The sequence below is a fragment of the Cyprinus carpio genome, chromosome B8 (assembly GCF_018340385.1).
Source record: "Cyprinus carpio isolate SPL01 chromosome B8, ASM1834038v1, whole genome shotgun sequence".
NCBI classification, from domain to species: Eukaryota; Metazoa; Chordata; class Actinopteri; order Cypriniformes; family Cyprinidae; genus Cyprinus; species Cyprinus carpio.
In genome coordinates, this window is record NC_056604.1 from 10,274,738 (window position 1) to 10,393,137 (window position 118,400).

Here is a 118,400-nt window from a genome sequence, read left to right on the forward strand (position 1 = left end):
TCTGAGCTAGGCTACTAAAACATTGTACCATACACAAATATAATAATAATAGGCTACAGGTTAAATTAGGTCACGTGATTAATTAATAATAATAATTTATAAATAGCCTATAATTTTTTTCTTATCAAAAATGTTTTGTTGAAAAATATATTTGTTGTAAATTGTTTGGTAATTCATACTTTTCCCATTGCCAAGCCAAAAAACACAATTTTTCAGCATTTAGAACACTTTTTCCAGTATTCCAATCATCCACATTGGTGGTAAGTTTGTATATATAGAAACTTTATGTAAGCATCTATTAGGTTTGTTTGTTTTCATTCATATTTTCCACACTAACATCAGCTTGTTTACATGGAAAGCTATTGTTGGCCGTTGGAGCCAGTAGGCTTTATCTTGAGAGTGTGTGGCTGGTCCAGTCAGTTCTGACCCACTTATCACAGTCACATAGAGGTGTGTGATAACCCAGATATCTCAATAGGTCGCTCCAGAATTCAAACAATATCACAGCATATAACAGCCTACGTTAAAAAAAGGTAAGTGGATAAAAATGTCCACTTTCAACTTATTTGTTAATTGCTTGGATTTATGATTTTAGAAAATGCAAATATTACTTAAGCACTTAATAGACGAAAGGTCTTGTTGCTGTGGTGACAGTGTGATTCAGACTTGTCAGTGGGGATCTATTAGCTCATTGTTCTTTGACACAACAGCATGCTTTCGGGATGAACAGTTCTGATGCCTCCCTCCAGAGCATTCATGCATTGCATTCATATTACAAGTGACTAATAATACTATAAACAAACTTTGGACGCAGTATGAACAGGTAATTTATTGCATCTTTCTACCTCACCAGCCAGTGGTGGTGGTGGTGGGGGGGGGTCTTTGATTTTTCAGATGCTAATTATCATCTATTTTAATATTTTCAAATGATTCATTCAGCAAGTGTTAACCATAATGAGCTAGAAACTCCCTCAGCCTGAAGGACAGCACTGTCATCTGTAACATGAACTCAGACCCAGCATGCATTGCTCTCTCCCTTCAGACTGCAACATCTTCGGTCCTGGACTCATACTTAGGGTTAAATGGGTTTAACCAGAAGCTTTGAGAAGCATCCAAAAGGAGGGTGCTTGCATGAGATGTTTGTATAGTGTCATGCAAGGGGTTGCATTCCCTACCATGAAAGAAAAAAATAAGATAGACTATAAGTCATACTGTATGGTTCTGACTCTATTTTATGAATATATTTGAACCTTATACTGTCTGAGCCTCTGAAAGTTGCCCTAAACATGTATTTTCTTCGATTTGAAGGCTAAAGTGCTATGCTAAAAGCTCCACTCTGGAAGACCAATGGGGACAACAAGGGAGAGCCCGAAATAGCGTCCCACCTGTGGGCAGAGATCAGAGCTAGAGACAGCTAGCCTGCTAATACTCACTGCTGCTTCTCTCACTGCTTAATCAGAACAGATTTGGAGAAATTTAGCATTTCATCACTTACTTACAATGGATCCTCTGCGGTGAATGGGTGCCGTCAGAATGAGAGTCCAAACAGCTGATAAAGACATCATAATGATCCACAAGTAATCCACACAACTCCAGTCCATCAATTAACATCTTGTGAAGCAGAAAGCTGAGTGTTTGTAATAAACTTCTAAAATAAAAGTCATTTATCCATAATATTGCTTTCCTCAGTGCAAAAGACATATTGTCTAAGAAATATATACAGATCAAGCAGCATTTACAAGTGAAAACAGTTCTCGTATTTTGGCCAGAAGCAATGGTTTATCGTTAAAATGCTCTAATTATGAATTTGTTTCTTACAAACACACCACTTATACTTCTGAAAGCCATTAGCTGATGGACTGCAGTCGTGAGTATTACTTGTAGATTATTGTGATGTTTTTATCAGCTGTTTGGACTCTCATTCTGATGGCACCCATTCACTGCAGAGGATCCATTGGTGAGCAAGAGTTGCTAAAGTTTTCCGAATCTGTTCTGATGAAGAAACAATTCCATCTACATCTCGGAAGGACTGGGGTACAATTTTCATACAATTTTAATTTTGGGGGGAAATGCTCCTTTAGGCAGAGGGAAAAGGCTTGTTAAGAGTACACCACGTGTCTCTTCTTTCAGAGGGGCATGACTTGACAAACACTGCAATAGGAGGTGGTATAAATAGCTCATTGCTCTAAGAGTGGTCAACGGTGCTACAGCAGGACATCTCCATACAGGTGGAGCGGAGGCAGTCTGGCACTTCCTCAAGTTTTGTGACACTTTTATGACCAGCTGCACTTAAGAATGGGTTAGGAAACAGTATCCAGCAACAGTAAAAAGAAACAATGTTTTTCATTTGTTTAAACTGAAATATAGTCAAACTTATTTATTTACAGTAGTCAAACTGTATTATCTTTTTTATTGCAAGCCAATGCTTGAGTTCTCTTTGCAATGGGAATAGCGACACATATTTTCTTCTGTATTGTGACATACATCTAAGTGAAACAGAATATTGAAGAAGAACAAATGTAGGGTGGGGACTTAGTAGATCTTTCCATTGGTTGTTGATTGGATGGAGGTGGATCTAAATGTGAGCTTACAGCTGATTATAAGTAAGAGGCGGGGTTTAAGAGGATGAAATGATTGCAGAAATACTGCATATATCACCAGAGAAAAATCTGATAGATCCAGCTGATATTTTGAATAGAAATCGAAGAAACAGATAAAAAAGATAAAAAGATACAATGCATGGATGAATCATTAATAAAAATATCAATAAGATTCATTTAGAAAATAGATCTTCTGAATTTTATTTCATGCCAACTTTAATATGAAAAATGACTCAGGGACTATTAATCTCCTTGGGATGGACAAATTATGGAGCCACTGACTGCATCATCATCTTTTTCTTTTGCCTGACTTAATGGAAATCTGTCTGAATTTTTATTTTGGGTGTATTAATGTAATTGGGATGGACAAATTAAAACGGTAACACTTTAGAATACTGTTTCTCACTTACTGCATAACTAATAAGGAATTATTGAAGAACTAACAGGTGATTATTCATTAAGACTTAACTGACTACTGTTAACTACTAAGGAAGACGTGTTAACTAATCAGTATGTAATATAATTTTATGATTGTGTTAAGTAACAGTTAGCTAAACAGTAACTAATATATTCTGTCATACCTCCTGAAGAACTACTATTAATTATCTACTAGTTAAGGTTCAAGAAAAATAACTATGAAATAACTACTACTGAACAGTTATACACAAATAATCACTATAATAATCAGGCTGTGGCCCACAAATCAAGTACTTGAGTAAAAGTACAGATACCCCAATAAAATAATACTCCAGTAAAATTATAAGTAGGCCTATTCATTTTCAAAATTACTTGAGTAAAAGGACAAGTACAAAGTACTACTACAGTAGCAACTTTGTTACAGTCCACTTATTAGCCTATAATGGAAATGAAATATGCATTTTGTTTGCTTCTAACTTTTGATTATAAAATGTTTTTTAAATTTGTTTAAATATGGGCAGTATACATGTTAAAATGGAATAAAATATGCTGCATTAAGAAATGTTCTAATCTGAAATAAAGATCGTAAAACAAGTTGTGTTGGTTATTTTACATAGTTTATAATTACTTTATAGTTTTTTTTTTAGAATGTAAGTTTGATTTGAGTCAAAATGATGTAGTAATTATTATATTTACTAATAGGTTCACTTTAGAATACTGTTTCAGGTTCTAAGTAATTCTAGCAGAATTATCTAATAATTATTCATTAATTACTAATGGGTTCCCAATATTTTCACTTTAGAATAGGCCTAATGTTTCAGGTTCAAAATAAGTCCTGCAGAATTATTTGATAATTGTTAATTAATTACTAATGGGTTCCCTATGTCTTCACTTTAGAATACTGTTTCAGATTCTAAGTAATTCTTGAGGAATTATCTAATAATTATTTATTAATTACTAATGGGTTCCCAATATTTTTTCACTTTAGAATAGGCCTAATGTTTCAGGTTTGAAATAAGTCCTGCAGAATTATTTGATAATTATTTATTAATTACTAATTGGTTACCCGTATTTTCACTCTTTTCCTCAGGCTTTGCCTTACAAACAGAAAATGAATCAATGGTAATGTGGTATATGCTGATGAGGCACACATACAGTACTGTATATAAAATATAAGTCGTGGTGGGGTTCCTATTGGAAGCTGATTTCTTACAAAACACACTCACAAAACAATTAACTACACAGGCAAAACCTCTATAAAATTTATTGCATTTATTAATATTGCATTTTCATACTACTACTACTGCTGCTGCTGCTGCTGCTGCTGCTAATAACATTTATATGAAAGGGTCACAATTCAATGTAATTTTGTATAACTGTTCATTAGTAGTTACTTCATAGTTATTTATCTTGAACCTTAACTAGTAGATAATTAATAGTAGTTCTTTAGGAGGTATGACAGAATACATTAGTTATTGATTAGCTAACTGTTACTTAACACAATCATGGAATTGTATTACATACTGATTAATTAACATATCTTCCTTAGTAGTTAACAGTAGTGAGTTAAGTGTTGATGAAAAATTACCTGTTAGTTCTTCAATAATTTCTTATTAGTTATGTAGTAAGTAAGAAACAGTATTCTAAAGTGTTACCAAAAAAACAAACCTTTTGCCTGACTTAATGGAAATCTGTCTGACTAGGCAAAAGAATTTCCAAACTTTATTTCTTCTTCTATTTGACTCTTTACTACTGTTTTCCTGCCTGCCTTGCTTCCTCTCTCAACAAGTCAGCTGTTGGCCTGGTTGGGCATATATTACTCTACAACAGGAACAGGTGCAGATCACAGCAGGACACTGGGCAGGAAGGAAAGTTTACAGTTGGTTTGAAAGAGAAATTGTAACACTTGAAACACTTGTATTTGCTTCACAGTTGCTAAAATATGCTGCATAACAATTCACTCAAGCATGTTCCAGTGTTTCAGGCCCTGAAATCTAGCTTGATGGGTCTAGTTTAATTTGTACCTTTGCTAATTTAGCAGAGTTATTTGTGTTAGAATACAAAAAGATACTTTAAAAGGTCTGAAACAATAGTCTATTGATTATAACTTTCCCATAGTTTTACTTTTAGATCAAAATGTATAAATTATTGTTGTTAAAGCATTCAAGTATTGTTCGCAAAACATTAAGATATCCATTGCTAATCATGACCAAGGTCTAAAGAGAGCTGTATTTCTCTGTGTATCTGCTTACAGATAGCTGAAGTCTTCACTATCAGGTACCAGAGCAAAGCTAAATTAGGGCTTGTGACAAGTGAGAACTGGCTGAGTGCCCAGGAGCTCAGAGAAGATGTTGACTTATTAATCTCAAATAACTTTGCTATGATCTAAAATCCTGATCTGTGTCAGCGATCCCAAATAGACATATGACATAGCTATTCCACTGTGTATATGTACAGTAGCAATATACACATCAGAACTGAAGTCTTGATTGTGTGCTCTTTGTCTTGAGACAAACCTTCAAGATCACAACATGGCCTGGATCTTAGTGCATACTGTCTTGATCTTGCCCTCCTAGTCTTAAACTGGAAGTCTTGGTCTCAGCTTGTAGAAAAGATGTCTCCATAGCTCCTGTACCTTTTTGCTTGTTATTTAATGTTAAATAATGCCTTAACCAACTTTAACTAAAGGGACTTTACTTTAAAGTGTTATTGTTCTTCAGTGTAATTCTCAGATGTCATAGACAGGACTATTTAACATAAATCAGTTCATAAATGATCTTTGGAGAGGGAGGGTTTCAGAGGTGTTTGTTATTATGATGCTACATCATGTCTGCAGCTGAGCAGCAGTAAATGACTCCCTCATCTGGTGAAGTGTAAGAAAAACATCTAAATGCACTGAAATTTGACCCCAACTCTTGATGTTTTGGGAATTTTTTTGTTTTTATTGGATAGGTGTTTGTGTTGTTGTTTTTGGTATTTTTTATATTTATATTGGTGTTGGGTTCATTTAACATAATAGAGGTAGTAGAAATGTATTTATTAACCCTATGAAGCCTACTGTATAATATTTGATACAAGGCTCTTAAATTATCCACATGATCAAAACTTTGCTGAAAAACTTGGTTTACACAATGTACTACATGCATTCTGTGGTCTGATTGTGGTCTGCATAACTGAAAAAAACAGATCCCTCAGGTAATGGTACATGTGACTTTTTGCTGTGAAATTTTTACTGATTTTTATGAAATATCGCAACAATAGGTTTTATATTCTTGATAATATTTCAAGTTGAACACTTAATGAACTGAATCAATTTATTTTTTTTAGAAAATCATGTTAAACTGTGATATGCAAATATGCCACAACAGACTTTTGACTGAGTAACATTTTTTTGTAGATCTCTCAGTCATCATTGTATTGCATTGCATTATATGTTTTGCCCCATGCACATAGAGCTTTCAGAGAGTGACAACTGATATTTTTATCCTATGTAAGCCTGTTATACTGTTATACAGATCTCAGTGATATACATTACAAGCTATCAGATTTTCATCTTACATTTTGTCCATAAACATAAGCAACTGCAACTTTATATTGTCTATATCATACAGCCATTAAACCTGATGCATCAAATATGATATGATGATTAAAAAAAAAAAAACATACTCAACCCCTTTATACATCAGGCCATACAGGGTTAAAATGTGCACGAAGATATCCTATATTTCCACACTGCTAAGACTGCATTGGTTACTAATGGTTTAGCAATGTAGCCTACAACCTATTTTTTTTTTTAAAAAAACAACCATTTTTGGGTAAATTTTTGAAAACCAGTTTTGGTTATTTTTGCAACCCAGCAATGGGTAGGTTGCTTTTTTGACCAGAATTGGGTTGAATAAATGAAACGTATTTTTTTAAGTAGTATCAAACCTCACTTTCTTTTTTGGTTAAAATAATTACTCGTTTTTTTTCTCAGGGGGGGGGGAAGGTACAAAAGCTGTCAGTTGTACCATATTTACCTCTAAAGGGTGCTCATTACTACCTAAAGAGTACATATTGGTATCTAAATCACATATTTATTATAGTACAATTTGAAAGAGTACCAGAGACATGTTTTTTTTGTTTACTGAGTGTAAATGATCTCGTTTTTTTTTTTTTTTTACCCCAGCCCGACAGAGGGCATGAATGTGCCGTGTATCATTACATGAGAAACCTTCAACCGGAACGTCAGAGGAAGAGAAACAGGCGTAACGTTAAGTGAAGACGACAATTTTGTTGCGACTGTGCTAACCGCTATGATCCCTGAAGAACCCCGGTGAATTGTTGTCACTTCCGATCACCTCAGCAGTCCGGTGACACACCCACTGTGAAAATCTTCGCTTGGATGTTCAATGGCCGTGAGGCTCCGGCGCACGGTATGTTGTCGTGCATATACTGTTATGGGCACGGCGAGCAGCCAGTCGTCGTTTGCACTGCATCGAAACTGACAGCGAGTGTTCGTATAAACTGCTGTTTGGGTTTTTACGATGTCAGCAAGCTTTTGGTGGCTATTTCTCGCATGATAAATTAGACTTCAGTCAGATAAACACGCGGAAGCGGCGCGCGTTACATTTCCGTCTCTCCCTGCGGCTAAATACCGGACGGCTAGCGGCTATGCTAAAGCTAACGGTTAATGAACAACCCGTTTTTTTTTCAGAGATATCTACGTGCGAATGAAACGATTATGTTTATCGTGGTATTTATATATGTCGAAGAATAATGCGGAAACTTTGGTTATGTAATGAGACACTGTTGTCTGTGTTGATCCCGTCAATCGCGACTTTCTATCTTTGTCATCATGTAAAAATAGCGTTGAGTTGTAGCTTTTAAACGGATTTGGCGACGGCTCGCCGCGATCAGGAGGCATCTGACACAGGTACTGGTCAGAACTGTGACTGCTTGACTTTAACAGTTTCTTTTTGGTAACAGATTGTGTTTTTTATGGACGCTTGGCTGGCTCGGCTAGGAGACAGTCCTGGAATGAACCTGCGCTCGGTTTCTGTTGTCAAGAAGAACTGAAACTGACAAAGGAACCATGAACTTGATCTCGTTAATACAATCTAAAATGTTGTTTTTTTTGCTGTTGACTCGGGCTTATTGCATATAAAACTGGTGTTGCATTCAAATGCATCTTTTGTGTACTTGTGTGTCACTTGTATTTGTGGCTAGGCTGAGGTCGGCATCCCATCCTTTGAATTTGCTTATGTTCCGTTTAATAAATAAAGTGATAACAGTGGTGCAATAATGCTTATGGCTTTGTAACATCTGTCGTGTGTGGATGGATGAAGTAGAGCTGAAGGGAATTGTACACGTGAAACACGGTTCATGTCTCAGATTGCAGGTCGTTGTCAGTGGTGAGATCTCTAAACACAACACAAGCCATTCTTATGCGCCGTCACACACAGGAAAGCTTTATATGTCGTTTAGCTTTGCATTTACATTGGATTTACCTGAGATATGCCATATAAACATGCTTTTGTTATGATAAATAGGCTAGCAGTTTTTCAAGTGCAGGTATGAAGTCTCTGTTCCTGTCCAGGAGTGCGCCATGTTCACACTGCGGCAGCCGAGAGTCTGCGGCCGTCTGGGGCACCTTAACCCTATAAAGCCTGACGTGTGAAATAATATCCAGAAAAATCTGTTGTTTTTAAATGGAACACATTATTGAACCTTTAGACAAAATCTAAAAAAGTTTGCTCGTATGTTTTATGTGTTGTATCATGTTTGATGCAACATAGCTCAAATAGTTGTATGATATAGGCCTAGAGAATATGGAGCTCACATTTGAGGAAGAACAAGTTTATTCAGAGGCCCAAACTGTGCAAAAATATGCACTTTTCTGCAGATGTTGTTATTTATGTTAGTTGTTGTCTGTTGTTAATTACAAAAAGATGAAATTCTGATAGCTTGTAATGTAAATTAGTGAGGTCTTTATAAACGGCCACTCAATATATCACTCTGTATCTCCTAATATGTCTTCGTAAGATGATATTTTAATGTTTAGTTTTATTATCAAAGGTCTGTAGTTTTAATTATTAGGACATGCAATGCAATGGAATACAATGATGATTAAGTCATGTGCAAAAATTTTGCTCAAAGGCTTGTATCATGTTTGATGCTTATGTTTTATCACCATTTTTTATGCTGTATGTTACTAACAATATAAAAGTAATTCTTACATTTACTTTATAAAATAATTAAACATTTCAGAGTTTACCACAACCTAAAGGTGGACAGTTTTAGAATTATACTAAAAGGTCTTTTACTTCTCAAGGCATGTGGCAGATTGTGTACTACATTTTTTTTTTTTTTTTTTTTTTTTTTTTTTTTTAGCAAAATTTTTTTTTTTTTTTTTTTTTTTTTTTCTTAAGAAATGTACCAATTATGTTGCCCAGGCTTTTTAGGGTTAAAGGGATGGTTCAGCCTATACTCACCCTGTCATTCTGACCAACTCATATAGTTGAATGATGTGTGTTAATGATACCAAAACTGTCCCTTTAATTATTTCTCTTTGTTGCAGACACCCCAAGGTAGTTTGTTAGCAGTGCATGTGAGTAGTCAAAATCAATCTGTGGCTCTGATGTGATGTTATTCATGTGTGTTGTCAGGGGATGAGAGGAGAGCAGGTGCTGCGCTCCTGGCTGCGGACTCAGTGACTGTCTCTTTGGGCTCAGGATGGCGCAGGGAGGGTCTCAGTTAGACTATCACATACTGCAGGACCTCAAGCAGCGCTTCCCAGAGATTCCAGAGAAAGTAGTGTCTCAGTGCCTTCTTCAGGTGAAAACCAGTAGTCACAATTAAAATAAATGGGATGTTAAGAATGTTTGTGGCCTGCTTTGGCATTTTGAGTCATTTTTTACAAATAATAAATTCTTAAAAAAAAAATGTACTGACCACAAACCTTTGAACTATGGCATATCAAACCTTATGATAATGATGAGCAGGGAGTGTTAAGTTTTATCAGTAATATTTTCTGCTGTGTCATTCTGGCTCAATGCCATAACTGAGTGCATCAGAGAGGCATCACTAGTTGATCAAGAACATCAAGAACATGTTTTCTTTACTGTCTTCCATTTCAGAACAACAATAACCTGGACCTCTGCTGCCATCTGCTGGCTCAGGAGAGTAATAGATACCTGTATGAGGAGTACCACAGCTCAGATGACTTGCACATAAACCAGAACCACATGCTGCGTATTAGCGTGGGTTACCCTGCTACTGAAGGGGTTAAAAATAATGCTGGTGGCCGAGCTTTGGTCCACAGTTCCAGCGACGGGCACATCGAGCATCCTCGAAGTGGTTTCCCCGAGCCCCTCTCCGCCCCAGCTACTATGGCACCGTCACCCGGCTTCAACCCCTTCTTCATGAACGATCAAGGACGCTCGAACATCCCCACCCCTCCACCCAGCATCCAGGGCATGTCGCCCACATACCACCCTGTCCCACGTTACATGTCCCCCATAACAGTTACCCTCTCCCAGAACATCCCCTCTGCCCCACAAGCGCTGCAGATCCCCCCTGGTGCCTATTGTAACAGTGGGAACACCGTGTACATGCGTCCCTCACCGTCTCAAAGTCCTCAACCCACTCCCTGGTCCACATCTGTGTACCAGCAGTCTCCTTACGCCACTCCGACATACCCATCCCCGTACAGTTCTCCCCAACATCAGGTCCAGCAGCCGCCCCAGGTGTTTCTGCCCATAAGTCCCCCCACTCTTCCTGGGCTGTCCTACCAGCAGCCGCCAGTTTCCCACAGGCCTTTTATGTCCTCCAAAGGCCCTATGAAGAACCAGATAGAGATCACACTGGAGGGACAACGACCACGGAGCAACTCCCCTGTACATGCTCCACAGGGATCGCTCTATATGGCCACCAGCCCTTCCCCGAGCTCCCCGTCCCGGGCCATTAGTATGACCGGACCCCTCGGGGCCTCCATTCATCAAGGAATTTATGTCCACCAGGGTGTGGTGAGGCCCCGGCCTGCATCCTCTCCTCAGCCGGCCGGCTCTGCGTTCATCAAGATCAAAGTGTCCCCTGGACAGGTGCAGCGTTCCTCAAGTTCTCCACCAGTTGAGAGAGAATCCCTCCTCAATATAGTGGACCAGGGCGAGCGCCACGGCGCCCCTCCTCCGATCCTGCCCATCTCTGCCCTGCCAGGGAACATCTCCAGTCAGATCAACCGCATGCCTAGACGATCCAGCTCCGGCTCGGATGACTATGCATATACTCAAGGTATTAATCTGCTTATGCAAGACCTCATGTGTTTATATAGAATTTTTAAATTAATTTAATATTTTTATTCAGCAAGGATGCATTAAATTGATCACATGTGACAGTAACGTTACAGAATATTTATTTATTTAAATTTCTATTTATCAAAGAATCCTGAAAAAATTATCAAGGGTTTCCAAAAATTGTTGAGCAGCACAACTCCTTTCAGCATTATTAACAGTAAGAGTGTTTCTCTCTGAAAATTCAGTTTTGACATAACTGGAATAAATTACATTTTAAAAATATTAAAGTGTAAATTTTAATAATATTTCACAATGTATCACTTTTTTGATCAAATGAATGCAGCCTTCTTTTAAAATCATTACAAAATCCGAAATCTTGCCAACTCCAAACTTTTAAATGATAGTGTGTACATATGTATGTTTGTTTGCGGGCTGGGCGATACTGTAAATATTAGCAGTATCATTGTCGTATCTTTGCTGATGATACAAAATTAGTGAATATTGTGTATATTTGTAATATTTTTTGAGAGAAAATGCAAAATTATATATAATCAAAATTTAGAAAAATATTTAAATACATTTTTAGATATATCCCACAGCCCTAGTTATGTATGCATATGTGTGAATAAATATAATAAAATATGTATTTAATAAGGCTGGCTTATTAATGTCTGGACTTTTCCAGGAGTCAAGGAACACATATTTTTAACAGATTGCTGAGAAACTTAAGAAAGCCATGTTAAAATGATTATATAATAAAATCTAGTAGCTAGTCTTTGCTTTATAAACTATATGTATTTTTTTTTTATAAAACCCCTTAAACAGTACGTACATACACGGTTTTATAGTAATGTAGTATACTACATATAGTTTTTTCCAGGCAGTTAATATCCAGTAAAGCATGTGTATATATGAAAAAAAAAAACTATGCTTGAGTTGATCAGATAAAACTTTCCTGTCAAAGTGGTCATTTCCTGTCAAGAATAAGCTGATTATACAACTCCTTTGCATCTGTTTATGGTATTTGTTGTTTAGTCTTGTGTCTAATGCTCGTCCTCAGCACTGCTCCTGCACCAGCGGGCTCGGATGGAGCGTCTGATGAAAGAACTCATGCTGGAGCGGCAGAAACTGGAGCAGTTGAAGGCGGAAGTGAATGAAATGGAATTTGACGCCCTGCAGAGACGCTTCAGACGGGTGAACAGCACCAGCCTGATCCCTCGGGTAAGAGAGAGACTAAAAACCAAGCTTTTATAGCATGTGAATGCATCTTTTTAAATGAGTGCAGAACACACACCCACTTGTTTTACATCACTAATAAAGGAAATGAATGAATCCTCATCAACTTCTCCAAATGAGCCTACATACCTAGAATTTATGTGCAGAACGTGCAAATACAACATGATGGAAATTAATCTCTTTTCAAAGGTTAAACTACTGTACATAATGTGCCCATCCTGTGCAACCATCATCTTTCTTCTGACTTTAACAAGCTACTGTGAAGAGAGTAACAGCAATAAACTGCTTTTATGTGTGCGGTTAATGTGAAAAAGTCATGTACTCTCTCTCTCTCTGTGTGTGTGTGCGCGCACATTTCCTAGCCCGAGGATATGACCAGAATTCGGTCGCAAAACAGACAGCTCCAGATTGACATTGATTGCACCTTGAAGGAGACAGACCTGCTGCAGTCCAGAGGTAAAAATAGCACAAATGTAGCCATCTTTATAGCACAGCATTATTTCATGTGATTGCACAGATTGTTGAAAATTGTGCTGATAATTATGACCCTCATTTGCTTCATCCATCTCTTATTTTTTGTTTATTTATTTTTTAGGCAAGGTTGACGTGAGAACCATGAACAACTTTTATGATAATATTCAGCCTGGCCCTGTTGTACCTCCAAGAGGTGGGAATTCAATCATTTTTGAATTTTATTTAGTCAACCATCACAATGTTGCATATTTAAACATTTCATCATTTTATGTTTTGGTAATTCTTTACAACAAGGTTCAGTTCGTTAATATTAGGGCCGTCCTTGACTAAGGATTTTTCTGGTTGACTAGTAGTCGTTCATTTGACGCATTAGTTGACTAATAGCACATTTATTAATAAAATTATTATTATGAGCCTTTAATTGCTTATAGCCTAATAAGTGCTCAAGTACACGCATAAAGCTTGCCACAGCGCACCACAGAAGTAATGATTATGAATGTGTCAGTGAAAAACAGCAAGGAGACTGCATTAACATTTTAATAATTTGATAAACTAGTGTTTCCTGCTGAAAGCGCATCCTGTTTGTTTTCATTATTTTACAAAAGCGTGTTTTGTTGTTATTGTGAGTGCACACAAATACACGTAGAGTCTTTACAGATTTGAAAGATGCATTACTCTTATCTGTATGACCGAAAATGATGGAGTAGCCTATTTTAAGAGCAAGTGAGCACACCGGCGCCTCCATCTGTCCTGCAGTGAGCACTGCTGTTCAGCTCCATGCTCCGCACAGACACTCTAGTGCACATTTTTCTAGGATAACATTAGATTGAGCAGCCATGTAAAGTTGCTAATACTTACATATTTCAGACGATAAGCCATATTTGAGGTCGATGAATGATAGGCGCGAGCGTTTGGATGTCCTCCCTGGTGTACTTTATTACCATAGACTAGCTGTTAACGATCAGTCCGTCACGGACTGCGTGACTTCCCCAATGGATTTTATTTTCTTTACTTTTTTATTTCTTTCTGTGACTAAAAATTTTTTGGTCGACTATTAGGGGTCAGCCCTAGTTAATATTAGTTAATGCATTAGGTATCATGAACCCAAACTAAAAAATACTTGTCAAGCATTTATTCATTTTGGTTATTAATTTCTACATATGTTAATACATTTTCAACATTTCAGATGAATGCTGTGTTCATGTCTTGTCAGAATTACTGTAATTGTTAGATGACAACAAGCACATTCTACATTATGCAAATGCCTATTTAAAAAAAAAAAAGTCTATTCACCGTGTGTGCTTGCTACATTAGTATTGTATGTCTTGTTTATTTTTAGATTATTCCTGAATGAAGGCATTAACAGTAGACAATTATAGGAATTATTAAACAGAAATATTCTGAAATAACTGCATAAGTACTTTTTACAGCGGCTAAAGCTGCTGTCATTTTGATTGTTTCCGCATGTTGTTGCAGCAGTCAGGTGGTAGAAGTTGGAGCTGTTCAAAAAATCTTGTGAGTTTAATGATGCTCCAAAATTTTGGTAAGAGAAAAGATTTGGCCGAAAATGTAAAAAAAAAATATATATATATTTATATATACACGCACACATGCGCACACACACTCATAAATAGAAAAAAATCTATAATATAAAGTGATTATATATGAACTATTTTGATTAATTGTTTCTTAAATACATTTTCAGTTTTTTTTTTTTGGTTGTTTATTGTTTATTTCACTTTATCATTATTAACTATTTAAGTAAAAAAGAATTTTTAGTACTGGACACTTGATACATTAATGTTAACGAATTGAACCTTAAGTTACAAGTTTTGTTCCTTTGCAATGCAAGAATTTACCTAGATTTGGTTTTCATTAAAAATCTCATGGAATTTACAGACTAACCTCCTTTGAGCTAAAATGAGCTCTTTGCTCTCTGAATATCCTGTCAGATTTGTCCTGACCTCTGACTACACCAGTAAAGTGGAGGGCATTGGGTTGCTTGTTATGATGATATAGTGTTTCTTGCACCCTGGTTCTATTTTCATCACTCTTTTGTTGCTATGTGGGGGCAGTGGCCCAAATTGGCAATGGGTGTGACAGAACGCTAGATCTTCCTCAAGCCTTCAAATGTAGCTCACAGCAGCAATAAATAAGTGTGTATATGCGGTTTCATAATGTTTTGTCTCTTCTATCTAGTTAAGCCTCCGGTCGTACAAAGGGACGAGGATTTCGAAGGCGCTCAGTGGAACTGTGAAAGCTGCACTTTTCTTAACCACCCCGCGCTGCACCGCTGCGAACAGTGCGAGATGCCACGCAACACTTGAGCCGGCTTCACCGACCCTTCCCGACAGGCCATGAACCTCACTCTTCCTACTAATCTTCTGTTCCATCACGCAAAGTTTAAGTCCTGCCTATCATTTGGCGATTTCTGTCCCTTGTGCCCTCAGCATCACCCAGCAATAACTGAGCCGGACCCCACAGAAGAAGACAACTACTCTAGTAAAATATTATCCAATCAGAAGCACCCTGTTACCTCGAGGAGCTTCCTGCACTTGTATTTACTTTTTTTTTTCTTTTTCTACTGAAAGATGTTTTAAAAGAGGAAGTAGGGTGACTTAAGAGAAACAAGGAATTGATTGATTGGTGCTGGAGTGGACCGAGAAGGCGTGGTTTTAGGAGAGGGTGGAGTTCCAGATGTTGAGGAGGTGTGGTTTACCAAGCTACCATTCCAAGCAGAATAAGACTGCCGCGTTTACACGGAAAAAGCCGACAAACAATCCCGCATATGGGGCTTCTCTCACAACATGATACATTTATTGAGATAACCAGGGGCTGAAGCATTTTAATGTAGACTTTACACTGTATGTGCTCACTATGAGCTCTTCTCATGAATGAAGAACACTACAAGACCTGCATATGAACCTATACCTGGTACTTTTATGCATATGACACACTGTATTCTGTGTTTAAGATGTTGATTTCCTGTGCAAATGCCTCAAGTTGCTGTACTTAATAAAGGATCTGATTCTATGTGACTATATGCTGATGTTGAGATCTTTCGAATGTAAAAGCATAAGCATACCACATTGTTCTTTTTTTATGTTTATTTGGTTAGTATATAAATTAGTACAACATGTCACAACTGTATTCGGGACAGAAAAATCCCAACAGAAAGAACGCAATCACTCAAACGATACATGCACCCTCATTCAGACACACCAACATGCACACAACAGACTGACAGTGCTAAAAAACAACAACCCTACAGTCTGCCTTTAACTACCTGTTTGGATACTTATGCAAAAGACTAATAATCACTCTTCAGATACCAGTCAAAAAACTAGTCTATATGCAAGGCTTGGTTACACCACAAGACCTAGGTTTTCTATAATGTAAAGTATCTTCTACCAAATCCCTTTTAAACTGAATGAGAGATATGCGTATGTTTCCAGATGTGCACAAATATGGTGACAATTCATGTGCTATGTACATGATCTGTGCTTAAAGTAACATCAGTTTTTCTTAGTGTTTTATGAGAGCAATTATGCTTGGATGCACATCTATGGATAAAGGTGTGGTCACATTGTGTGGTTAAAGGGAAATTTCATGGGAGTGTGGAATTTTACAATGGGTTCAAATTGGTTGTGATTTCGCCACATTGACCAACACAATGTTTTCGAATTAAAAATGATAATTTCAATAGAAATCCAAGCAAATGAGAATTTCACGTGAGAGTGAAATATTTCGCAACTTTTTCAAATTGGTCATGTGAATTTGCCACATCGGCAAACAGAACGTTTCTTGGTTTAAAAGTGATTTCTGTGTGTGTCGTGCTTCATACATCACTACACTATTGACAGTAGACAATGGGCCTTCGAAAGTTATGTAATCATTTTTTAACCATTACTAAAATTTACTGTTGATCAGTGAAATTTTGTGCCGAAATCCATTCATTTCAATAGGAATCTGTGCAATCGTGAGTTTTACATGAAGCAGATTTTCCTCGTATTCAAGTCGGTTACACAAATTCCCCACGCTGACCAACACAAAGCTGCTTGGTTTGAACGTGACTTAAAGCTATTTGACATTGGATCTTTTTTTGCCTGCAAAATCTTGCAAGCGTGACACACCTTAAGCATAAGATTTTTTTAACCAGTTTACAATTACACAGATGTCTTTAGTTTGGCTGATTAGTACTTTACTGTACCAATAACACTGTTTCTTATTTCAAGCTGCATGATTTTTAAACTTTATGTTTTCGGGTGCATTCTAACCAGTTTAATTTAGTCTTTAAACCCTCTATTTTGAATCTTTCAGGTCTCAAGACACGTCTATCATGACAGTTTTATTCTGTCAGAATTGTAGACTTCTGTCTGCCTTGTTTCAGATCCCACCACAGATGGAGGTTCCCCACTGATTACATCACAGACTGGCAGTATTCCTGTGAACATAGATGCTCATCTGACAGTCAGAAGAAGATCAGAGGTGTTAGACTGACATGAGAAGAGAGAGAGATGACATACAGAAAAAGAATGAGAGTTTGATGGTGGGGTTTAACTGCGTGATAGAGTAATCTGAGGGAAAAATAATTATAATCTATGTATCTAACAGCTCGGCATTGTCCTGCATATTAAGGGTCTTTGTGTGTGTTTGCAAAGTCAAGGGTCAGTTCCGAACTAACGTTCAGTGCATGAGCTGCTATCACATCAGTGAAGCGGACATTGAAGTGCATTGTGGGTGTTGTAGCATGTTTAGTAGTAATCTTCATAGTTCTTGGGGTTTAGGCAGTAGAGAATCGCTCCTCCAAAGGAGAAGATGGTGGCTCCCCAGGCCAGACCGTAGCCCCAGTTAAACTCGTGGTATATTCTCAAACTGATGGTCTCGATGAACTTGATGGGATACAGCACCAAACAGCAGGCCTGTAGGACCACTGGGAGAAACAGAAGAGCACTGGCAATGAAATTTGCAATCATCAAAGAGACAAAAGTAGGTTAAGAACATTAAAAGTCTTCGGAACCCTCAATGGGCTTTATTCCTTGATAAGCTCCTCAACAAAGTGAGCGACTTCAAAGCGATGTAAAAATCCTCTCAAAAGAGATGCGAAAATGTCTGTTTCAGATATACCTTACATGTTTTCCCTGTGATGCGTTCATATTGAGAACAACTGATTACTGACGCAGCTGTGTGATGTGGCTTGGAAAAATAATGCATTTGTTGTTTCCTGGTCCATTAGCCGCAGCAGTTGCGTCTTAGAGCCAACAACACATTTTAGATTCATAATACATGAACCCTAATTTAATGCGCATGGAAAACAGAAATGGGATGCCAACTCATTAATGTCTTCAATGTAAGTGTGTGTGTGTGTGTGTGTGTGTGTGTGTGTGTGTGTGTGTGTGTGTGTGTGTGTGTGTGTGTGTGTGTGTGTGCAGGGTTGTGTCTATTTCACCTGCGGCAAAGAGCATAACAGCAACCGGTCGGTAGAAGCGTCTCCTGGAGCGAATGCAGACAGACACCAGGGCCACCAGGAAGGAAAGGAGGATAAGGAACGCTCCACCCAACAACAAAGCCAATGTGGCAATCTGCCAGTCTGTATTAAATCAATACATAAAAACACAACAGATCAGTTCCATATCGTAATACACTGCATGCATTATATTCATATTGTATGAACATTATATCAGAAGAAAGTAAATTCTCATGGGATATATGCATCATTTACTAAATGTGCTGAAGAAACCTTCAAGACTTAAAAAATGAAAATTGTAACAAAAATCTGGTCTCTTTCAAAAGTATTCTATGGCTTCAGAAGACCTGGAATACAGTGGCCTATATGGACCATTTTTTCTGATGTTTTCATGTCCTTTTTGAAGCTTGAAAGCTTCAGTCTCCATTCACAGTGGATAGAAAACAGCAACAAGCGTAGTATTCGGAAATTCTCCTTTTGTGTTCCTTAAAAACCAATGGAATGGAATAAGGAAGAGAAATAACGCTTTTATTAGTTCTCATTAGTTAATACACTAAACTAACAATGACAAACTAACAATGAGCAATACATTTTTACAGTATTTATTTATCTCGGTTAATGTTAGTCGTGGCCTTGGTTTGTCTTTGTTCATTGTTAGTTCATCTTTACTCCGGTCCTTTAAATAATATTATCCGACTTTTGAATTTAATAAATACTTCAGAAGTCATTTTCATTGTTAGTTTACATTATGTAGTCAACTAATGTTAACAAATGGAGCCTTATTATTGTAAAGTGTTACGAGACCATAATGACAGAATTATAATATTTTTTAAATGATTCCTTTAACAGACTCTAACACGCTGGAATGGCAATACACACATGCTTAAAGAATGGCTGACACAAACACTCACATCTTAGGTTTGCATAACTGAAAGAATGAACCTCTATAGGCAGCAGAGAGCTTATCGACAATTCTGGTGGGCTAAATGGGGCATCACCTAATGTATTCCTCCCTCCCTTTCTCTCTCCTTCAGTCCCTCTTGTTTCTGCTTTTCATTCAAGCACTCTGAGACACTCAGCTAGAGTAGGGCCCAGAAATAGCACTGAATCCTCCATGGAACGTAGGAGTGAGGGAGGGGACAAGGAGAAAGAGACAGAGAGGAGGTGCCTGACACAGTATGTCTGCTTCCATATTTGACAACATGAGAGTATATGTGTGGAATTTCACATGTACTTCGGGACGACTCCTGAGGAGTGTCATTAGGTAGACAAAGGGAAATGCATTATGAGTAGACAATCTCTGAGTTTTTTTAAGCTACAGGGAGTCTAGGCTGAGGGAGTCTTTTTTTTCTAATTCGCATATTACATTTACATTTATTTCTCAGCATGTCAAAATTCTTTTAATTAGTCAACAGCGAGTAGATCACATTAAGAGACAAATATGATCCATCAAAATAAAAATAAAAAACAAACAGATACAAACAAACCCATTTAAAAAATTTTATCGATCAAAGTAAAAGATTCAATGACTTGTTTTGAATCATTAATGAATCAGTGTGTGTTCATGAATCAGTTGAGTGGATAATTTCACTGACTGGCTCATAGGACAGGTATTTGTTTTGAATCATGAATGATTCATCGTTTGTGAACAAATCAGTTAAGCAAATGATACAACGACTTTAAGGACTGTCATTTGTGTTGAATCATGAATGAATGGGACTGTCCCAAATGGCACACTTCATGTGCACTTGCAGTCTTGTGGACTTACAGTGGTCAATAGACACTACAGTGGACAGTCAAATTGGTGTTACAGATTTCTACTTGATATTCAAAGCAGCATTTTCGTGAAAGTGTGGACTTGGATTTGGGATGCCATTTGGGACAGTGCCAATCAGTGTTTGTTAACATTTTCGTTGAATAAATGATTCAATGACTCACTCATAAAGAATCAATCAGTGTTTATGAACAAATCAGTTGAGTAAATGATTCAATGACTCATTTAAAAGGACAGTCATATATTTTGAATCATAAATTAATTGGTCTAAATGAATCGGTTGAGTAAATGATTCAATGACACACTCATAAGATAGCAACTTGTTTCATTTCTGAATAAATCATTATTTTTGAACAAATCGTTTGAATGAACAGTTTAGTGACTTACTCATAAAGACTGGTGACTGTTTTTTTCAGTATGGGTGAAGATGGGGAATGTTGAAAATGACTTAACAACAAAAAAAGAATAAGATGTCAGTGTTTACATAGGGCTACCTTGCATCTAAAAATCTCTAAAAATTTTCATTTACATTCTGTTATTCAGGGGTAAGCAAACAATCTGTTGCAACCCATTATAAGTAAAACCATAGACACAGTGTGTTTGCACTGTTACACAATTTACAAGAACATTACAGGAACCACTGGTCATTAATAATGTAAAGGGTTTGTTGTTTAGGTTTGAAATTCTTCTATAACCTGTCTTGTATTACTATATATGAGGCTAACAACAGCAAACTATGGCATTCTGCATCTCTTATATTATGTCACAAATAAGTTTGTCAAGAAAGTTAGAAAAATTACTAATACATTAGAAACAATAACTATGATAATGTTTTTGTTTAGTCATTAAGTGATAAATGATTCAATTACTGTACAAAGAATATTTTAATAATATAAGACATTGATGGCTGTTTGTTTAAATAAAACCATAAAAGCCCTGGATCCTGTTGCAGGGTTTTGTTATTACACAGTGATATCTGTAAATAGAAACATTTTCATCAGCTTGGGAAAATGATCTATAATTTTCTCTGCTGGAAAATAATCATTTCTAGCACTAAATCATGTCAAAACATCATTTTCAGAAATGGCTGAGAGCTGTTCCGGGCCACTTCAGCTTCATTCCACCGTACTATGGTTTCAAACATAAACAAAGCCTTTTTACTAAATAAAGTTTATGATTCAGCATAATAAATACGTCTGTCACCGCAGGAAGTTGGAGAGATGTATCAAAACTGAGCTGCTGATATTCGCTTCTATATAAAAACAAAATTCTGACACCTCGACCTCCAACCCCTCTGGATAGCCACAAAAAGCCTGCAAATCATCAACAAGAGTGTCTTTCTGCCATCTGGGAAAAAGATTTCGACTTTATGTAACCTTGAGGTCTATGTCTGAGGGGTCTCTGGCAGAATGGCGCTTATCCGAAAAACCCTGCAGGACTACAGATGGAAATGAGGATACGAGATAAAAATCAAAACATTCATTACTATAATCTGTTTTTCAGTAAGCAAGTGCCTCTTGGCTAGTTCTTTCAATCTGATACCGTGATGAGGGGAGAAAGAAGTCCAGTGTCATAGACTGATTTACGTCAGTAAGACACAGTGTCTCCACATTCCTTGCCATCCGCAGACGGGAAGAGAAATCAGTGTATACTTTGCACCACGGACTCTACATTGAACTGCTGCCTCTTCTCCAGTCGAGCATAACATCAACACAAAAAGACTCTCACACACTTTCGCCACATTCCTGTTGTTTGCGATTATCTCTCCCCGAGAGCTTTCACAACCTTGCATTTCTGTGTGCAAGTAGGGAGTGCGTTTATGTTGACATATCTATGTTGTTTAATTGACAGAGATAAACTTAAAATGATATCCTGGAGTCGATGAAAGGTTAGCAAGCAAATATGTTGGTATAGCAGGCTGTGGAGTCAGCCGGTAATTGCGACGCTAATGAGATTTAGTTTAATGCATGGCGCATGACACAGAGAAAACACAGAGGAAATGGAGTGACTGATTACAGAAAAGCCCAAAATCAATAATGTGCTGCAGAGGGAAGCCATTCACCCAGGCCGCTCCTTTGGTATTTTGACTTGAGCTTCATGACTTTATATGGAGTCAAACTGTGCTTTTTAAAAATGACGGGACAAGGTCCAGAGCCCAACAAGTTGTTATTGCCAACCAAAGCTAAAATAACATCTTAAATCTTAACGGCGCTTGGCTATCTGTGACTTAACTATTAAAAAATGTGGCTCTGCCAACATACAAAAATGAATATGGAGGGGGAAGTGCCCCCAAACTGCGGTTTATTCGCTAGTAAACTTTTTCACGGACGCCAGCAAGGAAGTTTCTTTTTCAGGGCAAAATGACATTTCTAGAACGCAGCACTTGTTTCCTTGGTAACTAATCTGTCCACATTAGGGCCTCTAGGGAGCTCTCCTCTCAATCTTAACCTCACTCCTTGGCCGGTGAGGAGACCTTAACAAAGGCTCATTTTGTAGACAACAAAAGCAGAATGAAACCCCAGCTGGACCACTGATTCCATCACACATTCCCACATCATCCAAAAGCCCTTCCATCAAACAAGCTGTGAATAAAATACAACGTCCTAGTAAATGTTAAGGATCGATATCAATTAATTAATGAAGCATTCTTCACAAACATTGTCTCTGTAATTAGATTAATCCTGACTTGCTGTAGGCTGGAGAGTCCTTTTATTAAACAGGACGAATTCAAGGTTATGTTACCCCCAAAACCATTAGCTCAAGCCCCAAGCTGTTTTCCTTTGCACTAGCTAGTTTCACTGGGATATTTTTTTTAAGTATTGTACATAAAAAAGTCCTAGTGATTGGTTACTAATTAGCAAATACTCCAACAGTAACTAGTATCTTTTTATCTATGTGTTATATGTACTTACTCATTACATAGTATTAACTATTAAACTACTCAACTGTCTATTCTAACAGTTCGTAACCTATTAAGATTTTAACTTAACTAGAAAAAAAAAAAATTGAAATAAAGAACACAGGTACACAGGTTGAGATAGATCTCAAGTTACATATTTAATAATAGGCTACTAAAGTTGAAATAGATACAAGTAACATTAAAGTCTAAATGTATAAAAACGACTTGTCACCTCTTTTTTAATCTGACGAAGAAATGCAAAAAGCAAATTCTTGACTACTTTCTCAGTATTTAGAAAGAGCTGGTTAAGCATGAGCTGAACAATGAATGATAATGATGCGCTAGGGAGCGAAGGGCCCCTTTTGTTATCTCATAAATCAAATATGTACCTCCAGGGCCATGTTGCAGAGCTCACTAAAGTTAAAAAGACTGCGTCCTTTTTTGTTTTCCCCGCATCTTAAAATATGTATGTGCAACTCATCCTGTTTGAACATTGTTTACTTCAAAGTTACAAAAGTAGCGTCTCTCACCGGTCCCTTTCTGCCCCAGCGTGCTGTCGCACAGCCAGTCCGCGGAGGCAGCGTGCTTCCTGCACGACTCCCACAGGGACAGGTGGTACTGGTCATCCGCGGTGACCCACGCCGGACTCAGCACGGCCCCAACATCCAGGCACAGCGCGAGGAAAATACACACCAGACCCACCAACTTCAGGGGCGTCAACGCCGACACGCGTACTTCCTCCGTTCCGCTCACGGATGAGGCCATGTCGGCTGGATGCGCCGGTGATGAGGAGGAGCGATGCTGCGTTGCGTCGCGGAGAAGCCAGGAACGATGATCCCAGACAATGTTTTTGTTTCCGAAATCGCGATCAGTGTTTAGAATATAGCGGAGCAGCTGCGCGAGAGGGACGCTGTAGCAGCTGCCCTCGCGCTCCTGTGAACGCGACTGCACTGCACATTACTGAAAAATCTCTGCTGCACCTGCAGGGTCCTAGTGCCTAGCTAGAACTCCCTGTTCACAAACCCAGTCTGAACGATTCGTTTACGAGCACAAATGAAACGGTCCGAGCGAATGAACAACAGAATCACCAACAGACTGAACCGAGTCGTACGAAACGCATTTAGTTATTATCATTACATTCATAGAGCAAAAACTAAATTGCTTTAATAGCCAAACCAGTTATACTTATAGAAATAGAATATGTCTATGTGGTGAAAAATAATAGATTTTCGTGTAGCCTATTTATATAGGCTATTAATTTAGCAGACACTTTTATCAAAGCGACAAACAAAACAAGGAACACTACATGCAAAGCCTTTTTCATTCAAGAGATACTTTATTGTCAGTACATATTATATTTAGGTTTGGCTACTGTATGCTTTTGTGAGGTGAATCATGGCTACAGGCAGCAAATAAACTAATTGCTTATAGCCTATTAATAATAGCTACTTAATAGTAGGCTAGTCTATAAAAACATAATAAACATGTGTCGAGAGATTTATAGCATGTTAATAATCTTATGTAACATGGAAGGAACCGTGATGACTTGATGTGTAAAAAGAATCACTGAATCGTTTTCTTGTCCTGTTTTTTGAAGCGGACCGTTCAAAAGAATCGATACGCGGAAATGACGTCCCGTCACTGCTTCTCATATGGCGTTTATGGTGGCATATTTCTCTAACATTCTTTTCCATCATTTGCTATTTTCTCCCATTCTCACTCTTCATTTATCTGTGCTATGTGCTCTCACAAACACGCACATGGAGCAATGTGTCTTATTTCAAACAGACAGTCATTTTTCTTCAAATAATAATTAGAGAGACATACCTGAGCGCTGGATTGCATGATATGAATGCTATCCAAACGTTTTGTGGGAAAGGGAAAATACTTAAATATTTAATCCCAAAATGAAGTGGTGTATAATGTAGCTTATCTAAAACTGTTCATTTAAAAAAATGCCTATTTATTATTTTCTGTAAGTAGATAAACTGCATATCATTAAACAAGTAATCATGAAATTCAAGTCAAAAAACAGATGAATCAGTATCCTCCATTTAGTTTAGTAATAGGGAATGTAAGGTTATGGTCAATGTGCTGCAGCCTGAAAATCCATAAAGTGTTCATGATTGTAAAATCTTTCAAAGGACACCTGAAACTTCATAACACCATCAACATTTTGGCCTTGCTCACAAAAGTCTATAACAGAAAAAAACCCACCCTTAATACATTCTTTGTTCAATTCACAAGATTTTCACTCACATCCACTGTGTAGCACAGCAGCATAAAACATCAAATTCAGTTACTCTTTTCAATTCAGCATGAATGAGCTTTTTCATCTGGGAATAAAGAAAAATAATTCCTTCCGTGTTAAAATTAATGATTGTTGTTTAACAGGTCAGAAATACAGGTTTGCCTTGAAGGTGAAAAATACATTCAGAATGTAACAGACTGGCGGTCTCCAGTTGCCTGAAGGCAGTGTTTTTTTTTTCTTTTTCCACTGCAAAGACATGACCGCCTCTTTCTCCTCTCATCTATTCAGGTCAATAGAAGTTTTTTATTATTATTATTATTATCAAGGGTTTTGTGATAGAGACAGTAATAATAGAGAGAATGAGATACTGTGTGTGTGTGTGTGTGTGTGTGTGTGTGTGTGTGTGTGTGTGTGTGTGTGTGTGTGTGTGTGTGTGTGTGTGTGTGTGTGTGTGTGTGTGTGTGTGTGTGCGTGCGTGTGTGTGCGTGTGTGTGCATGTGTGTGTGTTGCACTCATTTTGTTTCAGAAATGGATGTGTACTGATTTTCAGGACCATTTCTGTTAGCGTTATAAGTGCATTATTTTCTCTAACAATATAAGCAAACATTTAATCAAGAGAAGTAGCTGTAAATAAAGCACACAATATTATAATACATTAAATAGCTAGAATACATTTAAAAAACTGGATGGTGTTATGTCATACAGTTCACTACCTGTCAGAGATATTCAAAAATCAAACTTGCCTCAGTTATATAGCTACATTTACCAGCTTTCCCCTCTGCGTCAGTGAATACAGATAGCTCTGTCCTGGGTATATCTTACCTTTATGTACAGAATATTAAAGTGTGTTTTAAGACATATAGGCCAAATGTGCTTTCTAGCAACTCATCAATTGCCGATTCTAATCAGAGAGAGAAGAAAATGATAGCCCCCAATAAGACATTATTCAAGATAGTGCAACAAGACACACATTGATTTAATGAATCCCTGTTGATTAATACATGTCAGAGCAAGATTACCTTGATAGCAGTACAAGTGTCTGTCCACCACAATATCAGGGACAGTAAATGAGTCTGTACATCACTAAACTTATAACACATACTTCATATTTTGTTTATCTAAATAACTTTTGTTTACATTTAATTACTTTATTACTGTATGCCTGTTATTATTTATTATATATTTCATTTTATTCATTGCTTTTTGGTTAGGCTACTTGTTTATTTGTCCTTTTTTTTTTCTTTACAAGATAAAAAATCCATTACGTAGATATGCTAGAGTTTTATTAGCCTACAAATGTAGCTTACTCTTGAAGCGCACTAAATTTTAAATTAAATTGAAATTATGGAAAAAATAGCCTAGTGTATAAAAACGATTAGATAAAAAGCAACAGTTAAGACCTTGTAGGCTACATGACCGGCGGAAAAAAACTGTTCATCACTGCGTTTTCTGGCAAGCAATTATTATATAAAAGCCGATATAAACATTACAAATTCCTTCCCGTCTCATATATCTACAAAAAAAAAAAAAAAAAAAAAAAAAAAAGAAAGAAAAAAAAAGAGGTTTTTACAAAAGCCTGATTCGCGTTCTGTAATTACACCCCAAACCCCGAGACCCGCGTCAGCGTTCCCATCCAGTCAATTCTGACTCCTGACTGCGCATGCGCCAAATCAGGACATTGGGACGGCGTACGCGTTTGGGTGGAACGGGTAAACAGTTTTTGTTTATTTTATTCATCTTATTTAAAGTCGTAGCTTTTTCTAATTATTATATACAAAACATATAGCTTCGGGCGCGTCGATGGTTATTTTAATTTGTGCCGTTTTTATATATAAAACCGCATCGACAAGCTTCAGTCTATAGTCATCACGTAGCTATGGGGATTGAATTAACGAACACTTTAGAATGACTAACGTTAATCATGTTTTTTTTTTTTAAACGTTTTGAGGCGGCAGCTTTTGTACTCGTCAAAAACATACGTTACGTGTTTTTATTCGTGTGCTGACAATGGTTGACTGTGTCCTGTACATGCTAACGTTAGTACGTGAAGCTAACAGTCCTTGAACCATACAAAATGATTTATGTTTTTGGACAGATTTGTGCTGTTTATTGTGATTTATCATAAGGACACCGCTCTGTAGTGCCTTATGCCGAATTCCATCGAGGATATTGCTGTTGTTTTGAGAAAGTGAAAATGCTTGAGCACAAGTGATATACTGTAAATGGGTGGTCGTTGATTAAATCTGGTCGTCTGTTCTGTCGTTCCCAAGGTCCAGTTTCCCTTTTTGAAAAGCTGCAGGAATCATGGGAGACGGTGAGTCTTCTAATAGTCTTTATTTCTGCCACTGTGTCATATTTTCAAGGATGCTGTTTTGTGTTTCTTAATGTTGCCAAGATATGTAGTGGGTGTGTATGCTGAGGCAGCTTATGATCTCATGGATGTCACGTAAAGGTGATGCATCTTTCTGTCAGCAATTTCCCATTAGTATTAGTCACAGATTGTCAACAGGGGTCATAAATAGTGCTTCTAATATTTGATCCATGCCTAATCAGATAATTATGCATCACAATATAGCATCTGTCAACAGGGGTTGTTTTTTTTGTTTCTAATATTTGTTTCATTGCTGATGAGATGTTTATGCATCACAAAGATACTATGTCTATTTTTGAAGTGTTTTATTTCTCCCACTCTCAATGCTGAGGAACAGTAGGCTACTCTTTCAAAAGCTTCCCTGTGCCTGGGAGAAACCGGCATTTCTGTTTTATTTCTTCTGTGCTGTATGCTTATTGTTTGTATCTCTGCCAGTATTCCTGCCAGCAGATGCCGCGCACTCTGTGCTGCGGAGGCTCCCGAGAGCAAAAAACTGGGTCGGCGCTTTCTGGGATAAACTTTATATTCTTGGAGGAGCTCTTTGTTTAGCCTGTATATGCTCCCACTAAGGGAACATCCAGCGAGATGATGCAGAGAGGAAATTCTCTTGCCAAAGTTATTGCAGGATGTGAAGAAGCCAGTTAGATTTGGCAGTTTTTGATGAATGACGGACAAACAACTAAAAATCAAGTCAGGAATCTTTGGTGTGATTCTGGAGACAGAAAACTGCATACTATGATCTTTGCAAAAAACTGTGAGTTTGGAGTAGATTGGTTGTAATTGTTTTTGAATTTACTTTAAATGAATTTTACTCTGTGTGATTTCATATAGTGGGGTTTTGTGTAGGCAGGAAGTGAAAGACCAAAATAGGCTCACTGGGGTGATCGAGTCAGTTAGAACAAGGGTTCACGGCCAAAACAAGGGGAGTCCGCCAGGATGGTTCCAGAAGAGATTATGTGCATTAGTCACATTTGCATCTGCATCATTCAGATGAAGGATGTTTGAGTTCTGTGCTTTTGGGCGTTTACACTGTTTATACAGTGTATGCAATTTTTTTCATTCCAATATTGCCTGTTTTATGCTGTCACGTTTTATTTTTGTTATATGAAGGATGTTTGAGTTGTGTGCTTTTGGTGGTTTATTTGTGTTTATATATATTTAGTTTTTTGTTTGTTTTTCGTTCTCTCTGATGATTGTGATTTAAAAAAAAAAAAAATCACTACAGGTTTGATGTGCTTGTTTGTAGATATGCACTCAATTGTTGTGTTTGTTTGTTGTTATTTAATAAAGAAAATTTTGACTAAATGTTTATGGAGGTTGTTTGTGTGTGTTTTTGTTGTTTTATTTTGTTTTACTATAGTTGAGTGTTGTTTTAGTTGTGTTGTTTTGTGTGTTTACTTTTTTTGTACAGGGTAGGGGGGAAAATATAATTAATGATTGTGATTAAGGTTTGATGTGCTTGTTTGAAATGCACTCAAGAAAATCAAGAATTTATGGTGATGATTATTAAAAATAATTCACAATAAAGAAAAATTTATTAAGATGTGATGATTATTATTTATACTAAATAAAAATATTAAATGAAATAAAGAAAATCAAGAATTTGAAATCTTTATTTGCTTATTTTTTTATACGTTAAATGGTCAATATTTTATTTTGGTGTAAAACCTTACAGAGCCTTTCAGCCTCAGGCTTTCAGGCTTCCTTTTGAATCATGAATTGGAAGTTGAATTAAAATTTGAATTGGAAGAAGAATTTACTAAATTGTAACAATTGTAATACATTCTGGACAGTGAAGTGTTCTTCCACCCTCGTCCACAAATGTTAATTTAAATAGAAAAACCATAATTTCTTTAATTTAATTCATTTATTTATACTTCCTACATTCTGAAATGTTTTGAAATGCAATTCTACATAATGTTTGCTATTTTAATTCAAATTCAGGAACTGAATTTTAGTTCAAAAGGCATTTTCAGGTCAGTTCTGTGGTGCACAGTCATTGCTTTGTGTTGGTGTGCAATGCAAGTGCAATGCAAATGCAAGTCTTGGTTATCAGTCTTGATGACATTGAAGAGGGTGTGGTTTTTGTTTTCAATACAAACGAGTTTGTTGTGCTTATTATTTACATTTATGCAGACAATGTCCTTATCTAATGGGGTTTTTTTTCACCCTTACAGAGGCGATTCTGGGAGGAGTACCAGCGTGAAAGTAGCCCCAGGCCTGGAGGACTGGAGTCCATTGCCGGTGGTGTTCATTCCCTGTACCTGATCTTACCCCTGCTGTTGGTTTTGCTGCTCATTGCTGCAGTTTCCATCACAGTTTGGAGATGCCACTCACGCAAGAGATCCCAGCAGAGTCCTGCCATTGGGCGCCCACAAAGAGACACAACCCTGTCAGTGGTGTCAATGGACCAGTGGGGTCGGGACTACCATCCTGACATCAGTCCTCACTCAGAGATCAGTGCCCACAGTAGCCCCGCCTACCCAGGCGCTGACCTCACACCTGGGCGGGGCAGTCGGGGTGACCCACCCCCTTCATACGAGGAAGCTGTGGCCCATACAGATATACAGATTGAAGCAGAGCCTCCACCACAATATGAAGACATCATCAGTAACCACGGTAACACGGTTATCCTCTCCCAGGGAAAGTGACGGATCTTCCAGGCATGTTATCCAGCCTCATGTAGGGATGCATTTTGATACCAATACTGTAAACCCTGTCATTCGTTACTCGCTGTGTCTCTCTTCTCTTTTATAGCTGATGTTTTTGCGGGGTGTGAACATGCTTTGGCCGTTTATTTTTAAGTACTAGAAATATTTTTTTACAACTTCACTACTACAGTGACAGGCTTTTCAACTCCAGCACTAGCAAAACAGCTAAACTTCTTTACTTAATGTGAAAAGAAAACAACTAATGCAATAACATTATTCTTATGTTATGTTGTTGTTGTTAAACATTGAATTGGTTTGATTTCAGAGATGTTCGCATAACTCATAACAGCATGAATCCTAATCTTAGCCCAAATCCAGGGACAAGTTACTGTAATGTCATTAGCCATTCTTCCAAGTTAGTAAGTCCTATGAGTGAGAAATTCTTAGAAATGAACTGAATATTTGGTCAGTTGTGGCCAAACATACTAAAACTAAAACATATAATTGTAAATAATCAGTTTCAGAGGAAAAAATGCACAATATTTTCAGGAAGTTGTAAATTGTAATGTTTACTGACATTCTGTACTTCAAGGTTCATTGTAACCTTTATCAATAGCCATGTAACTGAGGTTATATCTATAGAATTGCATAGATGTCACAATGCACTGGACTCACAGCCTCAATGAAATATTGATATTGGGTTGATTTTTTTTTTTTCTCACTAGTTGAGGTGTTAAACACATTTGGTTAGCATGCCAGCTAAATGGATAACCTGTCAGCAGTGTGAATTTGCTTATAATACATTGCTGATAACATTGACCAAACAAATTCAATCCTGATTTTATGTAGCATCGTGGTTGTTAATGTTGAATCAGACTAAGTGGGCACTAAGTCATTTTCACTAAGTCACCAAGACATTTTCAGCAAATTTTCATTTTTGGGTGAACTATTCCTTGAACTGTTGTATCGTGTAAGTGTGGTTTAAGGTTTGCCATTTCAGTCGAGCCACAATGAGTTCAATGGCAAAACATGGTAGACTAAATGATCTACGCAACAGTGCTTTATTTTCTCTCCATAGCTTTGGAGCAATTTAAATGGTCACAGCCTTGTGAAATTTATTCTTATTGTGGCCAAGGATTAAACGGGCATATTACGCATCCCAAGCTGGGAATTCTAGGACAAGCAAGATGAATTGTCCATTGTGGAGGTAATTAATAAGGAGCAAGAAGCATGCTTTTTGTGTGCAGCTGAGTTGAGCTGTGTGCAGACTCCCTTTTAGATTTGTTTTCAGGTAAATAACTTTTGTTTTGTTTCTCTAACCTCTTAGAGAATGTTGAAAAATAACAATTATGACTACCTTTACTATGCTGGTTGTTTTTAACTGAATTCTGGTGTATTTTGAATGTGTTGAAGGCTGTTTTTACACATGGTTTGATTGTTTGAAATAGTAGTTCGATTCAACCCTTTTGCTTTCACACTGTGGTTTTAGGTCAGAATTGAGGCATGTTTGCATTTACAATGCAAGTGTTAGTGTACACTATAAATACAGTGTGCTACAAAGCATAACTCTCCTCCCACGACAAATGACATTTTACTACCACTTTAACCTGACACCTTTTATTATATTATAAAGGTATTCATAATGTAGATCGTAAAGCATTCTGTATTTTTATAAATAATTGTAACCAAAGTTAAAATGCTTTTAAATATTTGCAGATTCCTTGTTACATTTAAAATTGGTTGTTTATCATGTTTTAATGCATAATATTTTCGAAAAGTGTAACAATGAATAGGTAAGTATTGTGGTTACAGTTATTCATGAGATCATACAGTGGATTTTAACATATATATGCACTTCAGGTAAAGTGTTACTGATTGTTCCTCTTGAAATGTCTCTTCAGACTGTTAAAAAACTATTTTGGATATTTGACACTAACTATCAGGTTGGGCTTGTCTGTGTGTTTAACAGCAAGCGGACACCGTTTACCTCATACCATTTATTCCTGGTTTCTGACTCAGAGTCTAGTTTTCAGGCCCAGCTACACTAAACAAAAAGCAAGAGAATTTCAGATTAGGATCCAATTATGGAAACAAGCTGTCCTAGTCCCCTAAAAAAAATTAGAAGGAAAATCTCAAGGAAATATTCAGTATTAAATATCAGGTGTGTGTGTGAGAGAGAGAGAGAAGGAAAGAGAACATAATGGAAAACTCAACGCATTTGTACTTATTCAGTAGCTTTGAGTGAATGCACTTTGTAAAGAAATATTAATTGATGTGTAAAGGAATATTAATTGATGTGTAAGATGTGATAAATTACTAGAGAAAATATGGCAAATGCTGTTTGGTTTATCTTCTTGGCTTTCTACAGTTTATATTCTCAGTTAATCAACAACATGCTCAGCTGACATAAATATGCAAGAAAACCCATCACCAGCACTAACTCAAGAAAGCTTTGTGAAAATCAAAACAGTCTCACTTTGCCTATAATTGTTTGTGTTTTTAAAGGTAATGTGAAATAATACTACCGTCATTTGAAATGCAGTCTGATGATGTTTGGCAGACTTTGACTGATGTTGCTGTACATGTGCAGGCTGATATTTCTGTGGTAGTTCAGAGTGATTGTGGTGGTGTTTATTGCTTAAGCCTTACTCAGAGATACATAATGTGTATATATAAATGTATTAAGAACAAATTTAATTTTTTGTAATGATTGAGCTTGACTTTTATTTGTAATAAAAGTTTTTTTGGCCCTCACTCCTCTTTGTTCTTATACACTTAATTTATTCAACCAAGACAGAGAATTGATCAAAAGTAACTAGGAAGACTTAAAAACTGTTTCCTTCTATTATTCAAAGAATCTTAAAAAAAATAAATGTATAATGGTTTCCACAAAAATATTAAGCAGCACAACTTTTCTCAACATTGATAATACAGAGAATTTACTGAGTAACAAATCATTATCTTAGAATGATTAATGTTAGTAATGGCTGCTAAAAATTCAGCTTTGCTGTCACAGGAATGCAGTTTTTTTTTTTTTTTTTTTTTCAAATATATGAAAACATTTTTTTTTTTAATTGTAATAATTCACATCATTATTGGTAGCATGAGAGACTTTTAAAAACAAAATATCTGACAAATCTAACAAACATTTGAATGGTAGTGTATGAATAAAGTTGATCATAATTTGCCATACACCGTTTTTGTATGACAAGTCTAATACTAAAGCAATATTATTACGTTGTGTTATAATATTATGATATTATGACCATATTACAAATATCTTTATATATATATTTGTTTGACATGTATAGTTTTTGTGTGATATTTTTAATTTGTGTTATAATTATATATATAAAATATACTAAGTCTTACAGTATTCCCTTTTAAATTGAAGAAATCCCAACAAGTTACAAACTAAAATTTGATGTACTTGCTTTAAAATTCAGTGTAATTTCAACATTTACTACCTGAATTACTTTGGCTCCATGCAAACAAGCACACAGAGGTAGTTCTGTCATAACTTCGTTAGCAGATTCACATGCTAAAGTGACTTGCCCAAGCAATGGACACAAAGTTTGTTCTGTTGCCTTGAAGACATCAGATGGATATTATTAACCATGCCTAATATAAACTTGAACACAAACCATTCAGTTTTTATATCAGGAAAGGTTATTAATAGCGTCTCAGAACAGAATGTTTTTTTTTAAGGTTTATGAACACCTATACCACTTTATTGACCAGATTTACCAGTACACCAGATTAAACCACATATAAAAACTTTATTTTGTTTCGTAATACACAGAATTTCAACATTATAATATCCTGAGAATTCTCCTAATTCTGATTCCTATTTTAATATTTGAAAAAAAAAAAAGAAGTACAAGTATAAAGATATGTTAGCACATGACAGGACACAAAACAACCTTGAAGTGAGGCACAAAAAAATTAACAGGGTAAGAAAAGCAATAATGGCACCAGCACACGGTAAACCTGACCCTTTAGACATACGAGATTAACACATCCATTCAAAAACAGCATACCAAAGCCATTACAGGTTTCAAATACACCAGTAGTCATGATTAAAGCAGTGCAAGCAGAAACAAAGCTGTAACTAAGTAACACAGTCACGGGAGTAAACACTGCATCTCCAGTGAATCCACACAGCCAATGGCAGTAATTGTGCAGTGCTGCAGTCAGTCAATAAAAACAATCAATGAGTCAAAAGATGAGAATGTGTCCTGTCTGACAAGCTGATTTTCTGTTTTAGTGAATGTTGTACTTATTGAAGTTGCTGATAGGTTTGGTATCACTGAGCTAATCCAGAGAAAAACCCACCCACCATTTTCACAATTCCCATCCAATAATGCCAATACTGACGACTAGTTAAACTGGTCTTCCTCTCAATCAGATCCATTCTTTAGGGTTCCGTAAGACCTCCAGCATCTCGGCTTCCTTAGTGCCTTTTGTGGGCTCGTGCATGTACTCCCACCTGAAATGAAACATTTATGGTGGGTGAGTTAGTAATATTAAACAATAGATGAATATAATAAAGACAGTTTAAATCAGACTCTAAAGGAAGAAGTTTACTGCAAAACATTACTGTGAGTTATTAAAAGGGTCATATCATGAGGAATCCCATTTTCCTTTATTGTTTGAGGTCATCATATGTGCTCATATTTGTGAAAATCTTTTTGGTGTGGAAAAACTTTTACTTGTGTTATAAGTGGAGCTCAGGGGAAACGTAAAAAAAAAAAAAATTAAATTATATAAGTAAAAAAAGTTCACAAAATGTTATGATAAAAGCTAAAAAGGATGATCCATGGTAACAGGGAGTAGCTAACATGACAATGTTTGCTAAATACAAAGTCCTTTACCTAGCAGTAAGTGGTAGGGACATCAGGATGCTCTCGATGCGAGACCCAGGTGTGGCCAGGCCGAATTTCACCCCTCTGTCATACACTAAATTAAATTCCACATATCTAAGAGACACAAACAGAGTTTGGTTAGCTGCTGAACACTTATATATTACAGACATATACGACAAACATCAAATTAAACTCAAAAAGCAATTACAAATGTAGTAATAACTTTGCTATATATAAAATATAGAAAATGATGACTATTGAATATTATTGAGTTATTTTAGAAATTTAACTAGACTTAAGTCCATCTGAATTCGTTCTGTTAATGATGATTACTGTTCCAAAGTTTGGTGCTTTTTATAATATTTTTTTGTAAGCAATGTCTTATGTTCACCAAGGCTGCATTTATTTGATCAAAACGCAATAAAACAGTACAGTTGTGAAATATTACAATTTGAATTTTGTTTTTATTTAATATATTTCAAAATATAATTGACCCCTATAATTGCAAACCTGCATTTTCATATCTATTACTCCAGTCTTCAGTGTCATATGATCCTTCAGAAATCATTGTAATAAGCTGATTTGATGCTCAAGAAACATTTCTAATTATATTGAAAACTGTTGTGCTGCTCAGTATTTTTGTGGAAACCATGCAACTTTTTTAAGGATTTGTTGATTAATAGAAAGTTGAAGAAAAAAAACAGCATTTGTTTCATTTATTTGAAATATAACTTTTTTTTGATGGCAACTTTTGATGCATCTTTGCTGAATAAAAGTATTCATTTCTCAAAACAAATACTACTCAATCTAAACTTTGAAATGGTATTGTTTTTTAAATATATATATCATTCTACATCAGTATGGACTCCCTCTTTAACCAACCTGCCTCTCCTGACTTGCTGCCAGTCCTTCTCCTCAGGGGTAAAGGAGTCGTTTAGATGTTTGTTTACAATGGGCAGGTAACAAGGCACCACAGTTTTAGCGCAGCTCTTCACAAAATGAAAGACCTCCTCCTGATTGGGGGAATCCAAATCATCAAAAAAGATCCCACCAATGCCTCTCGTCTCCCCTCGGTGACGGACGTAGAAGTAATTGTCACACTTGAGAGAAAAAGAAAATACTGGTGCTAATCTAATATTTAAGGAAAACAACTATTTATTTTTATTTAGTCTCATTCATTCTAAACTGAAAAGAAAATTAAAGGGATGTCTTAAAACAAAAGTGTTGACTCATAAGAAAACAAAACAATAGCTGCAGCAAATAATGGGAAATCTTATCATTGCTGAACAGTTCAAATCCGCCCAGAAGATAAAACGCTCGTGCACCACACACCCATAACAGCTGTAACACACCCCATTCACACTAGAATGAGATTCCTACCACTTTTTGAAGTCTGGGTAATACTTAGGATGGTGCTTGTCACATGCTTCCTTCAGAGTCTTGTGGAAATGGGCGGCATCTTCCAAATCAATATAAACAGGAGTGAGATCCGTTCCTCCACCAAACCACCACTGCTTTGTGCCTGTGACGAGGAGGGAGATGGATAGAGAACATGGGTGGTGGTCCCAGATAACAACATCTCTCTACTCACAGCCTCGACTGACTTGGCAAGAACACTCACCGTCTGCTTCCTCAATCTCAAAGTATCTGTAGTTGAAGTGCACTGTGGGAATGTGGGGGTTTTTCGGGTGTATGACTGAACTCACGCCCATGGCACAGAACGGCAGCTTCCCTGGAACACAGAGATAGTGCTAACCGGCGAAAACAATAAATTAAGCATCAAGTCACGTCCTCTCAATCCCCCTCAACTCCATGAGGCATGACAAATCTTCACAGTAAACGCCTTAAGACCACTGACTAATTCCAAAATTAATAAGAACTAGAAGTTTTAAGGAACTGGTTTCAGTCACACTCTGCATTCACCTCGAAATAGAAAGTCAGTCTCTCACCATCTTTCCCTTTCAGGACTTTTCCACGGCTGCGCATTTGCCTGGCGGCCTCTTCAGTGAGGTTCCCAAACACCACGGACACGTTCACACCCGCTTTCTCAAAAACCTTCCCATCTTGCATCACACAGCTGATGCCACCACCACCTTTATTAGACACAAGAGAAACACGCAATTGGTTTCGTTACAATTCTTCCCACTTTAATCTACATAAGAGACTCTCCCATTTCGTTTCTTTGTTATGAAACATTTGCTTTATATAGTAGATTGTTATAATATATAAAGCACACCTCTTTGTCACAATAATAACTTAATAATAATTAGAATGCAACAATATAAACCTAAGATGCTTTAGGATTACGAATATTCAATTAAGTCAATTATGTCAAAATGAAATGTTTTGAAATAAGTCTGACGCTTAACCAATTACATTATGGTTTTAAAAGGAAAATTTGGAAAGGTTTTTTTTTTTTTTCATTTCTGATTTTGATATTGGATGATAAAATGACCTACCATTTATAGAGAGATGGTATAGTATATAGGGCATTGTATAGATGCATAGTGCGTCATCTGAGACAACTTATATGGCATAATTAAGAAATAAAAAAAATAGAAATTATGACAAACTTTTAAAATTAAGACATAAACAATGATAACAGACATAAAATGTCTAAATGATGAGATAAAAAGTAGAAATTACAACAAAAAATCATATTGACAGAGTCAACATTATTAGATGGAGTGATACTGAAATTTGTCAGAAAGTCAAAATTATGATATTAAGTCGAAATTATTAGATATAAAGTCAAAGATATGTTATAAAAAGTTATAAATTCACCAAAATGTCTACTTGTCAACTTTAATGTTTTTTTTACCAAAACATATTATATATATATATATATATATATATATATATATATATATATATATATATATATATATATATTTTTTTTGTTTCTCACTTATGTGGTGGAAATGGGCTCCCATTTACCTGTAGACACAAACATAAATTAGGACTTTGGACCATCATGTTTGCTCTACTTAAGCATTGTGTGCCACTAGTCATGTTATCGTAAATATAAATGTAATGGTTTATTCATAGCATCACTGAAAATGTTTTCTAAATGAAGCACACATAGAGAAAATAATTATAAATCAATACAAATAAGTTCAACGTTATATTAGTGAGTGAAGTAAGTCAGCAGAAATGAGCTAACCTTCCTTCCTACTCCATCTGTCCACCCTGAACGAGCCTCCATCCACCTCCTCAAGGGCTCTACAGAATTCAGCCTGTGTTTCCATGATGAGCATCTCCATTCTCGTAGACATCGCGTCTTTCCTCTGCTCTAAGACCTTGATGTCAGTGACTGGTACAGACATGAACGACTTGCATCTCTCCCTTATGTTCCCCTCTTCTTCTTCAACCTTGGATATCTTCGTTGCCATCTCAGCCCGCTGAAAGTGACTTACACCTGCCGCCAGGACCCCGGTGACAGCTGCTGCCCCAGCAGCCAGAAATACACCTTTACCGTACCGTCCGAGCGAGATCCTTCCCGGCGATGATTGAGACATCTGTCTCGTTCCTGCTCTTATGAATGACCATTTTCCTCCCGGAAGAAAGGCACATTTACGGAGGGTAGAGTAACGGGCTACGAAAGAGTGGAAATCAGCTGTACCATGCGCAGAGCGGGACACTTGGCACAATCTTGCTATTGATCTCGCTGAGCTGTTTATTGTGCACAAAGCTACAGAAGTCATTTTGTCTACTGAGCGACAACAACGGTCCACGAGCTGCCAGTTGATCAGAGGATCATAAGTGGGTGTAAAGTAACTATATGCAGTTTTGCACGTAGCTTCCCCAACAGTTCTTCCCGCGGAGGCGTGTCGTGACTTTTACATGCGAGTCGAGGTGTATTATGGGAAATCGAGTTTTTTCTTATATAAACTGTGTTTTATTTAATCCTGGAGGGACTACATTTACCAAAAACGTGAAAATACGAGCTATTCGTGATACTTGATTCGTGATAAAAAATATTTTAATAACGTAGTGCCAGGACCTTAAAGTTATTATTCACACTCTGTCACGTTATAAATACCTTTTAAATATTATTATTATTAGTAGTACAATAATATTAATGCACAATAATTGGTGTCATTGTGCTAGGGTTTTTTTTTTTTTTTTTTTTTTTTTTTTTGCTAGAGGTTTTTTTTTTATTATTTTTTTTATTCCAGGAAAGTGTCAGCGTCAGCAAAACGTTACAGGCATGGTTGTAATTCTAGTATTACCAAAGCACATAATGTATACGGTGATCGGTTCTGAGTGGATTTTTTTGATTTCATAAAATTATTTTTGGTAGTAGTATTAATGATTTTTTTTCTTAAAGATTTTGCCAGACAAACCAAAGTATTCTTTGTTGTATCTTATTGTTTTTTCCACTAACTGTATCACAGATAAAATCTGGCTGGAAGTCTCTTCTACATTTACAAAGAGTCTGCGCATGCGCGCGCTGCCACGACAGGCCGTGTGTTGTGCGTCTCTATGGCAACAGCTGTTACATGCTACTTTGAAGCTGAGGCCAGCAGAGGATTAGAGCGACCTGCTCTCTAATGTACAGGTGCGCGTAGAGACTAGAGATCTCTTGAATAAATAGGACGGCTAATGAATTATCATTCATTATTTTTGCACTTAACGCGAGGCAACACCATACTAAAGTTTTTGAGGTAAGCTGCATACATTTTCAGGCGCGGGAAAGTAATACAACTGAATTCTAAAAGCAGACGATAGCTTAACTATATCATGCAATGACAAGACCACTAGGTTTTGTGTTGTAATATTAGCCTTAATGCTCGTTAAAATGTTATTTTATAACATATTATTTCACATTATAATTATTTAGGCATTGCAGTGCATTCAGTGGAATGGCCATATACAACATGAAATATGCAATAATCCGAAGTCTGAGTTTTTTTTATTGGACAGCCATGTAGAATAGTGTTACTTTAATTGTCACTGTAAACCAGTGTTATTTTAGCATCACTGAGATACTTTTATAGTTTTATAAATACTAAGAAATAGTTTTTGTTTTTATTATATTTGGTGTTTTCATTTTAGTCATTTAGATGCGTGTTTTTGTATTTTTAAGTTAGTTTTTATTTAGTTTTAGTTCTTTTTAATACATGAAGTTAAATCAAGTTGTTATATTTTAATTAACACATTTTTTAAAGGTTTTAGTTTTAGTTAACTATAATAACCTTTGCTCATTATGGATCAGTTGCTGCTCATTATGGATCAGTTTCCATGTCTACACTCCTGTGTTTCGCTTTTCTGAAACTCTCTGACATCTAATTTATGAGGCTCCAAGCTGTTTGAATGTAAAGCCATAATGCATTTAGACATTATTTATTACATAACCCTAGCTACATTCATGCCAACAAATCAACCAAGTGTGTTTTACATTTATGTGATATGTCTTTATGTCTCCTATATTATTGTAATTGCTTTTATGTAACTAAATTAAAGTGAGAATTAAGGATGATCAATAAATTGGTCAATAAAATCTAACATTTATTAATAATTGGCCGAATAGTTATTTCAAATAACTATACACATTTATAATCATTTACATTCAAAAATTTTACTTAAATACTTTTGCTTAAATTAAAATGGTTCCATTTGTTTGGAAACAGAAGGGAGATGTTTTTCTATGTGCTCCTGTGTCTTAGGAGAAAGTGAAGAGAAAATGAGTGATTCTGCAGTCCAGAACACTCCAGATGAGTATGAGGATGACTTTGAGAAAGACCTGGACTGGCTTATCAGTGAGGAGAGCAAGAGTGAGGAACAGGTAAGTGAGTGAATGTGCAATGATGGCAGAAACAGGTTCATATCTCTAAGACAGTCTTCTGGTGTGTGGTATTCCATTACACAGACGCAGGACCTGTATGTGTGAAATCAACCCCACTGACACAGATCCATACACACTTTCACTCACCCAGAGAACTATGTCTCATGGCACTGCATTATTCAACACATACTCTCTATGTATCTGATTCACCCTTTAGAAAACATGCTCTCCTTAAAGGGATAGTTCATCCAAAAATGAAAATTCTGCCGTCATTGATCCAAACCTCAATAAGTTTCTTTCTTCTGCTGAAAACAAAAGAAGATATTTTGAAGAATGTGGGTTTCTGGCCTCCATTGATTTCCATAGTATTTATTCCCCATGCTATGTTTGTCAATGGGGACCAGCAACTGTTTGATTACCCACATTCTATATATATTATATATATATATATATATATATATATATATATATATATATATATATAATATATATATATATATATTATATATATATATATATTAGGGCTGTCAAATGATTAATCATGATTAATCACATCCAAAAATAAAGTTTTGTTTACATAATATATTTATGTGTACAGGGTATATTTATTATGTATATATAAATACACACACATAAATTATATATTTAGAAAATATTTACATGTATATACATTTATATATTTATATTCTTATATTTTTATATTATATATAAATATATTTAATATATAAACATAAAATATTCTTCTTAAATATATACAGTGCATGTGTGTGTATTATATATACATAATAAATATACACAGTATACACACATATATTATGTAAACAAAACTTTTATTTTGGATGTGATAATCGTGATTAATCATTTTGACAGCCCTAATATATATATATGTATATATATATATATATATAAAATGAAAGAATCTTCTTTTTCGGGTAAACTACACCTTTAACACACCCAATGCCATACTCCTTTTACTGTGGTTTTCTCAAACTGAACACTTTCAGTTTTTAATTTTCTCCAACAAAGGATCCTGATGATGATGAGATTGAAGCTCAGATAGACAAAGAGCTTGAAGAAGATGTACACAAACACAAGGCTGAAATGGCTGATGAAGAAGCGGATGAAAGGTGGCCAACGCCCATGGAGCCATTAGAGGGTGAATTAGATCCTGACAGGGACGACCTTGTAACCTCTCCACATTTACAGAACGATGAAGACCTCGATGAAGAAAAGAAATATATTTTGGATAAGATTCAAGAGGCTAACAAACAACTTCAGGACCAGGATGCACCAGACCATGGCCGGCGCAGACGGCTGCAGTTTAAAGACACTCTGGTTGACCTGGTGGTGCCTGCACAAGAGTTTGACGCTCAAGAGAGCAATGGTGCCTCCTATAGGGACTTAGAGGAAGAGCAAGAGGTGTCCGGACAAATGCAGAGACTGAAGATCTCTCCCAAAGAGGAGAGCAGGATTGGAGAGCATGAAGATGAACATAATGCAGGAGCGAAGGAAGGACGGGTTTTGGTTGAAAAAGATGGAAAGTTTGATCTGGTGAGTCTAAAGGAGGTGGAAAGTCAAGGATTGCTTCCTCCCTTGCCAGTTGCAGACATTCAGCGAGCATCTTCACGGCAAAGTGAGTCTGGTCTCCATCTCGGCAAGAGTCCTGTCTCCTCACCAAGGCAAAATTCTAGCTCACCTTTCCCCCCTGGCACTGAGACTCTATACATCCCCAAACCTCCACCGAAGCACCGAAATAGACCCAGTTCTGCCAGACCATCCCAAAGGGGAGCATGGGTTCATGGCAACAAGCGCAGGGTCCAGTCTGCAAATGGAGCTCCTTCACATGCCACTTTCACTCTCTCACCACAGCAGAAAGAATTACTGGCCAAACTTCAGCAGCGGAGAGAGAGGCAAGAGAAAGAGGTGCGATGTGGTTTTAATAGCAGTTTCTATCGTAATGTATTATAAAAACTGATGGAATTTCGTGTTTTTGTTCTGTCCTCTTTTCTTTGTTTTTGTTTTTTTTTGGTTATTTTGTGGGGAAAAAATGGGATGAGGAAAAGAGGGGTAGAGGAGAATGAGATAGCCTTCCGATCATGGCTTATGAGGAAGAGAGAACAGCTGCTGGATGAGAGGAGAGTTCAGAAAGCCCAGGAAATGGAAAGGCTGAACTTCAGGGTATGTTCACCAGGGGGAGCCGTTTAACTAGTGATTGTGATGCAAGGCCCCTCCTGCATAAAACATGAAGGCCTTATATATAAAAATAATTACCTTTATAAAATATTATTTTATATTTTTATTATAATAGTTTTATACTTCTATTATTTGATCAGCTATTTGATCAGCTTCCAGCTATTACTCCAGACTTCAATGTCACATGTTTCTTGTTATTATAATAATAATATTTCTTATTTTTATCAGTGATGAAAACATTGTGCCACTAAATAGTGCATGGAAACCTGTGGCACATTTTCAAAATTCTTTCATTAATAGAACGTTCAAAAGAACAGCATTTATTTATAAAAAAAAAATAATTTGTCGTTATGCCAGAGAGACTGTGGTGATCCAGAAGAGGCCTTTAAAAATTGGCTCCAGAAAAAACAGGAACAGCAGTTCAAAGACAAGCAGATAGAGGAGATGAAGAGACTGGAAAAAGAGAGTGGCTTTTGCCTGCACAGCCGAGAGGAGAGTGAGAAGGCCTTCAGACAGTGAGTGCAGCACCATATATTGCTCTTCTCAAATCAGGAAACAGAGGGAGAATTGTATTTAAAACCAATGTGAAAGCATTTCCCTCTTGCTCTGTTGTACAACAGGTGGCTGAAACGAAAGCGTACAGAGAAAAGAGCAGAACAGCAGGCAGCTCGAGAGCGCTCACGCAGACTCATGCTGGAAGAGTGCAGAGCAAGACGCATGCATGACCTCCACTGCACTGTCAATGAGATCAAACCCTTTCGATTCAGTGACCCCTATGGATACCGCTACTGATCACCTCATAATATACACACGTGACCATTGTTACAACCAGGATCTGAACTGAAGCAATCACTGTGTTACTGCTTCAAGAGACACCTATTCATCTGTGTCTATGGTTACTGTTCTATTGAACTTCTCAAAGTTCTGTTGTCTCATCTCCACGATACAGTGGATGAAAGAACATGTGGTTAGGAACACAACAGGAGATCTCTTTTATTAATATTCCATTCATCCTTTTTCAATATACAGAGATCAAACAGGTGCTTGAGTAGATATCCCTGTTCCAACAGCTTTAGGCACTTAAAATAATTGCTACTCCAAGATGATTTAATGGAGTTTTGCGTAACTGCTGAATCACCAGATATTCTCATTTTTTGTTTAGCTGGCCATCCTGTAGTGTGCTACACAGCTACTGCAGTCTGCAGGAACAATATTAATGCAGCAGTTCAGGCCCGAAGCTACAGATCAATGATCTGTATGTGGGCAGTTGACATAAAATGCTTTGGAATAAGTCTATACTTTATCTAAAACTATTTTAAACAGCAATTCTTTAATCATTATTTTTTACATGCATCTTTTATGACCTCATTTTATCTGAGAAACTATGGAATATATTTACTTTTAAAATATATTTAATAATTACAGGATCATTAAAAAATCTAGGAAAGGCAGTACTGTTTTTAAAATAATGAAAACGTTAAAAAATAGATATACACTTTGCCTTATGCATTCATAGAGTTTGAAACTGAATGTTGATGAAAAGCTTATAGACAGGCATTATAAAGATTTTGGTCCTTGTCTGATGTGCATCTTTTTTTTTTTTTTTTTTCGTTTTAGATTGTTATATATTGATATTGTACTTAAGGGAAATGTTTCATATATTTACAGAAATCAAGACATCTAAAAATAAAAATCATTTTGAACATTATCATTAATCCCACAACAATCCCAAAACCCTCCTCAAAATAAATAAATAAATAAATCAAAAAAGCCTTGAAACATCATTGTATGCACACTACCGATCAAAGGTTTGGAATAATACAGTAAAATCAGTAATATGGTGAAATATTCTTACAATTTGCAAGAATGCAATTTATTTTTGTGATAGCAAAGGAGATTTTTTTTAGCAGCAATCACTGAAGTCTTCAGTGTCTCATGATCCTGCAGTTTTTTTAAACTTAATATTTGATCAAACAAATTCATCCCTAAGTTTAAGAGACTTCTTTCAAAAATGTAATTATTCCAAACTTTTGACATGTAGGCTATTTATTATTCAACATATTGAGACAAATATATTTTCAACATATGAGACATACCAGTGTTTACTGGCAACAAAGTTCACATTTAAGGTTCATATTACATGACATAACAGTGAACAAATTAGGAACCACATTACCCAGCATCCTCTTCGTGCGCCTGCGCAGAACTCATTTTGCCGCTAATGAGTTGTTGAGGGATGCAGTGCTCCATAGCAACATCAGTACCAGCGGAGGAGCGCTGTAGCGGACGACCTAGGATAAATATCCTGAGAATATCTGAAACAGGTGCTGCATGCGGACAGCATGGACGACCAGAAGGTAAGAAGCGACCGCCGTTACAGAGTAATTACAAACGACGCGCTTCTGATGAAAAAGAAAGAGGATGCTGCGTGAAAAGAGATACTAAAATACGAAATACCGTTAGCTTGTAGCTTTACTTGTCACGTCCTCCACCCATTGTGTTAGTGGATATGTGTCCTTATAAAGGGCAAAGTAACAACTTAGCACCGTTAGGATATGCACGGTATTTATATGCATGATGTAGGCCTGTTCGTGAAGATTTCCTTAAGTTGATCAACAGCAGCCAATGTGAATCTCCAGAAACCGCCCCGGTCCCGCACCTCTGTAACGCGGAACGAGTACGTTATTGTTTTCGAATATTCATTTCATGAAATGCTCTGAAGGGAGGAAATAATATTTTAGTATAGTCATAGATGAATATCCACAAGCCAGAGCAAATTTTAGTGCAGGACGACCCCAAACCGGCCTGTATTGTTACAAGCTTCTGGCTTCAGGGAGGCGCCCCGGATATAAAGCCGTTTCTGTGTGGCTCAACACCAGCGACTTAACACCAGTGCAAGTGTGCTGGATGAGAGGAGAATGAAACATGACATTTCTGCTCAACCCTGCATGAATTTCAGTAATATTAGCTCCCTCTCCTTCTAACGTGCTTTACAAGCCTGCACTTGACTCTCCACGAAACACTCAAAAATAGACAAGGAAACAATGACGTCGATGGGAAAGTATCATCTGAATGACATCTAACAAACTGTGTTTAAGGTGCACTCAGTATTTATTTATTTATTTGCTAACAAAATTCAATTATTTTCTGTTGTGAAAATAGCACTTTTGAGAATTAGTACAATTATTTTAGTCATATCAGTCTTCTGAATAAATCTGTTTATTCTTCATGAAGAGGGTTGCTTCCTCATTAACACAGGCATGTTAACCAGGCATCATTGAATTACTCAACAAATGCATTTTATATAGTTCTATTATTAGCTCAGAAAACATGTACAGTAAGCATAGTAATAAAGGTTTTACAGTTTGTTATATATTATATGTAATATTTTTAAAAGCATAAAACTGTAAAATTATAATTGCTCACATGTGATCTTTATATGTGATCAGCTTAAAAAACATGCACAGTAAGCAGAGTAATAAAAGCTTTAAAAGTGTTATATATAAATTCTGTATAATATTTATAATCTATATATACTCTTAAATTAAAGGCAATTTTACTTTTGTCACTTCTACTTCACAAAATGGCAACATAAAGCAATGATACAATTCTAATACTACTATAACAATGAATCTGCTTTGTGAGACAGGCCTCCATCTTTCACATGCAGCCATTGTCAACCTATTATTGTTTCAGTTAAGTTTGGGTTTTATATGACTCGTGTATGTGAATCAGAAATACATTCATTCACTGTTTCAGGAGTCACTGAGGAAGATTATCACTACGTTGGCTCTGAAGAATGAGGAAATCCAGAATTTCATCTGCTGTCTAAAGCAGAGTCTAGATAACCTAGAGGTAAACAACACAGCAGGCCTTCTGCTCTTTTTACTCACATAACTGTTTGATGAATGAGGAAATCTTTCTGTCAGCTCTCCACTGGCCCGAATATGTTGCAAAGCACAGTATTTGTCCAGACACATTTCACTAAACCAGCAATTTGCAACAGCAATAGAGTTTTAAGCTGGAAGAGACAATGCAACTTTAACTCTGCATTAATGGTGTTTGCAGGCGAATTCAAACCAAGTGCAGGAGGATCTGGAGTCAGAGTTTAGCTCTCTGCATGCCGTCCTGTATGAACTGAAAGAGGGCATGGTCACACGCATCAAGCAGGAAAGAGCCAGTCGCACATATGAGCTACAGGTGAGCGCACCATAAGGATGCCTAGTACAACGTAACAAATTCTACCTAAATTGATTTAAATGTTTTATATTTTCTAGACAGAATGATTAGATATATATCAGTTAAAGGCAGAGTGGGATAGCTCTTAGAGCTTATGCATGATTAGATGTGGCAATGTTAAGAAAAGGATAATAAGAAATCCTTTGAGGATTACAGTGTCTGTGTGTGTGTGTGTGTATAATCCAGACTGCATCCTTATATACCTGTACATACAAACAAAGCATTTTACAGCACACATTCCTCACGAGTAAACCTATCATTACCTGATTATTTACTTCCTTGGAAAAATATAATTTTTCTTGTGACTAAGTGTAAATATTTAGGTTCACCATTTTATCCACTCATGCTTTTCCATCAGTTTGTAGTTTTTATGTATTAAATGATATACGATTACCTATCAGAAACTAGTTGTTTTCCTTGATGATTAGTCTAATTTGTGGCTTAGCTACATCACCAAATTTGCAACTCTTCTCATTGATTGTAATTTGCTTTACATTTTGTTGTATTTTCCTCAGCTATATAATTATATAATTATTATAATTATAATATAATATAAAATTATACGTATAAAATGTATTATATTATAATCATTATTTAGTCACATCTGAAGCCCTGTGATCAAGAAAATAAATGTTTTTTGTTTGTTTGCATTTACACTGCTTTCCAAATTTTAGGGTCTGTAAGAGTTTTTAATGCTTTTTTAAAAAAAAAATATCTTATGCTCACCAAGGCTGCATTCATTTAATCAAAAATATAGTAGAACAGTAATATTGTACAATATTATTACAACTTAAAATAACACTTTACTATGTTAATATATGTAATTTATTCCTCTGATGGCAAAGCTGAATTTTCAACAGCCATTACTCCATACTTCAGTGTCACATGATATTTTAGAAATCATTCTAATATGAAACATTTCTTATTATTATCAAAGTTGACAACAGTTGTGCTGCTTAATATTCTTTGGAAACCATGATACGTTTTTTCAGGATTCTTGGCTGAATAGAAAGTTTTGGAACATTATACATTTCTTTACTGTCACTTTTGATCAATTTAATGCATCATTGCTGAATAGAAGTATTCATTCTTTTTAAAAAATAAATAAATACGTCTTTCAGACCCCAGACTTTTGAACAGTAGTGTACATCGCTTGCATGAAAACACATTTTGATTAAATGGCAATTACTAAAACAGGTAGCAAACAAATTGTAGTAAAGTAATCAAATCAAATGCAAATGAAGTTAAGCCTCTAGTACCAGGAAAAACAGCAGTATGCAAAATACAACAAAGCTACAACAATTTAGCATACTGCTAGATAAGTTGATAAGACTACCAAAAGTCCATAAGTTGTTATAGTCACTATAGATGAGTAGAGTTATCTAAAGCTGCCTTTAGTAAACTTCAACCAGATTATGTACTTGTCAAATGATATTATGAATGTTGTGACGGTCTTTTCAGAGTCAGCTGAGCGCATGCACCAAAGCCCTAGAGAGCTCAGAGGAGCTGCTGGAATTAGCCAATCAGACGCTCTGCTCCCCTGAGAATGACAGCTTCAATCAGGTACCGCCCACTTGGAATGTTTACAACACTGTTACAAGTAAATGACTCATTTATTTACACTTAAAGGGCTCCTATTATGCTCCTTTTTACAAGATATACTGTAAATCTCAGGTGTCCTTAGAATGTGTCTGAAGTTTGACCTCCAGATATCACAATCGAGGCGTTTGAGGTAGTTCAGAAACAGCGCTTGCTGATATAGAGAAAATAACTCCCTTTCAAGAGGACTTTACGCACTAAAGGAAGTTGAAAGTGTAAAAAGCATAATAATAGGACCCCTTTAATGACTTTACAGTGTTTCAACCAATTACCTTTTTAAATACATATTTGAATGAAATTATATTTGTACAGTTGCTTTTAAGTTAATAATAAATAATTATTTGATTGTTTGTTTACAACCTTTTGGAACTGCTGTTGTTGCTTTCTCTAACAAAGTGTAAAATTGTGTCAGCTGCTGCTAGCTTTTCCTGCTAACACATGCTGGTATGACTGATGTATTGTGTTTTGTTGAGACTCAGTGAGACTCAGTTCTCTCGCTACCTATCTCTCTCTGTCCCTTCTTCTTTTTCTCTCTCCTCTCTGCTGCAGGCGGCCAAAGAGATAAAGGATAGGTACTGTACAGATGTCCATACTTAGATCTTCGATTGAGTTCAATGCACAGTGTAGAACATCTTCAAACACTCCTCCCCTGAAAGTTCATTCATTTTATCATTAACTCATTTTTAACAAAATTCTAGGTATATTTATTAGTCAAATTTGGCTCATTTTCATTTCGTCTGACTGCCCAGGTGTGTGTGTGTGTGTGTGTGTGTATATGCATGGAGTGGTTTACTGTGCCCTCATTGACGTTTACCTTCATGACATTCCCACATTCCTGTTCTCAGTCTGTCAGATGAGTTTTATTGTCTTTATTGTAGACTGACTGTAAGTGTTTATTGTGGGTCTGTGTGTGTGTGCAGTGTGACTATGGCTCCGGCATTTCGCCTGTCTCTGAAAGCAAAGGCCAGTGACAGTATGAATCACATGATGGTGGACTTCACTCAGGAAAGAAATATGCTACAGGCCATCAAATTTCTTCCAGGTCGGTGTAACATCTATAATGAAATGTCATAAATGGTTTAAGCAAAGCCCAGTTGATAGATTTCTGCCTGCTTTGCATGTGAACGGTTTTATTGGTGTGTGCAGTATCAATCTATCTGATGGTGTAACAGCTTTGACCTCTAAAACAGATAAATATAATACTTTCAAAATTCCACATAAATGCTGACAGATTTTCTTGTAAAGTGTTCAAACTGGTTTCTGTTGTACATGTAAACACACTATGTTTTTAATTGCACAAGTAATCCCTGAGGCTGGGTTATAGGAAGGTATTAATGATAACATTAAATCTGATTTAATTTTAAATTAATTAATGAACTAATTAGAAGTTATAATAATTGCATTAAAATTAATATAATAATTTATAAACATTTAATAACTTTAATAATTTCAGAATTCCCATATATAACCATGGCACAGTTTTAAGAAAATCTGACAATAAAAAAAAAAAAAAAATGTGTCACAAGTGTACTTCCAGTGTAAGTAGATTATATTTTACATTTTTATGACTTCATTATCTCTCTTTTACTGGATCATATTAAATAAGTTATAAGAAGTTATAATAATATAAAATAATAAAAATAGATATACTTAAATGAATGAACGTTATTTACATTTTGAATGACAAGAATTTCAGAATTTCCATGTCTCATGTATCAGATTATTGGGACTCATCAAAATTTTAGGCTTTGTCTGGTATCTCTGAACAAAGGTCTCTGGTATCAGATATCTCTGTTCCTCTCACATCAGTGCCTGCCACACCAGAAATTCACTTGGCTGAATGCCAGGTGTTTGATAACACAGTCACAGTGGTGTGGACCTTACCTGAACCCGACTCCAAAATCGAGCACTACATCCTGGAATATCGGAGAACCAATCATGACGGTCCTCCTCGGGCTCGAGAAGACTACCCCTGGATGGTGGTGGAAGGGATAAAAGAGACTGAGTACACACTCACGAGTACGTGCTGATGTTTGGTTTGCTTCTTACCTTTTCTTGAGTAAATTTAGATAAAGTTGTGACCATGATGCCATTTGTTTTTCAGACCTTCGTTTTGACACGCGTTACATGACCTTTAGAGTGAAGGCATGCAATAAAGCGGTGGCGGGTGAATTCTCAGAGCCGGTTACTCTAGAAACACATGGTAAGTTCAGAGGGTAATGAGGCATAAAGTTTCTTCTCTGCACAGAGAGAAGAGTCTAACAAAAGTTACAAAGCACTATCACTACTAAACGGTCTGTTAAAGCCTGATTTAGAGAACACTGCTGTAGTATGTCTGCCCTTTTGTGAAATACAATTTACGGCTGTCAATTTAATGTTAATCTATGTTAATTAATGTTAATTTAGTGCAATTAATTTTAAAATAACAGTAATAATATAGATTGAATATTATGCCTTTTCAATGCATAATATATTTTTTTAAATGTCTATGTGATTAATTTTGATTTAATTTGATTAATTGGCCTATCATGTAATTTCAATTAAAAAAATTATGGAAATATACAGGGCTGCACAATTAATTAGAATAAAGTGAAAATACAATACACAATTACCAAATCACAAAAGGCTGTTTTTAATATAATAAATATAAGCACTACGTGGTGCAAAGTTAAGCATAAGCACCGTTCTTTCACATACCAGCGGCTACTTATGAATAATAATATAATAATCGTTTTCTTTTACAGTATAGCAGTACAATTACAATTCAGTGTAAAAAAAATAGTTTAATTGAACTGAAATGACAATTTCTTTCTTTTTTCTTTTATTTTCAGAAAATACAAAAGTAATATTTCTTATTTTGTGTAAGATTTCTTTTGGGAAAAATAATAGTAATAATAATAATTATTATTATTCTCATATAGTCATCTTGATCATTTTTTTTACCTCATGCAGCCATAGGAGATTATTTGGGAAGTGTTGAAAACATGTAAAACATGACCTTTAACTCTCCCTCTCATTTGCTTCCAGCATTCGTCTTTAAACTTGATGCAGGTTCAGCCCATCAGAACCTGAAGGTGGAGGATCTCAGTGTGGAATGGGACAGCAGCGGTGGGAAGGTAGCTGTCCAGGACATCCGTAAGGAAAAGAACAGGACCAGCTCTCCTATGCATTCTCCTGCCAGGTCAGAGTCACACCTACTATTTTAAGACACTTACAAAGTACTGTACACTGACAGGATTGCCACTACACAGCTGTTTTAGTTAAACAAATTTGTTGATTGCTTCTCATAGCTGGCTATAATAGACAGAAAGCAGATGGCCAGCATGGCCTATTAACACATGCTGTCATTGGCTAAAACATTTGTTTGCCAAAAGCAGCCTTTTGCTGAAATGTTTACCCAGCCTTAAGCCAGATAAATTGCTCTGCTTGTCACATCTTATATTTTTTTTCCTCCCTCAGGACAGCCATGATGTCCCCCAAAAGAGCTCCATCTGCTAGAGTGGGCCGAGACCGCTTCACAGCCGAGTCCTACACTGTCTTAGGTAAGTCAAATCAATAATGATTGCAATCAGCTACAAAACACTGAAGAACCATCAACTTTGAGAGTGTTTATTTAAAAACTCCCCAAATTCTCTTCAATGTCCAGGAGACACCATGATCGATGCAGGCCAGTATTACTGGGAGGTACGGTATGATAAGGAGAGTAAGGCGTTTGCAGCAGGAGTCGCTTTGCGGTCTCTAGGTCGCTTTGATCAGCTGGGGAAGAGTAACGCTTCCTGGTGCATCCACCTTAACAACTGGCTTCAGCAGAGCCTCACAGCCAAGCACAATAATAAAGCCAGAACACTGGACTGCCCCATTCCCGACCGCATCGGCATTTACTGCAACTACGAAGAAGGTGAGTTAAACTATAAATATGACAAAATGAGTAAAATAGTGCCACAGTTAATGCTGAAGCTAACTTGTTAGCTGTGGTAAAAGCAAATGGATGATGTTGCCTGTGTGAGAACCGACGGGTTGCAGCAGTCACAGATTGTATATTTAATATAGTGGTTGACAGATATATTGCTAAGGTCAGTATTTGGCTTTTTTTGGCTTTTTTTATTGTTGTTTTTCTGTTTGTGTCAGACTTTTATTTTGACTGTCAGGACTTTTGTGCGAACAAATAGTCACTATTTTTCTTTATTTGTAAAAAAAAAAAAAAAACTTAAATGTGATTAGAGAATCACTTAGTTGCTCTATAGAGTATAAATGTGTTTATTTTGCACTTATTTTCCCATCAGGTTTTTCATTTTTTTTTTTTTTATTCTCACTTTTTTATTTAGTGAATAATACTGTAGGTAAAATTAACAAATTTCATTGCAGCATGTCATTTGTATCTTTAAATTAAATTAAGTAGAATGATATTGTATGTCTTTACATACAATATGTAACACTTGTTTTTCCTCTCCCTTTTCAGGCACATTGTCTTTTTACAACTCCAGAACCAAAGCTCTCCTTCATACATTCAGAACCAAGTTCCAGCAGCCTGTTATACCAGCCTTTATGGTAAGATATAATACTGTTCACTTTGTATGAACAATTAAATCACACATAAATTAGGGATATTTTGAACATACTATGTGGCAATAATTAAACTGCAGAGACGTGTGTCAGAGTCCTTTGCGTAAGATGCATTCTTTCATTCAAAAGCATCTAGATGGAGTGAAATGGAATAGAACAGAATGTAGGTCTATTTTTAACTCGAGTTGACAACATCATTAAAATGCACGGTCATGGAACAAGATGCTGAAAAAAAAAAAAAAAAACGCAAGTCACAACATGTTTGTCTGGATATGTGCAAGTAAGATGTATGTAAGAGCAGTGCTTCAAATCAAGCGAGACGTATGTCTTAATATTTTTGTGTGGATATGTAAAATTCTACATTTATTCATTTACTTACACAGTACAAAGTTTCAAGCATAAACTAGACTAAAGCACAATCTACCTAACTGACTGAAAAGTTTTTCTGTTTGGGTGATAAATGTCAGAAGTGGGACTTTTATTTTGACAGTGCTGTGACTAAAATATATTTAGCTTTTTTGTAGGACAAAACCTGAAAACCTTTTTTGGCTAAAAGCCTGAAATAATTTTTGCTATATTTTCCCTGTTTTATTCTACAACAAAATACGTCAGTAGTACACCCCTGCAAGTTTTTAAAGTGGACAACACACGCACACAATTTCACCCAATCTCATGTTAATCTTGAGTACCTATAGAGTAGTATTGCGTCCTCCAAAGAGTCTATAGTTTTTTCATATTTATAAAATAACTGAAAGGATGGGAACTAACAAACATACTTGCGAAACTCAGTTGCTTCCCCCAGAAAATCAAACTGCATGCACTGTTCATTTAACGCTGGGTTCTTTGTGGAGCTGAACAAAGTTATCTTTCCCTTACAATCAAAAACACGCTACTTTGGTGACATTCTTCTTGAGTGCTGTCGACACTATTGATGGGCATGTTTTCACTCTGGGTGACGTGCGTGTGCGTACTCTTCCAGGAGAAGTGTGCATACAAGGAATTACGCCCTTCATGATGTCATAAAAACTTTTTATACGAAATTTATACAAACCCGGAAGGAAACGGGTTTTTTAAACTTTAGACAACCCCCCCCCCCCCCCCCAAAAAAAAAAACATTTACTTGTCTTGAAAAAGGCAGTTAAGAAGTAGCTAAATGGTGTCATCACACCAAACAGGAAAACTCAACAACTCACTAGTACACCTTTAGTGCACTCAAAAACTATTCTAACTAAAACTTTCAGATAAAATGTTTTTTTTTAAATAAAGATGGCGGTGACGTTGAAACTCTCTTTCGCCCCCTGTAGGTGTGGAATGGGAGTTTCTCAGTGCAGACGGGCCTCCAGGTACCCAGCATTGTGCTGAGCGGTCAGAAGCGAAACAGTAATACAAGCAGCTCTAATGCCAGCCTTACTTAAATCACACTTCACTCTAGAACTGCTACACATACGCACAGGTTTGGAGAACACCTGGCAACCCTTACACAAGCCTGGGGGCTCTTCCTATCATCAGTATGTCTTGCCAGCCCAAGGGGAGAGCTGCTCTAGATTGCTTTCCTCATTCCTTTTAGCTCACCGATCCGGATCCTGTGCCTTTCAGTGTCCTGAATTCAGACATGATGGGGTATTACTCTAATTCAACATGCAAAGAGCTTTACTAGCCTTGAGTTCATGTGTATTTCACTAGGGCCAAAAGTTTTTTTTTTTTTTTTTTTTTTTAGCATTTGTTCATTCAAATCACAGTATCTGAGCCACATTTGAACAGTTATTTCAATGCAACAGCAGCATGTTGGTGTTATTGTTTGAAATCTCAGTCGAAACTGTATTATATTTACACACTGAATGTCTTTAATAATATGCCTCGAATTCTGCTACAGTAGCTGCTTCCGTATACTTTTTAAACTTACAGTTAGTATCAGAGTAGCACAATAATCTTAAGCTAAAATGCCTTTTATAGAATGTATTAATTCAGCAGTTCCAGCATCTGAGGAGGAAGGAGGCGGGTTTAACAAACCTTTTGGTTGAGCACGATCAATGATGTGTGTGTATGTGTGTGTGTCCATGTTTATGATCTGTCACCCAGAAAGGTACTTTCCAGTGTTCTTGATGCAAATACTTACCAAACTTGACTTTTTTGTATGCCTGCTGTAATGACATTACAGATGACAGAAGACTCTGCCACATTGCTGTTCTCTGAAAAGGGATAGTTCACCCAAAAATGAAAATTCTGTTTTTCCAAACATTTTAGTTTTGGTGGAATGCAAAATATATTTGAATAAAGCTGGAGCTTTCAAGTTTAATAAAGGATATAAAAGCATGTGAATTGTCATAAAAGTACTCTCTATATTCCAAAGTTTCTGAAGACATTTGATAGTTTTGGGTAAGAAACTGCAATTTAAGTCAATAGTGATTAATAATCTTCCTTTTCAGTCAACTGTTTTTCAGTGAAACATTTGAACTCAGAACCAAATCAATCTAATTCATGGCTGATTCATTGAATGAAGTTGACTCAAAAGAATGATTCATTCATAAATAAGACATTGCTACTACTTACATTAAGAGAGCAAGAAAGAGAAAAATACAATTCAGACTAAGCAGTCAAATACCTTCAAAAGATTTTTATGCTGCTTTTGAATTCCTTTTAAAGCTTGAGAGCTCCACATGCTACTTGCGTTAGAAAAGAAAGTCATACAGTTTTAGAACAACATTGAGTGTGTGTAAAAAATGACAGAATTTTTATTGTTGGCTAATCTAATATAATCTGCAATGCTTTTAGTCAAACACCTGAACATTTTAAACATTATGTCTGAAACTAAAGTCAACCTGTAAAATCGTGCTGTTACACTACCTGTTACGTCAATAAAACAAATGCCAAACATACTTATTGTCTTGCAAATTCACACAAGAAAGAAAGCGTGACACATTTTTCCATGATCGTTGTATTGGTCTCAAAATATATAGTATAAAACGTGTTTTAACAGGAACAGAAAACAACATTTGTTTGATCTGTTTCTCTATATGGAGAAAGAAGACCTGCAACTTCCCCACATAGTAAAGTCAACAACCATTTGTCATTGTTATCACAAGCCTGATATTTATATGATCAGAGATGAAATGAGACGTAGACCAGCTATCTGACACATAAGAATTCAAAATAAAACATTTATATGTGACTTTTTATCTGAATAACCTGTGATAAATCAACACTACATCAATGAGATAAACTACACAAACAACAGTAGTGATTTACACTACACAACGCGACACATGATGATTGATATATTAGTCTAATAAATGATTGCGATAACTAATACATCATAATGCTGAAAGGATCAATAAGGAACATTTGATTCAAGGGCCTATTTGTTGATCCAACTGGACAGCAGTAGGCTAATATCACAGATACAGTGTTAAAGTGAGTGAAGCTTTATATCCATAGATCTGCTGGTGTAGATTAATACTAAGGAATTATTCCTCGTTCCACAATGAAACCATTGTTATCACCATCTTATTGAGATTACATTTATTCCAGGTTTCGTCTCCTGTTAAGAACCTCTTGGAGCTCATCTGTTAAGCACAAAACCACAGTGAGTTATGGATTTGTTGGAGTAAAAAAAAAAAAAAAAACTGCAGATATGAAATTGAAAGTAAAAGATTTAGAGTGGAATAGTGGCACAAAAACAAGAAAATTGTTCTTACTTATGTCAACATGTCGCTGAGACTTGGGATTGATATTCTTAGGCATGCCTGACAAACTGTTGCTTCGGGAACTTGTTTTAGAGTATCCAGGAGGTACCAAAGCTTTCCTTTCAACATCTACATTAAAACAGAAAACATTAAGATGCCTTTGCTTTTCACTGAAATTATTAGTAACAAGAGATCTGAAAAACAACATTAGGGAAGTGATCACAGCACTGGGACATTTATTTGGACTTAAAGGTATAAAGCCGTTCATGGTTGGTACACTCTCACCCAAACAATCTCTGATCTCAAGATATCAGTATTTCAGCCCAGACAACAATCAATCTGAACTCACCTGAACTGCTGTTTAGATCTGAAGGCATTGTATTCTGATGCGGCAAATATCGCCCTGCTAAAACAAAATACCACCATCAGAATGATCCGGTAATAAACAATATTTTTACAGCATTTATTACCCTTGTTAATGTTAATATTAATATCAAACCAGACATAACAATTAACAGACGTATACTTATACGTGTGAATAAAGGTTTTTTTTATATAACAAAAACCTTACCAATCCTAAACTTTTAAATGGAAGTGTATATTGTGCTTTGTATAAATTATTATGTATTTAATTAGAAATATAGGACGTTATCTGTTGGTGTTACCTGAAAGACGTGGCAGGACAGGAGGTGGAAAACATGCCTGATCCACCTCATACTCTCCAGCATCTGCAAAACACAAACATACAGTAATCGACGATCAACAACATGCATTAGAAACACAATTTAACACAACTAATCAAAGTAAATCATCTGCAAAATATTAAAAGAACGGCAAAACTCTCCACTTACAGATATTCTAAAGGACTCACCTGAGACATTGATGTAGGTGCTTTCCTGTGTGTTTGGCTCTAAACTGGATCTTTGACTGTTTTGGCCTGAACATGCAAATCAAAAGAGTTACACTACATTGTCAGCTTAAGTTAGACACTCATTAAACTCAATACAATATGTTTATAATGATAGATAAGTTCATTATATGTATTTGTGCTTGAAGATGATTTAAATATGTATTACCTGGTTTTGGGGGTGGCATTGGAGGAGTAGGTGAAGGGACTTTGGGATAGTGCACAAATGTCTCATTATTCTCATTATCGGTCTCAGCAAATGCTAAAAAGGTATAGGAATAGTATAAATCAGATCTATTTAACTGGCCCACATGACGTTGCCAACTGCTTCTCTTAGACTGCTCTGTGGAGAATGTGTGTCTCAATTGTCTAACTTTAAAAAAATACAAACAATACCAGCATTCGTTAAATTGGAAAAAGAGAGGAACAAAACCTCTAGTTTAAACTATAATGGAATGAGTATTAGATCATGCTATCAAACATACTGCTTCTCAACTTACATGTTTGTTATGCAAAAGAGACCACATTCATAGTTTCAGCTCTGGCATCAGTCTAATTTACTTCTAAGAGTAGAGCTGTCAGTTTAAATGAATTAAAGTCAATGCAATATGTTAAAAATTTGATATAAGTTTAACAACAGTATGTATGTGCGCATTAACCTGATTGAAGATGCATTACCTGGTTTTTGGGATGGCACTGGAGGAGTAGGCGAAGGGATTTTGGGACAGTGCAGACTTCTCTCGCCATTCTCATTATCAGTCTCAGCAAATGCTGAGAGGAAAGAATAAAAATAGTATAAATTAAGCCTATTAAACATATACTATATTAAACTATATAAACATACTTTATATATTCATTATTATTTGCTGCAAAACTCTGTCTCAACAGTCTAACATTCAACTTTAAATCAATACAAACAAACAATACCAGCATTTATTAAGTCAGAAAAAGAGAGAACCAAAACTACGAGTTTCGTCTAGAATGGAATGACAAGTATTATTACACGCGACTGAACAAACTAGTTCTCAACCATCGTGCTTATGCAAACCATATTCATATATGAAAGAGCACTGTTTCAGCTCTGGCAATTTTACAAGCACTTTTAGAATTAATTTTGTAAATGATTTTCTCAAATTTACTGTCTTTTTCTCTGAATGAGGCTTGAAACATTTATGTAAAAAAAAAAAAAACTTTTAAACACAAAAAATAACTTAGTAAGCAAACATTTAAAACAACTAAAAATATTTATTAGAAAAAAACATTTGTGAAATGTATTTTTTGCATGTTCAAACAGCTATCAAAGAAAAAAAAAAGTCAGCCAACTGGAAACTCGTGTTAAAATTTGTAATTCATTTGAAGTAGAACTAAGAGCAATTGTGGAAGTGTGTCAATCATTCTTTTAGTGGTTTCTACAAATTTCTATAATGGGGTGGCATATTTTTTGTAACCTACATGTCATTCATAATGTTGTAAACATTTTCTAGATGTATGATTCGTACCGACAAGTATGTCAGTCTGGCTGACAAACAAGTTTTTTCCTAATAACTTTCCAAAAAACACTCCTTAAATAGTCTCTTACTTATATTTTTCTCATAGTGTCCCTCCATCAGAAGAGGTACCAAAACCCCATTGGTCTTCTCCAGCAGGCAGTTAACGACATCATGCAGGGTCTCACAGGTGATCTGTGTGTTAATGAACATGGTGTGAACACACTCACATTGCCTGATACATCAATGCACATACCAGAGGAAATGATTTGATTGTGGCTAAGAGTGTATGTTTGCTCACTGGAGAAGCATTTACCACTAAATACACAAAAACACACATAACCTGGAATATGCAAAAACTACAGATGCCAGATCAAAACCTTAAAACTCTAGGGTGTGGTTTAAGATAAAAGTCAAGTGATAGAGGATCAAATCACAAATTATCACAAGTATATAAACCCCTGTGGTAACTTCCAAGAACATGTCAGTTGTACTGATTCACTGCGTCTGATTCCCAACACTGACCCATAAAACTTTTTCTTATCAGAACTTCCTCTTTGCTTTAAGAGCAACCACAAATTAAGACACTGTACAAAGTGTCTTTTGCAAGAGCTCAGAGTTCACACAAAATTACACGTTTGCAGATGGTTAAATACATTGCTTGGTGTTCAGAGAGTCAAGTTTTTATCAGGCATATTGTGAAAGTAATCTATTATTTACCAGAGGCTTTGAATCTAGAGTAATTTGAAAATTAAAAGAACATAAACTATTACTTACAGGAGTCTCAAGGGCAATGGCGAATCCTCCTTCGTGCCTCCGAGACACACGGTAATGTCTGAATACTGGTCTGTAGAGCACATGATTTATTCTTAACTAATACAGCTGTATTCAGTTTTATTAAAGCAGAACTTTGTAGAACATGCCGACTATTGTGTAACATGCTTTATTCAAAGGATCAAGGTCTAAGGTTCAAGACTGTTCAACCAGCAATTCAGATGATCAAGATAAACTACAATAAATGAAGTTCTTGAGGCCTTCCAGCAATCTCCGTTTGTCCAACATTCAACATGGTGCTCTATGAGAGTGTGTGTTTACCCGTTAATATCTTGGCGTGTAGTGAGAGCAAACGACGTCCCATCTTGACCCGGCCGCAGCAGTAGGCTTCCTCGATGAGCGTTCCTTTCCAATAAGTATTCAGCTTCGACACGGGTGACATTATGATAACACCTGCACAAAGCATTATCGTATTATTACATAACAGGCATGGTTATTTTAATTCACATCAGCTTTAACCTTTGATGTTATGTTATCATTTATAAAGCAAGTGGTTTTAACTTACGAAGGCATGTCTGGCTGTACAGTGACATAAGTGTCAGAACACGAGGGTGGAGGCAGAGATGAAAGAAGCCGCTGCCTTATTTTCTCTTTCTCTATTATTTCCTTCATCATGTGAATCTGGCCAGGCAGCAGGTTCAGAGAATTTGGCACAGATAGCTGAAGGACAGAAACAGTGAGAATTATTTTTTTGCATTCATATAATTTTGGTATGACATAGGACTGGCAAACAGACCTTCAGAAAATATATCAATAATATTTAAAGTCCTAAAACGTTCTGTTACATGAAAAAATGGGGGGAAATTCCAAATTTTCACTAATTTTTTAACAGATTTTAGACCTCATTATACACTTCAGGTGTTTTTCAGAAGCACAACTAACCTTTGAAACCGAGAGCATGAAGCCTTTCCATAGTTCTCGAGCCTCAAGGCTGGGGGCCTGAGAAAACAGAGGAAAATGCATCATGGGTAACTGTGTGCATTATCAAATTTCAGTAACTCAGGGTTAAACAGCTGTAAGTGTATTGCAGTGAATCAAAGTCAAGATTATTTTTTACAGAGTTAGTGTTACATGAAAGGATCAGAGATGGGAGAAGTCCTTACAATCATTTTGATGTCTTCATTTTTCATGTGCAGAGTGAATCTAGCAGCGTCCAGGTTTCGGTCACGACAGCAGTCATCTGATACAGAGACGAGATCAGAGAGCTCCAGCTTCTCTATATACTGTATTCACAAGCACAAGCAAACAGTTGAAGCATTAATAATCTGTATATAGACAAACATATACAGTACAGAATATACAGAACAGCTTTTAGGCCTGCAAGCTTGCATTTGAATACATTTATGCAAATGTACGTTAGAAAATGCACACACACACTGAAATTATTTTCTAGCAGCTACATAGTAAAATTAAATTGAAAAGGCAGCTTCTAAAAATCACTTACAACACTGTCTTTGGTGTTATTGTAGAAAAAGAGTGAATTGCCACATAAACTGGTCCAGAGTTTGCGACCCATCTGTGCAAAGAAAATAAATGTTTACTTTAAATAAATACATTTTCTGAAAATAATAATAATAATGAATAACTACTGAAAAACATTTCTTATTAATTTTACAGTATCACATTTATATTTCCAGGTTTAATATTTAATATCCCATATTGTGTAGATATTTAGTGTTTTCACAAACTGCATATATTTTTTTTAAGAATTACAAGCATAAAGAATACAATGGAAAATTATTTTCTTCATAATAAACACTCGAAAAACAAGACTTGACCCAGAGGCATGTAGTGCTGGGTTCGATACATCGATACGACGATATATCGTCACAGAGATTTGACGATACGAGTATCGATAGGCTTACAGCTGGCCCTGTATCGATACTGTGGCACGTGTGCAGCAGTGGACCGCGCTTAATTTGAATACAATAACAAAGTTTAAAATTGAGTAGAAAAGTAAAAATGTAAAAGTAAAAAAGTGAATAGAGCATTATATATAGTCTACAACACGGTTTAAATGGCAGCAGAAGAACACAACTGGGTTGCCTGATATAAAGACACGTAATCCCGAAACAGAGCTACCACTTGCGCAATAAGGAAATATCTGCTAAGTAAGTGTGTTACTTATCTTTGTCAACCTGGCAACCATCTGCACTTAACGCCACTGTGGATAAACGCGCTTGCTTTCTGAAAACACCGATAAGCTTGCAGTTTAGCGATCTCCACTTCAATATTCTATTATTAGAAAAGTGTAATTTATCAACTGTTCATTTATGAAAGACAGAGAGAGAGAGAGAGAGAGAGAGAGAGAGAGAGAGAGAGAAGTGTTGATTTATGAGAGAGAGAGAGAGAGAGAGAGAGAGAGAGGGGCTGTGTATGTAAGAATTACCACGGTTTTGCCGCGTTTATATTTGGATTTAATTTGTTTATTTAATTTGTTGTTACTAGCTCATTGATGAGAAAGATAATGTAGCTTTTGAGCGATTAAACTATTTAGTTGATCAAATTGCGAGGCAGCACTAAAAAGTTTGCTTCTGAATGTCTGAGTGCGGCCGCTGCGTGATCTGTGTGAGCGACTGAGCGTGTGCGCGCGTTAGATACAGTGAAGACAGCGCATTAGTTTTGGAATTTTTTTATTTTTTTTTTTTTTTTTAAGTGTAGAGTGTGTTTTTTTTTGTGTTGTTATAATATAAGAGATGTAAATATGGCTTTTTTTTTTTTTTTTAGTGTGTGTAGTATATTTTGATTAAAATTTATTAGAAGGATTACATTTATATATATATATATTGAACAAATATGTTCACAGATGAGTTAGTTAGACTACCAGCTGGATGTAAGCTAAGACCTGATATATAAAATGAAAGAAAATCTTAACTAAAAACATCTTCATAAATGCAAATTTTTTTATCTGTAGTGTTGGAACTGCACGCAAATATGCCACCAGACCTGTTTTTGTTTACATTTTCACATTTAGGAAGAGTTTCCATGTTGCGACAGACACTTGCGTAACACTGCTTTGATGGCAACAGGAATCTTCTCCTGATTACTTCAGGATCACTGGTCACACCTTTATTGTCTTTATGTACTTACATTGAAATGTAAAGCATTTCACAGAACATGCTGTTACTGCTCAAAATGCACATTTCCTACAAAGGGCAGGGTTAGCATTATGGGTAAAAAAAAATGTGATTGCAATATAGGATGCATATTTCCAAGTACAACAGAAAATTATACATATAGTTGGTTTAATACATACGTTGAAATAAGTTTAAATATTTAAGAAGTTAAAGACACCAAATATTATGTTAAATATTAACCATGAAAGAATTCTAATGACTGTTGTTTGTGCCATTTAGAGAGAGATAAGCCTATACAGAAAAACTGTGATAAATGCTGATTAAAATTTTACAGTAACACAAGTAATGTGTGACATAGAAGATTACAACCCATGGTTATGATAAGAAGATGGCTCACACTGACCCTAATTGAAGAACAGTAAATTACATAAAAAGCAGAGCTCATTCTTTTTATGCAAACCAGTGACTTTTTATTTTAAATTTAGTGGTAACATCTAATGAAGTGTTGAAAAATAATAATACGAATGAATACATTTTGACAAAATGGGTTACACAAATTGATTAAACTTATAGTTTCCTAAGGAAAAGGCTTTTTAATTTTTACACTTGTATAATAACCCAAACCATTTAAACCATTCACATGAAGAAGATACAGTAACAGGTGTATAAGAAAATAACCCTGCTGACAACACCTTAAAGCCTAAACTGGATCCAGGTTTTTGGGGAACACCTTTTAGATAATCCAGCTGGAATACCCTCATGAACACAAATGTCCTCGTGCGTGTAGTCTACATAAACACACTGACTCACCTTGTCTTTGATTGATTTCTTTTCCAGAAAGCCTTCGTAATAACATGATGGCAGTTGAGATCTCACTCGTCTATAGCGATTTGCTGCTGCCATAAGTTACTCTCCCGTCAACTGCAAACTTTTTATAAAACCGTTCAAGTGTTTGAAAGAACACGCTTCAATGTCCACCTGCGCGTTTAATGCGTTATTAAACTTTTAAATAGCCTACATAATAGAGTTCACGTGATAAAGCTTTATAAAAAAAAAAAGTTAGTGATGAAGAGAAAGCTTGTGAACTAGATGTAACACGACCGTCGTCAAATGCCTATTTGAAGAGGTCTACGTGCTGTCATCACACTCCCCCACACGTTACCTGTACACAGGTAAGTCAGGTGCGCTCGAGGGTTGCCGGAAGGCACGAAAGTCCCGCCTATTGTGATGAACCGTAAAGCTGATAGCCACAGGCGGAGGGTGGACCTACTCCAGGGTAATAAAATATGTTTAATGGGACTGAATTTGTTTATGATTACAATTTAATTAGAACACTAGAAATTAGTAATTCTAAAACGTTTCCTTTCCAAGATCATTCAAACAGCGAATAAATTATACATAAAGTGACATTCTCTCTAACTTTGATCTATTGTGAGTTTAAGCACTCTCAAAAAACAAACAAACAAACAACTATCGTTATAATCACTTAAGCTGTCTACACTGTGAAATTAATCTCTTATTTTGTACGTTTGTACTACATCTGCGTGTCCGGAATTCAGTCAGCGAACGCGCGCGCACTCAAAACTGATGAGTTTAAGCGATGCCTCATCTGAACGCTTCTGATTGGTCATTGCACTCCTAAGCTCAACAGAGTCGTGTGTGATTGGTTATAATGCGCAACACTGTAAAACAACTGTAAAATGAAATACGGTGCAACATGAGCAGATCTTAATTTAATGCCGCAACCGACACTTTCAATTCATTTTCATTGTGTTAGCAAGTCGTAGCCTAATAGATTTAATTTGTGCAGGGGCATTTTGCCCCAACTCGCTTTGGCCGGGGTAAGTATATTGTATATTGGGCTATATTGGGCTTAAGCCTTCCTCACGCTCCGCCTATGCTTGACAGCACACAAATAACCTCCCCTTGGGCATGTAGACGTAAGCATATGGGGAAATACCCCTTTGAAAGCAACGCCAATTTCCAAAACGCTTCTGGTAAATGGACGCTTTGATAACAACCAATTCAAATTCTTTCGATTGTAACTGTTACAGAAACTCAAGGGGTTTCGTAACTAAGACTTGAAACAAGCAATCTGGTTGTTTTAGTATTTATGATTTGTATTTTGCTAAGGTTGTTTATACATACGTAGCTACAGCACTCTTCCTGTATCTTTATATATATATATATATATATATATATATATATACATATATATATATATTATATATATATAATATATATATATTACCAGATGTACCCCCCAAAAAAAATAAAAGATAATAATAAATTAATTAATTATACACACACAATTATACACACACACAATTGTATATAAATAGTTGTATATAAATAGTATTTTGCACATATAAGCTATATTTGATATATTTACACTTAATTTGTATATTACTGTCTCTCTCTCTCTCTTTCTCTCTCTCCCACACACACACACACACACACACCCATATAATCAGTTACTGCTGGCTCTTCACTTTCTTTAGACTGTGTTGTCCATTATTTACATAATTGATGCAACAATTATGACATCTGAAACAAAGTTTTTCCTGAAAGAAACCACAAAAATGACAAAAGTAGGTCAAATATAAGTCATTGTACTGTAATATATGTATATTATCATTAGGTTCGCAGAGGTAGTTCTGGAAAACCTGATTCATGCCATTAAGGTGTTATGATAATATTGTTTGAAATAAACATAGTACGTGTTTAGAGTGTCTGAAGCAGTTTGAGGTTTGATTTAAGATAGCTTATTTTATAATAAACATCTCAGCTTTGGGCTGATGACATGGTGATTTTGCTTTTGTGTTGATAATTTTTAAATATGTGACCCTGGACCACAAAACCAGTCATATAGCAATAGCCAACAATACATTGTAATGGGTCAAAATTATAGTTTTTTTCTTTTATGCAAAAAATCATTAGGATATTAAGTAAAGTTCATGTTCCATGAAGATATTTTGTAAATTTCCTACCATAAATTTATCAAAAAAATTTAGTAATATGCATTGCTTAGAACTTCATTTGGACAACTTTAAAGGTGATTTTCTCAATATTTTTATTTTTGCACCCTCGATTGCACATATTCAAATAGTTGTATCTCAGCCAAATATTGCCCTATCCTAACAAACCATACATCAATGATAAGCTTATTTATTAAGCTTTCATATGATGTATAAAGTTATCCCCTAATGGCTGGTTTGGTTTTGTTGTCTAGGGTCACATTCGTTGACAGTTCATTTTTCTATAGGTGCTGGAATAATACGTCGTTCTTTGCTGACACCTAGCGGACAGAATAAAACACTGCGTTCCATGCATTACCGTAAATCTTATATTATTTACGCATTATCCCCAAACAAACCATCTGTCCACTGCTGGGTCCCAGTCGACTGCTCATTTGACCGTGGTCCAGGGCAATTAGAAACTGTATCTAAACTGATATAAACAGAAAAACGGCAAACAATGGCTGCCAATTTGCGTGTAATATTTCCGCGAGTAATGCTTCCGTTTTAACAGCAATGCAAAACACATCCATCCCCCCGCGCTGGAGAGACTACCACCACAAACACCGCTAATTTATAAAGGGGAGTAAATGACAAGGACGGGTAGGAGGGAGAAAGGGGAGGGGAATTGACATTAAAGAAACACTACACAAGGAAACTACACTGCAGACACACACGCCTTCATTTTATGGTTTTGAATAACAGCCTGGTGGCGAGTGTCCGCTCAGAAGTGTTACATTAACACCGCTGAACTCAAGTGGCGGAAAGAAAGACATCGCATCAGTCTGTGGAGCAGTCTCAGGGCAAAGCGTTTCCGACGAGTATCGCGAAATGGGTGAGAATAAAAAAATTAGTGATTTTTTTAATAAGCGGGTGAAATTAATAATTACTAGGCCGCGGGGCTGCGGAGAGGAGCGAGAACAAAACACGCGAAGGACGAAGCGTTTCTCGACACACTATCAGAACCGTTTTGTTTCAATTTCCGAAAAAAAAGCTTATCAGATGAAGATGGCAGCGGACGCTCGCTGATTCCCTGATGTGCGCTTCACTCTGTTTACCATTTTTGTCCCACAATAAAAGACATATTTTCCCACATACGAGTCTAGAGTCCCGAGTAAAGACTTTGTTTAAAGGACATAATTTTACGATGTACAAGTTTGTGAGATTGCATTTAAAAACTTGATCTAAGGACCGAAAACTGTCAAATGTGTCTAAATTAAATTTTCCATTTAACCAATGTGATTTTTTTCTTTTAATTCCTTGAATAAAAGAAGAATAGATGTCTTTTCTCTTTGCAAGGGTTTAGATATGACTTCACCTCATTAATATTAAAATTACTTAATAAATATGCATGATGTATTTGTGCCTGAATTAATTCAGGATTTCTGTCTGTTCATTGTCTTCAGGCTCTGAGCCACCCTCATCTCCTCAGGTGGTCGAGGAAGGAGCGGATGAAGAGGATGAGGAGTTGAGTGGGGCTGAAGATGCAGACCTCAGGGCCTCCTCTGGGAGGGGTTCCCTCCTGACCAGGAGAGGCATCACACTGAGGGTCCTCTTAAAGGACGGGCTTGTGGAGCCTGGAGACGGCATTCTGTCCATACACTACCTGGTACTGTCCGCAAATTACATCATTAGGGCTATTACCACTTAATTCACCAATTAATGAAAATCTGTTCATCCAAAGCTAGTTAAAAATGGGGCAAGAGAGTGGAGGGGGTCTGTATAAATATTACGAAAAAAATAGTGTCGAAAAGTAGAAAAAATAAGATTAAAATGAAATGATTAAAAATAAAGATGTTTTTAAATATGCAGATTTACATAAATAAAACATTACATTAACATAAAAAGTACAGCACTATATTTCCCAAATAATAATTTACATATAATGTTCATTTTTCACACTATAAATTGTCTTTTTGCATGAAAATATATAGCTTCATTTTACATTATAGGATGGGGGTCCCTCCCACAATCTTATTTGGGGGCCCATGGCATCTAAAAGTAAAAGATTAAAACAAAACCCCTGATCTAACAGAATGTGCGAGTTAGCTCAGTTCTGATTTTCCATACAATAAAACCGAATGCTGAGCATGACTGTCATTAGGGTAAATAAATAATGACAGAATTTTTATTTTTGGGTGAATCATGCCTTTAATACTTCTCTGCTCAGGTGTAAAGACTCTGTCTGTCTCTCCACAGGGTAAAACGTTTGTTGGAGATCTTTTGAATGATGGGAAGATTCGTTGGGTGGAGACTGGGCAGATCTTTAACTCTCCAAGCGCTTGGGCAACACACTGCAAGCGTCTGGTGAACCCAGCCAAGAAGTCTGGCTGTGGCTGGGCCTCGGTGCGCTACCGGGGACAGAAACTGGTCCAGTACAAAACCACCTGGCTACACAAATACCAGCCCAGTGCTGACATGGTGAGCAATGCAGGAAAAATGACTTGAGGTCCTTGCACACTGAGACTGAAATTTTCATAAGCATTTTTTTTTGTTTTGTATTTGTCATCATTTCCTATCAAAATGCTTGCTAATGCGAAAATGCAGAAAATTGAACCTGATCCAAATTTTTTTATGACGGATGAAAGTTTCAGAGGCAGTGTGTAAACATGATTGACACGACGTGAAGTCGTATTTTTTAACTTGCGAAAATATCAGACAGAATTTTGTACTCAGTGTGCAAAGACCTTTAGTCAAACGAAAAGAAAGATGTTGTTGAAAATGTAAATAATAGTAACCAAGAATTTAAAAGGTTATAAATCAGTTACAATGAATATAAACAATCACAGTGCAGCCAGCAGTTTGTGTATGATTTGATTTGTTTACCTCAGAGTCTGATAAGTGAAGGAGAAGATGATGAGATGGGAGATGATGACGAAGAGGAAGGGAAAACGACCATGCTAGTAGAGGACAAGAATAAAAAGTCCAAACCTGAGCTGCACGGTATATGATGTCATCATCTACATAAACATCAACATTACATGGAAACTCTTCACAATCACCTAGACTCTTCATATCAAAACAGGACACCTGAGAAGGCATGACTTGGTCTGTTTATATATGTTATTTCCTCTTTGTTTGTTTTTCCCCCAGACATTGGCCTGATGCAGAGGAGAGACAGAGAAAGAATTCCAGTCAGGTATTGCACTCTTGGCACTAGAGATGCTGCAAGGTAATTATTACATTGCAAATATAATGTTTCTTTTCATACAACAGGTTTAGAGTTTTAAACAACATTTATTGCACCTTCTTTTACCTGCCTGAGGCCCTTAATCTTAATTGTTCGGTTCTGAAAAACACTGATGGAAACAGAAAGCCCTGTTTTTAACATTGATAACAATACTAAATGGTTTTTGAGCACCAAATCAGCATATTAGATATTTCTCGGAGGATCATGTGACATTCAAGAATGGAGTAATGAGTGCTGTTTTTATTATAAATAATTATATTTTATGTATAAATGGAACAGAAAAGTTATTTTAAATTGTATCAATATTCCACTATATGTATACATATACATACATATATATATATATATATTTTTTTTTTGATCAAATAAAAAAAAAATTCTTCCAAAACAAAGTGTACCTAAGTATTCCTGTGTTTGTCTTGACAGGGATCCTCACACTCTCGTAGAACTGTCTGCCTTTTCTGCGATCAACCGCTTCCAGCCTTTTAATGTAGCAGTGTCCAGCAATGTTCTGCTGCTAATGGTATGAAGTGCTCATGGATTTATGATTTTACAATAAAGAGTAAAGTAAATACGGATGATAGAGTGTCAACAGTTGAAGCCAGTATAAACCTTTTTACTCTCCTCTATTCATAGGATTTTCACTGTCACCTGACCACAAGTGAGGTGGTGGGGTATTTAGGGGGCCGATGGGACACTAACACCCAGTGTAAGTGTGATATTTTTTTTACTGCTTTATAAACTTTAGAGGTTATAAACACTCAAAATGTATATTTCATGTTCCTCAGTGCTTACAGTCTTGAGGGCGTTCCCTTGCCGTACGCGGCTGGCAGATAAAGACGCCGCTCCAGCTGTTGAAGAAGAGGTTAGTCTGCAAAAAAACATTTTGTTAGTGAAGTAACAGTCTGAGCAGTTTACCTTATTAAAAGTGTGTTGCAGATTTGCCAAAATCTCTTCATGCGGGGGCTGTCATTGGTGGGATGGTATCACAGTCACCCACGAGGCCCCGCCCTTCCGTCTCTGCAGGACATAGATTCACAGATGGATCACCAGCTCCGCCTACAAGGCAGCAGTAATGGCTTCCAGCCCTGTCTGGGGATTATCTGTGGTGCGTGATGGATTTCACAGATGATTATTACGCAACACAGCCTGTATTTTATGGAATGATCTGTTATGTCTTTTTTTTTCTTTGTCCACCAATTATAGGACCCTATTACCATGGCAACCAAGGTGTGGCCTCCACCATCACACCATTCTGGGTAGTTCCCCCTCCTGAGGTAACTGTTCTTAAACATTTACTGAATTTTTTTTGCTGTTGATGGCAAAATATTAGCTTGCTCTTATTTTCTTCTTCCGCTTAGCAACGACCCAATGATTACGGCATCCCAGTGGCGGTAGAGGTCACATACGTGCAAGACAACTTCCTCACTACAGACGTACTCAATGAGATGGTACGATAATAACTAACATGCTAAATTTATGCAACAATGTCCATCTTGAGAAAGCAAGGATTTTAATCTCTTCTATAGTTCAGCATGCTTCAGAAATAATTGCTTTTAAAGCAAATCACTGGTTGTCTCTTCAGTTTCCTGCAGCTATAGATAACACCTCAGTCTAGATTAGATTAAACCATCCAAATTACATCCTGTAGAATTAATCAGTATGATGTGTAAAGTCTTGTGAGAAGCTTAGACTGATATGTGGTTTATTTTTATATCTCTGTGAATAGATGCTGTTGGTGGAGTTTTATCGGTCTGCTCCTGACCTTGTGCAGTTCAGTCAGATGTGGAGTCCTAATACCTCAATACTCGACAAAATCAAGGTCTGCTATAATTTCTCTAGTTCATACATACACAAACAAACAAAACACAATATACATTTTCATGATTTACAATTAACATGTTCTTTAAGGTAAAGTGTGTAATTCCATTGCCACTAATGTCAACAAAGGGGCCAGTCGCAAGTCACATTAGAGCCAGTATTGCTATGTCAGACCGGTTGGTAAACGATGATTTGATAGCATCAGCTTCAAAAATCGATCTGATGTCATTTCAGAAGAACTTAAGCTTTTACTTGACATTTTAAAAAGAAATGATTGCCTTCGTCTGAATGAAACCAAACCTTTAAAGTACATATGCACATACTTAATTATGGAAGCTTCTTTCTACTGCAGGATAAAAAAAAAAAAAAAAAAAAAAAAAGGTATTTGCAATTTCATCTTACAATTCAGACTTTTTTCTTGCAGTTCTGAAAAAGAAAAAGTCAGAATTGCGAGATATAAATGCAGAAGTCAGATATATATATAAAAAAAGTTATATTTTGAGCTAGTCACAATTATCTTTTTTATTGCATGGCAAAAAAACAACAACAAAAAAACAGAATTGTGGGATGTAAACTCAGCATTGCAAGAAAAAGAAAGTCAAAATGACCTTTATTTTTTATTTTGAGGTGGAAAATACTTAAGTGTATACTTTTCAGAAAAATCTACCTGCAAATGTCTTAAAGTTGTCTCTACCTATTATGCAGAGTTGGTATCTTTAACGATCATCTTACAGCAATGCATGACTTTATGTCTGACTAGCAGTATTTAAAGAAATTGTCATTTTCTGTTATCCTCAGGCTTCTCTGAGTGGCCACGCACCCAAAGACCAGGCGTACGCACAGATCCTGGAGCACGTGTACAACCAGCTGCGCAGCACTCAGTGACTGGAGCAGTTTACGTCTGAGCATTTGTGTTACGCTGTAGAACTGTTGACTTGGGACCTCCCGCCCTGTGCATTACCCGTCTGTGCACTGTTATATTGTATATAAAAATGCCTTCATGGAGGATATATCATACAGTATATGCTTCCGTCCAAACTGTTGCCTTTAGGACTGTTAGGTCTGTATCACTGGCTGTGGTTTATACGATTCTGCCATCTGTGCTGTGAAACTTGTCTTCCTCTGTGGTAGAAACATTTGGTGGGTAGTTAGGAAAGAGAAGAAGATGGGTAATTGAGTTCTCTCTCTCTCTCTCTTTTAGCTAGTATTTATCTGTTTGTGTGGTTAGATTTGTGCCATGTTGACTACGCAATATGGGAACAATGCCTTTTACCTGCTGAATACCTTAAAATATACACTGGAACAAATGAAATGTGCCGATTCCGTTTGCTTCTGGCTTCTAACCTCGTAACAATGTTTTTCTTACCATACAATTAAAGAAACAGTTCATACTCACACAAGTGAAACAAATGGAGTACTTTCTTGAATTTATTTACTTAAAGACGAGTGGACACAATAAGATACAAATATTTAGGGTTTGGGATATTTAAGAATAACAATATAATGCAGTTAAATCTGAAACATACAAGAGGAGACTTTAAAACTACAACATACATCAGCCTGCTATTAAGCTAACATGCAAAAATCATTAATAAAAAAGGTTGAATGGTTTTGTATGCATATAAAAAAAAATATAATACTAAAAAGAGCAAAACCAGAATGATTTCTTTTCATGAAAATCATTCTGGTACCCTCATTCGATTAGACAGAAATAACCCATTTGTTGTTTTCTTAAACTTGTAGTGTTGCAAAGGCACATCTGTACACATGCTTGTACATCTGGTCACAGCTCATGCCAAATATTGAAACCAACAAGCCCTTCGTAAATAAAGAAAAAGGACAGACAGGAACTACATATTAGCTCGAAAATCAAAATGAATATTTTGTTGGGTGTTCTAGATCCATTCTTGCCATCGAAAAGGCACTAAAACTCTTTTTTTTCACATTGAAACGGTGATCATAGCCTGTCTGCTTCAGCACATCTACTACCGTCTGTTATGATGAGCAAAAAAACAAACAAACCGTGGACAAAACATGTAAACAGATGCTGAGAGGAAAAGGACACATAGGTGCTCTATGCAGACAGGACGTGGGAGTCGGGGTGGAGGGTGTGTAGGTCCATGCTTTTATGGAGTGTGACGGAATAGCATTTGAAAAAAAAACATCCTAAAAACTAGGGAACACTGAAGAAACTAGATCTTCAATCACTCTTAAAGCTCAGAAAATACATTGCAAGTGATGGGAGAGAGCAAGAGATGTAGCACCATCCCTTCATTTCTGAAGATGGGAAGATTTTTTTTTTTAATATCAAAACATTCTCTGTTAATTAGACTTTAATATGGGGCTTATGAGCCAACATCCACCCTAAACAGGCCCACATATACACACCTGAAATAACGGGACACTGCCAGCAGCATCAGATGTAGAGACTACTGTAAACTGACATCAAAAGAGGAGAAAGAGAGAGGAAGACTATTATTCAGGCTGCCGGAAGAAGAACTATTTGGCTGTGTTTCCTTCAGAAAACAGTGTGTAAATGGTTTGTCTGCCACCCTTAGAGAGTTGTAAGGGGGCACAAAGTGTTTCAGAACGGTTGTAGTGCAGTAAAACCCTCTCTACCTGACTAAACACATCCCTTAGGTGTTTTACCTCACCTTTATGCCATAATCCAAGGTGCAATTCAGCGTCTAATTTCTAATATCTTGTAAAAAATATTAGATGAAAAAAAGCTATAGAAAAATGTTACAATTATGGAGTGTACAAAAATGTCCTTTCTACAGGCCTGTGGCTCAGGATTGCTGCACATTGGGACATTGCACAGCCCCACAGTGCTCACGTGTTGGTCACAGATACAAGGCAGTTTCTCCCTAATCTGAGAAAGTCAATGTCGCAGCCTGACCAGCAGGGGCAGTAAGGGGACCAGTCAAAATGCAACTTCTCACAATCCAACAATTGAGAATTTGTACTGATTAAGAACAGCCTGTCTACTCTTTAAAAGCATGATAATTTCACCACAGGGATATCATAGTCTGTAGTCATTTCTTTTCAGTTCATGCAGCACAAACAGTATGAGACATTATTAAAAGACTTGGACAATGAAGTGAGTTAGTGTGTCTGAAATGTTAGCTTAAGGACCAGGTTATAACGTTCATACGTCAGTCAACCGGCCAGTCAGTCAGTCAGTCCTGGAATGTGAAAGGTCATCATTTCCCAAAGTTCCCTCCTTCAAAAAATCAATCAATGTGTAAAAGTGCCAGAGTACAGGTAAATTTGGATCAACGGCAACAATGTGGTGAGGATGAAGACCAAGATGACTTCAACTGGCTCCTTTCTCCCTACCTCACTTCCATCCAGCTTTCTCCCTTTCACTTTTTTTATTGCTCTTTCTCTCTCTCCCCTCTTTTCCTCAACGAAGACCTCTTAGTGTGGCAGAGGAACGATTACCTCCACGTAGTTGAGAGGGAAGAATCCAGATTGACCACGCAGCATGCCTTCATACCAGTTTTCATCGATCTGATTGGTCAGAGTGATGATGTCACCCTCGTGGAAGCCCAATTCACCTTCGTTCTCCGGATCGAAGTCATAAAGAGCTTTACAGCACGGCTGCTCCGCTGCTAAAAGGAGAGATGGAGAGATTTAATGAGAATGGGATATTAAAAGAAGGGATTTTGGGAATAAGGGATGTTAGTATACAGTAGATGAAGCAAAAGGTAAAAAGGAAATTTTGTTGTCCTTATAACAATACTTTAACAATTACATCCTCACGGGTCAAATATCTGACATTATTGGGAAACAAATAAGACAAGGATTAGAGTCCTAAAGGAATTATTTACTTTAACATGTCAGATATATGTATAAACACCCAAAATGAACTGTAGAAAATACAAATTTGACATTCTGAAAAAAAAAAAAAAAAAAAAAAACATTTAAAGATTTTTTTATATATTTATCATATTTGAAAAAAAAAATGTTTTTGGAGATTTTTAAATGAAATGCACTAAAGAACCAACTGAATGCTTTTTAAACACTTTAATGTGTAATAGCAGTATTGTTATTGTTAACTAAAACTGTTTTCGGTAATTTAAATAAATTTGAAATAAAATATAAATATCAGATGAAACATCGACATGGCAAATGACTGAAATAGACATGTTTAAGTTGAAATACTAAAATTACTCAAATTAAACAGAAATTTAAATTAAGCCATATAGAAATTATAGATAGACAATTATAGAAACATAATAGACAAAAGCACACAATAAAATCAATGAACTAAAATTAAAATGAAAACTGAAAATACAAAAATAAAAGCTAACTAAATACTAAAATAGTATATAAATGACAATAAAAATAACAGTTTCACAGAAGTAAATCAAAATGTTAATCTTTCCCAGACCAGTCTGTCAAACCAGTCATGGAGTGCAATATGTGTTAGCGTTTAACACAGTTTTAATCTCACTACAACCGTCTGGGTTAGGACGAGGTGCTCTGTGTTAGTGAGGGGTCAGGTGCCAAAGCCTGGGTCTGTAGTCATGTGACAGAAGACCCCCAGTTTCAGTCTGCAGCAGGGGATCACTCTGTTAGGTGGAGCAACACTTGAGGCCAACACACATGCGCACATTTATACTCACACACACACACACACGCTCTCTTGCATACATATGCATCCAACACACATACCCTGCAACAAGGCCCTATGTAACCTTTAGTTTGCTGTTCGTCAGTGCAATAAACTACCATTTAATGAAGAGCTGAATTTTTCATGAACTTTATAAATCATATTTTCTCAGCTATAGAAACTCATCTACTGTAGATGTAAATAATCGATGGAAGTGAAATTAAGAGGCATTACATCAAAATTATTAGCACCACCACCAATAGTGGAGTTTCAGAAAACAAATTCAACCAACAATTATGGTATATTTGCTTGCCCTTTTGTTTTGGCTGCTATGATGTGCACATTTTTGTAGCTGTTGTGCAACTTGCCCCCACATTCTTATTTGGTTCTCCTCCATTTAAAAATGGCATGCATGTAACAACATTAAAATTCAAGTTGATATGATAAGCCCATAATTATTTTATGCCTGATAACTGATAAATGGATAATTAAATTCTATAATGTCTGGTCTACAAGTCTACAAATATTGGACATGAAAATGCATAATTAAATATTCAATATCTGGTAAAATATAACGATTATGTACCGAAAAATGTTTTGCACATCCCTACTTTTATTCTTGCACCTTCCCAAACTTTTACTTCACCTGCAACACACATAAACACACAAACTTTCCCATGCAAACACTCTCTGACTCACGCAATCTGGGTTTCCACGTGGATATTCTGCCAAACTGGCGGTATGGCTCTGATGACGTAATGAGAAGAGAACACAGTACAGGGTCACTGGCTGACGAAGAGAGCAGCTGACAGCTGTCCATTTGTCTTGCCTAACCCGCCACACGCACAGGCGGTCTCATCACACACTGCCACCGGGCCGCAACCGCACAAAGCACAATGTGCCTTTCTCTCACTAGCCTCAAGTCCAAGGCATTTCCTCAAATGTAATGAAGATCATATATCCTCATCCAGGAACAGCTAAATTGGTAAAATGGGCATTTTATGACCTTGTTAAGCAGGTAAAGTAAAGGTCTTACCTGCATTGCGCATGGGTGGAGCAGATGCCGGGGTGAAGCCACCGTTTGACTGTTCGTTGGTGTCTCCAAAGTCAATTACAGGCTTGGGCTTGGGCACATACTCTTTACGAGGACGTGACTGAGCTTCTTTCATCCTGGTTGGTTAAATGAGAGTCATATGTTGCTTCTTTCGACAGAACAAAGAACAAACACACATGCTTTGCAAACTGCACATGTGCCCACACCTGTCTCTGAGTTTGTCAGAAAGCTCATCCAGGATCTGAACAGCCTGTTTGTGGTACTGCAATTGAGACTCGACCAGTGACGACAGCTGGCTCACCTGCTCGATCTGCACAAGAACACACAAACATTAAATATATAAATATGCACTCATGTAAATCTACGCACATGGTAATGGGAAATCACAACAATATTCATAAGCAAATAGCTTAGTTAATGAGTAATTTCTGAGGCCTTGAGTTCATACGAGTCTCACTAGACTGCTAAATTTAGACTAGGAGCTCTGATAGCTGTTCACACTAAAGGTTTACTACAGTTTAAATCTGTACCATACTGTCTTCAGTGTATTACTTTACATCTAGCACTTGATGGCTTCAAAATAGTATTTTTCCATAGACTCCACCAGCCAATGTTTATTCTCTCGTCAAGTTATGGTCATTTTCAACCAATAGATGGCGCTCTGACATCTCCAAAAAGCATTAGACAAAAGCAGCAGCCATGAAGCAAGAGGATTTTGATCCTTTTGGCTGCACTACAGCTTTATCCGATTACCTGTCTTGACCCCACGGATGGGCTGGAGTCAAAAAAGGACAGAAAAAGTTTTATCATCAATACTGCTTATTCTAAAGTGACAGCCTTGGCCAAAAGTTCTTAAGATAGAGACAGTTGGTACAAAAATCAGTAAGGCAAGGTGTTCCAGACAAACACTGAATTATTTAGTGCTGCTAACAGGATAAGCACAACCCCCTAGAAAACACATACACACATCAAGCTGTCAGATGGTAAATTCTTACATCAGTTTCCAGAAGGTTGTACATGCTGATCTCAGCCACTTCCTTAGATTCATGGAACTTCTCCAGAGCCTGCCTGACCTCTTCATCTGGAATTTTCCCCTGACGTTTCTTCTTGTAGTCATAATCCAGCCTGCGTCCTTCAAGCTTTTTCAAATGGTGCTGAGAAAGAGGGAAACTCTCCATTTGAATACTACTGGTGTGGAATTGACCACATGAAACAAAGTAAAGGAAATGAACTCTAAATATAAAATGTGTTCCTCGAGAAGGAAAAGGAATACTTTATGGTACAGATGATATTACTCTTCAGCTCATCATTAAATCAAAACAAACTGCAGATATTTAATTCTTGTAAATGGTTTAGCATATTTTATCTGCACCTTCAAGAACAAAATGTGCATGAATTGCATCTTTAGGGTACAACAGCTTGTCATTGGGGCAGTACCCTTGAAGGGTACATCTTTTTACCATAACTACAGCTGAAAGGTGCATAGTATTGCCTTTTAGCAGTAATATGTACCCTGAAGGTACTACTATGAACCTTACTCTAAAGGTACTGCCCAATGAATGTGGGTGTCATATAAAAATTATACAGGTATCTTTAAATTATATATGTGTATGAGACAGAGAATGTAAGCAAACCTGTATTTCTCTCAGGTCCTTGTCAGACAGGCCTTGTAACGGGTCGATGAAATTCTGTTTGACATCAATGTCCAATGAATCCTTCACCTCTGCTAGCCTCTTCATACTTTCACCAACATCAACTAGAGCACCACCTACAGAACCAAAAGATATGTGGTTGTTTTGTACATATGGTTAGCAAAAGAATTACAAACAAAATCTCTGAGGTTTCAAAAGCTGCACTCATTTCGTAAACCCACCAAAGTTTGTGTCCTCTCCGAGTTCTCTGCCATACTTTGCCATGCATTCTCCCAGCAGCCCCTCTACCTGTGGATAACCTGGACTCTTCACCTGCCCTCTAATCTTAGACATGGTGTTCAACATAGAGAGCTTTGCACGAGATGCTGTGTGAAAGGAACGGAAGGAAAAAGATGTTTTACAGTAATGATCAATAATGTTTATTGTAGGCATCTGTTCTGTCAGAAAAAAGTATACATCTATTTAGATGCAGAAGCTTAGCTCATGTATACAGCTGAACACACAGCCTTTCAAAGCATTTAATAGTGTGTGTGAACACAGGCGCTCAACACATGCATGCTATAAAGTTTCATCCATGTTCAGTGCCTGCGGTATATCTCTCCAGATGTTAGCATCGATTAAATGTCTCTGCACTTGTTTAAACTAGTTGGGAATAAACCTGTTTAAACTTGCTTTGGAATATGCATACTTTCATACTATATGGTAGCTGAAAACAGTACATGAACTAAATAATAATATGTTTGAATTCTTAGTATTCATAAAACAGTAGGTGAAAAGTTCCTGGTTGACTTAACTTAAGACTACTGATGAGATTGTGAAGTGCAGTTTTATCATCCCATGAGGCCACGGGAGAGGATTTGTGAATAAAAGTGAAGTGACTCAACCGATGCCATAGGTCACATGACAGTGAAAACATGGCGGATGCAGCACTATGCTGATGATAAACATTTGTGTCACGCACTTTATGCATACCCATAAAATCAAAGTACACTTTGGGCTTAAGGACTGTAATGCATACAAACCTTAAATACACACAAAGATAACATAAAAGCTCCAAGAGCATTTTTGGTCTTACCTGGATTGGGCTGCAGGTACTCTGATGTTTTAGAGATGACTTCTATTACAGCTTTATTTGTCACATCTACTTTCTATAGAAACACAGAGGTGAAGTCACCACACTGAGAGCACACACACAACCAGGACAGACACACTAAACAAGACACAATAAAAGAACAACATTTCTTTGTAATAACATTAATATCACCTTAAAGATGAGGTTTATTTTGCTAGAATGGCCAGCAGACTATAATTTATCACTTTTTTATAGTTTCTGCATTGAATATCCCTATGTAAGATCTATCAGAACACTGCTTTTTTATTCCTCTTTATGTGTTAGTATTCTAAGAAACCATTTACTAAAATATCGAACTGCAGAAGAACTTAATGAAGAGGCAGTATCAAATCTGAGAAGCCATTAATGTTCAGTGTTAAACAAACGAAGTGTTTTCAGGAGACCGGATGACAACACTCAGGTATAGAGGAGAGGATTATTACATTTTTTTTTTTTTTTAATCATGCTAAGACATTGCACTGAATAAACATAGACAATCCTGGATAATTATAGCCACACCACTTTCACTTTGTAAGCAAAAGAAACTTTCCAGAAAAACACAGGTGGTGTAGAAAATCTTACTGATGGATGTGTGGGACGGAGATCAAGCCTTTGAATCACTTAATGTGTTAAAATCAATGTTTTTAGAAAGTCTGTTGGCTGCAGTGTGGGAAAATACTCTCCACTTACTCTCTCCAGGTCCTTGAACTCCTCGTCCAGTTTAGTTCCCTCAGCACCACCAACCTTCTCACTCACCATCTGACACAAACAGAGAAAGAAGTCGTCTTTAATCCAGTATAATCACTGTATTACAGTAAAATATGCAAAAGAACACTAAACTGCCTAAGGTTGTACTGATCATACCACAAAATCCAACCAAGACACAAAAACACACACAGTGTGACCAGTTTAATCCAATTCATGAACAAATAACAGAGATATTTATATCAAAATGAAACAAGTTTTGTGTTAAGATTTATGAAACTTAGATCAGAACCACTGTCTAATCAAAATTATAAATATATACAAAGTGTTATGGTCAGTGATTACGTAATTCATTCATCTCCCTGAATGTCAGGCAGAGAAAACACTAATAATGTTACGTAAAAGAAAAACTGTGTGGTGCCAGAAGCTAATTTCACATGAAAGCAAGGACAGCTGCAGTTTTGACTCACAAGTCAAGATCAAACATGACACACCAAAATTTGCCTCAGAATCTGTGCGACAGACGTTTATCAGTTTACACTTTCCCTCCACCTCTGGATTCCACACAACATATAAACAGGGTAGAAAACAGCTAGCTTTCACAAGGCACTCATTTTAGCACTGTACACATGTAAATCCAATTAGCCCTCCCCTCACCTCATTTCTCTTGTGCTCACTTAGGAGGGATAATTTTTTTCTGCTGTACGTCCATGGCGTTCATTTTTAAAACTTTGACTGACTCCAATAAGACAGTTTATTCTTAGTTCATCATTATGAATGTTATACAGCACATCATCATCATGCATTACTTTACTCTACTGTATTAAATTGACATAAAAAAGCTCTGTGTGAACCTGTGTCTACCACAACAGTTGTTGATCTCAGGACTCGGAAACACATGCTCGACCCACTCATCTTAATATCCTGAACATGCAATAGAGAACCAAAGACAGTGAGTGTACAACTGTTGAAACAAGCCACATGTTAAGTCTCAATCCTCACCAACATATGTTATTCGTTTCATTGTTTTTCTTTTACCCTAACTGGAGGAAGCATATATTTCAACATGGAAAGCACTGGATATCACGTCATAAGAACATTAATCACAAACACATGTCATTTTATGGTGGTAACTTGCAATGTTGAGAAGTTCATTTTGTGTTTTTGCTGTTTCTATGACTGTGCTGAAGACTATTTATCTAGTACCACCTGTTTCCCTAAATTTTTCTCCTCTCCTACCTATCTATCCTGTAAGTGCTTCCTTCAGTCTACTCAAAGTGTAAACATCCAGGACTAGTTTGTGACCAACAAAATTCAACTGATCTTTTAAGTCCGTCCAAATTAAAAAAAAAAAAAAAAAAGTTTCTCAAAACTATTTAAAACTCATTAAGGGAGGTTCTTGCAACATCTGCTGTATAGATTACAAAGACATCTCTTGCTGCCAGGTTTGAAGAAAAAAATAGCACTGTGATTCAAATTATTTAAACGTTGCTAAAAAGAACATTAATTTGTGTATTTGGCGTAATGCAATGTGTTTATGCAGGTTAAGGTTCAATAAACACATTTTCCACATACTGTACATCATTGTTGCTCCTCTATGCCCTGCCTTTCTGGAACGCATCGATTTTTACAAAGCTCATCAGTCTGAAAACCAAGGTGTACGCTGGTTTTCCAGCTATCCAGTGCATTTGTTATTGGCCGAATTCCTCAAGCGTGTGACGGAAATGTTATTCCCCTTACCATACTGTGATGCATGTCCCTGTCAGAACACCAGCACGACGAGACAAAAACAATAAAACCCATTACAAATGAGGCATTTGTTGCATACAGTGGGGACATAATTATGGATTATAATGACTTATACTGTCTTTTTGTGGTGTATTGCGCTGTGTAAACATAAAATGTCTGCATTTGCAATCGGAGAAACAACAAACAACAAGCGCTACTCTACACTGCTCAAAATTCGCGTTTAAATCATCAGTGGCTAATTGCAACTGCCCCACTTTATAGAAACAACCTTTGTGCACAGCCTTCCCAGGTTCATGTACTCCGTAACGGTCCTCCGTAAAATGCGCTGCACACATCTGAATATTTGGGTTGAACTGTTCTGGAACAGTGTTGTAAATACAAATTAACCACTGATTTCTAGTTGTGTCCTCTTTTGGAAGGCCAAACAATGTAGTTTCGCTTTCACAATGAAACAGTGTCTCCACGACATGGCGGCGACAACAACAACAATACTACAGTGAGAATAAATGTTACACCTTATTTCTTTTAGGGCTGTGTGATATGGACAAAAAAAACCTATCACGATTTTTTGATCAATTTTTTCGATTTCGATTTTAATCACAATTTTGACACACACACAGACATGCTTTACAGTCATAAATGCATTCAGTATAAATTTGAAACATATTTCCAAAAGAAAACCAACGAGAGCTTTATCAAAAAGTTGTAACATGCCTCTAGAACAGACATAAATCAAAATAATCACTAAGTAAAGATGTCAAACAAAATGTCTAGACATATGGCAAAAAAAATATATATATATATATATATTTTATATATATTATATTTTATATATATATATATATATATATATATATATATATATATATATATATATATATATATATATATATATATATATATATATAAAAAATAAAAAAAATCCCGTGTCCAGGGCTTTTTTTTTTTTTCTTTTGCCATGCATTGTTCATAGAGCTCATTGTAGCGGTGCCTCAGGTGCTGAAATATATTTATTGCCCAAGGTTCACACATACTCCGTCTGCAGTGCGTATACAGTATGTGTATGCGGTGCAGAAGCAGCAGCGAGAGCGCATTATTGTAAAGCGAAAGCAAATTTAAATAATGCGGGAGCGCGAATCTGTCCGCTCGCACGCAGATTTCCTTTGCTTTGTTACAAAACCAGACACGCGTCCTCAGATACACGCTGCTCTCGTCCGGACTTGGAGAGAGTGCGCGCAATTAAAACATGTCTCCTCTCACTCACTCACTCACTCACAACTCTCTCTATGCTCATGCGCTAGATATTCATTCTTTTCGCAGCTTTCGATCTCAAACCTTTTCTGTTCACATCTTTTACCGCGTGCTGTGTGAACGTTCTGATCCATTAACATGGCCTCGGAAAAAATATGCATCACAGACAGTGTGTGAACATATGCCCAGTCTGTTCTGTTCTCGCGCTCCACTTAGGTGCGCTGCATTCTGATTGGATCGGATAGCATACTGCGGGAGATCGGGGCCGCGGAAAATAAAGCGTGCTATAAAGCGAATTTAGAAATCGCGCATGCGCAAATCGTGATTTTATTACGATTTCGATTAATCGCACAGCCCTAATTTCTTTGCATAAATATTTGCTCTGTGTTATGCAAATCTTCCCACACAGTGACATAATCGTGGGGGCGTGTTTAAACGAGGTGTTTTACGAGCTTGGATGAGTCTTAACTTTTACAAAGAATATCTCTTTGGGTTTGAGACTTTAGTCTTTGCAACTTTAGGGATCTTATCTATTCACGAACAGCTTGTAACACTCCAAAGAGGAAAACTTGAAACTGCATCATATGACCCCTTTAAACTATTTTAAACTAGGGCTGTCTACTGAATTAATGATGTTATGTTGATCACAATAAATGAATGTGTTAACACCATCATGCAAAAAAGCAACCCTAAACAACTTGTTACAATTAGATCAAGATGAATAACAGTTATTTTAAGCCAAACACATCAGCACAAGAACACTCCATTACAACCATAGCTGTGTTTGACAAAGAGGTGTCTGCTTGCAGTGACCTTTTTACTCCTCTATATCCTCCAAACATGTTTGCATATTTGTGCAATTTAGTTTGTTTGGCAGAGCAGGGCACAATGGAAGCTAATTAATAATTAAACCAGTGTTTTGTGGCAAGTCAAGCAGTGCGTCCAAACATCTCCAATATGTTGAGGTGGGGAAAGACACAGGATAGAGTCAATGCCATAAACTGGGAGGACAACATGATACGGCTTAGATTAAAGCCACAGATAAAGACTGACGTGTTCAAGTTCCTTTTAATTTAACATTCTAGTGAAGGCAATATTGTCAGTGCCACATTAACAAACTATTTAAAATCCAATTTCATAAACAATCTTGTGGTTAAAGAATTTATATAAAGAACTACATTTGCTGATACTTGCTGATACATTTGCTGATACTTGATTTCAGATACTTTAAATGTTTTTAAAATAAATGTCTCTTTGCCTCACCAAGGCTGCATTTATTTGATCAAAATTACAGTAAAAAAGCAATTACTGGGAAATATTTTACCATTTAAAATAACTATTTTCTGTTTTAATATATTTTAAAATTTAATTTATTCCTGTGATGGTATAGATGAATTTTAACAGCCATTACTCCATATTTTGCAGTGTCAAATAATTATGCAGAAATAATTCTAATATGCTGATGTGGTGCAGTTATCAGCAACAGTTATGTGAATTAATGTTTTTTTTTGTGGAAATTGTGACTTATTATTTGATGAATAGAATGTTGAAAATAATTTTTTTAATAACAATTAAATTAAATTAAACAATTTTTTAAATTCAGTACTGTCACTTTTGATCAGTTTGACTCTTTCCCTGCCGGCGTTTTTGAAAAACTTTGCCAGATACTGCCAGCATTTTTATGTCCACAGAATATTTTGTTGTATGAATATTTGAACATGCAACATACTTTTTTTTAATCAACACCTGAATGTAGGTAAGTTTCATAAAAAAAAGCAAAATTTTCAAATAATACATCTGGATCATTCAGTATGATGATCAAAGCATAGATGCAATAGATCGCTTTCATCAGTACTCCCAAAGCTTGCACAGTCCTTTACCACTTCCTGGATCGACATTTCACTTGGTAACATTAGGCAGTTATCATTTATATGCTTTTTATTGTTGATGATTGCATTTTTCCATATGAATATGCTTACATATGAGATTGCTCGTTTCTGTGTCTACCTCGCCTATGTTTTTGATCAACTTATTCAGGAGATATGTAAAGGGCCCACAAGTGTATAACAGTGAAAACACAGAAACCCGGAAAACTTTAAGACTTTTAAGGCCTGCACAAATAAAATGAATACCATATGAGCGGGTAGGGCAAAGTCTATGGTAAACTATTAAATTGTAAAATGACTGTAAAAATGTTCCTGCAATACTGGAGGCTGCAGTTCTAGGACCACATTTCTAGAACCTGATTCAAACATCAAACAAACCGATGCAAAGACTAGATCTGGGAAACTATAAATTTTTTATCTTTCCATTTTAATGTAAGAGCTAGCGAGAACTTGAGTGTTCGAGGGGGTTCGAGGGGGTGTCAGCAATCTCTATTTAGCTGTGCAAAACTGCTGCTATATGTTGTAAATTAGTATTTGTATTCAAATTATTTTACATTTATTAAAGTACTAATAATCCCACTAATTTGTGCCGCAATTGTTTTACTGTTTACTGCACTGTAATTGGGTCACACGTCAGTCATGAAGTGCTGTGCTGCAGCAAATGAACTGAAGTCACAAGTCTTTCTTTCCAAGAAAACTGAATTTAAAACCAGAATATATATAGAATATATTGAAATAAATTAGGTTAAATATTTCAAGAAGGTTGCCAATGGGTATGTTTAGGGTTAGGAGTTGGTTAGGACAATAATGAAGTGTATACAATTAAACAAATACATAAGTCCTTAATAATAATAATTAGGGCTGGACTATATGGCCAAAATTTATATCACAATATATTTCTTAATTTCGGTCGATACGATATAATTCCGATATCGATATGAACACAATTAAAAAAGCCTCGTAAAAACTACCAATAACGCCCAAAACAGATCTCTGTGCATACAAACTTATGAAAAATGAATTTGCCAAGTCTATGACACCTCATTTAAAACCATATAATATTTTAGAAAAAAAAGAAGAACAGCACAAATAATGTTCAACTTTTTTTTTTATATATCATACAAACAATAAATGTGAAATCACTGTCAAATAATCATCTCAGACTCACCTAATTAAAATTAATATCTTTAACTTCAAACTACCAGTCAAAAGTTTTTGAACAGTAAGATTTTTAATGTTTTTAAAAAATTCTCTGCTGCTCAACAAGCCTGCATTTATTTGATCCAAAATACAGCAAGAACAGTAACATTTTGAAATATTTTACTATTTAAAATAACTGTTTTATATTTGGAAATATTTTAAAATGTAATTTATTCCTGTGATTTCAAAGCTATATTTTTAGCATCATTAGTCCAGACAATAGACTGTAAAAATTTGGACGTAGTGTCCGTGACGTCACATAGACTCCTCAATAGCGGTTTTGAAGCTCAAAGTGTGCCAGGAGCGGGCCGTCGCCATCTTGGCAGCGCGTCACCGCGCGACTCTCCCGGAAAAATCGAAAAATGGGCAAAAAGGCGGGAGCTGGGTTGCCTGAAGCCACGCCCCCAAATGGCATAGCAGCGGCAAATCCACTTGTCACTTTATACTCCTATAAATTATGCAGACTTTAAGGCTTAATATAATTTAAACGGATGTAGTTATAAAAAAAATTCACCCCCCCAGTTGTCACGAAGGGCAAAATTAGCAATATAGACCCAAATAATTTTTTGAACCAGGCTGTCAACATGTTTTTTTCTGCTGTAAAGTTGGGCATTTTAAACATGGGGAGTCTATGGGACTGACTCCCTTTTGCAGCCAGCCTCAAGCGGCCAGTCGATGAATTGCAGTTTTATGTCACTTCTTATTGGCTTCACAGAGAGATCGGGAGGTAGTCTTATATTTTTAGCATCATTAGTCCAGACACATGATCCTTCAGAAATCATAGTCTCATCAGTTCTTTATGTGGTATTTGTTTTATATTGATTTTTTTTTATTTTTTTTATTTTTGTTAGAATATATTTTCCTATCCTGATTAAATGTACATGTCACCATTTACATCAAATTCTTAAATTTGATCAATACATTAAGTTAGAATAACAAGACACTATATGGTTGTTACTATTCAAATGAAATCAGCATCAACAAACTCCATCTATCCACTGCAGAAGAAACACAGTAGCTGCATCAAAAGTGCCATTTAGATGTGTTTACTCAGACTGTTTAATGAAGAGGTTACATACATTTATTTACTCAAAATTGCAAATGCATAAATAATGTTATTAGATTAATGTTTTACTTTTTTTGACATACCAATATGAAATGTTGGAAAAATGCAGTGATACTTTTAAATATGAAATTCAACTACCAGTAGGTGGTGGCAAGTCACTGTCTTAATGAATGAATCATTGATTCAACCGATTCCTTCAAATGTCTGATTCATTCAATAAATGAATTAAGTGACTGTCTTTATGAATGGCTCACTGAATCATTGACTCGTTCAAAACTGCTGAATCATTCAGTAATGAAAGACTGTTGTGTGCTGCTTGGAGATGAAAAACATGACTCTTGGTCGTGTGATGTTACATGTATTATATTGAATATTTATCTTTTTTTCTACTGCAGTATGTTTGTTCACGTTTGTTTCTTTGTGTGTGCTGTTGCGCTTATAGTTATGCTTTCTCCGCGAGTCAGACTGACTGCACGAGCCTCAACTGACGCGACCTTGATACTGTCAATACATTACCTGTTATTAGTCAATGTTTACACTGAAAGTAATGAAATCAGAATCATTCTCGCCAAACTTTCGGTGCTGCCCTAGTTATTGTTTGTTATTAAAATTTTAATCAGGTTACTTGTCCGGTCTGGGAGGGAAAATTCTCTTTCACTTGCCCCTTCACAAAACCCACTTGTCCCAGACAAGCGGACAAGCGTTAATGTTGAGCCCTGCATTTGTTCTCTCCAAGAGTAATAATCTCAATCAGACACCCCCGCAATGAAACTGTAGAGCTCAGACAGCAGGCGACATGATAATGTATATTTATGAGTGAAAGAGGCCTTATCAGCAGCTAAAGAGATAATACAGAGTCTTGGCTCTGACACACACTTTTGCTAAAGTATGCAAAGTACTGCTAACTTAGACACAAATATGCATACAAACAAACAGCCAATCATGGAGCCAAAGCAGACCCAGCAGGAGAAGAGTGAAATCAAGACCAGACTCCATAGATAATGCAGTGCTTGTGAATCTAATGAAGAGAAGAATGCATGACTGTGAGTCAACTGCCACAGATGCAAATGCAGTAAGGAATTTCAGAACAATACCACTTACGCAATCCCCACACAACAAAAAGTTCAAGCAAATGTGTTACTAGGTAGACACCTGCCTAAAGGTGATAGATCTACTTTTTTATTTAAAATACCTTCTACTATACCACCTCATGCCAAGACAACTACAAAGAATTCATAAGATGATTTCTAGGAGTGTAAACAATGTGGCACAGTTAAAACATTGCTGTTTGTTGAAGCATCCCAAAAAGCCTAACACAGAGACACTGGAGCAACCAAATGGCAACTGTTTGTCTGAAAAGTGGAGGACAGTGGGACTATTTACGAAAACTGTTCACTGTACTGCAGTGGTGCAGAAATGATTATCTTTTAGGCTGGCACCACCCCACTGACTGCAGTTGATGAACTTCAGTTTACAGGAGCCAGTCCACTTTCCAATTTCCAGACTTAATGAGTGTATCCACTTTCAAAACAATGACACCATTACCCAAGTAATATATTTTAAGCTAATAATTAAATACAAGTTTTTTTGTCAGTAGAAAATTGCTATTAAAAATATTGATAACACATACTCTTTACAGCGGATATACAAGCCCAAAATCTTCACACACATCCAAATGCTCTCAGAGTGGTTCAGCTTATATATGTGAACAAACCAAGTGATCTCATTTTGCGACCATTTTTGCTGCCTGTGAGAACAAATTTGGTGTGTGGCCGCACTGGCGCAACCACCAACGCGTTCAACTCATAAGTGCTGCCATTTCTGTTGCATATATGAAACATCAAACAGCAAATGCAGCTGAAAGCATAATGAAACCGCACTATTCGTTTGAACTGCGCTGTGCTTACTGTGTAAAGCCTGGTTTATATTAGCCATGTCTGCAGGAGCGCAAAGGTGCACACACGAAAAGAACATGAATATTGAGGAAACGACAGATGGTTTTCATGCTGAAAAGATGAACATGGAAAAATGAAAAAGAACAGGTTGAATGTTAACCTCATTAATTAATCCCATGTTGTAGCAAAAGAGAAAAAAAAGCAACCAAATTATGTGCTCATGTGACCAACTAAGAAAGTTAGTCGCTAAAGAGCGACCAGTGGGAAGAATGAGTCTGGAGCCCTTTTGTGGGTCTATTTGTGGTTCAATTTCCTTGTGATTTGTGAAAGCAATGATGTCCTGAGATGTACTAATGATGTACTAATGAAAGTAGTTATCTCTGATCTCTGTGTGTAATGTGCGTGTGTGTCAAAGAAAGCAGTGCATCAAAGTAAACTCTGATTAAACAAACCTCGAAACTACCTCTGCTTTGAGCAGTTTTAATGTATAATGTATGTAATCAAGTATTCATACAGACCATGGTATGATATAATATAAATACAGCTTATTGTGGAAAAAAGTTAGGAGCAAAGAAACATATTAATACTATCTTATCGAAGCAAAAAAGAAAGTTGAAATATACATAGCCTAATATTCCCTTTTAATTTGAAATTTGAATTTTTTTTTTAAAATTAAATTAAACCCCTTCCTTACTCACTTCATCTTCCAAATTTTCCAAGTCAGACTCCAGCATTCCACTGCTGCACAGAAAGCTGGGCTCTGAGATCTTATGAAGTTGTGGTGTGAAAAAGAAACAATCTGAGATTACTTCAGTGTTGAATAGGACCAAAAAAGAACCAGGTTCTTTTTGGAGTCCACTATATTGTGAAGGCCATAAGGACTGAGGTCACTTTCAGCTGGTTCCATTTCTGTTTCACTTTAAGCGAACTAGGTCTGGTTCTTTTAAAACAAACTATATGTGAAAACACCCTAAATCACATCAAAATCCATCAACTTATTTTAGAATTGTTTTGGGCTATTTTTACTTGTAAGTAGTAATTGATTTGTGCATATTTCATTTCTGATTCAGACGAGGTGACCTTTGCATTGGAGAAAGCAATACGAATAGAGGACTCACATTTTAGCCAGAAGCTTTTCACTTCACAAGATAAAATTAACTGATGGACTGGAGTGAATTATTGTGATGTTTTTATCACCTGTTTGATCTCTCATTCTGACGGCGCCCATTCACTGCAGAAATTCACTATATTCATTTCATGGTTACTTTAATAGATTTATATGGAGGAGAAAACACTTACGCCCAACCTAAAAATATTGTATTTATTTATGGATTAAAGCTTTTTTCTTTTGGCAGCAGATTGATTACAGGTAATTTTTTCCTGTATTTGCCAAGTTAAGCATTTTATAACCCTGTCCCTGTGCAGCAATAACTGCAGCAAACATGTCAGGTTCTGTACCACAAAGGCTAAGCTGTGGTAAGATGTGTTATTTATCACAAGTCAGTCATTCTAATTTTACGATTTTAATTAGTACCATTTGGAAACAAGGCTGCAGAAAGCCAGAGCATAAAAATACTGTTTCTGCTCAGACAAAAAGCAAAAAAAAAAAAAAAAAACACCCTGTTGTCTACATTAAAAAAAGAAACCTTAAAGCAGCTCAAACAGTTCTCCGGACAGCACACCGAGAGGAAGGCTGGACTGAGGGTGTGACTGGTGTCAGAGTTTGTCTTTTGGCAGGGTGACTGGCCGGTGTCAAGTATTGATTACTGTGGAATGCTGGCACGAGTTCACTGCAGCACTGCAGTCCAATAAAAAGAGCCAGGCAGAGCAGAAGAGAGCACAGCAACCACCCTTAGTGTTGAATGATTCATACTCCGCCGCTCAGGCCCAAATGCTGGCCATTTTCCTTCGCTCTGCTGTACTCCTCCACTCATGTAAACCCCCCACTGGGGATCTGAGCATGTTCCAAACAGGAAATTGGGCAACCGACTGTCCTTTCCTGCTGAGATCAGCGAACAGGGGCAGAGATGCGCTGCTTTCCCTACATCTGTGCTCATGTGCCCTTTGGAAAACAACCGCTGGCAACGAGAAACTAACAAATTGATGAAAAACACATTAAGTCTTGAGTTAATTACGCCATAAACCACAGACAAAGAACCTTCTCACAACACCACCACGACAACGCAAGAGCAGCCAAAATCAGGGAGAGGTTTTCATAACACATTTGATTGTCTTCACAGGGTCAAAGTGAGACTTTTGGCACATTTTAAGCCAACACATTGCCTGCTGCGAGCCCACGCACATGCATCATTCTGCCTTGCTTTTGCCATGATTAATAAGCCAATATTCAGCAAAACTAGATGGATATCATTTTATTTAGATATTTCTGGCCAGAAAAGCTTTCTCCAAAGATCTGCTGTTATTGTGGAGTTATTGCAGTTATACAGAACACGTTCATGCTTCCATCATATGTATTAATATATTTGTTAACATACAATTTGAAACCAGTAGAAACATTACCCAGTCAGTTTTCTGACAGTTTTCACTTTCCATCCTGTTAACCTTTTGCAAGATTCCATTATTTCAGAAACACCAGTGATCAATTCTGTGATGTTTTGGTGTATTAGCTGCTTTGCCTCAAAATTACAGAGATTGGTATAACAGTATTTAAACTTTAATTCCTCACTGAGCAAAGCTTGTTGTTTTCATCCTGAATATAAGAACTTTCATATATTCTGTATTTATTGTCTTGGCCATTGTGTAAATGATATGATAGAATTAATACATTTGAAGCACTTCACCCAAAAATGTATGAAACATTGGCATACTCTTTTAGAAAAGTACAAAACTTTGATACATACAATATATTTATACAAATATTTCTAAAAGAGCTTAAAAGGTACACAGCAGGACTGAACCAAATTCTGCTTGTTTAATCACATGTAGGTTTCTTTAACCCAATGACAAGTTACATGACTGACTTTTGCTCATTTTTAAAACGAATGCCAGCAATTTTAGCTACATTTTCCAGCTACGTATCGCCAGCATAAAGTTTGAACCATAGAAACAAAAGGGACACAAACAAAACGTGATTGTCCAACAGACAGACTGCCATTAAAGGAAACTGCGGTTAATACTGGGTAAACCTGATGCTGCAGTATATTCTTTGTATATTTCTGTGCAGAATTTGCATATATATGCTTATATTTTAAAACAACTTTAACTCAGGAGTAGATCGTGGACATATGCTTCGAGCCAAATCGTTGATTTTACTGCAGTAAACGTGGCAAATGGAGAGATATAGTAAGGACGGGGGCGTTGTATTGCAATACCAAGATAAAAGAAAACAGACACTCTTGTGCATATTTTTAACACATTGTAACCACTAATTAGGCGTGAACGCACCCATAAAGTGACGCTGACTATTTATGACCAGTGAAAGCTGTCAAATATATTAAATATCGCAATGACTGCAGTTTAGGACAAGACCTACAATAAATACATAAAGGCAAGCAGTTTATAACTCTACAGGGATATGACATTTAAACAACAGCACGGTTTATCATTGTACATATTCAGAAAGAGTTAAATACACATAGAAGAAACACACACAAAATACGTTTAAAGTGCAGAATAGCGGACTTAAGTTTAGCGCAGCGTTAGCAGGCTAAGCTAATTGGCACAGCATTGCGGTTCAACGGAAGAAAACAACAGAAAAAAAGTAACTCGCAAACCTGGCTGGCTTTGTAAAACTGCTTCTTTAAGCCCGCCACGGACATCTTCAAAGCGTAATCCTCTTTTCTCGACGAAAAAAGACTTGTAAAGTAGGTTTTTACACTGACACAACAGTGTGACAAAAGTCAACGGTCGCTGAGTGAAATCTAAAACTCAAGTCCTCAGATAAACGACACCCGCTCCACAAAAAATACTCCAGGTGGCTGCTGGGAAAGGTTTTTATAAAGCTATGTTATTATAGATGTTCTTCTGTTGGCTTTCTACTAAATTGTGAATTCAATACGGTTTACAGTGCATCCACCGCATTTGTAAGTCTTGAGAAACTAGCGGTTTCCTGCGCAACGCAAGCACATTCCTTGCGCGAGCGGAGAAGAGACTGGAAGCGGGACAGCAGCGCCCGCTACCGCTCAGGAAACGCACTGCACCCACAGCGCAAGTGCTTCTATTGACCAGATGATGGCGCCAGATGTCTATTTTAGTGGAGCTCTACAAAAAGACTGCTAGTTTATTATTGTTATTAAATACTATGCTGAGATGATCTCGGCACAGCATTTTGTCATTGGAACTAAATCTGTTAGATTAACAGCAATACCTGAACTACAAATATTGTATATACACATATATTTCTTGTCAATTTCATGTCTCTTATGCTGACCAAGGCTGCATTTATCACAAATGCAGTAAAAACAATAGTAGTGTAAAATATGATTACAATTTAAAATGTTTTCTATTTTAATATATTTAAAAATGGCAAAGATATTTTTTAACATATTTATAATGTCAAAGCTGATTTCTTATTCCATTTCTTATTATTACAGTTAAGCAGTTGTGCGGGCATAACATTTATTATTATTCAATGAAAAGTTAAAACACAGCCTTCATTTAAAATATATATATTTGTTTATAACGGTTTAATGATCTACAGAAAAATATAGAGAGCTTTGGTGATAACTAAGTGAATATTTAATTACTGCAATATTAATTTCTCACTAGAAATGACACTGAAAGTGTAACTTTGTTACAGTGTAAGTCTAAACAGTCCCTTTCGATCAATATAATGCTTCTTTGTTAAATAAAAGTATTACTTTAAAATAATAAGAAGAATCTAACTAAGCCCAATATATGGAACAGTAGACTATATTAATATAAATATTTATATTTATACTGTATTTTACTTTGAAATAAGTTCTAATGAAAAAAAAAATGTCATTTAAATTAAAAATAAATTTTCAGTAGCCACAAAACACACACAGTGTAAAGTAAAAAGACCTTTATTACATTCTGGAATCCATGTGTATAATCCTTATTGTACAATAATATCTTTAAATGTGTTTGTTTTATTCTCTGTATCCATAATACACCATAAATTATATTCATTAAAAATCTATAATATGATTTATTTGCTTAAAAATAAAGTTACAACTGAAACAACCACAGAAGGACCATGGCAAAAATTAGGACTCTTATAGGGGATTTTCTGCTTAAAAATGCTCTTTAAAAAAATAGGATTTGAATTCTTCAAGACAAAGGATGACACTACACGGGTGAGAAAATGTTACAGAAAAGGACAGAAATGAAGAAAGAAAATATCACAAAAATAAACAAACACAACACTAGATTTAAAGATTAAATCCATCCATTATATATATATCCTAATCTTTTTTTTTTTAAGCAAGTCAAACTGAAAAAAGTCTTCCAATAGCACTGATATAAAACATGGGTAAAATTCTGATACTTCTGCGGTTAACATTCACAAGAAAAGTTACCATACACAGTGATCAAGGTTTAAGGTCTTCTATTTGGTGCAAGGTGTCTTGCTAGGCTAACTGAAGAAGACATTTTAGGACAGAGAACCCAGCTATCTCCCTGAGTGACTGAGTGTAGATGTAAATGCACACTTCCAGAACTACCCTCAAGGACGGGGCGGACACTTGTGGCAGTTTGTAGGGTGGCGAATTACACTCCACAAAAATACATCATCTAAAACTCTTAAATGTTTTTTTTTTTCTTTTTTCAAAGTATTTGCACTTTGTTACAATCTTTCTCCACCTTCACACGTCAATTTAAGTTAGCTAATAGACAAGCGTAAAAAAAATAAAATGTAAAATACAGAACTTAGCAAGGGGGTGTTAAACGATCTGAGCTGGAGTGCTTTATGAAATCCAAGGAGATCCTTGGCTTGTGAGGGCTGTCAATACTAAAAATGGAAAGACTGACTATTGCACAGGCAGACATGTGATACTGTGTTAAACAACCAGAAAATGTGTATTATACCAACCATATAAAATCTTACAAGAAAATATAGACAGGCACTGTTCCAGCAGTGCAAAAATAAAACGTCAGGTGAGTTTGTTAAAATTAACTGTCAGGAAACTGGACATTGATACTAATCAATCATTTGAAACATCTTTCATACCCTGTAATCTTACAAAGCTGGGCACTAAAGGGTTTTGAAAAGCCCTCCTTTGGGCTTTAGTTTGTATTCCGGTTTCTGGGCCACTTATAAAACTCCCCTGAGACCAATCTGGACTTCCTGCCTCTGAAGAACGAAGGCTGCTTTCACACTGCAGACAGATAGTAGATTTTTCTCCTTCAGGTTTGAACCTCAAAGTTTCCGAACATAAACTAAACACAGTACTCCCTAACTCAGGGGGGTAGCTGATGGTTCCGTCAACCAATAGTTTGTGATATAATTAAACACAAAGGGAAAAAATAATCACACAGCAACACAACACTGATCCCCACATCAGACACAATGCAAAGCATGAGGTACAGCCTATGTATCCACTTATCCTCACAGCTGTAGAATCAGAAAAGTCTGAATGACGACATTTCTGTGGTGTCCTCATGACTTGACCGCGAGCTCAGGTTGTCTGTTGTCTCTAAAAATATAAGGTTCCTTCCATCCACTTCCTTCAGTGTTCTTTGCGTTCTCCCGAGGCCTTGCTCCCAGCAGCCGTACGAGTTGTTTGCTACACTTCAGAAAGTCTCATAGAGGCATTGTCTTTTCGCCATCTAATGTGAGGCGACAGCAAAGTCCTGCTCCTGCAAAGTCCTTTTTTGTGGAGTATTTAAGTGCCGTACAACTGCCTCTAAATCTAAAGCTTGTCACGCCAATTCCAACCCCAGCCCAGAATTCCACTCCTATGGTTGAGAAGTCTTTGAAAGGGCTTAAGAACATCCACTCCAAGGTGCAACTTTATATCTCTGCCTACATATGCTTTCTAAAGGCTGTTTATAAATATATTCTCAATGACATCTATCATTCTACATGCATGTGGTTTCCGATCAAATGAGGATATCAAAATATCATCAAATATCTTTACTTAAGTGGCATTTGCGTGGGAAAGGGTAACAAGGATGAGGTTTTTCGTTAGTTTAGTTGCATCGTTTAAATTTATATGGAAAAATTAAGAGCTCAAAAGACAACACACCATGTGCACATGTGGTCTGTGCAGTGTGCTGTGCGTTAGTGTTGAGTCTGTGAAAGTGAAGGTGCTCATGTGGCGTTTACAACCTCTGGTGTCTATGCATTGGTCCCTCTGAACAGTTTCGCATGTATTCAAAACTGTTCGTCTATAGAAACCAATCCTTAAGAGCTTGCTTTACATATGGGCCAGGAATTCATAATACATTCTGTCTTAATCCTGAGGCTTTGCCAAATGTCAGGTGGGTTACATTCATAGTTCTCTTCCTAAGAGTACCCGCAAAATGAGAAGGATCCACTTTTCAAGCACTTAATTTTTTAGGGAGATCTGAGCTCCAGGTTTAATCGAGTACTCTTTTTTTAATTAAATATACATAATTTGCTCTGTTTGAGTCATTACAAGTAGGTAGCATGAGTAATAGTAACCAGCACCTTAAATGACTGCTGACATTTAACAGCATCTTGTAAGAAAGCTGGGTCCTGTTCAAATAGAGGAGTGAATCACTCCATCGGGAGGGAGGATATAGATGGAGTCCTAAAGTGTATGTGCAAGATTGTCAGTGTGTTGCTGGTTTTTCTCAAACACACATCCATCTACCTCCTCCTATTTCCATTCCCTGTCTTTCTTTAACTGTCTCTTCCTCTCTCTGTCTCTCATCAGAGCCAATATGACTCTTCAATGACTGTTAGCCCTCAGTGGAGTCTGGGAAGGAGATCTCGCTGCAGAAAACCTCTCTGTAGAGAGCAGGGAAGTTGTAGGCCGTTTCTGGGTGAAGCAGGTGGAAAAACTCCAGCTTATCAATATGGAGGTTGCAAATAGACTTCATCATGGGCAACTTGGACACCATCTATTGACACAACAGAAAAAGAAAATATTGTTTGACATGACTGATCAAATTATTAAATGTTCAAATGTATGTTCTTGTAGTGAAAAGTTAATGTATTTTATTGAATTTTAGGGAAATCAATACAATAAACAATAAAAAGCTGCATTAATTTGATTTAAAATACAGTTATAACAGTAATATTGTTAACGGTGATATTAAACAAAGTTCAAAAGAACAGCATGTATTTAAAACAGAAATCTTCTGTATCTTTATAAATGACTTTACTGTCACTTTTGATCAATTTCATGCATCTTTGTAGAATAATAGTATTAATTTGTTTTCAAAACTTACTGACCCCAAACATTTGAAGAGAAATGTGTAACAATTATTTATAATAATAAAAAATATGTGCAGCTATTGGTTAATTTGTGTGAATGACACTCTCATTTGCACAAAATTACATTTATATCTAAATTCAATTTCACCATAAAAAGACTGCAAATGACATCTGGGTTTGATTTAAAAAGTAAATAAGTTCTGACACATTACATCTATTATTAAAATATTCATAATAAAATGAAGCAGTCTCCATTATTCTCTGATAAACAGGACTCTTGAGTGGGTGAACTCTTGTAGCACAGATCTGTCACTAATAGTCATTGTTGCTCAGTTTTTAGAATTCACACAGTACATAAAAACATAATGTCAAATTGATTAAGTGTGTGTGCATAAAAATCAGAACAGCATAAATATATTTATTAATCGCATGTGTTTATTTTGACAGTCCTGATTTTCTCATATTTAACAGCTATGAGAGTGTGAACTTATCACTCATTCTTTCAATTTTTTCCCAGTACCTTTGCCAGTTTCTCCTCAGGGGCACCACTTTTATGAAGACAGTGTTGCAATGCAACATAGACCTTCTCCTGAAGTTTCTGCACCTTCTGAGCATCTGTTAACCAAGGACGGTCTGTGAAATAAATAAGTGGATGCGTTAGCTCTAATGTCTGGCTATATGTCCTTTGGAGACACTGTTAGTTCAAGATTACTTTAAACTAATGTTATAGTAAAACTACCTGGAGACAGGAGCACAGTGGCAGTAAAAAGAGCCATCTCCTCTTCAGACAGCTGCAGCCGACTCAGGGTTTTAGCCATCTCGAACACAGCACCCACCAGATCATCACAACCTACATACAGGAAAAGCACAGAAAACATTTGAAATACAATAGAGCAAGAGCTGTAAAATTTCACAACATTGTCATGTGCCCAACAAAACAAGAAAAGGTAAACAGATGGGAACCCAGCCAACTTTAGCAATCATTCAATTGACCTAGAAAGGTTTTAATTGACCTGTTTTCCATTTAAATAGATGTTTGTTTAGTTCCATATACAGAGTAACTGTGACTTAATCATATGATTTTACAGCACTTGGTGTACCATTGCTCAAGTTAATTGCATACAAGTACTCAACATGCCCTTTGAAATGCCACAGGGGGCTAAATTATGTGAAAGGTCTAGGGACGAGACTCACCGAGAGCTTTAAAGAGCTGAGGGCTTGCGAACTTTCCATCGAACAACAGTGTGTTGTTGATGGGGTTGTAGGCCCGACACATTCGGATCAACAGCACGTCCAGGCAGCCTGGATGGGCAGTGCCACATAGAAGATGGACAAAGGAAAGGCAGGATGAGGGAGGAAATAGGCAAATGAATGGAATACACAGGAATCCATACATACAGGAGAAAAAAAAAAAATCGGTATAAGACACACCACACAATGCACAAAGGGAGGACACAAGCGGGGGAAATGGGTGAGAGAAAATGACAAAAGAGCCATTGTCAGAACACAGTTGAGAAGCAAAAAATACATACGGTCTGAACTCAAATATACAACTATCATACCGTAAATAAATACACTGTATTAAAATGGTTAACCAGAAATATAAACTGGGCACTTGATTGTATTTATTGCAGGTATTTACTAATGAGGACAACAGTTGATGCTGACCTGCTTTGAGAAGGATAATCTGGTCATTTTGACACAAATCCATGAATCCGGAGATGCGTTTGGCAAACTCCACCACATACTGGATGGCATTCGTGATGTACACAGCACACTGCTGCCACATCATCTCTGTGGACTAGGATGAAGAAATGTATGTTAGACTCTTCCACCCATATTCTGATTTTCTGCAATTATGATGTGCATTTGACGTACTTTTTAATGTATTTTTAATTAGCCTCTTAAAAATTAGAACATGAACGATTGTATTCTGTGTGATTCATTAAAATTGAGTGTAAGGTTGGCCAATTGCTTGGATCACATCATACTTATGGTACATGCTGTTACACCCTGTGGTATTAAAAAGTATTATGCATCCCTTTGCCAGTTTTGTTACAGATACCTTGTTTTGGTAGACACGTATCTCCTCAGGTGTGTAGAGGGTCCAAGCAAATCTTTTCAATTCTTCTGTGCTGTACTGACTTGTCTCAATGTGGGATTTTACCACATTCTGTGTAATCCGTTCTAAAAAATATGACCACACACAACATCACAAAGTTTGTATAGACTATGGAAACATGTCACAGTGTGATGCATGGCAGATATTAGTTTGTTTTTTAAATTTAGCGGTACCATTCGATACTGGATGTGTAATAATAAATTCTCATTTTCAAATCGCTCACTTAAGGTTAATATTTAAAAACACTATTAATTTCATAAACACTGTTAAATGTAATCTTTATCATTTAAACCAATTGCTTTTTGTTTTTTTATTTTTAATTAATTTTATGAAAATAGTATAATACAACATTTATTTAAATACACCAAAATAAACAATTTTAATGTAATCTTTTGAATTTAAATTAATTGATTTCACCCTTGGTGAGCATAAAAGACTCATTAAAAAAAAAAAAAAAAAAAAACACCTTTATCAACTTCAATTGTTTGAACGGTAGTGCATATTGGTGCATATATATTATATGTATATAATATGCATACATTCCCATTACCAAAGTATACTAACCGATTTCCATCAAGGAACAGCCTTCAGGTGGGTTAAGTAATGAGCGAGTGTAAAGTCCCGTCTCATGCAGGGTCTGGTACTCGTGTTTGATGTGTGTCATGTCACTAAACTCCTGTCTGTTTGGCTCAGGAGAACTCTGGGAGGACGAACTGCTCCCACTGCTTCCTCCCAGCAGCTCTAGGCTGCAGTAGTCAGCAGCTTCCTCCGGAGTGAGCGGCAGATCAAAGAGAAGACCGTCTGGTAGCATGGTTATATCATCCAGGTCACTAAGTGTGGTGCTGGAGCCCCGACTGTAGGCCCGGCCGTGGCTCCTGCCGTTCTCCCCGACCTCATCACCAGCATGACCAGGTACACCGTTGCCCCCTGCCCTCTCCTGAGACTGCTGGTGCTTCTGAACCTCAGCATAGAGGCTGTCGCGCTGCTTTTTTGACATGCGTCCAAACTTCACCGCTGCAGAGAAAAGGAGGGTGTGGAAAGAAATACGAACGTTAGATTTGATTGTTGCTAAGAACTCAAAAAAACAAGCGGGCCAACATTATACCATATTATTTATTCAGATCAAAACTGAAAATATTTTCATGCCTGGCTATGTCTCTTTGAAGTCTTTATATCCACACAGAGACTACAGCTGCATTTAACAGGACTCAATGAGATTCCATTTCCAGTAGGAAATGCGCTCTTGCGTAAGATTAGACTCACCATCGCGGCTCATGCCTAACGCCAGACACTTCTGCAGGCGGCAGTGCTGACAGCGGTTGCGATTGGTTCGGTCAATAAGGCAGTTCCTCTGCCTGGAGCAGGAGTACATCGCATTGTTCTGCTGACTTCGGCGGAAGAAGCCTGATGAATGAAAAAGGGGAAAAAAGAAAACAGAGGTCAAGAAGAGGCTTTATTTCCATTTCCTCTGTGTTCATAAATCAAGGTTAAATCTTGAATTAACTCTAAAACCTCATAGTAAAACTCTAGCTGTATGGGTTCGGCCACCAGTGCAATTATATGATCATTTATCAATTCCATTTGCAATCCATGATGGTTCAAAAACATGGTTGAGTAATGTGGTTCAATACAAATAGCATTTTCCAGCAGAGAGTCTGAAATGTTAGATCAGATCTGGCACACATTGTGTGTCCTGTGGTCAAATACAAGCTGACTGAGATTTCTGACTCGTCAGAAAGCCGATCAGATAAAGGGGTTGTATTGTTTACCGTTTCAGGGAACAGTCTGAAGACGTCATCAGGGTGTAACTACAAGGTACTCTAACTTTCTTGCAAGTCTTGTATACTTTAATAGTATTTATTCTAGTTTTTTATCTGAAGCAGAGGGAACATTCTGGGGAAAACATTTTGACAGAAACTTTAAACCGTAAGCATAAATGATGACTTGATCGATTGAAAGGGTGCTCACTTACCTTGCAGCCCTCACAAGTGATCACCCCATAGTGGATGCCCGATGACTTGTCCCCGCAAATCTTGCACGGGATTACTTCGATTTGTGCTAAGAGAGGGAGAAATGTTTGAAACATTAGCTAGAGTTGGACAGACTTATCCCATACACAGCCCATAGAAAAAAGTCCTGATTCAAAGCACAAAGCATTGAAGGCCATCCGCTATCTACTTTACAGCTCTAATGCAAGCTATGGCGGCGTTATTTGCTTGACCCATTGATCTTTGAGCAATCGTTCAATGACATAAAAGAAATATAGGCCGGTACAGAGCCCGAAGGTCTGGTCTGACTCTCACAGGGATGTGGAAACTTGGCTAGTGTCATATTCCTTTAACAGTAACAATACACAGCTAATGCATAAAGAGAGGGGTTAAGCGCTATAGCTCATATTCAAAGACTTTATGTTTTGACCCACTCAGGGTGACATAATAACACAATCCCTGGACCACAGAATCAAAAACAGCTTTATAAACAAACCTCGCTCTCTGCTTGGCACAGTTGCGCTGGAACTAAGCGGATTGTGATGCTCTGTATGGGAATTATAAACAGCTGCAGGTTGAATAGAACCTTTGAGCGCAAAGAATTCCTTAGAACCAAACAACAGTATATACACTTACATTTGCACAAGTAAGTCCTCTATATCCAAATAAAACAAGCTGTTATTTTCAATAAACTGTTTATTCAAGTAGAAGGACTATCATTGAATTGTGTTTTTTTTCTGAGAGGCCTATGGTTCAGAAGTTCCCCTATTACAGATGACTCAAATGGCACAGGATGGATCCCAATAAAGGTTATTACCAGGGAACACTGTCCTCTCAGGTGATCTGGATGTAGGAAATGTCATTATTATGTTTTGTGCAATGACACAATATCTTAGGTAACGGCTAATGTGTCGTGACAGGGAACCGGCCATCCAGAGATAATGACATGAGGACTCACACTTGGGCCTGAATGCTCGTTGATGTGTGCATCACATTTGAGCAATCGAGTCTGAGAGCGAGGGGAGGGAGTGGGGGCTGAGGGAACAAGAGACACGTCTGCTTTATGTTTCCAGAAGCTACGTTGACACACAATCTGCTAAAGCACTTTTCAAAGCATTGAGAAAGAAAATAAAATGTATTCCATAATGCAATATGTCAGTGAAATTACTAAATGGAACATATTCGGTCTTTTTTGCTCGCTGTCTTTCCTTCTATCCCATTCTGAGCCCCTGGCCCCCACCCTCCCTGTGTTATATAACTGCTGTCTGGCTACATTCCACGAACACACTCATTCAGAGGAGATCACCCTAGCAACGCAGTGACGAGCATTCCTTCATCCCGCCCCTCCCACTTTCCCATTGGCTCGTGACAGCGTGGCTTTGATTCTGACTCGTCCGCTCACATGCCACTCACCTGCGTAGCACGGTCAGGCTATGTGGCTGAGCTGTTCTACTGACACACTTTCCAACTGAGCCGAGGGAGGCGCTTGTGCGGTAGCCTCGCAATCACTGTAATCTGATTAAATTTTTTTTTTTTCTTTTTTTTTTCTTTCCTAGCATGTTTAAGGTGGAACCACAAAAATCAAAGACCATTATATCATCAGGAAAACTTTCGTTTCAGACAAACCCAAGGCCTCTGTAAGCAATGCTGAATTACTTTTTTTTTTTATCAAAGACATATGATCAAGAGGTGCATTTTATATAATGCATGGGAGTGATATATGACTTTTGCACATTTAGAATATCTACAGTACACTCATTAAAGGCTCAGTAACTTACACTTGCCCTCAACATGTGGCAGCCTGTCAAGAATTTAAGCACAGTCCCAGCTGTCTCGTAGCGCTCACATAAATCTATTTTTAAGTTATGACTGCGGTGCATGGTTGGAGGTTGAATTTTATAAAGCCTTGGTTTTACCATGCTATGAATCAGATATGTAGCTATACACACACACATTCATTCACCTTTTATCAGTTTAATAAGTTAACACATCTTTTAAAAGCTGTTATTAATAACATATCAAGCCAATCTCCCACAAACACTCAGTCAAATCAAAGTATAGCAAACCGCTGTTTTTTGATTAACCGATTCGAGCACTGCTGTAGAAGCCTGAGGCAAACGCAGTCAGATAGCTGAAAACTAATTAAGAGGAGATTTATTAGAGTGCTATGTTTATCGGGCAAGCTGGGGTTAGTAATCTAGCTCTTCTTATCTCCTCTCTCTCTAGGCCACTCTATGTCAGTTAGTCAGTCCATCAAACACCAGTCAGCAGTTTCATAGAGCGATGCTGGGAAAAACCCAACACACATTCAGAGACTTTGCCCTTTTATCTCACATAATCAAACAACTTTGTTCAGCAACGTCCAAAGGTCCCATTTAGCCTGTACCTTGCATTTGCATTGCACAGTGTATAACTAACCTAACTTGTGTAATTTGATTTGTGTGTGACATTCAGTTTTTGAGTTTGCTCTGTGTCCTCACCAGCAGGTTTGCTTTGAACTCACACAAACAGGGTTCAGTTTGCATCCGCTTACTTGTACTTGAGATTTCTAAGAAGTTTGTGGCCAGCTGTAATGATATTTCCTCTCCCACATCACTTAAAAGTGACCTACCTATACTAAGTAAACTGAGATGGTGGAATGACACCACAAGACTCTCTTTAAATATGTAAAGAGGATTGAGTAATTCTTTGGTATAAGTAACAACACCAAGTTGAAAAACATGAGCTGATAGGGAGTGCAAGGTGACTATTGATGGGCATTAATTATCTTGATGCCTTTTTTGTTATTAGGAAATAATAAAAGTCTCTATAAATACAGGCATTTTTCACATCTTTTTGGTTTTATATATTGAATATATAAGAAAAAAGTGAATAAAGTTGTATAAAAATTAGTGCTGTCAAAAAATTAATCGCATCCAAAATAAAAGTTTATTTGCATAATATATGCGTGTGTTCTGTGTATATTTATTATGTATATATAAATACACACATACAGCATATATTTCGAAAATAATTACAGTATATTTATATAATTTATATTATAAATAAATATAAATATTTAATATATAAACAACCTATTTTTCAGAAATAAATAAATGCATGTATTTATTTATATATACATAATAAATGTACACATGCACACAGCACACATACATATATTATGTAAACAAAACTTTTATTTTGGATGCGATTAATCATTTGACAGCAATAATAAAAATACTAAAACATACTAAAAAGAATATTGTTTGGTCATCATTATTACCATTAACAATGAGACAATGAGAAGGAAAAATGTTTAAAAAAAAAGTGAGAGATAAGCTTCACATTACAAAAAGGCTGGGTTTTTATTCAATATCTATTAACTAAAAAACCATGAGAACACATCTTAGTTGTGCAACAATTATGATAAATTTATTGTTAAGAATTACTCTGAAAAAAAAAACAAAAAAACTTAAGATCTTGAATTGTTGTTGAAAAAGAAGGTTTGAATGCCTCAAAGTTCAAGCGGCTGGTCACATTCTACCACTGCCCGGGCTTAAGTTGTGGTTTACATGAATGGAAACTTCATGGGCAGGTGTCAAAGTGCCACTGCATAAAGCTGCTCAGCATTCATTTATAGACTACTCATTGCTTAAGTCTTTAAAGCCATGGTGGCTTACAGTCTACTCTACAGCTCTCAGCATACATAAGAGTGCCTTTCCTCAGGATCATGGACAAAGTCAGAAAAAATATATTGAATATCCAATGCTCATTTAATTACATTTTTTCAACAACCGTGCTTTACCACACATTGTCAGTTCTACTGTTACTGTAGTCTGTTTAGCACATTCAATGAATTTCAGTGATAAAACTCTTACAAAAGTCTGCAACAAGCGTAAATATAGCAACTAACTGAAATATATAACATTATGATGATATAATCAGTTAATATAACTGAAATGAAAGGTAACTAAGCTTGACTGAGCACATGTTGTTACGCCTTTGCACCAAAGGAGGCGCAGTTCCTTCATACGGCATTTTAGGTTTAACGTCCCTTTGCCATCACGCTGTTGTGCTGAGATTCAGCACTGAGTTAATCAGTCTCAGCATGGCCGATGCCAATATTAAAATACGATGCCAATGAGGAAAACATTAAACCGATCTTAAAACTGACCAATTCTCTTCCTGATCTATCAGTGTTGTAATATACCATGTAATTCTCAATGACAGAAGTAGGTCAATGGAGCAGATAGACTCTGTCACACCGGCGGCCATGCTGAGACTGAAAAACAACAACACGCAGAGCGCAGCAGATACACCCCACTCCCTGTGCACCAACAGCTCACACAGCCTACTGACACGCTGAGAGTCTCCCCTCAACTTATCGATAAGCTTTATCACGATAAAGACACAAACATTCAGCGGAGCTAAAATTCAACATGGCGGTTAAGGGCTTATACATGCGTGACCAAAGGCATATCAACTTTACTCACGACCATAATGCAGTATTTGAACTTTCCATGAAGTAAACAAAGTTCAAATCACAGCACCCAGTGATTATAAAATTTTAAGCATTTTTAAACATGTTGTTTGATTCTTACGTAATGGGTTTGGCTTAGTGGCAGTTAAAAGTAACTACAGTGATAGGAGTGTTGCCAAATATTGAATGTTTTTTCTCCAAAATAAGCATACAATGCAGAAAAGAGTTTAATTTTAACTTGCTGCAAAGTAGCCTACGTCATTTCAATAATTATATCCCTTTAAAAATAGTTAAAATGTTTCACATATACATACAACTAGCCATCTATCTTAAATCTCTCATGCGCACACCTTTTGGCTAAAGTGTGTATTTACATGCGCGACTATCTGACAAAACATAAACCAATCATATTTATAAGAGACTTTATGGTGGACACATTAGAAAAAAAATCCAAAATTGACTTACAAAAACCGGACATGGCAACTCATGAGACGTTTCCTACATGACACTCATCGCTTCCCTTTCACGCTTGCAAGCGAAGAAACAAAACAGATCTAGGCTATATAAAGTTTATCATTTCCGTGTAGCTACTGGTTATTTTCTGTATATGTCTGAGTGGCGAAAAGCTACCAAAGCAGAACGAAACATAACATGTTACAAACAACCAAACCACTGCAGATTATCTGAGCGATATTTTGCGCGCTTGCGCGTGCTTTACTTTGGTTAAGACTTTTGCGCAGTTCCTGCAACATCAAAGCAAACCCAATCACGATTACCGCTGTCAAAATGAGAGTTTTCTTTTAATTATTAGACAACATTTATTTTGTTTATATAAATGCATTTTTGTTTTAACTTACCTCTCATTTTGATGCTATATTATCTGCGAACGATAATATAACTCCAGTACATTTGATCAGCGCCGAAAGTTAAACTCAGGTAAAAATTTTGAAACTCCAAAACAGAGCGACTGCAAGAAAAATAACTTCTAACCCTCGTAAGTTATTGCACAGCCTACTTGCTCTTCTCATCCGTTTGTTCAGAGTAAATTCCGCTTCATCACAGGCTTTTCCCCCTGTCGCACTGTCAGCTATGCAATAAAATGATGCCCTCTTCTCTTTCCCTCTCTCTCTCTCTCTCTCTCTCTCTTTCTGCGTCTGTGCTTCTCTGTAGACTAACCTACTTTCAGCGCGTGGACTCTCACATGATCTCGCTCCACCGGCCCGCCTCGTGCCCCAGGCAGCGGCGCGCGCACTCGCACTCGGCCACGCGCTTTAAGGAGGATCAGTGTGCCAGAGCTCGAGCGCGCGTGGGAAAGTGTGGCAGTGTGTCACCACAACAGTATCGTGGGAATCTCTCGCGGGCTCGCGGTTCCTCCGGCTGCGATTGTTTGCGAATACAGCACAGCGCCCGTTGAAAAAAAATCACAGCATTCTTTTCCTTCCTCTTAAAACCAAACGGGCTTGCCTGCTACTGAGGCTCTTTCAACACAGTTTTTCCTAGTGATAAATATGAAGTAATTCAAAACAAAGTGAAAAAGGTCAGAGAAAGTGTAGATCTGTAGATTCAGTTTTAATGGGTTTAAAACAGACCAACCCAGCCCATTTAAAACGGCAGATACATCTACGTAACTATTATTGTGTGCGTTTAGGTGGTTTTGATTAAATGAGACATTAAATGCATGTACCATAGCTTTACAATATTTTTAGCAAGTCTGCACACATATTTATACTGTAGGGGTTGTGGATATTTTTCAGTTAGGCCTATGCGTGGACTGTAGGCTATACCAGGTCAGCCAAATGGTAGCCCACTGAAATCAAAACTATTAATCAATTACATTTATTCTTTTAGCATCCAGTTTTTTTCAAAGAAACATACAAACAGAGGTGGGTAGAGTAGCCAAAAACTTCTATAAAAATGTAATTATTTCTCAAGTAAAAGTAACAATCCTAACAGTTACTTGAGTAAGAGTAAAAAAGTATCCAATGAAAAATCGACTCAAGTAGAGAGTTACTAGTTACTTTGGATATATATATATATATATGACTCAAGTAGAGAGTTACTAGTTACTTTGGATAATCGACTCAAGTAGAGAGTTACTAGTTACTTTGGATATATATGTGTATATATTTATTAGACCACTATTTTTTTTCTTACCAGCTAAAAATGGTTTTAATCAGTTATTTCTATCTTTTGCTGTAGTGTGTCAGTAGGAAATTTATATTTACATTTATAAACATTCATTTTCCCATTAATTAATAATCCACTTCAGATTTTTGTCTGACTACAGCCAGTGCTCCACACAGAGATCTGATCTGATCATCATCAGTCTGTCTGGAATGACATGAAGAAACAGAACAAACTGAGACAGACTAAATCTAGAAGAACTGTGGCAATGTCTCCAGGATGCTAGACCTACCTGCAAAGCTACCTGCAAAACTATGTGCAAGTGCATCTAGCGCAACAGCTGCTTTAAACGCAAAAGATGCTTACACCAAATGTTGATTTAACATTTTTGACAGCATCCTCATTTTGCAGCATTTTTACACAAGTGCCTAAAACATTTAACAGTACTGTAGCTTTGCAAGTAGCTTTCTTGAAGCATCTTGAAGACGTCTGTCTTGGTTGAGTCTATTTCAGTTTCTTCATGTCTCTCCAGACAGACTGATGATGATCAGATCAGATCTATGTGTGGAGCACTGGCTGTTGTCAGACGAAAATTTCACAGGATTTTTACAATTAATGGCAAAATGAATGTTTGGAAATGTAAACTGATATTTCCTACTAAAACACTACAGCAAAAGATACAAATAACTGACTTAAAACCATTTTTAGCTGATGAAATTACTATTGTTCTAATCATTTTGGCCATCATAAATCAGCGTCTGAAATTAACTGATTTCCACAGGCCCATTTCTTAATTTCTTCCTTGAGGGCAATTTTATTGGATATTGCATTCATAATCGCAACAGAAACGTGTGTGGCTGGTTATAATGCTCAACGCTGCAAACCACGCTCAAAAAAGTATTTGATGCAATGTTATTAAACAAATCTTCTATAAATGAAATGCCGCGATCGACACTTTTCATTCATTTTACTCTACACGTTTCACTTGACAGTCGATCTATCTTACCGCTACAGTAGCCAATATTAACGTTAATTGAATAAAATCGAGTGTATACGTGTGAAATCATTCACAGACAGCACACACGGTGTTAAACTAATAAAGATCCTCATTGCATGCCGACAGTATAATTTGCAGATTTGGCTTCAGTTGACTGTAGATCTTAATGTTCTCCGTGTTCTCAAATGAGAAACCGCTTTAGACAATTCTCTATGTGCAGGGAACTGAACAAATCATTCAAAGTAATTCGCGAACCAATTCAGACCACACTGCAGGCTTGTTTGTTCAAGGCCTTGAACAGAATCGACTCAAAAGAGTGATTCATTTGCGAATGGGGCATCGTTCAGCGCGCTTGGAATAAACCAATGTTATGTAGGCTACAGAATTGTACAAAAAAATAAAAAATAAATAAAAAGTAGCGAGAGGAACACCGCTCACTGTAACGAAGTAAAAGTACCGTTTTTTCGTTAGAGATGTTCCTTCTCAAGTTAAAGTATTTTAAATATACTCTTAAAATTAATTTTTTTCCAAAACTTTACTCAAGTAGCCTAAATGTAACGGAGTAAATATATACCCACCTCTGTATACAAATGCGAATAAAGCAACCCACAGCAATTAATCGAAGACATAAATCAAAAACCAAAGTTTTAAGTTCTCAAATAAAAGAAGAAACGTTGAGCAAAAATGTATATATAAGTGATGTTAATTAAAACTAAAAACAGCATTTATTCCTAATCACTGCAAAATGTAGTATTTAATTTTGACAAAGGAGATCATCAGTTTAGAAATAAGAAACATGGACATTACACTCCTAAAAATGAAGGTTCCAAAAGGAGACTTTTGCAGCAATGCCATGAAGCACCATTTTTGGGTTCCCTTTCAAACCTTTCTGTGAACAATTCTTAAAAGAATATTTTTTTCTCAGTGTTACTTACTTTTTCCACTATATAGAACCTTTTGTGCATTGGAAATGTTCTATGGATCTTAAAGGTTCTTCGTACCATAGATTCCAATGAATTTCTAGGAGTATATGATGGCAAATAGAAACACGAGTTTATGAATACAGATATGCCAATTTCTTCTTTTAAATCTTGAATCAAAAACTCTGATGTTGGATAAGTACACAATGTTGACGTGTATAATGAGAGTTGAAGTAAAGTATGTAGCAAAGCAGGGAGTTTATTTTAGGATGCTACTCTTACAATGACAATAATAATGTGGGATGAAATAACAGGACATGTGAAAGTGTGCGGAAGATAGAAAGGATATGATGTAACCCGGGAGTCTCCATTATGAAATGAGTAGAGATGGGATTATAGTAAGTAGGTTAGTAGAACAGAAGCTGACAGAAAGCTTTGTCACTCCCTCCTGCGTGGCCACTCCTTCTTCTCATCCTCTGCTTTCTTTCAGTCCAATATCTCTCATGTGTTCCCTTTTTTTTAGATTTACGTCTGTTTATTTTGAATGATGCTGTTGTCTTTATCATTATGAAACATTCAGATTCCCTCAGACGTTGTCTCTGTCTGGTTTCCACTGCATTAAACTGAGTTTCCTGTTTTAGAACAGGGGAAATCAGCCTTTGTCACAATGTTTGTGCAGCGTTGTCAAAACAGACCTCCTCGGGGTAAATACACGAACGTTTCCGCTCCAGAAGCATTGCTTCCCTTTTTATTATTCTTCTGTTTAGATGTCTCTTCCTGTTTCAGAGTCTCTTCCTCACCTTCCTGCAGTCTTGAATTGCATATTTTCATTGAAAAGCAGCCCCTTTTCTGTCTTTTTTCTTTATGTGACACACGGACACACACACAATCGTTGACCTCCTGACCATCTGTTTTATATAACCACAGTCTCTTAAATTAGAGCTTGCTCACTCAGAGAATAGAGTGAGGGAGGCCGACATTAGATGGAGGCACACGGAGAGACAGTGAATGAAGCATCGTTTATATGAAATGTCTGCTGGAAAACATGACAAGAAAGTTACTGTAAAGTGAGATTAAGAGTGCATTATGATCTAATGGCAAATGAACTTCAGGCAGAGTAACAGAGTGGAAGAGGTTATGGAAGAATGTATAAAACAATCAGTACTAGTGTGTTTGGCAGTTGATAAAATGTTGTTTTTTCAGAAGGGATTATTGTGAATCCAGCTCTCATCAGCTTAATCCCCTCACCACTCCTCTTCGTTATCTGTTTAATCCGCTGACTCCTCTCCTCTTTCAGAGGCTGGATAATCCCTCTCTTTCTCCGCGCGAGGGTGTAATCCAGTTTTACCCTGCCCATCCTCTCCTCCATCATTCTCTTCTCCTTTCATCTTCTGATCCTTCTCCTCTCCTCCCTTCTGCAGCTCCCCTAGTAATCTTCACCCAGGCTAAAAATACCCCTTTAAAATCCCTATTACTTCAATTACATTATATAAACTACATTATCGTACTATAGGAAAGAAAGTTCCCGAATGAACCCTTCTGTCCTAGGAGACTTTCAGAATTGTAGTCAGTGTTTATTCCAAACCATCATCTTGGGCCCGTTACAGTTTCCTTCGTATACCGTTGCTCACGGTTTCCATGGTCTGCCTCGTCCCAGATGGTCGGAATTGCGTCGTCTGGACATTTTGTTTAGCAGCTAAACACATGAAGCCATGAGTCTCTGTTGACTCATCTCTAATTATATTACAAAGAGATGATTATCTCGTTGTTCATCCGCCATATACAATGGATCATTTTCATGCTTTTCTTGAGTGTCTCAAATGAAACTAATGAGCAGCAACATATAATCATCTTAATCTCAGGCTGTTCCCACAGGGCATCCTCAGCATCATTAAAAAATGTCAGATGACGCTACCTGGAAATAAATGAGTGACTTGCATACTAGTGTTGTGCAGATTACAGTTCCGGACCAAATAAACATATATTACTCATGGAAGTAAACACAAGCTGGCCAACTCATTTCTTAAGGGACAGACAGTCGCAGATGGCATGCTTGCCAGTGGATATACAATACGTCAACAGCGTTTAGGAACAAGTTAACATATATGACCTACGGACAGTACGCAGGATGGCATGCTTGCCAGTGGATTTCTAACAACTGTTTTACGTCAATCAACAGCATATTAACGTCACGGAAGGACCAAACTGAACAAAATCAGCTTTAAAAAGACGGTTGACATTTTTAAAGACGGTGAAATGGTAGCCTACGTATAACAAAATGTGTACGAATTGTATAAATTATACAAGGACTTAAGGGGGTCATATACTGTATAAGATAATTTTATTCAGCAAGATTTTGTCAGATAATTTCTAACAACTGTTTTCAACACTGATAATATAAATCAGCATATTAGAAAGATTTCTGAAGGATCATGTGGATTTTTTGTAAGTTTTTTTATAACTGATGTTTTAAATAATGATATTATAAATATTTATGTTGGATCATGTGGCACTGAAAATAGAGGCAAAAGCTAATCATTAATGACTGCATCAGTTATCAAATATGATGGCTTGAAAATCACTGTTTTTTTTATTGTGCAAAGAAACGCGTTTTTTGCATTAAATTATTGCAGCTTGTCACAGGCAATGGATATTGTGGCCTACTAAGATTGCACCTAAATCAAGATTTATAGGTTCTTAATAATTTAAAAGTTCAATTCTTGTCTTCAGGGCGTCCTCAGAAAGTCCCAAGCGCTCCGTCTCCATTCAGCTGCGGGATGGAAGTGCCACCAGTGCAGAGCTTGCTCAGGAATGGCAGCAGGCAGGGTGTCTGAAGATGAAGTGGCCTGGTGTATACAGTCTCTCCAAAAAAAAAAACATCAGGTGACAGTGATCTTCTGCAGAAAGTATAGTATGGACTGCTGATGTATGGGGCAAAGTATATTCTTGTTTTATTGTTTGGGCAAAATACAGCCGAAGGGGAGTAGTCCTGTTTGCTTACTCCTGACACCAGATGTGGGGTTGGATCACTCCAAAAATTTAAGGAAGATGAAAAAGAATGTTACCAAAACACCCTCCCAACATCAACTTCTTCCAACAACCCAACAACAGTTTGTACATCATTTTCAGCACGATCCCTTTTTTGTGGCCCCAGAATGTTGAAATTTTGGGTCCTGGCCTGTCATGATCAATGACATTGACTATCCTCACTGTAATGACAAACTCCAAGAAGTCTCTACTGATTTGGCCCAGACAGTCAGGCATGCCCTCGAATTAGGTCCTGAAAAGAAGGGCAACACTGCAAATTGACTCTTTGCATAAATTTTAATTGATTCGATAAAAGCCTTTGAAACTTATGAGTGCTTGTAATTATATTTCAGTACATCACAGAAACAACTACTGCTAATATTTGATGTAATCCTCAAATCTCAGTCTCGCTAGTCCAGGGGTCAGTTGTTTTGCTTTTGGGGATGCGGGGATGACTGTGCATCTTCCCTTTTTTGTCCCCCTGCTGTCATGACAATGACATGACTATCCTCACTGTAATGAATGGTCTCTACTGAAGGTCAGGTCTCTTACTCACTTATTCTTCTTTTTAATGGTACTGCATCTCTTCTCCTGTCCTTTTCCCGCGGGTTTACATGTCCTATTTTTTTTATTATTAAAATCAGTTAGTTCGTTGGTAGATAGTTAATTTATTTCATCAAACAACACTCTCCAAGTTAATAGACCTGTTGTCTATAGCTCTCATGCCAGCTGATATCGTTTATTACCTGCTATCTGATATGTAAAAAAATTATACTGTTGTTATAGCAGTTCCCGTAAATGCTGCCTGAAAATGGTCTTTGAAATCATCAGTGTTATCAAGAGATTGGCACGCAGATGCTACTAAGCCTTGCTGTTTACCCAGAGAGTCACACCCTTAATATGAAGTTTATCTTTGCTTTCTTATGAACAATGATAATCGAACAAAGGGCGAACATAATGCTGACAAACACATGTACACACAATGAATGCCAGCCAAAACACACCCTGAATGCCAGCTCAGGGTGGAAGAGAACTATTGTCATGAAAATGCAGTGAAATTTAATATGAACAAAAAGAGATTACATTATGGGTTCATTTTTATTTTTTATATTTTTTGAATTTTGATGTTTTGTAAATTTTTTATATATCGTTATATTCGTATCTTATTATAATGTTATGGTTTTTGCTGTTTTAACAAGCCACACACATTGCAACAGCTTTTTAGCTCAACAACCATGGGCTGTGGGCACACGGCGCTCGTTAACATGACGACCAATTTTTGTTTATCTATTATGAATCAGCATGGCACCCAGTGTCCACCATTGACTGACCTACTTTTGAAAATCATACTCACACATATAAAATGCCACGCCACCAGAAATACACACACTTACAATGACTCACGCCTCTTCCACCCATTTGTTGACTGCAGCTGCAAAGCTGGACAGACACACAGATGTTTTTAAATTTCATATCACTTCATCATCTACTATCCATCCCTTTCCAAGTACCTTCATTTTCATCCTTCACTTCTATAGTCCCCCGTGTCCTAGTTCCACTATCTTTCTATTTCCCCTGTTGCCTGAAGGAAGTGTGGGACACACTGTCTGTCCATTTCTATCTCTTTATGTTTCCCTCCCTCCCTTCTTTCATCCCTTCTCACGAAGCGATAAACTTGTGCAGTCGTTTATTTTTCCTCCATCCTCTGTAGATGCTTTGCTTGGCTCCCTATCCAGAGAAAACTGTTAATTACATTGCACTCTTTTCAGTGGTCATATGTTGGTCATTTTCTATCACAGTTACCATTTTTCACCCCACTCATCTATCATTATTTGTTTGAAAAGATGAATACACGTCATAATCTTTTCATGTAAACTGAATAGATAATAGCTTCAGTCACGTAATTCTGTTTGCTTTTATCTGCACTCAGACTTTTAAATCACACAGTTCCAATATTTTCCACATTATTTACAATGTAATAGATACGTGGGTGAATGGAAACATTACAATGAGGAGGAAAATGAAGAATCAGTGCCCAGAAAGGGGAGAAAGAAAGGTAAATAATGAAATATAAAACAAAGGCTCTGGCACTGAAAATACAACAATTCTTCAAATAACACATATTAGTACATACTCCGAAGAAAGAAAGAAAAAAGCGTCTGATAATGTCGTAATCTCAAATGAATCCAACCTTGAAACGTCATTCCTTTTATTGTTGTGTTTTTGTATTTACGGCTGAGAGAATGATGGGGAATTAGAGACCTCTGGTGGTGACTTTGGGTACTTCACATTTTGGCTTACATAACAGACGCTTATCCACTCTCTGCATAGTCAGCTTAGAGGTTAAACTAAGCTGTGTAAACATTAGTATTCATTTACCAGTTGCATTAAACATTGTTGCAAACTTTCAAGCATATCTACCAGTTAAAGTAGATTTTTCAGTAGACTCCAGAAAATGTCTATTAAGTAGGCTAAGTACATATATATATATATATATATATATATATATATATATATATATATATATATATATATATATATATATATATATATATATATTAATTGTAGTGATTGTTAAATTTTATTATCTGGTTTATTTAGAGGTATGCAGTTACCATAACACAAAGACTACAAAAGCTATAAATCACATTCATTATTCATTTCCATCAATATTCCTGGCCACCATTTCAGTTTCCATCGAAGAGGAACAGCAAAAGCAGACAGTAAATGAGAGACTAAGCAAAGTGTGATTAACATTACAAACAAATATCTGTCAGTGGTCAACATTGCAGCGAATGGAAAACCTTTTCAGTATATCGGTTGTTTTTTCCCCCTTTGTCGTCTGGAAAGTAAAGTTTTGGTACCTTGTGGCTGGAAAGATTAGCCAGGCTGAGCACTTTACAGACATGACAGAAACATAGAGAGCAAGAGATGGACGTCCAGGAAAATGAGAAAGGAGGGAGAGGCGGCTATGACCTACTTAGAGGAGAAAAAGGAAAACACACCCCGGGGATGGTGTAGATACACCACGTATATGCTTTCCAGCAACTATCTACACTGAGATGTAGGAGCAGTCCCACAGATTCAAGTGTCACAAAGTGGGTTACAAAATCCTATTAACTGCTGTTGACAATTATCTACATGAGCGGTTCAAGGCCGTGCATCTCTGACGGGTTGGCAACAGCTATAGGATCCATTCTATTTTCCACTGCAAAGGGTGCTTGGAGGCAGCTGTGTCATTTTCAAATGCGACCGATCGATTAACACATTTGCCACATCAAAGCATAACCACAATTTATAGATCATTTATCTGCATTACACCAGTTAAAACAATCTGAAACACAGCCATGATGTGTGCTTAAGCAACCACAAATTAAATTGTGGAGCAATATGTAATTTCCTGGGAACAAATCCCATCTGTGCGTCAGTAATTTCCCTCAAAGGATTAAAAATAATCTGCACAGTGAGATTTAATTAGGTGCAGCATCATCTACAGGCTTTATAAAGATGAGTTCATAGGGATCCACTGCCATATGGGGGGAAGTATCAGGCACAGTGAGATGACAAGGAAATGTTTGTCTCCAGAGAGACTGATACTGTAATATGTAATGGAAATGTGTAATCAATCATGTTGTAAACAAAGCACACAACCTAGCTTTCTCAACTCAAGAGTTTTCTTCATGTCATTCCAAACCCTAATTTATTGTCTTCTTTGGTGATGTTAGTCTGGATGACCACTAACCCTGTTCACTTCCACTGGAAAAGAGCAGTGGTAACATTCTGCTAAACTTTTCCTTTTGTGTTACTCAAAGAAAGAAAGAAAATCATGGGTTTGGAAGGACATGAGGATGAGCGATGATAAATAAAAGGAATTGCTCTTTAGGACTACATAGAAGATCCATGGTAAACAACAAAGTAATCATATTCTTATGTGTATGATCTTTGACTTGAAAAATGTGTTTGTCTCAAGAAAGAAAAAGCTCTCACATAAATTTTCCATTTCCACAGGAGGCGTTTAGGCATGTGTGAGAGCATAGTCAAACCTGGAGACTCTTAAAATGAGGGCAGCAGAGATAAAGCAAGCTCTGTATGTTTTCTAAGAAAAATCTTGTGATTACAGACTGTCTTGTGATCAGGACTTGTGATCAAAAATACACTGACTGTTAACAAGTTTACAGATTCTTCAGATCTGATGGGATGGACAGACAAGTTAATACACCACAACTTTTTAAAATGTGAGCATCACTCACTTGCCGACTTTGTAAATGGTTACAGTGGAAAAACTGCACATCATAAACTAACTGAGGATATATTAGGACAAATAAATGTAATGTTCTAAAATCAGCTCAAAATAACATATGTTCGATATCCTCTTCTGACTTGTTCAGACTATAAATCGAGGAAAAACATCTGGGTGCAGTCATGAAGGGTATTCCAGCCAGACATTGTGAGGATTAGAATAAATTTCTTGCTTTTAAAAAACACAGATTAAAGTTTATTATTTACTAATATCGTTCTAGACCTTTCAGTATGTTTGTGTAAGGAACACACCAAACTTTAAATCATTTACTCCA

General features: G+C 36.7%; 10 protein-coding genes and 1 long non-coding RNA gene across 16 annotated transcripts; 6 read left to right on the plus strand and 5 right to left on the minus strand.

The window, feature by feature from the left end:
• The first annotated feature begins 7,229 nt into the window (after positions 1-7,229).
• On the plus strand, positions 7,230-16,043 carry tab3 (TGF-beta activated kinase 1 (MAP3K7) binding protein 3). Of its 3 annotated transcripts, XR_002014671.2 has the most exons (8): positions 7,230-7,432; positions 9,665-9,833; positions 10,136-11,288; positions 12,351-12,511; positions 12,889-12,982; positions 13,122-13,193; positions 14,477-14,543; positions 15,200-15,333. XR_002014671.2 is itself a non-coding variant. In XM_042728926.1 (7 exons), exons 2-7 carry the CDS (start codon positions 9,732-9,734, stop codon positions 15,325-15,327), a joined length of 1,710 nt encoding a protein of 569 aa, XP_042584860.1. In that variant the 5' UTR covers positions 7,231-7,432; positions 9,665-9,731; the 3' UTR covers positions 15,328-16,043. The 3 variants fall into 3 exon arrangements, 2 of the variants coding, with proteins under 2 accessions (XP_042584860.1, XP_042584862.1); XM_042728926.1 differs by lacking the exon at positions 14,477-14,543 and having other exon boundaries at positions 7,231-7,432; positions 15,200-16,043; XM_042728928.1 differs by lacking the exons at positions 7,230-7,432; positions 14,477-14,543 and adding an exon at positions 7,459-7,932 and having other exon boundaries at positions 15,200-16,043.
• A 49-nt stretch (positions 16,044-16,092) lies between these two features.
• On the minus strand, positions 16,093-24,130 carry tmem47 (transmembrane protein 47). The gene is made up of 3 exons (XM_019088597.2): positions 23,671-24,130; positions 18,450-18,590; positions 16,093-17,933 (listed from the first exon to the last, which is right to left on the minus strand). The coding sequence occupies exons 1-3, from the start codon at positions 23,903-23,905 to the stop codon at positions 17,755-17,757; spliced, it is 555 nt and encodes a 184-aa protein (XP_018944142.1). The 5' UTR covers positions 23,906-24,130; the 3' UTR covers positions 16,093-17,754.
• Positions 24,131-26,999: 2,869 nt separating this feature from the next.
• LOC122138126 lies at positions 27,000-28,261 on the plus strand. Its single transcript, XR_006155329.1, has 3 exons — positions 27,000-27,100; positions 27,662-27,705; positions 28,198-28,261. It is a non-coding gene; the product is annotated as an uncharacterized LOC122138126 (long non-coding RNA).
• Positions 28,262-29,915: 1,654 nt separating this feature from the next.
• On the plus strand, positions 29,916-33,167 carry prrg1 (proline rich Gla (G-carboxyglutamic acid) 1; the record flags this gene model as incomplete). Its single annotated transcript, XM_042730413.1, has 1 exon — positions 29,916-33,167. A coding segment is annotated over one exon (498 nt), but the record flags the coding sequence as incomplete, so codon positions are not given.
• Positions 33,168-34,172: 1,005 nt separating this feature from the next.
• Positions 34,173-39,132, minus strand: cpox (coproporphyrinogen oxidase). The gene is made up of 7 exons (XM_042728935.1): positions 38,442-39,132; positions 37,228-37,371; positions 36,900-37,010; positions 36,659-36,800; positions 36,161-36,379; positions 35,288-35,392; positions 34,173-34,902 (listed from the first exon to the last, which is right to left on the minus strand). The coding sequence occupies exons 1-7, from the start codon at positions 38,980-38,982 to the stop codon at positions 34,818-34,820; spliced, it is 1,347 nt and encodes a 448-aa protein (XP_042584869.1). The 5' UTR covers positions 38,983-39,132; the 3' UTR covers positions 34,173-34,817.
• A 488-nt stretch (positions 39,133-39,620) lies between these two features.
• Positions 39,621-44,837, plus strand: ccdc181 (coiled-coil domain containing 181). Its single transcript, XM_042728964.1, has 6 exons — positions 39,621-39,945; positions 40,948-41,066; positions 42,093-42,990; positions 43,114-43,244; positions 43,617-43,774; positions 43,880-44,837. Exons 2-6 carry the CDS (start codon positions 40,965-40,967, stop codon positions 44,049-44,051), a joined length of 1,461 nt encoding a protein of 486 aa, XP_042584898.1. The 5' UTR covers positions 39,621-39,945; positions 40,948-40,964; the 3' UTR covers positions 44,052-44,837.
• A 620-nt stretch (positions 44,838-45,457) lies between these two features.
• On the plus strand, positions 45,458-56,537 carry LOC109062726 (fibronectin type III and SPRY domain-containing protein 1). Its single transcript, XM_042728930.1, has 13 exons — positions 45,458-45,616; positions 47,019-47,114; positions 47,328-47,459; positions 48,960-49,061; positions 49,647-49,669; positions 50,018-50,139; positions 50,907-51,116; positions 51,202-51,300; positions 52,125-52,278; positions 52,557-52,639; positions 52,744-52,995; positions 53,557-53,645; positions 54,965-56,537. The coding sequence occupies exons 1-13, from the start codon at positions 45,602-45,604 to the stop codon at positions 55,073-55,075; spliced, it is 1,488 nt and encodes a 495-aa protein (XP_042584864.1). The 5' UTR covers positions 45,458-45,601; the 3' UTR covers positions 55,076-56,537.
• Positions 56,538-56,579: 42 nt separating this feature from the next.
• Positions 56,580-64,823, minus strand: stap2b (signal transducing adaptor family member 2b). 2 transcript variants are annotated; one of them, XM_042728937.1, is made up of 15 exons: positions 64,459-64,823; positions 62,016-62,087; positions 61,675-61,794; positions 61,454-61,510; positions 61,077-61,231; positions 60,833-60,964; positions 60,515-60,584; positions 59,830-59,932; positions 58,929-59,021; positions 58,420-58,512; positions 58,215-58,280; positions 58,009-58,071; positions 57,693-57,746; positions 57,356-57,472; positions 56,580-57,223 (listed from the first exon to the last, which is right to left on the minus strand). In XM_042728937.1, the coding sequence occupies exons 1-15, from the start codon at positions 64,549-64,551 to the stop codon at positions 57,180-57,182; spliced, it is 1,332 nt and encodes a 443-aa protein (XP_042584871.1). In that variant the 5' UTR covers positions 64,552-64,823; the 3' UTR covers positions 56,580-57,179. The 2 variants fall into 2 exon arrangements, with proteins under 2 accessions (XP_042584871.1, XP_042584870.1); XM_042728936.1 differs by having other exon boundaries at positions 57,693-57,749; positions 64,459-64,822.
• A 2,452-nt stretch (positions 64,824-67,275) lies between these two features.
• Positions 67,276-73,071, plus strand: LOC109062724 (MPN domain-containing protein). Its single transcript, XM_042728933.1, has 13 exons — positions 67,276-67,500; positions 68,072-68,274; positions 68,865-69,086; positions 69,497-69,608; positions 69,759-69,837; positions 70,282-70,378; positions 70,492-70,564; positions 70,644-70,720; positions 70,795-70,963; positions 71,062-71,132; positions 71,217-71,306; positions 71,585-71,677; positions 72,475-73,071. The coding sequence occupies exons 1-13, from the start codon at positions 67,497-67,499 to the stop codon at positions 72,559-72,561; spliced, it is 1,377 nt and encodes a 458-aa protein (XP_042584867.1). The 5' UTR covers positions 67,276-67,496; the 3' UTR covers positions 72,562-73,071.
• Positions 73,072-73,091: 20 nt separating this feature from the next.
• On the minus strand, positions 73,092-93,968 carry LOC109053271 (endophilin-A2-like). Of its 3 annotated transcripts, XM_019070681.2 has the most exons (10): positions 93,598-93,968; positions 80,802-80,870; positions 80,076-80,148; positions 79,222-79,365; positions 78,983-79,116; positions 78,344-78,502; positions 77,555-77,658; positions 77,331-77,464; positions 76,994-77,041; positions 73,092-75,290 (listed from the first exon to the last, which is right to left on the minus strand). In XM_019070681.2, the coding sequence occupies exons 1-10, from the start codon at positions 93,640-93,642 to the stop codon at positions 75,097-75,099; spliced, it is 1,104 nt and encodes a 367-aa protein (XP_018926226.1). In that variant the 5' UTR covers positions 93,643-93,968; the 3' UTR covers positions 73,092-75,096. The 3 variants fall into 3 exon arrangements, with proteins under 3 accessions (XP_018926226.1, XP_018926228.1, XP_018926227.1); XM_019070683.2 differs by lacking the exon at positions 76,994-77,041 and having other exon boundaries at positions 73,092-75,287; XM_019070682.2 differs by lacking the exon at positions 76,994-77,041 and having other exon boundaries at positions 93,598-93,966.
• An 885-nt stretch (positions 93,969-94,853) lies between these two features.
• LOC109053270 (nuclear receptor ROR-beta-like) lies at positions 94,854-107,966 on the minus strand. The gene is made up of 10 exons (XM_042728931.1): positions 107,616-107,966; positions 102,284-102,369; positions 101,575-101,716; positions 100,876-101,325; positions 100,255-100,376; positions 99,858-99,990; positions 99,384-99,491; positions 98,929-99,039; positions 98,710-98,822; positions 94,854-97,873 (listed from the first exon to the last, which is right to left on the minus strand). The coding sequence occupies exons 1-10, from the start codon at positions 107,620-107,622 to the stop codon at positions 97,712-97,714; spliced, it is 1,434 nt and encodes a 477-aa protein (XP_042584865.1). The 5' UTR covers positions 107,623-107,966; the 3' UTR covers positions 94,854-97,711.
• Positions 107,967-118,400: the final 10,434 nt, after the last annotated feature.

What these genes read in the sequence shown, in the direction of transcription:
- LOC109053270 (XM_042728931.1), bottom strand. An exon ending in GTTAGGCATGAGCCGCGATG is followed by an intron (nt 101,326 to 101,574) that starts GTGAGTCTAATC and finishes TTTTCTCTGCAG; the next exon opens with CGGTGAAGTTTGGACGCATG. An exon ending in TCAGCTCTTTAAAGCTCTCG is followed by an intron (nt 99,040 to 99,383) that starts GTGAGTCTCGTC and finishes TCCTGTATGTAG; the next exon opens with GTTGTGATGATCTGGTGGGT.
- LOC109062724 (XM_042728933.1), top strand. An exon ending in CTCCAGCTGTTGAAGAAGAG is followed by an intron (nt 70,721 to 70,794) that starts GTTAGTCTGCAA and finishes AGTGTGTTGCAG; the next exon opens with ATTTGCCAAAATCTCTTCAT. An exon ending in CAGACGTACTCAATGAGATG is followed by an intron (nt 71,307 to 71,584) that starts GTACGATAATAA and finishes CTCTGTGAATAG; the next exon opens with ATGCTGTTGGTGGAGTTTTA.
- LOC109053271 (XM_019070681.2), bottom strand. Translation starts at nt 93,642, where the DNA reads ATGTCCGTGGCGGGCTTAAAGAAGCAGTTTTACAAAGCCAGCCAG. An exon ending in TCCACCCATGCGCAATGCAG is followed by an intron (nt 77,042 to 77,330) that starts GTAAGACCTTTA and finishes TTACGTCATCAG; the next exon opens with AGCCATACCGCCAGTTTGGC. An exon ending in CACGTGGAAACCCAGATTGC is followed by an intron (nt 75,291 to 76,993) that starts GTGAGTCAGAGA and finishes CTCTCCTTTTAG; the next exon opens with CAGCGGAGCAGCCGTGCTGT.
- tab3 (XM_042728926.1), top strand. Translation starts at nt 9,732, where the DNA reads ATGGCGCAGGGAGGGTCTCAGTTAGACTATCACATACTGCAGGACCTC. An exon ending in GCACCAGCCTGATCCCTCGG is followed by an intron (nt 12,512 to 12,888) that starts GTAAGAGAGAGA and finishes CACATTTCCTAG; the next exon opens with CCCGAGGATATGACCAGAAT. An exon ending in AGACCTGCTGCAGTCCAGAG is followed by an intron (nt 12,983 to 13,121) that starts GTAAAAATAGCA and finishes TTTATTTTTTAG; the next exon opens with GCAAGGTTGACGTGAGAACC.
- tmem47 (XM_019088597.2), bottom strand. Translation starts at nt 23,905, where the DNA reads ATGGCCTCATCCGTGAGCGGAACGGAGGAAGTACGCGTGTCGGCGTTG. An exon ending in GCTGGGGCAGAAAGGGACCG is followed by an intron (nt 18,591 to 23,670) that starts GTGAGAGACGCT and finishes GATTTAATACAG; the next exon opens with ACTGGCAGATTGCCACATTG. An exon ending in TGTTATGCTCTTTGCCGCAG is followed by an intron (nt 17,934 to 18,449) that starts GTGAAATAGACA and finishes TGTTTCTCCCAG; the next exon opens with TGGTCCTACAGGCCTGCTGT.
- LOC109062726 (XM_042728930.1), top strand. An exon ending in AGAGTCTAGATAACCTAGAG is followed by an intron (nt 47,115 to 47,327) that starts GTAAACAACACA and finishes TGGTGTTTGCAG; the next exon opens with GCGAATTCAAACCAAGTGCA. An exon ending in GACTGAGTACACACTCACGA is followed by an intron (nt 51,117 to 51,201) that starts GTACGTGCTGAT and finishes TTTGTTTTTCAG; the next exon opens with ACCTTCGTTTTGACACGCGT.
- ccdc181 (XM_042728964.1), top strand. Translation starts at nt 40,965, where the DNA reads ATGAGTGATTCTGCAGTCCAGAACACTCCAGATGAGTATGAGGATGAC. An exon ending in AGAGCAAGAGTGAGGAACAG is followed by an intron (nt 41,067 to 42,092) that starts GTAAGTGAGTGA and finishes TCTCCAACAAAG; the next exon opens with GATCCTGATGATGATGAGAT. An exon ending in AGTGAGAAGGCCTTCAGACA is followed by an intron (nt 43,775 to 43,879) that starts GTGAGTGCAGCA and finishes GTTGTACAACAG; the next exon opens with GTGGCTGAAACGAAAGCGTA.
- cpox (XM_042728935.1), bottom strand. Translation starts at nt 38,982, where the DNA reads ATGACTTCTGTAGCTTTGTGCACAATAAACAGCTCAGCGAGATCAATA. An exon ending in TACCCAGACTTCAAAAAGTG is followed by an intron (nt 36,380 to 36,658) that starts GTAGGAATCTCA and finishes TTTTTCTCTCAA; the next exon opens with GTGTGACAATTACTTCTACG. An exon ending in TCCCTACCACTTACTGCTAG is followed by an intron (nt 34,903 to 35,287) that starts GTAAAGGACTTT and finishes GTTTCATTTCAG; the next exon opens with GTGGGAGTACATGCACGAGC.
- stap2b (XM_042728936.1), bottom strand. Translation starts at nt 64,551, where the DNA reads ATGGCAGCAGCAAATCGCTATAGACGAGTGAGATCTCAACTGCCATCA. An exon ending in CCATTGCCCTTGAGACTCCT is followed by an intron (nt 59,933 to 60,514) that starts GTAAGTAATAGT and finishes ATTAACACACAG; the next exon opens with ATCACCTGTGAGACCCTGCA. An exon ending in AATGCCACCCCCAAAACCAG is followed by an intron (nt 58,281 to 58,419) that starts GTAATACATATT and finishes TTGCATGTTCAG; the next exon opens with GCCAAAACAGTCAAAGATCC.